Source organism: Tenrec ecaudatus, chromosome 7, assembly GCF_050624435.1.
Source record: "Tenrec ecaudatus isolate mTenEca1 chromosome 7, mTenEca1.hap1, whole genome shotgun sequence".
Lineage (NCBI taxonomy): Eukaryota > Metazoa > Chordata > Mammalia > Afrosoricida > Tenrecidae > Tenrec > Tenrec ecaudatus.
The window spans coordinates 38,269,589-38,395,798 of NC_134536.1; the positions used below are offsets into that span (position 1 = coordinate 38,269,589).

The following is a 126,210-nucleotide window of genomic DNA, read 5'->3' on the forward strand; positions in this document are numbered from 1 at the left end:
TGTGGTCTGGTGAAGAATACTGAAAGTACCATGAACTGCTAAATGAGCAAAAAATCTGTCTTGGAAGAAGTACAGCCAGTAAAACAAAAAAAGAAGCGAAACTAGAATGTTCCTTAGAAGCAAGGATGGGAAGATTTCCTCTCAGGAACTTTGGACATGTCAGGAGCGACCAGTCCCTGAGAAAGGCATCATGCTTGGTAAAGGAAAAGGGCAGAGAAAAAGACAAAGACCCTCCATGGGAAGGATGGACAACAATGGGCTCAAACATAAGAACAGCCGTGAGGATGGTGCAGGACCTCCGATGTTGCTCCATCACACATAGCGTCCCCTGTGAGTCAGAACTGACTCGCCAGCACCTAGCAATGAATCAGGAAAGTAAAAATGTAATTAAACATGAGGGTCTGTGGAAAGCCTCAACGTATCTTCTCCTAAAAAACGTACAATTACAAAGATAAAAATTAAAATCGTTAGAGGAGAAGCCTAGTAGATACCAACTTAACCAACGGATCAAAGTCAACATCAAAAGTCATAAGAAAAGCTGACCTCATGAGCTTCCAGACATAAAATCCTGAGGACTCACTATGAACTGTTCCTGCCAAATGCAGGACTTAACTCTAATCATGAAAGTCTACAACATAAGTGGCCTGAGCACTTTGGGACCAAGGAGAAAAAACACACAACCACACATTTAATGAAGTGAATATATATTTTACATTCAAGACCAGAACAAATTATTATAAAGGAAATTGTTGAAAATTTTAAAGAAAAAAATTAATCTGACATTAGGATAATAAGGTTGGTAATTTGAACCATCTGATGTTCTGTGGGAGCTGTTATGACAAGCAGCCAGCTTTCATGAAGATCAGTCTTGAAAACCTTAAGGGACAGTTTGACTTTGTCCTACAGAATCAATATGAGTCAGATTTGAGGTTTAGGTTTTTAAAAAATCATTTTATTGGGGACTCTTACAGCTCTTTTTACAATCCATACATATATCCATGTGTCAGGCACTTTTGTACATATGTTGCCATCATCATTTTCAAAACATTTTCTTTCTACTTGAGTCCTTGGTATCCCCTCCCCTCTCCCTCCCTCATGAACCCTTGATAATTTATAAATTAATATATTTTTCATTTCTTACACCAACCACTGTCTCCCTTCACCCACTTTTCTTTTGTCGGTCCCCCAGGGAGGGGGCTATATGTCAATCATTGTGATTGGTTCCCCCATCTTCGCCCACCTTCCCCTGACCCTCCTGGTATTGCTACTCTCATTATTGGTCCTGAGGGATTTATCTGTCCTAGATTCCCTGTGTTGCGAACTCTTACCAGAGTCGGGGGTTTTGTATCAGCTTCTAATTCCCTGACTGGGGTTGCGTGAATTAAATCCCTGACTGGGGTTGTGTGTATGTTAGGAAACACGTACTGAAGTCTGGAAGAAAAAAGGACATGGTGATTGCAGTGTTGAGAAAACAGCTCATGGACCATATTTGATCTCCTCTGGTGAAACAAGGGGACAAGGAGACTCCATCTCCATTTCTGCCCAAGGCTCATTACCACAAGGCAGAGGTCAGACATGCCCCCAGCGGCCAGTCTTCTTTTTCCATATTCTCAGCCTACTGTTCCTCCCTGGCACACTGCTTCTTTTCTCTCCCGGGTTCAGTAATCCATTGCAATGGCCGAACAAAGCGCATAGACAATATTCACGACGATAGGGGTTTTTAAAGGAAGGTAACATGTTATTATAAGTCAAGTGCAGGAAACAGTTAAGGAAACAGTCTTTGGTCGACATCAGTGCCTCTGCTCAGCCAGCGTCCAAGTCTTTCTCTGATCCTCAAACTCTCAGCCACTTGGTCCCTAGACCTCTGCTGGACAGGAGCAGGACGCCTCCCACGCCCCCGGCTCACAGTCTCCTAGTGTTGGTGCTGTGCCTCTACTCTGTCTCATGGGCTTCTTGCCTTGGCCTCTGTTGCCTCTGCCACTTCACGGAGGGATATTGAATATTGTCTGCTGGTGGCTTTTCTTCCCTGATGGTCCCAGGAATTCGCTTTGGTCCTGCTTTTGAGATTGCTCTCTTACAGGCAGGGGAGTGGCAAGCAAAATGGCCCAGTCCCCTCTCCTAGTGTTTTACACCATCTGGTGGGACTGACAGGGAAGTGGAGAGGAGAGCCACTTTAAGAAATTCCCCTCGACCGCCGTTGAGCAGCTCTTTGTGGCGCAAGGTCCCTGTATTCCGTTCATCTTCATTGGGTGCTTCACACGCCATTCAGGATTTCAAAATTACAACCGAACACCAGGACTTTCTTTTGGTTTTTCAACCTCAGATATGCTGAACATGTGTTTTCCTTTTTGCCTTTCCAACTCTAAAATCTTGCACTTTGCATTAAAATATGTTGCCTTCTTAATCTGTCCTTTGAAATTTTCTGTTCAGTTCTTCTACTTCATTATTTCTTTTACTGTAGCTATTTTATGTTGAATAACAAGTTTCAGAACCTCTTCTGAAATCCACTTTGATATTTTCTGTCTTGTCTTTTTTTAATACACAGTCTGATTTTAATTTGAAAATTAAAAAGGGATCCATTTGAGAAATGAAGCCAGAATCCAGAACTATGCAGAAGGAGGAGGAGGTGGGTGCTCTTTGCCGCTCGCCAGACAGTTGCAAACCCTATCTTGTCTTTTTAATGACCTTTTGCTTTCTTCTTGTATGACGGTCTTCATGTTATCCTACAGCTAGTCGGGTCTTCTGACATTATTGTTCAATGTGTCAAACCTAATCCTGAGATGTTAACCTGTTAGTCAGTACAAAAGGGCATAACCTAAAAATTGTATTTCCTCCACACCTTACTATTAATTCCTTGTTCCTCTTTATTTAAGTGTTATGTAAACGAGCACTGACCTACAGCCCAACGGTCAAATTTAAGGTCTCCTGTGTGATTTTAATTACGATTTGTTGGAACACAGCCATGGCCATTCAATTGACATATTGTCTATATTTACCAGAGTCGAGTGGCTGCAATAAAGACTATATGGCCCAAAATACTTCCTATCTGGTCCCTTATAAGTACTATTGTAGAAAACATGCTGTTCTACCAGCTTCTTGTTCACTATATAGGTCTACTTCTTTCCATCTAAAGGGTGAAGCATTTCATTATGCATTTAAACAAATACCAGGATTTATTTAACCTGCCTCCTAAATTGTTTTCTCTGCTCTTTGCTCTTATAAAAGATATTTTCTTGCAGCTTGTACATCATTCAACAGATTAGCATCTTTAAGTTTTTGCACGTGAAATTGCTGAATGAAGTTTATGTACATAGATCCGGTTCTAAAAGCTCCTAAAGACTTTTCCCTGGAAAACATTTTCTCACAGAGCTGCGATGGAATTGACCCAATACCTACTTCTTTTGTTCTTTTTGTTTAGAAAATGTTACCCCACGGAAGACAGCTAAAGGGTATGAAGGAGATAAGAATTCTAATAGTCACATAGCTCAAATTCTATGCCAAAAAGTAAATTTAAAATAATGCATGCTCATAGAAATGAAAAATAAAGGAGTGGATAAATAAAAGTAAGGACCATAGAAAAGAAAATTTAATTTCTGATTCTTCTACAAGGAAAATAATTTGATCAAATTTGTGTTATTAAAATTTCAAAAAAAAAAACCCCTCACTGTCATTGAGCAGATTCTGATTCATAGTGAATCTATATCTTTTAGGCTAAATCAGGGTTTCAAATATGGGTAAATAAGTCTTTAGTTGCAAAATCTCAGAGACAGGCTGTGCTTTTTCCTGATAAAAGTCAAGTCCAGTAAGAAGCTCCACGTCACGAACCCGGGCAAGATGCGCATTCCATCTTTCTTCAACCCAAACAGCTTCAGGCTTTCCTTCCTAGAAAAGAAAACAGGCTTATTGTCTATAGGGCATGATTTCTCACAAAGAGAAAGATGTTTCATGATTTAAAAACTGTCCTTTTCCCTGTGATTTATATTGACTTATATCCTGATTTGATTGGGCTATGTTTAGAGTTTCTTAAAAAATTTTTTTTATGATTCATCTGAATTTTAAAAAATTGTTTTATTAGGAATGCATACAACTCTTATCACAATCCATACATACATCAATTGTGTAAAGCACATTTGTATATTTATTGCCCTCATTATTCTACAAACATTTGCTCTCCACTTAAGTACCTAGCATCAGGTCCTCATTTTTCCCCTCCCTCACCGCTCCTGCCTCCCTCATGAACCCTTGATAATTTATATATTATTATTTTGTCATATCTTGACCTGTCTGATGTCTCCCTTCATCCACTTTTCTGTTGTCCATCTCCCAGGGAGGAGGTCACATGTAGATCCTTGTAATCGGTTCCCCCTTTCTAACCCACCTTCCCACTACCCTCACAGTATCGCCACTAACACCACTGGTCCTGTGTTTCCAGTTCCTATTTGTACCAGTGTACATCCTCTGGGTTAGCCAGACTTGCAAGGTAGAATTGGGATCATAATAGTGGGTGGGGGCAGGGGAGGAAGCATTTAGAAACTAGAGGAAATTTGTATGTTTCATCGTTGCTACATTGCACCCTGACTGGCTTGTCTCCCTGAGACCCTTCTGTAAGGGGATATCCAGTGGCCAACAATTGGGCTTTGGGTCTCCACTCTGCACTCTCTCCCTCCCCCATTCACTATGGTCAGATTTTTTTGTTCTGATGATGCCTGATACCTGATCCCTTCGACACCCCGTGATCACGCAGACTGGTGTGTTTCTTCCATATGAGCTTTGTTGCTTCTGAGCTAGATGGCCGCTTGTTTGCCTTTAAGCCTTTAAGACCCCAGACACTATATCTTTTGATAGCTGGGCACCATCAGCTTTCATCACGACATTAGCTTATTCACCCACTTTGTCTTCAGCAGTTGTGCCGGGAAGGTGAGCATCATAGAATCCCAATTTAATAGAAGAAAATATTCTTGCATTGAGGGAGTACTTGAGTGGAGGTCCAATGTCCTTCTGCTACCTTAATACTAAACCTATAAATATATGCACATAGATCTATTTACCCATCCTCACATATAAATATATTTGTATATGTACATGTCTTTATCTAGACCTCTATAAATGCCCTTTGCCTCCCAGCTCTTTCCTCTATTTCCCTTGACTTTCTTCCTGTCCCACTATCATGCTCAATTCCCACCAGGGTTTCAGTAATTCCTCTTGGTTACATTATCCTTGATCATGCCCAACCAGGCCTGCCACACCATTCTCACCACCAATTTGGATCACTTGTTGTTTCCTTGTCCCTGGGTTTGTTCCTTCCCCCCCCCCGCCCACCTCCCCGTCTCCCATATCCCCCCGGAATTGTCAGTCCCGTTGATTTCTCCTCCAGATTGTTCATCCAGCCTATCTTATTTAGACAGACCTGTGGAGATAATAACATGCACAAAAAACAAGACAGAGAAAAACCAAGCAACAATATACAGCAAAACAACAACAACATACCAATGACAACAAAAAAACACAACAAGAAAGAAAAGTTTGTAGTTAGTTCAAGGATTATTTGTTGGCCTTTAGGAGTGTTTTCCAGTCCAGTCTGTTGGGGCACCATGCCCTGGCCCCAAAGTCCACCTTCAGCATTCCCTGGGGACTTTGTCACTCCTTTCTCTTGCTGTTCTGTTGCACCCCCTTAGTGTTTTGCCTCAGTGTGGCGGGATCAGGTGCAATTCCCACACTGTGTCTCTGGTGTTGTCTCCTGTAGGGTTATGGGCTAGTGAGGGGTGTCATGTCTCATAATGGGGCTAGCCATGTGCTCCTCTCTGTGGACTAGTTGCTCTAATTGGGAGCATCATCCTCAAGGCCTGGAGGGCCAGGCTGTGCTCCACTCTCTCCTCCTCCCCCTTCATCTGCTCCCGTGTGCTCTGATCAGATATGTCCCTCTCCCAGATTCAATGCCATCCTTTGAAATAAATTCTTCTGAGCTGAGGAGCAGGTGTCTCTTAGTAGTTGGGATTGTGGCCGGCCCCCTAGAGTTTCTATAATTAAGGAAGGGTCTGCTTCTTTATTTCTATACAAGTACATGCAATCACAAAGTCATGAAGTTTAGGCACTTTTATATATTTGTTAAATATATATACATATATACTTAAAGAAATAAAATGTAAAATATAAAGTTTAAGAACCCAAATGTTCCTCTATCCAGAACCAATCATGATCACAAATTGGCGTGTACCAATATGCTTTTTAAAAATGATTACTGCATGGTGATATGCAATGAACAAACAAAAACAAACCATTGCTGGTGAGTTAGTTCTGACAGATAATGACTCCATGTGTGACAGATCCATGGGGATCCTTCACTGAACTCTTCACAGAAGCACATCACCGGAACTTTTTCTTCAGACCCACTGGCCAGGTGTAAACTGCATCTTTAGGTTAGTAGTCAAATGCAAAATGTTTGTACTACCTAAGGATCCTCAATTTATACTACACCCAACCTCAGTTATTACATGGTTTGGGTCTTCCTTGTGACCGTTCTATGAGGGGATGTCCGATTGTCTGCAGATAGACTTTGGGTCTCTACTCTGCACTCCCCCTCATCCACATTGGTAAGATTTTTTTGTTCTGTGTCTTTGATGCTTGATACCTGATCCTGTTGGCAACTCATGATCACACAGGCTGGTGTGCTTCTTCCATGTGGGCTTTGTTGCTTCTCAGCTAGATGGCTATATCATCAAGCCTGTAAGACCCCAGACACTATATCTTTTGATAGCCGGGTACCAACAGCTTTCTTCAACACATTTGCTTATGGATCCATTTTGTCTTCAGTGATTGATCATGTTGGGAATGCCAGGTTATTATAACATGAAGATCAATCATCACGGAATGCCAGGTTATTAGAACAAGGTGTCCTTGTACCGAGGGAGTACTTGAGTAGAGACCCAATGTCTGCCTGCTACCTTAATACTAAACCTATAAATATATGTACATAGATCGATTTCCCTATCATTACATATAAATATATTTACATATGCCCATGCCTATATTTAGAACTCTATAAATGCCCTTTGCGTCCTAGTTCTTTCCTCTATTTCATTTTAATTTCCTCTTGTCCCACTATCATGTTTGGCCTTCATTTGGGTTTCAGTAATTCCTTTTAGTTACATTGCCCTTGATCAAGCCCCACCAGACATCCTATGCCCTCCTCGCCATCAATTTTAGATCACTTGTTGTTCCCTTGTCCCTAGGTTTGATAACACCCACTTCCTTTCTGCCACCTCCTCCTCTCTTGTGTCCCCCGCACAGAACCATTGATCCCTTTGTTTTTTCCCCTGGATTATTTATCCTGTCTATGTTCTCTCAATAGACATAGAGAGACACTAATAAGCACAAAAACAAGACAAGAAAAACAAAAACCCAAAATGACAAAAACAAACAAACAATAAAACAATGACAAAAAAGAAAAACAAAAGCCTACAAACAGTTCCAGGTCAGTTTGTTGACCTCTAGGAGTGTTTTCCGGTCAAGTGTGATAGTGTGCCATTCCCTGGATATTGCCAGTTTTCAATTAAATGTTACCAAAGTAAAAAAGCCAAATTAATAAAAGTCCATTAGATGAGCATTTTTGTTTTGTTTTGCTTTTAGTAGCTCTCCTTTGACTTTAGCTCAGTGGCTTACTTGTTTTTAACTGTCCAGGCTTACATTAGGCAATCATTGCTTGAGCCCAGGAACTGAAAGAGGAAATTACTCTTGGTTCTTAACCACTCAGACATTTCTTTGTGTGAGATTCATGAAGGGAGTTAACTCTTTTTGAAACACATAAATATGCAGTGTGCAAATCTGGAATCATACAGCAGATGAGAATCCAGTTCAAAGTCCTTTTCGTCTTGCCTTTCACATTTTCATAGCATTTGATTATTTGATCTCCCCCTCCCCCCACCCCCAAGAAGTTTTCTCCCACTTGGCTTCCCCAACAACTTTCCTCTGGCTTATTTGGGATCCATTCAACTAAATGTCTAGTGAATATCTGTATTCTTCTAAAGATGCAGCTAAATGGCCCCACAATACAACCCAGTAACTTTCCCTACACTGAGGTGGCAATTAAATGATTTACAATCAGGCAAGTCACAGGCACTAATAAATTCTCAACAGAAGCCAATTGTAGCCAATCTAGCTCTGGTGGTATAGTGGTTATGTGGTTGGCTGAGATACTCAAGGTTAGCAGTTTGAAATCAGCAGCCTCTCCAAGGGAGAAAGATGCGGCTTTCTACTTTCCTGTAAACAGTTACAGTCTGAGAAACTCAAAGGACAGTTCACACCTACATCCTTCAAGTTCAAACCTTAGCTTCAGCATGCAGCTGAAGGAACTTCTGCAAGCACGGTCTGTTCTTGTCTTCTACCACTTTTTTCTTTTTTTCCTGAAATCCGAACCACATTGGTTAAAATCCATGCCTGATTTATCTGCGCCCATTTCATTTTACAGAGCGTAGTGAAAGGACTCAGGCTGCTGAACGCCTAAAAGGATATAGCTGAATCATAATGTGGCCTAGAACCTGTCTTAATCTCCAGTCCCTTTAATTCCTATCAGATGACACTTTCTATGTGGGACCCCCATTTCCACAAGTTTGACATGCCTAAACTTAACTCTTCTATTAACCCGCCAAAATAATTCTCATATCTAACTTCCCTCTTTGTCTTTTCCCCAAATACTTACAATTAAAATGTCTGATTCATCCCTGAGCCTCTTTTTTTTTTTTTTTTTTTTAGGCTCCTGCATCCAATCTTCCCCTTTGTTCCTGCCTTTTAAGGAAATGCTTCCTCATCTCCTCAATTCAAACTGTATGCATCTTTCAAGGACCAACCCTACCCCCACCTTTCTGCATGAAACTTTCACTGGCCATACAAAATCCTAGAAGCGGCATTCGGCAGTTGATCCTACTTTGAGATATTATTTTATTTATTAAAATATTCTTGTCTTACATATGCCTTTATCTTACCTATATCCAAAATATATATGAACTCCTTCAGGACAAGGATTCCATGATGCATTTTAAAGAGTTTCTACCACGATCGTATATACTTAATACTAAAGATGCTTGGTGTATCTTCATTTGTTGAATGACTTCAGTAAAGCACAATTAAGCCAACAGGGCTTCAAAAAGTTCATGGAAAATGGAAGGAAAAGGTCATGGAATCTCCCCATGTACCTTTCGAAGCCCTCTTATATTTGCTTCTATAACAACATATGCAAGAGCCTTGGTGATGTAGTGGTTATGCATTGGGCTGGGATCTACATGGTCAGCAGTTTAAAACTAGGGAGAAAGACTGGGCTTTCTACTCCTGTAAGCAGTTACCATCTTGGAAACCCACGGGGGGCGAGGGGGGAGTGTTGCAATGAGTCAGCATCGACTCTATGATAGTGAGTTTGTTTTTCGTTTAGTAACACATATGCAAGTTGGAGTAACTACTTACATGTGATTTGCTTTGGCCCATAAGAGAGCTGAGGTGGTCTAAAACATGTTTTAAAATGAATGTCACGTGAACAAACTTAATTGCAGCCAGGAACCTGTAAATCAAACCTGTTGCCAGCAGGTCAATTCCTACTTACTGTGACCCCATGTGTCGCAGAACAGAGCTGCTCTGTCAGAGTTTCTTGAGCATAAACTTTACAGAAAGGGTGCCTGATCGTGCGACGGTTTGAGCACTGACTGCTACCCCAAGCTGGTAGTTCCAACGCACTAGTGTCTCCAGGAGGGAACAGGCCTGATGTCTGCTCTCCTAAAAGTTACAGCCCAGGACACGGGATGGGGCAGTCCAATGCCGTCAATAGGGCCATGAGTAGAATGAGTCAGTGACACACAACACCAACCACATCCTTATAGGACCACATCACCAACTATTTCCCACAGAGCTCGGGGGTGTGTTTGAATCATCAACCTTTAGGTTAGTAGTCATTCTGAAACCTCATGTTTCAAACTAATGCAGTGGTTATATTTAATATTCACCCAGTAGACATTTACTCTCTTGCTGCCATAAAATTAATGCACACACACACACACACACACACACACTGTGGGTTTCCAAGATTGTAACTGTTTACGGGAGTAGAAAACCCAGCCTTTCTCCCACAGAGCTGCTGGTGGTTTTGAACTGCTGAACATGTGGACTGCAGCCCAATGCAAAACCATTATACCAACAGGATCTTAACAGTTTGAAACTAGAATAAAAGATCAGTCGGATAGATAACAACTCTTTTCTTGTTAGTGAATGTGAACACAGTATGTATAATAAAACATCCAAGTTATACCTATATAGACACAGGTTCCTGCATAATTCACATTTCAATTGATATTGATTATATAGAGTGTGGCAGTTACATAAGCTGTTGTCTCCTTGAGCCTTACAAGTGAAGGGGTGAGTTTAGCCTGCCAATCAGGTGACAGCTTGATGACCTCATTTGGAGGTGCTAAAGAGATAAATAACTTGCTGGAGGCGGGAGGCAGGCTTATTCTCTGGGAGACATTGCAGCTGATAACACACATGGAGCTACAATAGTGCTCTGAACTGGAGGAGCCACATGGAGACCCTGCCAGCACTGAGATGCTTACACTACCACTGGATCCACAAGACTTCCCACCCATTGGCCTGTGATCTTCCTGCATTTGGTGGGCATCATTGCATGTGTTTCATGAGTCTGAAGAGGACTTTACAGACTGGTATCAGACACATGGGCTAATATCAAACTTACGGACTTGATCTGGGCTAGGCTGGGATTTTTTTAAATCTACAATTAGACTTTATATAAAGCTCTTTCTATATACATATGAGTCTACCTGGATTTGTGTTTCTAGTCTACCTGGACTAGAGATCAATCACCCAAGAAAAACTCAAAGCTGAAATCATTTCTGCACACCCCTACAAGAAACCCCTGCAAACATGCATTTTAGTCAGGGCTACTTCACTGAAAGCCCAGATGAGCTCGTAGAACCAGAGTCCCGGAGGAGTCAAGGGGTCTCTCATGAAGCATACTCACGGGGCAGCTCTCCTCGTTGGTAGGTCGGTGAGGGACGATAAAGGGCAGAACGTCCAGCTGGCCCGGGCAGTCGTTGGGAGTGTGGCTCTTGTTTTTGCAACTAGTCAGCATCACAAAGTAGTGTGTGGGGATGGGGACACTGGTGTTGGCCAGATATCTGCAAACATCATCGAAAGTGTTGACACTATTATACTTTGACTTCTAAGGAGACAAATGTGTTTATATATTTGCACAGAAGGGCCAGTTTGGAAAACAAAAATCTGAATAGGACATATAGCATCTCCTCACATAGGTCTAGACTTTAAGTAGCTATAGTCGAAGTGTCAATCTTAGTCCATTCTTAGTCATTTTAACATATGAAGAAATACTGGAATACAGAGCACAGTAGGGGTGTTATTCTCTGCTGTATATGAATATTTCCTAGTTTTGTGGAATTTATAATTTTTGTTAAAAGTATACATAGTAACACATATCTCCATTGAATAATTTCTACATATGCAATTTAGCAGCATTTTTTCTAGTAGTGCAACCATTCTCCTTTGTGAATGGCCCCTTCCCCGTTGAGATGAGCTGAGTGCCCCACTCCCCCTCCTAGCTGACCCTTTGAGATGTTTTAATTTTGATACCATTCAGGTGGTTCTTCCAAAGCGCAGACACGCGCTTCAAGGCAAACATCCTTTATTAAATAAACTAATTCACTGTATGTTTTAGAGAAGACTGCAGCATAGATTTTTGGCTCCAGGTTTAAATACTCTCCCAGCACAATAGGCTTGGAGGTTCATGTCACCTCAGTTGGAATCAACTTAATGCCAGTGAGGTTTTAGGGGGTTTATTGATTCTAACATGTCAGGAATTTATCAGCATTTAGTATTCTGCTTTGTACTTTCCCTATTTTGACCAGAATTCTTCTATAGAATGTTTGTTCAAAATATTCAGTAGTGGTAGCTACTGAATCATCCAGTTCTTCGGGTCTCATAACAAAGGAGGCGCTTGTTCACAGAAGCAAATAGCAACACATCCCGTTTCCTCCTCCTGTTCTTTCCCCTCCCTCTCCCTCTACTGCTCCAGGAGCAGACAAGCCAAGTGTTGCATCCTGGGTGGCCACTTGCAAGCTCTTAAGGCCCCAGGCATTAGACAATAATAATTAGGAAGTAAAACATGAGCCCTAAGAATTACGATAGTTCAATTCCCTTGGATGTGCCTAAACCTCCAAAGCAGAAAAGCAAACCCGAGCATATCTTTGGCTGTGTGCAGCAGCCTTTACACTTCTTAGTATTTCTCTGCCAGCCAGTCAGTTCTGACTCATAGCAAGCCTAAGGGGCAGAGCAGAACTGCCCTTTTAGGTTTGCAAGGCTGGAAAACTCATAGAACAAGAAGCCTCATTTTTCCCCCATGGAGCAGCTGGTGACTTCAAACCACTGACCTTGCTATGAGCAGTCCAGTGAGTAGCCACTAAAACCACTCCAGCTCCTGCTGGAAAGAGCAGGGACCGAGGTGGAAGGAGCCCAATTCTAACTGCTCACTTCCGTAACCTGCCTGGGTTTGTATTCTCCCTTTTCCACATACTGATTGTGGACCTTGCAAAAATTACACAACCTCAACTGACTCAACTTTAAATGGAGCTGAGAAGTGAACATTGGATTGTTTTGAGAATTCAGTGGAATATATGCCAGTGCTTAGCAATGTACAATCCCATAGGGAAGTTCTAAGTGTTTTTGTCTAGCGTTAGTAAATGCTGAAAGGTAAAAATCAGTAAACATTGAAGCAAGGGCCAGGAGAGGGCCTCAATGGTGATGGCATTAGAAAAAACAAACAAAGTGTGTTCCCTGATCTTTAATGCTTTGATGACGTCTCTCTAAAATCCTCTGTGATTTTGTTCAAAATTAATTCTCAGTAACTATTATGATTGGGTTTAGTATTAAGTTGTGTGAAGGGGCCTCAAATAAATTCATGAAAAAAGGAAATTAAGTGCAGAGTAGGGCCCCAAGGGCCATTTGTGGGCAACTGAACATCCCTTTACAGAAGGGTCACAAGGAGGAGATGAGCCAGTCAGGATGCAGTGTAGCAACCATGAAACACACAACTTTTCTCTAGTTCTTTAACACTTCCTCTCCCCGCCCCACCTCCTGCCACTATCATGATCCCAATTCTACCTTCCAAATCTGGCTAGACCAGAGGATGTACACTGGTACAGATGGGAACTGGAAACACAGGGAATCCAGGATGGATGATCCCTTCAGGATCAGTGGTGAGAGTGGCGATACCAGGAAGGTGGAAAGGGGGAACCAATGACAAGGATCTACATAAAACCTCCTCCCTGCAGGACGGACAACAGAAAAGTGGGTGAAGGGAGACATCAGAGAGTGTAAGATATGACAAAATAATAACAACTTATAAATTAGCAAGGGTGCATGCGGGGGGGGGGGGGCGGAACAGAGGAACTAATGCCAAGGACTCAGATAGAAGGCAAATGTTTTCAGAATGATGAGGGCAATGAATGTACAAATGTGATCGACACAATGGATGGATGTATTGATTGTGATAGGGATTGTCCAAGCCCCCAAGAAAATGATTTTTTTTAAGATAGTGGGATTTTCCCCACAAATGTTTGAAACCCCCCAGTTAGTTTAATAGAACTAGTATTCTGCTTGAAGCTTAGATTCTTCCGTTGGAGATGCTTTATGACGCGTCCAATCCTCTCAGATAATTCTCCTGTTTCTACTTCATTTCCCCACTTATTGTCAGCCTGGCTTTATCACTATTGAGAGCACTATCTTCTTACTTTTACAAAATCACATTTTGCTTTTCTTTCTTAGTTTAAAAGCTTGCCAGATAAGTTTTTTACTAAGTGTTTCTGTGGCATTTTTCTTTCGCCCGTTAATATTTTTGCCATAAAAGATTATGCTAGATGTCCAGAGTAGATAGAAGATAGTTAATAATAACATCCGTACAGGAATGCAATATGTAACATTTTGAATGCTGAACTTTTATTTTAAATATTGTTAAAAAAATGTCCCCTGCTGAATCAAAGAAAGCCTCTATGGTTCCATATTACTTACTTTGTAATTTCATCAGGCGCATCAAAATGGCCATCGTAATTATAATCAAATACTGGCCCACTAATCACATTTACTCCGTTTCTTTCTATAGCATGTCTTAGAAGAATAACCCGATGGAAGTAATGCCACATTTCTGAAAATGAAACAAGGAAGTGTTAAAAGTGTTTTCCTCTACCATACTGAAACATTTTCTATTAGACAGCACGTGTAGTTAGCGCGGCATCCTGCCTCAACAATTTGCAGTACGGTTGGGTAACTGAATAAAGCTTAAATCCAACGCAAATAAATAGCTGCACTGATAACCCTTTGGGATGCTGTTGTTGCCACAATCTGGACATTATAATTGAATATGGCTCAAATTCCTTCCCAGGGCTGAAGTGCTTTAGGGGCAGTGAGGGCTTGTTTACAATGGCCAGAATGCACATATTTACATTATTAACGATGACTCTCAGGACAAACATTAACCTTACATTTAGTTAAGTTGCGGGTAAATTTAACTTTGTGAATTATTCTCTAAATATTCTCTGTTGCTGTGTTGAGTCAGTTCTGACACATACTGACCCTATGCACAATAAAATAGTGCCCGATCCTGTACCATCCTCGTCATCTTTGCAGCCTGTAAGCCCAACATGGGAGTCACGGTATCAATCCATCTTACAGAGGGAGGGCCTTCCTTTACGCTCACCGATACTTCAACAGGCATAGCACCCTCCTCCAGGTCCCTTCTGATAACATGTCCAAAGTATGTGGATTCAGTCTCACCCTCCGTGCTTCTCATGTGCACTTTTACAGGAGATAAGGTCTGACTATCGCACATGTGAAGAGCGTCCTGACTATACTTCTTCCTAGACAGATTTGCCTGTTCCTCTGGCTATACATGCTATCTTCAGTCTTCTGTAAAAACACCGGAATTCAGAGGCATCACTCCTTTGAGCTTGCGTATTCATTGTCCAGCTTCCACGTGGGTAACTGGTGACAGAAGTGTCCATAGCTATGGGCAGGCACATATTAGTCCTCAACGGCCGCCTCTGTTTGCAGAGGCCATTCACCTTACCAAGGTCTTCCACAACAGGTGTCCCGATACAGTATGAACATATTACTTATTCTACATCCGCTACTGAATCGGACTAGAGTTTGTGGCAATTCCCTGTTTATGTAGTGCTGTAATTGTTTTAAATTATATTTAGCATAATTTTACTTGTGTGTGCTACTAATAATATTGTTTAAAATTTTCCACATTCTGTTGGATCGCCTTCTTTGAAATAGGAATGTTCATAATTCTCTTCCAGTTAGTTGACTAGGCAGCTGTCTCCCAAATTTCTTGGTGTCAATGAGTAAATGCTTCTAGCATTACATCTGTTTGATGAAATATTTCAATTCATATTCCCTCCATTCCTGGAACCTTGTTTTTTGCCAGTCTCTTCAATGTAGCTTGGGTATCTTCATTCAATGCCATCCATTCTTGATCACACGCTACTTTGTGAAATAGTTGAATATTGGCTGCGGTAGTTGCATAATCTGGTGTCAACTTGCGAAGGGGTGGAGTCTGACCTGTTAATCAGGCCACAGCTTGATGACCTCATTTGGAGGCATGACGGAGATAAATAGCTTACTGGCGCCCAGATACACACAGACTTTCTACTTTGTCTTCCTGCTGACAAGACACATGGAGCTACACTAGAGCCCTGGAGCTGGAGGCGCCATGTGGTGACCCCTGCTAGTGTTGAGATGCTTCCACTGCCCCTGGATCCACACAACTTTACACCCAGTGATCTTTAAAGTTCACCCAGTGAACTTTACACTGCATTTGCCATTATTGCATGTGCTACCTGACTCTAAAGAGGAATTTGTGGACTAATATCAGACATATGGGCCATTATCAGACTCATGGACTTGATCTGGACTGGGCTGGGATGTTTTCTCAGTATGCAGTTGCTCTTTTATATAAAACTCTTTCTTATATGCATATGGATATCTCTGGATTTGTTTTTCTAGTCAACCCGGACTAAGACAGTCACTGACTCTTCTTGGCACAGTGGTTCTGTGCATTCCTTTCATCTTTTTTTGATGTTTCCTGCGTCACACAATATTTTGCTCATACCCAGTCATGGTGTAGATTTGGACTCACAGCAACCTGTATAGAATGGAGTAGAACTACTCTAGAGGGTTTCCAAGACTGTAAAGTTTCACATATACTGCCTCTCTCTCCCATGGGGAACTGGTGCGTGCCAGCTCCCAACCTTTCAATTACCAGCACCGTTCATAACCCACAGCATAGCCAGGGCTCCTTACTTTGCCCATGGCAACTTCAGCATTGCAACTTGAGCTTTGACATTTTTCATTAATTCATCCATCTTGAGCTATTCCAGCATTTTCCCTTTTGCTTTTTTAAACTCCAGATCTTTATACATTTCATACTAATATTTTGTCTCTTCAAGTCACCTTTAAAAATCTTCTGTTAAGTTATTTTGCTTCTTACCCTCTCATTGGCCACGCTACATTCAAGAGCAAATTTCAGAGTCCCTTCTCATATCCTGAGTTAGTTTATTGTGCCAACCTAGCAGATAAACACAAGTGGGTTTAATTGAAAGGTGGAGGGATAAATGGCTCAGTGAGCCTTGCCTTTCGAGTTCTCGGGTCTCTTGCTTTCTGATGGTCAGACCAGGGTGCAGCTGACTTAGCAGTTCCTTGCTTCAGCTTGCAAGGCTGACTTTCCGCAAGACATCCCCAAGGAGAAGCCACATGGACCTACCCTGATGCAGCCCTGGGTGCTAGAGCAGCCATGTGGAGACCCCTGCCAGCACTGAGATGCTTACACATTCACTGACTCAGCTTTCCTCCTGCAGTCAACATCATTGCATCTGTTTTGTGAGATGCAAGAGGGCTTTGTGCATTGGTGTTAAGACATATGGGTAAATGGGTTAATGTTAAACTTGTGGGCTTGGGCAGCACTGAGTTGGGATGTTTTCTTGATGCGTACTTAATCTTTATATAAAACTCTCTCATACACGAGTTGCTGTGGATTTGTTTCTCCAAAGTACCCAGACTAACACATATCCGTTCTAGTTTTGTCTTTTATTACTCTTTTTTTATTGATGTCCATGATGTCATCCCACAGCTTGTCTGGTCCCTGGTGTTAGTGCTCAGTGCATCTATTCTTGAGATGGTCTCTAAATTCAGGTGGGATACACTCAAAGTTTACTTGACCTCTCATGGACTTGTTTTAATTTTGTTATCTTCAGCTTGAATTTATTGGCACATGAATAACTGATAGTATGCTTCCCAGTCAGCCCCCAGTTTTGCTCTGACTGATGACATCGAGCTTCTCTTTCCACAGAGTGAGTCAATTTGATCCTTGTGTATTCGAACCAGTGAGGCGAGCATAGCCACAACTTATGTTGTTGGAAAAGGGTAGTTGCAATGACTTGGTCTTTCAAAGTTATACCATTTGCTCTTTACCATCATTTCTATCACCAAGGCTGTATTTTCTAACTACTAATGTTAATCACCACTACTTAACAAAACATCTTGATGGAATGCTTGGTCAATTCCATGCTAAAGAGTTGACTAAAACCCTCCATTTCTTTATCTCTGGCATCAGTGGTTGAGTAATTTTGAATAAGGTATACTAAAAGGAAACTCCCCTATCCTTAGGACAATGTGTTGTCTTGTAGGCTAGATCTTGGAACATTCTTCTTGATGATGAACGCGACACCATCCCTCTTCCTCAAGGCATTTCCGCCCTCATAGAACACACGCTTGTCTGAGTCAAAATGGCCAATGGCCGTCCATTTCCGCTCACGGATGCCCAGTATATTGCTCTTCAAGCACGCCATTTCATTCTTAAAAACTTCCCATTTTCCTTCATTTGCATTTCACACATTTTAGATTCTGAATATTAATGGTTGTTTTCAGCTATTTCTTCTGATTATGAGTTATTCCACCTCATTAAAGTCAACTCTACTGTATTTTCAGTGCTCAGTCTGAGGGACCAGTGTGCTGGCCTTACAGAAGACAATGCCCTACTGCCATTTTAAGGTCCTCCCCAGCCAAGTTTTTCCAGAAGGAGATCACTTTGATCTCCTTAGTCTGTCTGAGTCTGGAAGCTCCACTGAAACCTGTCCACCATGGGTGACCCTGCTGGTATTTTAAATGCCAGTGGCACAGCTTCCAGCACCACAGGAACATGCAGGCCACTTCTGTACAACACATATAGACCCACAAAGATCAGTGGAATCAAAAGATTAAAAATAAATGATCAGAACTTCAGCACGTCTGAAAAGTTGAAATACCTTAAAAACCAAACAACCAACAAAAACCCAACTATGTTATGGATTCTTCCTGTTCCTATAGTTAAAACATTGAAGCAAAATAACTTTGGGGAACAAAATGATTGGGAACAAATTTCAATGAAAGATGTGTTTGATTTAGAATTTCAGGGAATCATTTAGCCATCTAAATGATGATAATCTGAACATATACTTACTTTTGAATTCTTCATACATAGGGACCAAGTTACTTGTAATTAAAGCATCATATTGACTATCAGAGGTTCTATTGTTTTCTGAAAAACAAGTTAATTTTATTTATTCCAACCATAAGAGAAAATGTGGTAGAGTGTATAGAGGCCTATTTCTACCACACACTAATGTAAAGGTATTAACACTCAAAATGCAGAGATCATAAGTACCTTTCATAATACCTGTGATCATCAGTTGAATCTTTCTTACACTGCCATCCAGTGGATGACAACTCATAGTGACCCTACTCGGCAGGGTCGAACTGCCCTGTGAGGTTCCATGACTGTAACTCTTTATGGGAGTAGAAAGCCCTGGCTATCTCCCATGGCGTGGCTAGTGGCTTCAAACTGTTGACCTTTCAGATCACAGCCCATCATGTAAACACTAAGATCAGTTGCCTTGTGACCCAGAAAGATATATCTGTGTCCTAATTCCTGGTATCTGTCAACCTGACTTCATTTAGAAATAAATGAAGCAGATGCAATTAAATTAGGGTCTTAAGACAAGACCATCCTGTACTCAGGGTGGGCGCTGAATTACAAGCCTGGTGGTGTTATAAAAGGAGAGAAGAGGAGAAACATAGAGCAGAAGAAGGTCATGTGAACAGGTAGGCAGCACCTGCAGCCATACAGATGCAAGTCAAGTCATGACTGCAGCCCCTGAGAGAGACAAGGAAGGAGTCTCCCTTAGAGACCTCTGAGAAAGCACAGCCCACTGACACCTTGACTTCGGACTTGTGGTCTCTAGTACTGTGAAAGAACACATTTCTGTGACTTTCAACAACCAAGTCGATGGAACTTTGTTGCAGAAGCCCTGGAAAATGTATACAATACCAGATACGAACACATAGCTATTTTTTTATATAGCATGTATTTTATTAAATTTTTACTAATATATCCTCATATTACAAAAGCAATTTAGTGAAAGAACCTTCTTTTTGAATCATCTGTTAACACACAGCTATACATTAAAAAATCCTCATCTGATAACAAAAAGACAAAACAACAAAAATATTTTCCTTTCTTTCAGGTGGACGTTGAAGTGGACCTAATTCGATTTTCTTTTTAAAAATCTCCAAAGAGAAAAGCAGATTACTTGTAAATAAAACGAGTGTCACAGTGGTTGATCACACTACTGGTCTCCGGTACCGTTTTCTGTTTTCTGCTGCTTTGACGCAGGCTCGTCTTTGTCTGCTGCTTCTCTTGCTCTTCCCACTGGCCCGGCTGCATCGCCACCATGTTCATCGCATTCATCCTTACTGTCAAATTTCGTTTTCTTGCCCTGAAATGGTACTTTTCCTTTAGCCGACCAGCCGGGGCGACTTTATTTCCCTTTCCCTTAAATTCGCGACCTTTCAACTTCCATTTGTTCAGGGATTCTTGTTGGTCTTCCATGATTTTTTTCAATGCTGCTTTCGCCGCCTCTCCCTCTAGGACTTCCCACACCACGTCTCTGTTTCTGAGTTGTAGGTTATTGGTACTCGCATCTTTGGCTTTATCCAGCACTTCTTTAACCTTTTCTTTAAATAGAATGACTCCCTCTTTGGCGCCTCGGACAAAGTCTATCCACTAGATTTCCCCATGACTTGCAAAAAGGATGTGCAAATCTTCTCTGCAGGTCTGGTCTTCTAAGTCCCTGAGACCTTCCGCAAGCAGCCCATCTTTTCTTCTAGAGACGTCATTTCAGCATCTTCCGCTAACTTCTGTTTTTCTTCTTGCTCTTGTTTAGCTCGTAGTTTAGCCTCCACTTTATTGTGCTTTCTTCATTCGTTTTTGCAAAGTAGTCGTCCTTGAAAAGTATTAGAAGGTCTGTGTCTTTATACTTCTGGCCAGTGGTCTCCACGCACTTCTTAGCACATTCAATTCTCTCAGACACACCAACATTGACCCCTTACCTGCTCTGTGCGTGGGTCTTCTCATTCGAATGTTTAGTGTCTCACCTGTGCCTTCCAACCATTCTCTGATGTCATCGCGGGTGGCGTCAGTCAGTCGGGAAGCCTTTCATATATACAGATCTGTTTTTTACGTCATTTTTGTACTCATCGGTCACTTTGGGAGGGGTTTGCTTGGAGATCTTCACTGATTTCCATGGGCTCTACCTTTGACTTGCTCAGTGCTTCTACTGTGACATTGAAGTCTGTTGTCAGACGGTTCAACCTCAATCTGATGACAGATTTTGGCTTCCAGCGCAGCCATCTTTTCACTGTCACCATTTTCGGCCATTGTGGTTATCTGAAAATTTTCCTGGAGGGTTCTGGCCGCGCAGAGGCGCTCCCCTGGGTGAGCAGCGACGGCAACAACACCCCCACTGCCAAGAGCCGCAGGCCGGCCCAACGCGCTCAGAGAAGACGGGAAAGATGGGAGCCCCACATAGCTATTTAATGTGCACACAATAATGTCCTTCTAAATCATTCTATGCCAAAATAAAATTTCCTGGAAAAAATGAGGTTTGGGGTTTGTGTTTTGTTTTAAAACTCAGTACAGATGGCTAGCATTACAAAGGGTTCACTCTGAGACCCGATGAGGAGCAGGCTTCCAGCCCAGTGAGTGTTGACGTGTGTGCTCGGAGTCCAGGCTGCCCTGGCTGGAGCCCAGCTCTCTGCTCCCCAGCCCCACCACTTCAGCAAAGGCCCGGTCGTCCATGTTTTGCTCGTCTTGTTGAGAATATTGAAAGTTGCAAACCTATGAAAGCTTATTATAATACTTTTTATGTTTAAACTAGCCTTGAGGAGGTCTCTTCACTTCTACTTAAATCAGAGATGTAGCTGAACACCAAGAAACAAGAGGAAATAAGCATTTTATTTTTCACATGGAGTTCAAGACACTCAGGGCCCAACAAACCTTTTCTACTTACACTAAGCCCCGAAATTTGGACAGCCAGTCAATATAACAGTACCTCTGTTTCAGATAAATATAAGAATTTGCATCAGTGGAGTTTCTGTCAAAGAGTCAGAAGGGAGTTTTATTTTATCCTTAATATTTTCTTGAGAGGAAAGTTACTTAGTCATTCATTTCATTTCGCTATCAAGGTAAAACATTTGAATATCAGCCAATATCTGATGGTCTAACAAATGCAACTGTAATCTTTATCAACAAAGTGTTTCAACTAATCCTAGCATTTCCAAACATTTAGTAGCTCTAATTACATCTAGACACTTAAGTACCCATTTGTCTATTCTAATTCTGGGTTAGAAATTTTAACTGAATTCTAATCATCTTTCTTTAAGCCACTTTCCTTCACTATAAATCTCTGAATCTCTAACTTAGAAGTTTCCCAGTTGACTATATTTGGTCACAGCTTGAAGAAAAATGAAACAAAATATTATTTTGGGGAAAAAAATTCCCAGAATCTGAAATCCTTACAAATCTCTTGGGCAGGTTAATGAAAAGGAGACTTGCTGCTAAGCAGGGACGAGACCAGAATTCTAGGAAAATCACACTAGCTCCAAATGTCCCAGAGAGAAAGGCTTTCTAAAACAGAAAACTTTAGTTGCTTCATGTACAGTTTAAAACTGCTGGAGCCCCAGGGTCAGTGAGTGAGAGGCCAGAGTCTGGCCTGAGGGCTTTTCCCACGCACAGCTGTGTTCTGCGTGCAGGCCTCTTGGGCCAGTCGCCAGAGGGGCGTGGGGGGTTGGGAGGGGATGTAGTTTTTTTAGATGCCTATGTCCCTCTCCAAGGCCTTCAGTTTTAAAATTAGATTTAAACCTGCCGAACTCTCGGAACATCTGGGTCATATTAGAGCGGATCTGTGGTTACGCTGCACAATTTATTAGACTTTATTATAGCTGGTGGACTGCTTCTAGCCAGTCCACAACCACTCGAAGCCACCTAAACAGCTGGTTTAGCCCAAGCAGGTAGTTTGGGTCGGGAATATATGTTTAAGGCACATGCCCACATCCAGCTGATGAGGGCTTTCTAAGCTATTGCTCTAAAAAAGAGTTATACCAACCAGGAGGGTAGAGGAAGCCGTGGGTGACAGTCTTGTCTGCTAAGTAGAAGGAACAGTTTTGGCTCTCAGAAGCAGCGACCCTGACATCAGCCCGCAGACAGTCTGGGACAGGGGGAGGAAGAGGTTGTGTGTCTCCCTGTAGGAAAGAAAGAGAAGGAAAAAAAAAGTTATGCCCACATTCGTGGCTCACCCATTGCCTTATATGGGTTGTAATGTCCCTCGAGTGTTTTTCATCGACTCTTTTCCTATTTTCTTAGTGAATCAGGTCTACGTCAGCACGGGAAATGGATGTCTTCAGCAGTGTTTTGCTCTGTGGTTCCCTTCTGGTTAGAGGCACTGACAGGACAAATCAAGTACACCTTAGAAAGAAATGTTTTCAGAGTGGAGCCTGAATTGAGAGCAGGGCCATGACTGGGAGCTTGGGCTAACACCCAAATCCTTCTCCGGATCTAACGCCTATGTGGTGATATTCATGGTATTTGTAAATAAAAATGCACCGTAAAACATGAAGTATAAATCATATAAGACACACATTTAAAAAATACAGATACGAACTGTCTTCAGCTGAATCAGGACTTCTAACCAGCTTAAGATTAATTTTTTAAAATGCTCTTGTGGTTTGATCTTACCAATTGGGGAAATTAAATCAATTTGTAGTTGTGCTTAATCTTTATACAACAAAAGTTTTATACATTACAATTTTTATCTACTAAAATTTTCACATAAAAACTTTGTACATACATTTTTTCTAAGCCTAACACATGTTCTAAAATCTTATTTGCAATGGACTTATTCTCCAGGAGCATACTACAAAAAGTGCTACCTCACTAAAATGTTGGAAGTCATGCAGAATTCCCTGATGATTCTCTTTTAATTTAGCGTGTCACCATGGGTAAGTGGGCATTTTGATTTGCATTTGGATTTTTCCAAAGATATTTTTATTTACATTGTCTCTAACTACACACAGGACATAGTTGAAATAATTTTTTCAACAAGAAGTTGAAATTAAATTGGAATGATGGCTCTATTCACTGTCTTACACTCAAAGCAAAAATTCCCTCCAGTATCTCGAATGTCTGAAGTCAATTCACAAAATAAAAGGCACCTCCTGCACACTGAATGCGACATTGATAGGCAGGGAAGGTCCAAGCTGTGGTGTAGTCATTGTTCGGTGCCGTGACTGGGTTCCAACTCAGAGCGACCCTGTGTGTAACTGTGGTACAGAATGGGGAGCAACGGGGAGAAGCGGTGATTCTAAGAGAAGCGGCACAGGTTCTGCCTCCTTCACGTACTGCAGCGCTCAGTTGGGAAAACGCGGTAAAACCATTGGTTAAAACAGTAGATTGAGCACCTTGACTTTCACTCCCTTCTGGAATCCCACTGAAATGACAGCCATGATAGAGATACCAGAGAGTCAAGAAAAAATGTTCAAGAGCTGGAAAGCCAATCAACCGGTAGTGAGCTGACTCAGTCAATGAGTGTACTCAGAGCCTGCTCTTGGGGAAGCACAAGGAAGCAAATTGATGGGGTGGAACCCCAGTCGGGCTTTAGAACGTTGAGTCTCTGAAGGCAGAGGATGTGAACAGGGCTGGGAACAAGAGCACAGGTTAGCCTGTAAAAAGGAGCCGGACCGAAGGTTTACTCTCCGGAGAGGCTGCCAACATGAAAAGCACAAGGCACAGCTGGCTGAGAGCAAGAGAGCCATCTTGAAAACAGGGAAAGAAAATAAAAACCTCCATACTGAGTGAAAAAACTCCCCCAGGCTGATGGTCTCATGTCGGTTGCCACTCTCATACAATGGCTCCGATTAGAAGTGCCCTCCTTTTTGAAAAAAACTAAGCCAACTCACGCACAGAATTACAGCTACTGGCAGTGGGGAACCTGGGTCCCTTCTTGACTACGCTGTAGTAAAACCTTTCAGCTGGCAAACCTCCACCACGTGCTTCTCTAGGATCACGTGCCATGTGACGGGTGTGAAGAAAACGGAAAAGAAAAAGATTACGCAGGGAGCAGATGAAAACTATTTCAGAGACGTGAGAGTATATATGGCATCCAGGAAGAAGAAATACCAAGGAATAAAAAAGGGATAGAGGAAACAGAAAAATTATGGATATTTCGAAAATGTGATGGAAATAAAACATGCTATAAGATCTAAAAGATGAAGTTTCTGATAATTTTCACAAAGTGGAACAAAAGACATAGGTAGATAATTTAATGGAAACAATCCACGTGGGGCCCCTGCAAATGGATTATGGGGTTTCATTCACAGTGTTCTGCAAACCAGGTGCTTAGAACTTAAGCTCCAATAAAATTCCCAAGACTTGTATGAGCCCCCACTGAAATGATTTAGTAAAAAAATAATAAATAGATAGATAAAATTCCCTCCTCTGATCTTGGATTTTATTATTTACAAACTTTGGACCACACAGGCTGGTGCATTTCTTCTGTGTGGACTTGGCTGGCCCTCACTTAGATGGCTGCTTGTTTTAGAATAAGATTTTAAGGTGTACAGGTGTGTATAGCCTTGGTCTTAGACAGATGACATCAGAAAGTGAATTAATGCAGCTATAACTAGGTTACATGCTAACATCATATACATTATTTTCTCTTCGGACTCATTTTTAATTTGTTCTACTTTTTATTATTTTCTGGTTCTGTTTAGGTTGAAGTTTTTCTGTGTTTTATTTTGCTACTGTGGTTGTGGAATGTTTTTGTATGATTTTCTTCATATGAAATCCAAGAGAGGTAAACCATAAGAGATAGTAACTAGGATAATATTTTCTTAGTGTTATGGCAAGGGAAATTTGGGAACTTGGGGAGCTAATAATAACTAGCATAAAATGAAGAGAGTACTCTAAAATTGAGTGTGTTGATGACTACACATATTCAACTATATCAAGATATTCAATCCATTGAATTGCATGGTACATTGAATTCTGTCAAAACACGTTTTCTTTTTTTTAAAAAAAGGTAGAGGTAGTTTGTTGTTTCTACAAAGAACAGGGACATTATGGTATCCGTCCAGAAAATCTAACATCCTAATAATTTTGAAGGGAAAATCTCTTCCAAAATTCTCTAGAAAGTCAATCAAATTATCAATTAAGTTTATAGGTTGATGTCAATTAAGTGTTTTGAGTCTCAAAAGAACAAAAAAGGGCATTTTCCCTTATCCTTTTCTCAGTAAACTCTTAGGCGACAGTTCATAAAAACAAGAAGTAGATCAACCCTACAGAGATCTTTTGTGTTATATTGAGAAGATTTCATTTCACCAATGATTTAACCCTCCTTCTGAAGGCAGAGCCTGGAAAGCTATATCATGTCTTTATAGTTTCTCAAAAACCTATCATAGTAGACAGCTATGACTGACCAGTTTTCGGGGGCCCGTACTGTTTTACAATTGAGAATAAGGATACTGGCTGCTGACCGAGTCAGCCCATAAACATCCAGGACGTTGTTATCACTTTCCTCTAAAGCTTTCTATATTTCTTAAAGAATATATAACATATAAAAGTTGCTATAGAAAAAAGAGTTGCTATAGATCTAATTTCCACAATGGAAAGAGAATGAAATGCCTATATTCCAACAGTTAGCATAAGAACAGAAGCACTTACTGTAATTTTTGATGCATAATTAAATGATATTAGTGTCAAGGGAAATATTGATAAATTAGTATAATCTCTTTAATTGAAACATGATTTCAATACTAAAACATGTAGTCTCATTGAAATAATTAACGATAGGAGCTATGGTCACACAATTTAGTTGAGCAAAAATATTTATGACTTTCTTTATATGGCAGATGTGGAGCTGGGAGAAATGGATCCTGATACCTTTTCCCAAAAGTAGAAAACAAATGGTCTAGTCTTTCTGCTCTCTAAAACTCCTGTGATGTATTTCTTACATTCCCAATGTGAACTATCTAATAAAAGTGCCTCAATATGGGCAAAGGCAGGATAGAGTCTCTTTGGGAAAGTGACATTATGCAACGGTTTTCTAGCAAGATGGAAAGAAAATAAGACTAAGTCATTTCTGAGTCTTGGTCTCAGAAATAGATAATAGTGAACCACTCCCATACACGCTTCAGTACTGTCATCTTTTTAAGATTTCTTGGATTTTTTTGAAATCAAGAAATTAAAAGTCAGAAAAATAATAGAATTTAGGTGCTCAGAGAAGTCCTAAACTCACTGGTCTTTACAATTGTTTTGAGTAAGTGAATGATAAAGACAGAAAAGTAAATTTGAAAAGAGGACAAGATTACTTTTATTGACATTATAGATTATCCTTATGTAAAAGCTAACCTTACTCCCTAAGTGTGTGAGACAGGGTTCTCTAGAGAAACAAAGCCAGGACACTTTATGGTTATAGATAGATAGATGATAGATAGATAGATATAGATATACAGCATGAAGAAATATAACAGCTAATTAACCCACAAAGCAGTACAGAGGGCTCAGTTCAACTCACTTCTGTGGAACAGTTAATATTCTGGAAGTCCTTCAACTCATGAGGGACACTGGGTCCAAGGTCAAGGAAGCAGACATCTGAGTCTTCCCCAGTGCAATGCAGGCAGTCTGGCCACAGACAGCAAACAGCAGGGTGGGTCACCAACAGTGAGCAAGATGACAAGGTCCGACAGTCCCCAGTTCAAATGATGTATACACCAGCAGCACAGGGAAGCAGGTCTCCAAGGAATGCCAAGCTCTAGCGCCAGGATCCACAGGTTGGCAGTTCCACACATAGTATAGCTCACAGGTTGAGACAGAGAACTAGTAGCCCCATGCTGGTCGGATCACCAAAGAGCAAGAAAGGGAGACACGTGTCTTGCCGAGCCATTTGTCTCTTTGCCCTCCAATCAAACTGCGACCTTATTAACCCCACATATTCCTATTGGCCACCTTGGCACAATAAACCTACATATCACACTAAGATTGGGCAGGGAGATCTAAACATCATCTTCTATGTGATGTATTATAAAAACAGGCCTCTATGCCTATTGCTATAATCCCATTTTGGAAGGCGTTTTCTACCACGCTAACTTACAGGACTGAAGTGGGAATAATTCTCCATGATCTTGTTGCTCTTGGGTCTAACCCATAGAGACCTTACGCACAATAGAAGAAAACATTGCCAGTAGTTAATCATATAATTAAGAATTATACCAATATTTCCATTTAATTATGCACTTAAAATGATAATTATTCCTATGCTTCAGCCCATTGTTGCAGATTTTACATGCAACTTTTCACCTGGCAGTAGGGGAAAAAATTTCATTTGACATCTTCCTACTGAGAAGGACCAGAAGAAAGCCACATGCCCAGCCTGATCAACCCTGATGCCTTTTGAAGCAGTTGTTTAAGAGTGTGATTTCAAATTGCAGCTGCTTTCCCACAACTCTTTTAAGATAACAAAAACAACAAAAATTAGAAACCCCACCAAACCACAGAAAAACAAAAGCTCCATTAAACTTAGAGGTGTAGGCCACTTGGGCCCATGTGCCCCAAAGTGCTTATTTAAAGTCTGATTTCTCAAACACAGAACTGATTTACAACGTTTTTATGTGAATCTCAAAACATCCTTGTATGTAATTTTCGTGAACCACAACATACTAACAGAGTAATTTCTGAATTAGCAGAAAATTGCTAGAATTCCACCCTGTCACAAAAAGGGAGAAATACAAAGGATTCTGTGGGATCAGTGAAAGGACAAGAACATTTGGTAACAAAGGAGCTAGTTTTAGAACAATAACAAAAAAGAATTGTACCAAACGTTCAGGCTGTTTGTTAGCCCACTTGAAATCGCCCTGCCTTTGGTTTCCACCAAAGCTCTTCTCAAGTCAGGAATGCAAGACTCCAGGGAAAGTACTAAATACACAAACATAGACATTCCCTTCAAGGCCACACCATCCCCTATAACTGACCTGTTTTCACACCGAGGACCGAAGGAGAAATAAGACTGACCTTTCTGACATGTCACGCACCCCCTCCAAGAAAAACAAAGCCATTAACAACATAGAAATTGTTTTAAGAAATGGGACATGCTGGAGTCACCAACACTTTGTGACCACCAGCAGCACAGATGAACTCAGGTAACTGTACCATAGCTGCCACCTTGGGATGCAAAGGAAGCTCCCGCTGTGCTACCAGCAACCACAATTGAACCGCTTTCAGCTGCAGAGTTTGGCTTTCAGAACACACAAAGCTTTAATTAATAGTGGGGCAATAGGCTGATTTTTCTAAAAAAAAATCTTGAATTGGAATAAGAAGACTAGACAAACCGGATACAAGCAAGGACGTACTTCCTTTCTACAAACAGAGGTAGATATTTGGCATCCTTCCCAAGAACACAGATAGCTAGAGGTTCGTTTCGTTACATTCCCCGAACCTAAAAAGCTATGATGATGTCCACAAAAAAAAAAAAAAATGCCTTCTAATTTATTTACCAGTCTGCTCAGAAGAAAATCTTTGTCTTTAGATGAACAAATAATAATAATGAGGTGATGGATTCAAGCAATGCATTCATTCAATAAACATTGACTAACGAGCTCTAGTGTGGCGGAGGTAGACTAAATAAATAAACCATGCCTGCCCTGAAAACGAGGAGCCCTGGAGGGCTGTCCCGTGTGCTTTAGACTGCTAATCATACATCTGTGGTTCATACCCATCAGCCACTCTGTGGAGAAAGATGAGGCTGTCTGCTCCCTTAGAAGACTTACAACTCAGAAACCCTACAGAGGCTCAATATGAATTGGAATCCACTTGAATCAACTTGATGGGCTTATTTTTTCTATTTATTTGACCTTGAAAGAATGCTCAAATTGAACTTTGTCAGGCTTTTGATTTTTGCTGTAATTTATATGTCCCTGATAGCCTATAAAGTTTGCTCTCTTACCCCCAAAGATGCTTAGCATTCTGTTTATTCATACATACTTATTCGCTATTTGGGACCTTAATGACTATTCTGGATACTTCATTAGTGATTGATTTTGTGAAATGCAACTAGCAATATTTCACATATTTCACATCCCTAACTTTGTCTTTCCATCACACACTAATAATTATGAAGCTAAATTATTCAATTTCCTGGATTTTTTCATTTTGTGTCTTTAGAAATCCTCCTTGACTCCAGGGACAGAGAGACCTGCACAAAGGAAAATGTGGACTTGCTATTCAGTGACGTCACTGAATCCAGTAGCAATTGAATTTTGTGCAGGACACGCACCGGCTGCCATCAAAGTTGATTCAGACATGGTGAGCCCATGTGTGTCAGAATACAAGTGTGCTCCTTCCATAGGGATTTCAATGGTGAATTTAGGGAAGTAAATCACCAGTCCTTACTTCTGAGGCACCGTTAGAGCAACTCAAACCAGCAACTTTTTAGTCAACGGTCAACCATTTGTACCACCTGCGAACTCTCTATGGCGTGAAGTATTGAGTTCATTTCAATCCAACCCCAGCTCTCCCTGAGGTTTGGTCAGCTGTTCCAGTACCATTTATTGAAAAGCATTCACTAGGTCATGAAAAGAGACCAGGATTTGAACACGGTAATTCCTGACCTCCATTTGGAGAGATCAGTAACAGAACACATCTGGACACCATGTCTAGCCGTGCCGGCTCTTTCAGGGAAGGGTTGGACCTTGTTAACCTACAGCAGAGAGTAAAATATTTGTTAAAGGAGCTAAAAAATCAAACAAAGCAAAGTGTTAGTGCTTCGAATCCTGTGACTGTCACCTTCCACATGCCTCCGTAATACATTCAGAGAATAACAAGCGAAGCAAGCACCTTTGTTCTCCCGTTAGAGTCTGCTTGAAATGTTGCTTTTTCTATGAGCTGATCTCACCAATCGCCCGTTGGCCTGTAAACACACCCTAATTTCAAAATGCTCTGTTCTGCTATTTTGCACCTCCCAAGCGCCTCTAGGTTACAGCTGTTACATTGCCTTACAAGCCCCTGGCTGCTGGGCCCTCTTTGGGATCTCCATGGCAAATGAAGGTTCCAATCTTAGAACATGCAACCAGTGGTGGCCAGTGGACTCCAGTGCATGGTGGCCCATGTTTGTGAGAGCAGACCTGTGCTCTCCAGGGTTTCCAACGGCCTTTAAAATGGGCATTTGCCAGGGCTTTCTTCTGAGGCACCGCTGGATGGACCCACACCTCCAAGCTGCATTAGCAGCTGAGCTAGTCCACTCTTTATACTATCCAAGAATGCCGACACTCTTCAGGCGCTACTAAGTGTTTTTCTCAGCCTGCCTGGAACACTGGGCTCAGATTTACCGGCTTAGGGACTGTATACGAAGTCCACATTTTCTCAGCCTGCCTGGGACACTGGGCTCAGACTTACCGGCTTAGGGACTGTATACGAAGTCCACATGGGCATCCTGAAGGCATATCCGTATCCACTGACATACTCCCTGTGGTACAGGAGACAGTGAGCCTTGTCCTTCTGCATCACCCTGGGACTCCCAAATGGCATATTTTCTTTCTTTGTTGCTGTTACTAAAATGAAAATAACAACAATAAAAATATGTGAAATCAGCAAATGCTTTTCTGAGTACAGCAACGACTGCTATTTATGGGCTTATTATGTGTCAAGTACTCTGATAAATATTTTACATAATCTATTTTTATTCTTGTAACAATACTGAGATATGTGTCATTATTCCATTCCTCCTGGTGCTGTCTGCAAAACAAACACACATTGGACTGCTAACCACAAGGTCAGTGGTTCAAACCCACCAGTAGTTAAATGAGATAAAGATAAAGCTATCTGCTCCCATAAAGATTTATGGCCTGGAAACTCTGTATAGGGTCCCTCTGAGTGAGAATCAATTTGATGGCAGTAGATATAGATGATGAAACACTAAGGCTTAGAAAGTCTTATCGTCTTGTCGAGTAAGACACCGAGCAAGAATGTGAAGCCTGCTCTCTCTGCCCTTTGTTTTCAGAGCTCCCAGGACGTTTTGGAAAGATACAGCCCCAAATAGGACGTATTTCAATAATTATCATAGGAAATACATTGGGATTTTATTTAAATAAGTATAGCCTAGCCCCGGTGACATAGGGCTTATGTGTTGGCTGCTAACGGCCCAATCAGCAGTTTGAAAACCACTAGCTAGGGCTTTCCATTCCTGTGGATAATTTCCATCTCAGAAACTCACAGGGGAGTTCTGCCCTGCCCTCCCACGCTCTCTTGGAGTCAGTGCTTTGGGGGTGGTTTGAGGGAGCCCTGGTGGTATAGTGGATTCGCGTTGGTCTGAAATCACCAGCCTGTCCGAGGGAGAAAGACGAGACTTCCTATTCCCATAAAGAGTTACAGCCTCAGAAACCCAGAGGGGCAGGTCCACCCAGTTCTGTAGTGCCACTTGAGTCAAAACAAACTCGACGGCAGTAAGTTTGGTTTGGTGATGCCATTATAAAATAAGAATTCATCAACTACACTTTGGTTAAAAAAATCACGAACTATTTTTGCCATGGAATAAAACTCAGAACATTTTAAAGAATATTATAACAACTAACACAAAGTTTTGAGAAAATCTTACTGTGTGCCAGGCATTATTCTAAATGCACATATGCATTAATTTACTCTGCAAAGCAATTCTATATAGTAAAACTCAACTCAATGCCATGCAGTTGATTCCGACTCATAGCAACCCTATAGAACTTAGTACACCTGCCCCTGTGGGTTTCTGAGATGTTAACTCTTTTCAGGAGTAGAAACCACATGTTTCTCCTGAATTCTAAAAAGTGGGCATCCCTATTTTACAAATGATAGACTAGACTCCATACAACTAGTAAGCAGTGAAGGCTGAAGGTGAACCCCTGCTTTCAATGCCACGCCTCTCTTGCAGACCCACATGAACTGAAGTGATGGAATCCTCATAACAGGTGGCCCGGTGAATGCCACATGATGTGTTTATCTCTCCTATAAAACCAAGTTTACATATTCCTCCATGTCCATATACTATGTGAAAACACAGGAAGGGGCCTGCAAGGTCACTGGCACTTTCTTATTCAATATCTTTCTTCTTCTTTTTTTAATAATAAAAATGCATGTAATTGAGGGAATAATTTAGAAGGAAATAAGTTAAACCAAGTGGGGGATTGTAAAAACAGTGTTGTGTAGCTACTTCCCAGACATCTTTTTAGAGGGGAGACTTGCAATCCCTTTCTGTAACTGGCAGGCTCATCCCTCTCTTAAGCGTTGTGGGCCGTGCTGTCCTGTGGCTGCGCCCCTCTGCCACTGTCGTGAAGAATGGCCGTAGACAATCGCTAAACAAAGAGCGTGAGGGCGGTCCTCTAAGACTGTGCTTATGGACAATTAAATTGGAAACTTATATAATTTTCACATGCCACACATAGTCTAATTTTGCTTCTTTCTCAACAAGTGTGAAAGGTAAACCCCCTTTTTAGTTCAGCGGCTTTCTGAAAGTAGGCAACAGGCCGGGGTTGCCACAGGGCCAGAGTTTGCAAGCCCTGTGCTGGTGCTTGCTTTGCTACGGCAAGTGAGGCCAAGAGTCCTGCAGCCCTCGCAGCAAATAGCACCTGTGGAAATATGTGTTCTCTAACCTCACCTCCGACCTACAGAAACAGACTATACACTCTCTCTCTCTCTCTCTCTCTCTCTCTCTCTCTCTCTCTCTCTCTCTCTCTCTCTCTGTGTGTGTGTGTGTGTGTGTGTGTGTGTGTGAATCCCCAGCTGACGGAGATGCATGTTAAAATTTGAGAAGTGCTCGTGAGAGAGAAGCCCTAGTGATACAATGATCAACTGCATGGATGCTGGCCCCAAAGTTGGCAGAGCTAATACACCAGCTGCTCCACAGGGGGAAGATCTGGCAGTCAACTCCTACAAAGACTGCCTGCTTGCCAACCCTGGGCAGCAGTTGACTCCATCATATGTGGGTGCAATGAGTCAGAATTCAACTTGACACTAATGAGTTTAGTCTTGAAGGTTTGGGGTAAGATCCAGTAATTATACTGGACTGCATTTTCCTACCTGTGCTGTTAATAATTTGACATGGTGGCTGCAACCACGGGCTCAAACTTAACAATCATGTTGACGGCAAATGACCAAGCAGTGTTTCCTGCTGTTGCACATATGACTGCGAGGTTTCAAGATCTGACCTAACTCACCTAACAACAACAATATATACTAAGCATTCACTTTTGTTTTTTCTTGGTGATCTGTGCTTTATTCTACCTTTGCCTAAGTGTACATAGTCCATTTAAAGTTACAAAACCCTATACATACATTACCTTAATTGATCCTCTCCCACATTCTGAGTTGATTATTCTGTGTACATAAAATATATCAGAGACTCAAAAGAACTAAATCACTTGCCAAAATCTATCAGGAGAGCAGAGAGGGAAATGAATGATGATGTGTTTTCTAGTTGAACAGTTGTCTCTCCGCCCCCCACATCTCTCATGTGACTTCTTTAAAACTTATTTATAGCATTTAGACATATTTTTATAATTAGTTAGACTCACAAAATCTCTCTAAATAAAATGCTCCCTAATTTATTTGGCCTACTGCCCCCTTTTCAAAATTTTTTTACTCAATGCCTTCCGGGCAATGAAAATTTTTGTGCTTTAGCCCACAATCCTGGTCTGTTGTTACTGTCACAAATGTATCATCCCCACCCAAACCCTACTTTAGAAAACATTACCTAGAATATTAATTCAAAATAGCCTTTTTAAACAGAATTGACTCAGATTTGATCAAGTGCAATGTAGCCTAGAGGGATTACTGAGAACCAAATGAAAGTCGAACATGATAGTGGGACAAGAGGAAAATAAAAGGAAATAGAGGAAAGAACTAGGAGGTAAAGATATTTCTAGAGGTATAAATACAGGCACGTACATATGTAAATATATTTAAATACAATGATATGGACAAAAATATATGTACATATGTTTATATGTTAAATATTAAGGTAGCAGACAGACATTGAGCCTCTACTCACATACTCCCTCAGTGCAAGAACACTGTTGTAATAACCTGGCATTCTGGGATGCTCACCCTCTGACACACTCACTAAAGACAAAATGGGTACATAAGAAAATGAAGTGAAGAAAGCTGATAGTGCCCAGCTATGAAAAGATATAGCAACTGGGGTCTTAAAGGCTTGAAGATAAACAAGTGGCCATCTAGCTGGAAAGCAACAAAGCCCACATGGAAGAAGCACACCGGCCTGTGTGAACATGAGGCATTGACAGGATGAAATATTACGCATAAGAAGACCCAAAACAATCATATCGATGTGAACAAAGTGGGGTAGAGTGGAGACCCAAAGCTCATCTGTAGACAATTGGACATCTCCTCACAGAAAAGTCACAAGGAAGAGACAACCAGTCAGGGTGCAGTATAACACTGACCAAACGTACAACATTCCTCTTGTTCTTTAATGCTTCCTCCCCCCATACTATCATGACCCCAGTTCTACCTTAGAAATCCGGTTAGACCAGAGCATGTACACTGGTACAGATAAGAGCTCTGAACACAGAGTCTAGGACAGATAACCCCCTCAGGAACAATCATGGGAGTAGCAAGGCCAAGAGGGCAGGGGGGAATGTGGGGGCAGAAAGTGATAAACCCTTTAGCATGTCCTTCTGAAAAATACTAATTCGATTGCTCAATGTCTGCTAATGGAAGAATGGCAGATCCCGCTACTCTAAGGGCAGCTGGAACCATGGTGGCCCCACCTAGATTGCCAGGACTTTCTTCTGGGGTCACTCTGAGTGTCCTCCCACATTTTGGCTTTTGCTCCCCAAGGACTGACAGTAGAGACGTCTCAGGGAGGAAATTGAGAGCCAGTGGCAGCAAGGGAGAAGTAGATCCAGGAACTTCCCAAAGAAAGGCTCTTATCAAGAATACAAGTCATTCCAGGACTTCTTCTACACCGCTGTGGGGCTGTAAGATAGTGCTACCACTGTGTACAACAGTGTCTAACTTATTCAAGAAGTCGGAAAAAGAAAAGCCACATGACCCAGTAATCCCTCTACTGTCTACCGATAGATATATGCATACTCACGTGCATTGCAGCGCCATCATACTAGCCCAAAGGTGGAAACAACTGAAATACACCCACCAATGACAGGATGGATACGTGAACTGGGGTTCATAGACACAACGAACCACTGTGCAGTGTTGCCATGCAATGATAAAGAACAGCGATGAATCTGTGAAATGCCTCATAGCATGAGGGAACCTAGAGGTCCTTGTGCTGGTGAATGAAATCAATTACTAAAGAGAAATATTATATGAAACCATTATTACAAAAGGGGAAGTAAAAGCTTTCACACACTCACGTACACACACACACACACACAAATCTTCTTTGTGGCTACCAGGGGTGGGAAGGGAAGGGAGAGAAAATAAGTTACTGAAGGGTAGGCACATAGTAACCCCTGCGCAGGGGAAGGCAGTATACAGTAACCCCAGCGAAAGGGAAGGCAGTAGACAATGAGACGGAGGTTAGCAAAAATGAAGGGAAAACCACTGAGAGGATTACACAAGTTTAAGACAACAGAAGAAAATATATATACGAACCTTACATAACAGTAATAGCAATAATCTATGAGTGTCTGTATTAATAGACACTGAATGGATGTGGGCGGAGAATCCATATATAGAGAAGTTTGACAGAGGCTACTTCTACGTATGTGTTTATCTATGCTGCAATTATAACTATCGACATAAGAAGAGCATGATGGAGTGAAATTATGACCGCTTCTTAGCCATAGCAAACATCAAGGGTACACTGAGTCACTGGGCCTGGAGGGTTGGGGCCATAATCCCAGCAGGCACCAAGGTCGAGTGGCATGACATGGTCCGCAGACATCGTGCCCTGGTGAGTAGCAACAGGAGTCTTAAAGCTCCTGTGAACAGCCATCTGCAGGGCAACCAGCCTGGCCTCTCAGCGTCCAGAGCAAAGAAGAGTGAACAGAATCAAGGACATTGGGAAACAATTCAGCCTGTGGACTGAAGGCCCACTCAGAGCGCCGTCCCCAAGACCTCGAGACCGGCTCTAGATGGTGTCTCCTCCCATGACGGACCCCTTTGCAAGGGACCGCATTAGAAGGATCTGGATGGAAAACTCAAAATCGTGCAAAAGACATCACTCAGGTTTACTGGTGGGATAGAGACTGGTGGATACTTTGAAAGACAAACAAACAAAAACCAGTGCTAGGCAGTCAATTCTGACTCCTAGCAACTGTGGAACTGCCCATAGGTTTCCATCCCTCTCAGGGAAGCGGGCTGCTACATTTATCTCCTGGAGATAGGCTGGTGGGTTCGAACTGCACACCTTTTGGTTGGCAGCCAAATACTTTAACTACGGTGTCATCAGGACTCTTCACTTACAAGACAACAGGTAATCATAACATTGCTATAGGCCAGGAAAAGTTCTACACTTTCCATGGATTAACTCTAATCTTCACATCTACCTGGCGCAGGTATTACTGTTAGTATAAAGCAGGAGACTGGGGCTCGCGGGGGTTAGGTCATTTTCCCCAGGTCGCACCGTCGAGCCTGTGCCCGTCTAAGAAAGGGATAGTTGGCTGCAGGTGGGACACGGCCATTTCAAGGGTGTTGTGTTCTTGGAATGCTACCCCCCGCCCTCGATTGCCACTCTTGTTATTAGATCTCATTTTCCCCTTCTGTGTACTGGCAATAAGCTTTTTATTCAAAGGGCTTTGCACATTTGTTTTTGAGAATCAGACAGTTACTGTCTTGTGTTGTTTTGAAGCAGCCCTGGCAGGAAAATGGCTCAGGGCTGCTCAGCGCAGGAGGAGCAGGAAGGAGCCGTGAGACAGTGAGAAGAAATATGGAGTCACCCAGGAGACTTACCATGCTTCCTATCGACTTACATTCATTTGAGTTGAGATTCAGCCTTTGATTCACGCGTCTTAGTTCATTCTCCTGCGAGTTAACAGGAAGCGAAGGGAGTAAGTGGAAGCAATCACGGATTTTAAAGGGGGATTAGGGCGTCGCCGCACTAATTATACAAAGTATTTTAAACTCTGCCATTGAGTCCATGCTGACTCACAGCAACTCCGTGGGACAGAGCAAAACTGGCCCTGTGGGTTTCGGAGACAGTAACTCTATTAGTTTTAAAAAATCATTTTACTGGGGCCTCTTACAGCTCTTATAACAATCCATACACCAATTGTATCAAACATATTTGTACATATGTTGCCATCATCATTTTCTAAACATTGACTTTCTATTTGAGCCCTTGGTGTCAACTCCTCTTTTTTCCCTCCCTCCCGCCCCCAACCCACATGACCCCTTGACAAATTAAAAATTATTATTGTTTTCATATCTTACACTAACTGCTGTCTACCTTCACCCATGTTTCTGTTGGTTATCCCCCTTGGTGTGGGGGGGGGGAGTTATGAGTCGATCATTACGATCTGTTCCCACTTTCTCCCCTTCTCCCCTCACCTTCCCCTACCTTCCTAGTATCGCTACTCCCATCTATGTACCTGAGGGGTTTATCTGACTTAGATGCCCTGTGTGTGAGCTCTTATCTGTACCAACATACGCACTCCTGTCTAACTAGAATGGAAAGGCAGGACTGGAATCATGATAGTAGGGGATGAGGAAGCCTCAAAGAACTAGAGGAATATTGTGTGTTTCATCGGTGCTATACCGCGCCCTGGTTGACTCAGCTTTTCCTTGTGACCCTTCTGTGAGGGGATGTCCTATTATCTACAGATGGATTTTCGGTAAATGTTCTGACCCCCCTCATCTAATTCTCAACAATATATCTTTTGGGTTGTTGTTTTGGGTCTTCTGGTGCCTGTTACCTGATCCCATCAATACCTCCTGATCACACAGGCTGGTGTGTTCTTTCCATGTGGGCTTGTTGCTTCTCGGCTAGATGGCTGCTTATTTAACTTCAAGCTTTTAAGACCCCAGACACTACATCTTTTGATAGCCAGGCACCATCAGCTTTGTTCACCACATTTACATATGCACCCATTTTGTCTTCAGTGAGCGTGTCAGGAGGGTGAGCATCACAGAATGCCAGGTTGTTAGAACAAAGTGTTCTTGCACTGAGAGAGGGCTTAAGTGGAGACCCAAAGTCCATCCACTTCCTCAATGTACTGCCATAAAAATGTATGTACATAGGCCAATACCTTTATTTTATGGATTAATATATTTATATAAGTGCACACATATGTAGATAATCTATCCATAGCTTTGCTTCCTAGAACTTTCCTCTGCTTCCTTTTACCTTCTTCTTGCCCTACCATTATATTCTCCCTTCTTCTGCCTCTTAGTAATTCCTCTCAGCTAGATTGCTGTTTCTCTAGCACCCCCAGGATCTCTACTCCCTCCTCATTATTGATTTTAATTCCCTAGTTGTTCCCCTGTCTATGGCATTGTCTGTTCACTGCTCCATTCCTCCTCCATCTCCACCCCGTCAGGGGCCTCCAGAACCTTCACTCCCATTGCTTTCTCCTCAGACTTGCTTCCCATGCCTATCTTATATTGGTAGGCAAAACAATAACAACAGAGACAAAACAAAAAGAGAACAAAAGGTTGAATAAAGAGAAAAAAAACTAGAAAAATTTTGATAAACAAAAGACATACATATTTCCAAATCTGTCCCATGGATCTTTATGACTATCTCTCCACCAGTCCTGGGGGTTTCTGGGAACTGCGCCTCCTAGCCTGACATCTATCTGGGGAGCTCCTTGGGTTCTGTGGCTTGGCCTTACCCCCATTCCTCATCTGTTATATTCCCTTCTTGGTTCACCCCCTTGTGGGGTGGTCACACCGGACTCACTGCCCGCCATGTGTCCCCAGTATTGTCCTCTGTCACACTGATTCTTAAGCTGTTAGAGGAATGGTCTATAAAGGAAATTAAAGATAGATGCAAGTTTCTACTGTTTATTTCAACAATTAGTTTGTTAACTTCATCAAACTATTATGAATTGCTAAATATTGCTTCCCATATTAAAAAGCACATATTCATACTGAATCTTGTATGCCTTATAACCTCTCATTCACAGAAAAGGTTCAGAGAATTCACATACTTGGTAAATACCATCTGTAGTAATTACACAGTTTTATGATAAAAGAATGAAGGGGTGGAGTCTAGCCTGTCAATCAGGTCACAGCCTGATTGATCCCTCTTTGTGGGCATGGCTTTCTCATGAGGATTCTGGGAACTTTGCCTTTCCTAGAGGCAGACCACACTCTCTCTCTGTAACACATTCCTGTTTACAAGTCACATGGAACCATGCTGATGGCAGCCAGAGCCCTAGAGATACTTCCACTGCAACTGGACCCACAGGACTTCCCACCCACCAGCCTGTAATCTTCCTGCATTCGGCATCATTGCATATTTTACATGAGCTGGCAGAGGAATTCATGGACTAATATCCGACTTATGGGTTAATATCAAACTTACAGACTTGATCTGGACTGAGCTGGGATATTTTATTAATATATGATTACTCTTGGATATAAAACTCTTTCTTACACACATGTGAGTTGGTCTAGTCAACCCAGACCAACACATTATCTGAGACAGGACATATTATGTATGTCAGCTCCCCTGGATAGTGACCACCTCAGTTAGAGACTAGCTTGCCCCTTTACATTCTAATAGATGCCTAAAGTTATTACTTACATCTTGTAGCTCAGCACATAAGCAAGTCAGAGAATCTGTGGGCAATGGATCAGTGAAGCCACAAACGAGAGACTTTGACACTTCCTCTGGATGAGATGGTTGATAGAAAGGTTCCTTTAGAAGGTGGTTTAAACTGCCGTGGGAACCATTATTTGGTGCTGGGTGAATGCGTAGAAGATCTGTGTTAAAAATACATTGAGATCAGTTTGACATGTGAAAGCAGCAGGAAGAGAAAGCAAACACGGGCTCTTTTATTGCCTTTAATCAGTCCCCTTTGAATGCCACTGCTCACTGCATGTGCCACTTGCTTTACTGACTTTCTTTCCCCAGTGTTTCCACGGAGGAAGGGCCACCGGAATTCTCAGGAACAGTGTCTGTTCCACCAAAGAGAAGGATCATTCACTTTGTCCCTTAAACACAGGCATCGCACTTTCCAGTGCAAAAGGCTATGTTCTTAGCGGGGGGATGGGGGGGCATGTTTAAAGAAACAAAGTGATTAACAATCTTACCTATTGCACGTTAGTTATATGAAATGCTTTAATGACAGATACTTTACAAAACATTAAACTACAACCATTTTGCAAACATCATCTTTGAAGTGGCTCTTCCCAAGACCCACCAAATAGATTTCTACAGACCAGAAATCCTGTCTGTTCCCTTTGAATCATTCTCTCTGAGAGCCAGCAGCCCGGACCACCAACCCCAGCCCCGAAACCCAAACATTACATTACGAAGGCTGCATCAGGTTGCTTTAAAATTGCTATTTTGACGTCTCTAAATTAAAGCCAGTGGTGAGATTAAAAGAGACTATTTAAACATATTTCTATCAAAACTGGTGGAATTGCAGCTTGCTGGCTCCTCTTTCTCCTGCAGAGCAGCTGGTGGGTTTGTGCGCTTGGCTTTGCAGTTAGCAGCCCTCCACTCGGGCAGCAGGGCTCCTCACATGAATGGCCGTGCATCGAAAAGCTTCGTGTGCGGAGAGCTAATGTTTATCAGTTACTGAAAGCTGTCAGATAATTCTTCCGCATCTTACTACTTTTTCTTCTTAATACAGAGGGTCCTGCCTTTGGGGTTTCGTTGATCACCAATTCCAAAACACATCTTGTTACACCTATAGCCATCATTAACTGCTGTGTTTAAATGGACAGACTCACCGCACAGTAGGTTATAGATTTCAATATTTTCAAATGGTTCGACTTCAGTCTTCTCTTTAAAACCCGGCCCGTGTGCCAGGAAGACAGCCTAGGCCATAACAGACATAATTTTTTAAAGGTACCAACCAAACACACATTTTCTCTCTTAACCCTTCTATTTGTAATGCAGGTCTCTACAGAAGTTTTTGGCGATTTGAAAATGACTTCCGAATCATCTTTCTGTAGTCGTGCGCGAACCCCAGGCCTGAGGAGTCCATACTGTCGTATAGACTTCTTCTCCCTCTACCTGCTTCACGAGCAACTCACAGGTCAACAGAATAAGAGAACACAACAGTGGACAATTAGTAGCAACACAATTTCTTCATGTTTGGACAATCCACCCTGGAAATTTAACATGGGATGACATTTCTTTCCATACTCCTTTTCTATGACTGCTCAAACAGGCGAATATGTAACAAAAGCATTAAAGTTTCTAAGCACTACATTTTTGTGCCACTTCGTAAGCCACTTGTTTCTAAAATGTGTCTCCCCTTTACTTTCAGGAAAAAGAAACCTAATTATTTTGCTGCATACTTCATTAACACTAACCAAGTGACATGATTTATAACAAATTTAATTGCTTTAGATGATAAATAACCTAAAGAAAAGTGTCAAATCTCCAGAAACAATTCCTTCTTTTTAGCAGTGGTGTCTGTAGCAAGAGCTGCGACACAAATAGATGGATGCACACCCATGCCCACTGCAGCGCTGTTCACAATAACGAATTAATGGAAACAACAGGAGTGCCCATCAACAGCTGACCGGACTACAGGTCGCGGTCCATATGCACACGGAAAACTGCACCGCCGTGAAAGAATGACTACAGATCTGCGGAGCACCTAGTGGCATGGGCGGCCCTGTCATAAGCGGACAAGTACTGTGAGAATGCACTATTGTGAAAATTCAAGAAAAAGTTTTTTACACCAAAGGAAGCATTCTTTGAAAGTTAGCAGGAGTGGTAAGGGAAGGTGAGGCAAGTCACTAACTAGAGGGTAAATGCAAATGAGATGCAATAAGGGGACGGTGATGGCGAAGGAGCACGCTGGGACGTGATTAAGAGTGAAAGGCAACAGCGGCATATACCATCACATAATCCTGCAGAAATCAAGAGCCTGTGCCCCAACTCGATTCTGACTCATAGCAAACCCAGATGGGGTTTCCAAGACTGTACATATTTACAGAACCAGACAGCCTCAACTTTCTCCCAAGGTTTGACTGGTGGGTTTGATCTGCCCACTGTGTGGTCAGCAGTCTAATGCCTACGCAATCACACCGCCAAGGTTCCTTTCTCTGCAATAATGATAACCACGATCTCATGTGGATACACAGGGATACGCATGCTAAATAGATGAATGTGGAAAGGGACTAGAAGTGCACTCATGCATGTGGATCGGTCTGACAGAGGGTGTTTGCACATATGTGTTTGTTTATGGGTCCTGCAAATATATCCATGAATATGCTAGGGCACATGAGGCGAAAAGTTATGAAACCTTTTTAAAATTATTATTTTATAAATAAATTTATTGGGGGCTCCTACCATACATCAATTGCATCAAGCACATTTGTACATATGTTGCCAACATCATTTGCAAGACATTTTCTTTCTATTTAAGCCCTTGGTATCAGTTCCTCTTTGTACCCTCCTTCCCCCACCCATCCCCAAACCTTAATCCTAACCAAAGACCTTGAGAAAGAATGTTGCTGGGCCAGGGGGCTTAGGACATCTTGGGGGACATCAAGGTAAACTGACAAAACATATAGCTTTAAGAAATCACTCTAGTCTTCAAAGCTTGTGAGAGGGTATCGGTGGTGTAACGATTGGTTTTCTCTTCTCCACACCATGCCCCACACCCCCCACCCCTAGCAGCAGAGAAGAGTGATGGAAATTAGACTCATGGAAATCATTAGTTCAAAGGACTATTGAGCCCCTGAGCCTCGATGCCCCTGAGCTGTTACTACCAACCACTCTGAAAGGGATCACAAGGGAAGATGCTGCAGAGTGGGAGAAAATTGTAGAACAAAAAGAAGCACCATATGGTAAGAGCAGGCTCACAGTTGAAACCTGGCCTTCCAGGTCCATAGTGGTGGGACCCTGAGACGACCGCCCTTTGTCACCCTTCAGCCCTGGAACTGAATCCCCACCCCACCCACCTTTCAACACTAGGCCTACAAAGTGACCAGTAACAGCAGGGAGGTGCCTAGTCCTTAAAACAACCCGTCCTAGGAGATCAAAAAGGCAGCATTTGAACAGGGGCCAAGTTCAGAAGACAGAGAGGAAAGCAGGATGAATAGACACAGGAAACTCGTGGAGGAAGTGGGAGGAGTATTGTTGCATTGTGGGGATCGCAATTAATATAATGAAACAAAATGTACACGCATTGCCGAATGGAGAATGGATTGCTCTGTAAACATTCACTAAAATCATAATAAAAAGTTAAAAAGCAAACAGTGACACACATATTTTTTTTCTCCCCAGATAATCGGAAAGAATTTGAGGCATGGGTTTTTCTTGCAATAATTAACTAAATTCTCATAAACTCATGGTGCCCTACTTAATAGAAAGCGCTGTCTTATCTAGAGATTAGGATTCTGGTGGCATACTGGTTATGAATTGGGCTGCTAACTGCAAGGCCGTTAGTTCAAAACCACTAGCCCCTCCTCAGGAGAAAGACGGGGACTTTTCCTCCCAGAAACAGTTACAGTCTCAGAAACTTAGAGAGGCAATTCTACCCTGTCCTATGAGTCAGAATCGACTAGATGGCAGTAAGTTTGTTTGTTTGTTTGTTTGGATTATGTAGAGATTTAGGTGAGACAATTAGTTTGAAAAAATAATGAATCAGCCTACAGAGGAGCTCCCAGCGGCATAGGACAGTGGGCACCTCCATACACCTTCTTCCCCTGATACCACACATCCCTGGTTCCATTCCTCCTTACCAGTGGCTACAGCCAGGCGCTATTATTTTTTTTACCAGTAAATTGCTTGCTTCAGGGTTCCTTGCCTGGTCCTTTTCTCGATCTAGTTTCAATCCCCGGACATCTTATCTAGTTGCTGATCTTTAAATCATTAATGAGGCCTAAAATTCAATGATTTTAATCCTCACGACAGACTTTCTCAGTAATGACCAATTAAATCCAGTCTTGCAGCTATTTGAAACTTAACATATCCAGGCAAATAAAAGCTCTTCCCAGTCCTCGGCCCACTACTGGCAAATCTGCTGCACTCAAGAGTCCAGGGGCCTACCTGTTGGACACATCCCACCCTGGGCGTTTTGTCCTGGCTGTGAATTCTGCCTCCGAGGCATTGGCTCCTGGGATATTCCAAGGGTAATTCTTTCATATTCTTTAAGTCTCTGCTCAAATGTCCTTTTCTCAAAATGCATCTTTAAAACCCTGTTCTGTCCCCATGCTACCCTGAAACACTCCCGATCCCCGCTTTCCCCTTCTGCCCATGACATCTATTACCTAACGCACTCTGTCACAGGGTTATATGTGTTTATATATTGTGCTTAGTATCCATATCCCCAGCTACAATGAAAGTCACTTGATGCTCAGAATCTTTGTCTTCTAACCAGAGGTATTCAAGTGCCTTGGGCAGTATCGATCACAATGTAGGTGCTCAACAAACATGTGTTCAAAAAATGCAAGTAACTCACCTCCATGCTCTTAAACTCGTTGTTATAACCATGATTGCCTCCTCCACAGAACGTATATGCTTTACTCCTACAAAGAAATACGGAGATTACTCTGTGATCTTATACGCTAGCTTAAACCTCTGCTGAAAATCAGCTTGAGTCGATTTTTATGTAGCTTCTGGTGTTGTTTAAGCAAGATTTTTTTTCTTTCAAAAGCAACATAAATATACTTACTACCATGTCAAAATATACAACCATAGAGGAGTAAGCAAAATAGCAAGGGTATTTCAGGGTCTAGGGATAGAATTCAAGTCTTCTGAATTTTGGATATAAAGTAACTGCAATGGAATGTATATGTGTCTGCATATCTATATATATGTAGAGAGAGAGACAGAGAGGCAGAGACAGAGAGCTATATCATCTTCATGCTCTTCTGTACCTCTCAAAGAATGCATAATTACCAGTAGTTTGATTCATGCTACTTTGAGGATTTTAGTGCTATATGAATAAATCTTCAGGATGGGAAGAAATAATAATTTCTATTTTACAGTGGGTATATCTAAGGAAAACATATGAGTGTGAATAAAGAATACTCAAGATAGGTTAATGGAAACATTTTGTTCAGAGACGCCATATATTCCCTAAAGGCAGAGTTTATTTTTAATTTGGGGGATTTTCTTTCATGGGCTATGCGCACTGTCTGTTATTTGAGTCATCCTGTTTAATGAATTTGCCTTTGGCCAACTTTTTTGAATATTCATTGTTGAAGTGAGCAAGGTCAGCAATTGTATCAATAGCGTCTATACTAAAAAGAAAGAAAGAACAAGATAACTAAAGAGATTTTCCCCCCAAAACCACTTCATTAGGAGGTAATCCAGACATCATACCATTCCATAGTTCAATCACATAAACCTAGAGTTTTCAAAGCAACTTATAATCAAAGGTTATAAATTTGGCTTTTGAACGGCTCAGATACCTATTTCTAAAAGTTACTCTTAATGAGCTATTTCTCCTTTGCCTTCCAAGTTGGAGCAAGTACACATGAATATATATTCATACTGGGGGATCAACTGTAAAGAGTACTAAAAATTGTCATTGTCTGAAAAGATTACCTTTAAAAATGTACAACTGATTCCTACTCAGTTTAAAAACAAAACTCTATAAATGTCCTTTGCCTCCTGGTTATTTCCTCTATTTCCTTTTATTTTTCTCTTGTCCCACTATCAAGTTTGGCCTTCATTCGGATTTCCGTAATTCCTCTCAGTTACATTGCCCTTCATCAAGCCCCACCAGGCTTCCCATAACTTCCTCACCATCGATTTTAGATCACTTGTTCTCTTGCCCTGGGTTTGTTAACACCCACTTCCTTCACCCACCTCCCCCTCTCCCATGGCCCCCCAGAACTGTTGGCCCCATTGTTTTCTCCTCCAGATTGTTTATCCCACCTATCTTATCTAGATAGACATGCATATGATGATAGGGAACTATATCTATGTACATATATTTATAGACTTAGTATTAAGGTAGCAGATGGACATTGGGCCTCCACTCAAGTATGCCCTCAATGCAAGAACACTCTGTTCTATTAAACTGGCATTCCATGATGCTCACCTTCCTGACATTATCGGTAAAGACAAAGCAGGTGCATAAACAAATGTGAAGAAAGCTAATGGTGCCTTAATATCAAAATATATAACATCTGGGGTCTTAAAGGCTTGAAGATAAATAAGCGGCCATCCAGCTGAGAAGCAACAAAGCCCACATGGAAGAAGCATACCAGCCTGTGTGATCATGAGGTGTTGATAGGATCAGGTATCAGGCATCAAAGATCCAGAACAAAAAATCTTATCATAGTGAATGAGAGGGAATGTGGCGTGGAGACCCAAAGCCCATTTGTGGGCAACTGGACATCCCCTTACAGAAGGGTCGCAGAGAGGAGACAAGCCAGTCAGGGTACAGGATAGCAACAATCAAACATACAACTTTCTTCTAGTTCTTTAATGCTTCTTCCCCCCACCCCCACTATCTTGATTCCAATTCAGATGAGAGTATGTACACTGGTACAGATAAGAGCTGGAAACACAGGGAATCCAGGACAGACAAACCTCTCAGGACCAATAATGAGAGTAGCCATACCAGGAGGGTAAAGGAGAGGTGGGGGAAATAGGGGGAAAGAATCACAATGATCTACCTGTAACCTCCTTCCAGGGGGATGGACAACAGAAAGTGGGTGAAGGGAGACATTGGTCAGTGTAAGACATGAAAAAAAAAAAGATAAATTATCAAGAGTTCAAGAGGGAGGGAAGGTGGGGGTGGGAGATGGAAAAGTGAGTAGCTGATACCAAGGGCTCAAGTAGAAAGAAAATGTTTTGAGAATGATGATGGCAGCTGATCCCAAGGGATCGATGGAAAGTAAACGTCTAGAAAAGATGTATGGGACTAGATGTATGAATATGTTGGCTACAATTGATGTATGGATTGTAACAAGAGTTGTAAGAGCCCCCAATAAAATGATCTAAGGAAAAAAAGAAAGAAAATGGTGACAGCAACAAATGTAAAAATGTGCTCAACACAATGGATGGATGGATTGTGATAAGAGTTGTACAATTCCCCAATAACATTATTTTTTTTAAAAAACCTCAAAGAAGTTAAAACTCTGGCCTACCCATTCTCAGGTCTTGCTAAAAGAGGGAAGAAAGAGTAGCTAAAAACAACACCTGCGCTGGGAAAGGAAGAGTTGTCCTTTATGAAGGGCTATAAATTGGTACCTTCAGCGAGCCAGGTCATGTTCTTATCTCTGTTTATTCCAGTCAAGTTGGAATAAAACTAGGAAATAGAACATTTGTGTGACTGGCTGTCCTGCGACAGTCGCTTTCCTCTGCTAGCCCAGAACAGAATGAGTACTATCTCTGAATGAAGTTACCAGCACGAGGCAAAACGTATTTGTGAAACATTTTACTTTCATTGCATAGGTCACTAAGGAGTTCCTGCATGATGTACACACATCCCGTGGCAGTGACTCCCCAGAGCGTTAGACATCTGAGCCCACTCAAGGGCACTGGGGATAAAGAGGCGTGGCCAAGTCCTACTTGTGAAAAGTCCGGCACAATATGTGCCATGCGACCCAGTTCCCATGGACACACAGGAAGATATCATGAGTCGGAATCAAATCTATGGCAACTGGTGCCGCTGAGGATATAGAAACTTTTTGATTAGGAATAATTAAGTTTTAATTTCTATGTGGGAAACTACAGCCTCCATAGATGAAAGAAAGAAAATGATCTTTTGAACCTGAATCATTAATTAAAGCTTCTAAAAAAAAGTATCCTTCATCTGTTCTATTTTCGGAAAAAAAAGAAAACAAAATGCTTTTTATATTTCCACTTTCCAACCCAATTTAGTCAAAAATTGTTTTTCAAAATCAATCTGATAAATATCACAGAATATCATCCAGACATAGAGAGTAAACCCGTTGTTCATCAAAAGGATCTGCTTTGTGAGCTCTGCCTTCTGTCCTTCCCTGCCGGGTGCTCGCAGCGCCTGTTTCCACAGCCTGAAGCCCGTGGCAGCCCCGCCACCAGGCCGGTCTGTTGGGACCATTCTTCCAATGGCTCGTGTTCACGTGGTGTGTCTGTGCGGCATTTTGATAATTCTTACAATATTTCACACTTGTTCGTAATGCTGGGGCCTTGATGGCGTAGTCATTACACATTGGGTTGCTAACCACAAGGTGGGCAGTTTGAAACCACCAGCCTCTCCATAAGAGAAAGGAGAGCCTTTCTATTCCCTTCAAGAGCTGGTCTCAGAAACGCACAGGGCCATTGTAACCTGTCCTACATGGTGGCTCTGCGTCGGCATCGACGTGATGGTCGTGAGTTTGCTTTTGGCTACAATATGCCAAGGAGACAGTGTTATGTAAGCACGATTTTTATATGAACGGGGACATGTAAACATCTGTGCCACTGCTGTACTGCAATACCCGCTTTATTACAGTAGCCCGGAAGGGGACTCACGCTACCTCCGAGGTATACCTGTGTTTTCCTTTGTTTTCCAAGTGAATACTTTAGAAATTTGCACCTTTAATTGTACATGTTTCTGCTTTCAACCATTAATTGGGATCTGGAAATTACATATGGAAAAATAGAGACTGCTGTTTGGTGAGGAGAAATTGATCTTATCTGTCAGCGTTTAGCTCAATTTCCAAGTCCTAGGTGGAATTGTGTGGAACAAATTCTCGATGATCGTTCCTACATCTTGTTAATGCAGCTGAGTTTCCCTCCCCCAGCTGGGCAATGACATGAGCAGGCAATGAGCAAGTCTCCCCGATACCCAAATGCTGGTTGCCAAGATTCTATCAATCCCTTCTCTGTCCTAATTTTCCCACTTGTCACTTCCCTTCCTCCTCCATTATCACCACCCTAAGCCAGGTTCTCATTACCTCGCACTTAAACAAGTTTTCCAATTGGTCACCCTGTCTTCAGACTCTTCCTTCCCAAAACACACGCACACACACACACACACACACACACACACCACCATAATCCTATAAAACACTATATTATCAGTGATGAACATGTTAGTGCACCCTGAGGAACATATGGGACACACCATTATAAACATGACAAGGACTATTCTAGAAAAATGGAGTCACAAGTAACTCTACATATTGTGTTAATGCTATGCCATGTACCTAGTCTGATATCGCCAACCTCACAGCTCCATAGTTCCCATGGGAGCTGTCATATTGATGAGGACTGTGGAGTCACTTTTGGTCTCCCTTCTTATTCTGGCCACCGCTTCCATGTAGCAACCCAAGGGGTTCTCGGAAAGACCAATCTTGCTTGATGCACCCCCAGCCTCTGCTGAGTTACCATTGACCCTTGGTCTCCAACTTGCTTCAAAATAAAAGCTCACGCGTGAGGAGGAGCAGATGAGGTTGACCTTGCGAAGGGTACATTCATTCGCTGGGTGCATTTGTGTACTCTCGACTGTTGGAATTGAGTTCTTGTTCTCTCATTTTATTCCCATGGAACCCACGGCTGCTGTCTCTTTTAAAAGGTGTCTCCCCAGTGTTGGGTAACCCAGGGACAAGGGAACAATGAGTGGTTCAAAACCAGTGGAGGGAGGGGATGAGAGGACTGGTAGGGAGTGACCAAGGGCAAGATAACTGAGAGGAATTACTGAAACCAGAATGAAGGCTGAACATGGTAGTGGGACAGGAGGAAAGCGTAAGGAAATAGAGGAACGGCATAGGAGGCAAAGGGCATACATAGAAGCCTAAATACAGACATGTACATATGTAAATATATTTATGATTATGGGGGAAATAGACCTATGTGCATATATTTATAGGTTCAGTAGTAGGGTAGCAGGTGGACATTGGGCCTCCTCACACGCACTCCCTCAATACAATAGCACCTTGCTCAGCTAAATGGTCATTCCATGATACCCACCTTCCTGACATGATCACTGAAGACAGACGTGTACGTAAGCAAACATGGTGAAGAAAGCAGATGGTGCCTGGCTATCAAAAAGATATAGCATCTGGGGTCTTAAAAGCTGGAAGACAAACAAGCGGCCATCTAGCTCAGAAGCAACAACGCCCACAGAGAAGAAGCGCACAGCCTAAGTGAACACGAGGTGTTGAAAGGATCAGGTAGCAGATAACAAAGAACAAAAGTCATCATTGTGTGATCATCTTCCCCACATAAACGCTGAAGACGAATGTGTGCATAAGTAAGTGTGGTGAAGAAGGCTGATGGTGCCCAGCTATTGAGAGATATAGTGTCTGGGGACTTAAAGGCTTGACAGTAAACAAGCGGCCATCTATCCCAGAAGCAACAAAGCCTACATGGAAACAGCACGCCAACATGTGTGATCATGAAGGACCAAGGGGACCAGGTTTCAAGCAACAAAGGCAGGGGGGGAGAGATCATATCATTGTGAAATAGGGGAGTGGATGATGGGGACCCAATGCCCATCTGTAGGACAACTGGACATCCCTTGCAGAGGGGTAGTGGGGAGGAAATGAGTCACTCAGTGTTCAGTGTAGTAATAATGAAACTCACAACTTTCCTCTAGTTCTTAAACGCTTCCTCCCCTCTAACTATCATGATCCCAATTCTACCTTGCAAACCTGGTTAGACCAGAGGATGCACAGCAGTACAGTTAGGATCTGGAAACACAGGGAATCTAGGACAGATGAACCCTCTCAGGACCAACGGTGGTGAGAGTGGCAATACCGGGAAGGAAGGGGAGGTAGAAAGGGAGAACCGATCTCGGGGATCTACATATACCCTCCTCTCTGGGGGATGGGCAACAGAAAAATGGGTGAAGAGAGATGCTGGGCAGTGTAAGATAGATAAAATAATAATTTATAAATTATTAAGGGTTCATGAGGGATGGAGGAGTGAGGGTGAGGGAAAAAAGGAAAATGAGCTGATTCCAGGAACCCAAGTGGAAGGCGAATTTTGAGAATGATGAGGGCAACGAATGTATAAGGGTGCTTTACTCAATTGATGTATGTATGGATTGTGATAAGAGTTGTATGAGCCCCAATAAAATGACTTTTAAAAAAGGTGTCTCCCCATTCCAGGCTGAACAATTAGACCTCCTGGCAAATACAGTGTGGGGTGTGCAAGGCGAGGAAAGCACATGATCGCAGCAGAGAAAAGCTATCACTACTGCAAACCCGGGCCCCACCATGGCTTAGGGAGCTGCCCAGGGTGAAGTTTTACCCACCACTCCCCTTGTTAACTGGGCACCTCTGTACGGTGCACAAACCAACCCTGCCTATGGCGTCAAATCACAAATAAGAAACTATCCCTGCCAGGGGCACTCGCTGATGTTCCTTGACATTTCTGCCTGGCCATCTGCTCCCCTAGGGCCCCTGGGGGTGCTGTGGATGAGCATGCGTGGGCGGTCAAAACCATCAGCCACTCTGTGAGAGAATGATCAGTTACTGTCTTGGAAACCCAAAGGGGCAGTTCTACCCTGTCCCACAGGGTCCCTATGAGTCAGAATCAACCTGATAGCAGTGAGTTTTAATATAAAAGAAAGGACCCCCGGAGTCTCTGTGGGCTAGACAATGGGCTGCTAACTGTAAGATAATCTGTTCAAACCCACCAGCCAGTCTTTGAGCGAAAGATGAAGTTGTCTACACCCAGAACGATTTGCAGCCTGTTTGAAACTCTAGGGTCACAATGAGTCCTGACCGACTCAGTTGGTTTGTTGTTGTTTTTTGGATCCTAAAAGAATCTATTATTTATGGTCTTTAAGAGAGCACTTTAATAACACCTTAACTAATGGTTGTTGGTAAGTGCCATCAAGTCGAATTTTTAATCAACGAGAACCTGTTACACAATAGAACTTCCCAGAGGGGTTGCCAGGCTGTGCTCTTTACAGGAACGGGCCACTAGACTTTACTCCCACAGGAACGGTGAGTGGGCTCAAACTGCAGCCGCCTATTGAAGCTTTGTGACACCGGGTCCCCTTTCTCTCACATCAATAAAATCTAACACATGTTAGGTGAAGGGAGGGTACTAATGATACGAAAACAGATTACACTTAGGGATACCATTAGCTATAGGTTTGAAAAGGTGGTCTAGTCTAGTTATCCATGGGACCGTACACTGTTACTCGGGAAATAGGTAAAATTCTAAAGTGAGATCGAGTGAACCTAGGAGAGAGTCGACTGATGTAAAATCAGTTTCCCTTGCATGCTACTAGCCAGAGACTAATAAAACCAGCCTTGCTTTTTGTTCCAGATAAAGAATATAACTTGTCCAACTTCTCATAACTAGTTAGTAGAGGAGCCAGGCCTTGAAGTTTCTTTCAAATTACTGCTAGTTGTTAAAAAAGCATAAGTTACTAATCTGAGGCAATCAGATGACTAAGCTCTCCTTCGATGACATGTAGGTCATGTTGTCAGGTGGACAGGCAGCACAAGTGACCTTCTAATGTCTTTGAGATCATATTCTTAAATGTAAATATTTGAAAAACATATCCTCCTTGAAGTACGTACTTAATATGTATACAGATGAGCATATATTTAATGTATACTATATATAAATTAGCTGCAATACTATGTGCTTAGTCATAGTGACAGTTTATATTACTTATGTATTTTAAATAAATAACTAACCATTTTTTGTGTGTGAGAATTTTGCCCTCAGCCACAGTACAACCCCATTAAGAGCTTTGAAGCCCCATCCCAAAGAGGCCAGTGCCATCTAGTGGTCAAATGTGGAACTACACATTCTCTGACCTAAGTCTCCTGCTTGACTGTATTACCAAAATCAAAACCAAACTCATTGCCATTGAGAAAATTACAACTCATAGTAGCACAATAGCACAGAGTAGAACTGTCCCTGTGGGTTTCTGAGACTGTAACTCTTTATTGAAATAGAAAGCTTCATCTTTTTCTCACAGAGCTGCTGGTGGCTTCGAACTGCTGACTGTGTGGTTAGCAGCCCAAGTGTAACAACTGCAGCAGTACCAAAAAAAGAAAAGAAAAAAAATTAAACCTTTGAGTCAATTCTGACTCAAAGTGAGTCTACAGGACAGAGTCGAACTGCTGCAGGAGGTTTCCCAGGCTGTAAATCTTGATGAGAGCAGGAAGATCCTTCGGGGATTCAAACTGCTGACCTTGCAATTAGCAGCCCATTGCATAACCAAGGCTCCCTGACAACTATCTTATAAACCAGCCTCTGTCGAATTCCCAGGTCCTTGCCCACTTATTTTAGAACTCAGTTCTCTTGGCTTCTTTCCATTTCTTTCTTTGTACACTATGTCTCTCAGTCACTCTTCTGTTCCAAATGGAATCTTGGTGGTACCATGGGTTAAACATCGGGCTGCACGGTTGGTGGTTCAAACTCAACAAGCTACTTCATGGGAGGCAGATGAGATTCTCTGCTCCCATTAAGATTTACAGCCTCAGAAACTATAGGGAGCAGTCCTCTGTGCTACAAGGCCTCTACGAGTCAGAATCAACTCATTGATAGCAGTAACCGTCTGGGAGCCATGGGACTGGCCTCCTCCTGGTATACAGCTGGGGAGAAAATCGGGGCTTTCTACTCCTGTAAATAGTTAAGTCTAGGACACTGACAAGGACGATCATACCCTGTCCTATATGGCGCATGTGAGTCAGCATTGCCTCAATGGCAGTGAGCGAGAGTTTATAGCACAATGTAAAGGAAGCCAGGGAGCTACACTCAAGATGATCATGTACTCAGGAAAGAACACTAGCATGAAGTACGGAAATAGGAAGCATTAATTTAGCTACTAAAAATATACAAAACCCATAGCCATTGAGTTGACTCTAACTCATAGTCATGCCACAGGAAACAGAAGAAGTGCCCAGAGTTTCCAAGGCTGTAATCCTGATGGAAGCAGACGGCCTCATTTCTGTCCAGGAGAGTGGCTGGTGGGTTTGAACTGCCAACCTTTTGGGTTAGCAGCTGAGCACTTAACCACAGCGCCACCAGGCCAGACCTCCACAATGTATTAACCAGGAAGTGTCTATTTACTTGTTTACTGGTCTCTTGACAGTGTCAGGGCAGTGTGTCCTCCACGGAGGCGGAAACCAAGTGGGCGTCCCAAGCTCTTGCAGCAGGGCCTGGCACACCCAGAGCAGTCAATCCCATTTGGCTGACTCCACTGGTTTTCCCGGATGAAAAGATTCCTTTTTTTTCTTTTTTTTCAAGCACTCTCAAATTTTGCAACTGCTCAATAGTCAACATGGATCATAATTATAATTAGAATAAATAAATAAATGATATACCTAATTGTGTAGCTTGGACTAAGAATGGTTCCTTATTTTAAAAATTATCATGATGACAAAGATTTTAAAGAAATCTAGTTACTGACTGAGTACCAGCCTGGAGAGTGACCAGCAGACAGGTGGGAGAGTCTCAGACGCTGCCTGATTCTCATGTATGCCGTGAAGCTCGGGAAGCTGCCGTCGCTAATCTAATGGTTCCGGAAAGGTCAAGAAAATGTCAACACACAGGAAAAAGATGTGAACGTAGCCGCAGAAGAGGGTTAAGCACACTGGTAATGAGAGCGGCTGTCAAAAACGTCATGAGATAAACAAATAGAGCCCAGACCTCACGGCCAGCCACTGCCGATCCACCATGAGATGGACTCTGTCGATCCGGACATTCTTGGCGTAGTGCAGTCGCTTGGGCAAATCGGGAGTCAAATATGGTTTGAAATGCTGGCCAGGCTTTCGGCACTGAAAAAGAAGGCGTTTTTCTTTATGAAACATGGAGGAGGCAAGCCAGTTCAGCAAGTTCGTCTTCTAAGCCGATTTCTTGTTGTGTGAGGCTAAGCCCATTCTGACTCAATAACCTGACGGGCAGTCGAACTGCCCGTAGTGTTTTCAAAGCCCTGGTGGAGCTACGGGCGAAGCTAACCACAAAGTCAGTGGTTCGAATCCACCAGCCGCTCCGTGGGAGCTATCAACTCCAGGAAATAGTTACAGCCTCAGAAACGGCCCGGGTCCTCTCTGAGTCAGAATCCGGGAATGAGAGTTTGATGAAATCTTTACGGAAGCCCGCTGCTGCAGCTTACCCCAGAGGGGCGGCTGAGAGGCTCAAACTGTTGCCCCTTGGTGTATATATTTTAAACTCCCATAAATCGTCTCTTTTTCCTTGGGCAGAGACTATAAGCAGGAAGTCTAGATTTAGGAGTTCACTGCAACGTTTGAATCTAAATTACATATGAAAGGCACATAAAATAACAGTAGATATGGGTAAACACTTTTAAATCAGTATAAGTAAACCAAGAATTGTTTCACCATTGACTCAGTTGATCCTTTAAACACCCCAATTTGCTTCATCTTCAAGTCAAGAGGAAAGAGCTTTTGAAACCTAGTATTGTCTCCTTTTTGTAAGGAATTGGTGATCGTGTCAAAATTGGTATAACATATTGTTTCTTTAAAATGATTGCTGTAACCAGGTGGTATGTTTGAAAAACGTTGTGAAGTTCAAATCACCTTGGTATCCATTCACATAAAAAATGAGTAAATGGGAAATCAAACAACAGGAGAACTTTATGGTCCTTCAGAACCTTTTTGAAAAACAAGGGAAAAATTAAACATAAAGGTAAAAACATAAGCAAAATGACTGTTTTCCATTTCCCTACTTTTCTCATTAATTGTAAACCTCAATATCTCATCGTACTAATAAGCCTTTGTCGGTGGTACCTATGCTCAACTTACATAAGACAACGTATGAGAAGAGATGAAATGTAATAAACACAATTTAAAATAATATGAGAGAGCAGAGAGACGTAGTTATAAAATGAAAGAGTAAAGAAAATTCTAATTGTTACAGATGTGCTTTTGCCAATTTTTTCTTCCTTGTTTTCTTTCTTTCCTTGGTTTTCTTTTCTCCTTTTTTATTTATCATTATTTTTCCCTCATGTGTACTCCCAAAGATCAGTATATTAACCAGTCTAAGGGAAAGTGGGAGTGATTAAAACACTGAAGGATTTTTGTTCTATTTGTCATTAGACCTTCAAACTTATAATAGGTTCCACATTATATTAAACATTTTTATCCAGTATTTTCTTTTATCTTCCAAAACCATCCTCAAGATTTTTACTGTACCTGTATACTACCTTCAACTAAATTTAGTTCATTCCAAGCAATATCGAACTCATAAATTCCCTATGTACAAGATGCATACTTGTGAATACTTCAAGTAGTAGCAATTAAAATCACCATCGGAAAGCATTTCCAGTGTCTCTAACAGATAGGACCCTGCTTTGAACCTATCTCAACTCTGTCCTGTTCAAAACCAGAATAGGAGAACCAATCAAAAGTGGTTGCAACTATCTCCATTTTGGAAGTAAGAAGAGAATTTTTCTAATCAGTACCAAAAAATCAATAAGAATCTGTGATTTTTCTGATAGTAAGTCACACACAAAAGAAGAAAAAGCGAAGTTGTCTGAAGCACAGTGAACAGCCTTTGGGATGTGGTAAAAACTGGGCATCGGAGCTATAGTGATCCCACACTAACTTCCTCTCGTGGTGTCACTTCCAAAACCGAGACAACGAAGATGGAAGCAACTGAAGGTATACATTGAAAATAATGTAAGCAGAGGGGTTAAGAAAAATATATCACCAGTGGCTTTGACTCAAACACAGAATAAATTTATCTATAATGTATCATCTGAAACCAAATTTGCTAAGACCGTCGCATTAAATTAAATAAATGTTTCTAGGAGACGGTATACTTACAGTGAGGTTCTTCACAATTTCTTCAGAGTTAACTGTTTCAAAAGAAAAGATCACATCACATGAATACAAATATCTAAACAACTCCAGTAGATTGGACACATTTGTTAATGAGTATGTGCTCATGAGGAGCTTGTACTGAATCGAGAGGCACTTCTGTGAACACACCAAGGGAGTTCTGTGTGGTTCACAATCAGGACCGGTGGGCATCAGGGCTGTATCCTCTCACCATGCTTGTTCAATCTGCATGCTGAGCAAATCCTCAGAGACGCGGGGTTGCATGAAGAAGCCCGTGGCGTCAGGGTTGGAGGAAGGCTTACTAGCAGCCAGTGGTAAGCAGAGAACACAAGCTTGCTTGCCGAAAGTGAGGAGGACCTGGAGCACTTGCTGATGAAGATCGAGGATTGCCCCCATCAGTATGGATTACACCTCAGTGTAAAGAAGACCAAAATCCTCCGAACTGGACCAGTAGGTGACAGCATGATAAATGGAGGAAAGGTTGAAGTTACTCAGGATTGTGTCTTGTTTGGATCCACTATCAATGTTCAGGAAAGCAGCCATCAAGAGATCCAAAGAAATGTTTCATTAGTTAAATCTGCTGCCCAAGACCTTTTTGGAGGATTGAAAAGCAAGAAAGTTACTCTGCGGGCAAAACTATGCCTGACCCAAGCCATCCTGCTTTCCATTGCCTCATATGGACATGAAATTTGGACACTGACTACGGAAGACGGAAGAACGGATGCATTTGAGTTGTGGTGCTGGAGAGCACTGAAAGCACCTTCCATCGACTGCTTGAAGGGCATGCCGACCTATCTTGGAAGAAGACCGGCCAGAGGGCTCCTTCGAGGCAAGGAAGATGAGACTTCCTCTTACATACTTTGGACATGTTGTGAGGAGAGACCGGCCCCTGGAGAAGTGCTAAGTAAAGTGGAGGGGCGTCGAAGAGGAAGAACCTCCACAAGACGGACGGACACACAAGTTCCTCGGGCATTGGAACCATTGGCAAGAGGGTGTAGCTCTGTCCTGGAGTGTCCTTCTGTGGTGCACAGGGTCTCTGTGGGTAGGAACGGACTCAATGGCACCCAACCACCACAACAACATGGCCTCGTGATCCTCACAACTAAATCAATAACAACATCGTGATACAAGAAGAAAAGATGGACATTCTCCACAATTTCACTTCACTTGGATCCACAATTAAGGCTTTCGGAAGCAGTCGTCGATAAATCAAACTGCACACTGCGTTAGGCACATCCACTGCCCAAACTAAACAAAAGAACTTCCTGCCGTGGGGTCCGTTCTGACATGTGGCGACCTGACAGGACAGAGCAGAACTGCCCTGTGCGTGTCTGAGACTGAAGTCTTCATGGGAGTGGAAAGCCCCGTCTGTCTCCAGTATGAGGGATCTGCCGCAGGACCCCTCTTTAAAGGGCTCAAGAGCAAAGACGTCACTAAGAGGCACCTGGCCCACGCCTTGGTATTTTCAATCGGGTAATAAGTGTGTGAAATCTGGACAAGGACTAAGGGACACAGAGGAAAATTGATGTATTTGAATTAAGGCCGTGGGGAAGAATATTTGGCTGCCGTGTGCACTGTCAAAAGAACACACGAATCGGTATTGGAGGAAGTATGACTAGAGTGCTTGTTAGTGGCGAGTCTTCACCTGATTATTGTATCATAGACGTGCTTTATCCAGAGGAGGCGCCCCTAGGCAAGGAGGCCATGCTGAGAAAGGGTCAGCAGAAAAGAGAGAGGAAGCGCCCCTGGGATTGGATGCCCCCAGTGGCTGCCTCTATGGGCAGCGAAGGATTGGGAGGAGCGCATGTGACCGGGCAGTGCTTTTGTTGTTGTGCACGGGGTGGCTATGGGTTGGAACTGACTCAACCCATGACAACCACATGATCTGGAAAAAATTAAATAAAAGATTATTTTAAGCGAAGAATGATTGGGGATTTAAGAAGCGAAAACCCTTTAACCTAGCAATATTGGTTATTGCTATAGGATTTGTAGATGATACCGATATATAGAATGTCTTATTTTCTTTTGTATGGTTTTCCCAGAGGTCAGAAGATAGGCCTGAAAACACCTCATACCCTCACAGCATCAGATACTAACATGTTGCCCTGTCTTTCACAGGGGACTCTTTATACTTACAGGTGTAGAAGTCTTGAGGTATATTCCGAGACCTGATGCGAGGTGCAGGCCCTTCATACATGTAGAAGTTTATTTTGGGAAAATAATCTGTCATATATTCTATTTTGTCACAATAAGTTTGATCCATTCCTGAATCAAAAACAAACATCACATGCTGAATGTTTTTAGTTAGGAACAACCTACGGCCTTTGATCGTATCAAGATCTCAAACTACATTTCACGGTGATCTAAATCATGAATCCCATTATTTTACTCTAACTTGCAGAACTTCAAACTAGCGGCAATGGAGAAAAAACTCATATGTATTTATCAGACATAGGCAGTTATAATTAGTCCTGTGCGCAATGAAGATTTGTTAAATTATTTTAAAGAAAATCCTCTATTGCAGGCTAAATAAGACTTAGAGTGTCTGATCTGTACATAAGAAAGCACATATTATTAAACCCAAAAAAAGCAACATGTAAGTCAAAAGGGAAAAAATGTCAAATAGGATTTAAAATTCCTCTGGGTTCCAGATTTTTTAGAGCTATGTAGCCTGCATAACTACCCCCACCCCAAAACAAACAAACAAACAAACAAACACCATAGCCAGATCTAACCGTCTCTGAAGTGGTAAAACAAACAATAGTTGGGCTTCAGTGGTAAGGAAGGCCAGCCTGGAGCACTGTGCCCTATTAAACTTATTTATAGGGATCCCTGACGTGAGATTTAAACCTGAAAGTGGAAACCAAAATCATCCCCAAAGCTGGTGGCTCTACGACATGAATGTCCTGTTTGAGAAGATGCTGCTAGACACGCCATCTTGAAAAGTTCCACGCCAGCCCTGAACATTTCAGCAGTCGCAGCACTGGAAAGGGTCTGCTGAAGCTGAAGTCTTCTCCCTCTCCCGCGTGTTGAACTACTGATCCCAGCTGAAACGAAGGCTCGTTTGTCAAAGCGCTTTAAGAGGCACATTTAGCGAGGATGATGCATGGTCCATGCACGCTGGACTGGCTCTCTACCTTGTTGCTTAGAAGACTTGATCTTCCTTAGGATCAATTTAAATTTGTTCTGGTTTTAAATATTTTCTGCCTTCTTTTTGATTGAAGTTTTTAGCTGTTTTGTTATTCTTGTTAATGTTGTTTTGTTTTAATATTTTTCTCTATATGAAATCCAGGCTAAGTAACTCTATAGAGAGAGTAACTAGATAAATGTCCCTTGGGAGTGTGGCAAGGGAGGCTGAGGGGGAATAGGAAGCCAACAACGATGAGCAGAAGGAGAAATTGTCCTAGAGCTAACTGTGGTGATGAGTGTGCAATTATTCTTCGTGTGAGCAAACTATTGAATTATATGCTATGTGAACACTATGCCAATAAAACTGAAGGGGGGGGGGAAGTACATGCTGAATGAACACATGCTTTTGAATTGTGGGAGGGCCTTCAGTGCAACGTGGGAAAGGATGAGGCAGACCTTCTGCTCCCTTTAACACTCAAATGAAATGAAATCCAGACTTAACCTCAAGCAGAGACAGGGAGAGACCAAAACTTTGTAAATGAAAACGATGATTACAAAAAAAACATGTATCTGAGGGGCTGAATGGGATACGGTTACTGATTCGCTGAGATGGGGTATGCAACTACGTACTACTGTTAGGTTCTACAAACAAAAGTGGAAAATAATATATATATATATATATATAAATACATAAATAAAACTAGGATATTAAAAGTCAGAGAGAAAGAGAAAGGGTCACAGCCATAAAAACCCGCTGATTCCTTCTCCATCAGATCTAAGCATTGGACTGAACGGCTATAAAGAGAAAAAGTAAAATGGAACAGACTGAGGCTCTTTTGCGACATACAAGTTGGTTTCGAACAAAAATTAAAAAGAGATCTGAAAAAATTACACACAGCATGGCAAAACTAGCCAAAGTTGTACGTTTCAATAAGCCGATATGACTGAGTCACCACCCAAAAAGCACCTGCTGTGACTGAATAAGTGCTTCTCCATAAACCTGGCAAGTGCCCTTGCCTTCATTTTTACAGCGTCCATGGTGGGTTTTCAAGGGAAATGTTAAAATAATTGAAGTAGAGGTTTTTATTTTAGTTTTGCATGCATTAGCAAACAACAAAACAAACAAACACTGCCATCAAGTTGATTCCAATGCCTAGTGTGACCCTAGAGGACAGGGTGGAACTTCCCCTGTGGGTTTCTACAACTGTGACTCTTTACGGGATTAGAAAGCCTAATCTTGCTCCCGAGGAGCAGCTGATGGTTTCGAACTGCTGACCTTCGTGCTAGCAGTCCAGTGAATAACCACGATGCTCCCTGTATACAATAAAATTAAATAACTCAAGTGCTTCTAGATCCAGAAGCGCATACTTTAGAATATTGCTATAATTTTTGTACACGCCTTAACGTGATAACACACGGTAAACTATGATATCAAAAAGGAGTGACGCAGTGGGTTAAGCGCTGGACTGATAAATCCAAACCCACCAGCAGCGTCATAGGGGAGGGAGGACGCTGTCTGGTCCGATAAAGAGTTAAAGTCTCAGACACAACAAGAAGCTGTTTTCTCTCCTATAGGATTGCTATGAGTTGGAATTGACTTGATGGCGGTGGGATTGGTTTGCATTTGGATTTATGATAACAAAAAGCATACCATGGTCAGCCAAAAGGATAATATTGGCACAGTTATGTAGGTTCCGCTGCTTTAGGCCTTCCATCAACATTCCAAAAGCTTTATCGACCAACTGTAAGGCTTGAACTACCTATGGAAAAAAAGTTGAAATTAAAATTCGATTCATGAATTGTTTTAATCAACCAAATCATTATCTAATTGATTTCAACTTAAACACCTTTACTTTACTCAAATTTGTAGTCTTTGAAATAGGACACGAGAGTCCAGCATCCATGTCACCTATTTACCAACACCAATTCTCTAAATTTCGCAACCTGCGGGTCATGACCCCTTTGGGGGTCAAATGACCCTTTCACAAGGGCCTCCCAATTCATAACCGTAGCAAAATTACAGTTATGAAGTAGCAATGAAAATGATTTTATGGTTGGGGGGGATCACCACAACATGAGGAACTGTATTAAAGGGTCGCAGCATTAGGAAGGTTGAGAATTATTGTTCTAGAGCAAATTAAACCAGGTTTCTTACAAAAGAAGACACACTACTGCCTAATAGATATATGAACGTCCACAAACACAATTCAGCTGCACATGTTTGCCTAGCTGTGTCAGTTCCAGGAAAGGGTGGTGTGATCTGTAACACACTAGCTGGAGGATCAGGTTAACAATGTACAGAGAGCTTACATACCTGGGAACCAAATTGCTCTACTTCTGGGGATTGGTCAGAGGTAAATAACCAGAATACAAATAAATGGAGACCAGCCAGGCTATTCATCACATTATCTAGGAACTAAGAAATCATGGCACATTCTTCAAAGGTATATTCTATAAACATTAGCAAAGATTTTAAAAGAAAAATGTCATGGGAAAATGTTCACAATCCCATGGTAAACACAATAAAAAAGAAACAAAGAAAACCAAATAGTACAGTCCTAACTCAGTTTACTGTGCTTCACTTTTTGAACTCGCAGGGTATTGCGCTTTGTGTGAGTTGGAAATGCATCGCAGGTCTTGCTGAGCACGTCTCCTGGCGTCACTCTTCTGAGAGCACGTGCTCACCTCTTGTCTCCGTGTCACACTGCAGTCATGCTCACAAGATTCCAAACCCTTTCTTCATGGTAGAGCGCACTTCATAGACTACAGTCTAGGGCAAGTACACATTTATATGTACTGGGGAAACAAAAGACGTGTGACTCTCTTGCATGTCATATTTGTCTTAGCACAGTGGTCTGGAACCGAGTTCACAGTATCTCCGAGGTATGCTCATACATACCTCATGCATACATGTTGCAAGGTCCTGATTTTGTCTTCAAGTCCATGTAGCACAGTCTTAGTGAAAACACATGCATAGAAAGCCATAAGGAAACCCATCAAACTGTTATAAGAGAGATTGGCTCTGAATAGTGAAATTGGAGTCCAATTTTATAGTTGGTACTCTTGTGTGTTTTTAAATGGCCCGACACTGTAATATCAATGGAGTGTGTTGAACGGCCTTTCTCAGTGAATAAGACATTGTAATATCAGTGGAAAACTATACTTAAGCTCGTATTCCACAGCCTTCGAGTTCATGCTGACTCATAACGACCCTGTACAGGGTTTCTGAGGCAGTAAATATTGGTGGGATCAGGTAACCTCAACTTTCTCCCACAGAGCAGCTGTTGGGTTTGAATTACCAACCTTAAGTATTGCCTTGTGGAATCTTTACAGCAAACATAAGCAACAATTAAAATAAAAAGATCAATAAATATGTCGACATACAAAGGAGGAAGAAGGGCATTTCTCATGCAAGGCAAAGGCATTCTGTCCAATTAAGCTACTTGCTGAAAGAATTACAGTTGAGGACAATTGTTGGAGTAAGAGGAGCTTTAGCTATCTGTTATTTCCAAGAAAACATAGATTTAGAAGATCAGAGAAAAGAAAATGACTTTTTAAATAACCCACAATATTTCAGACCTATAGTTAAAATCTGTGGGAGAAAGATGGGGCCTGTGGGCTCCCATAAAAATTTACAGCCTTGGCATTGGGAAATTGACAATCTTATACTCCAGAGGGATGATTGACAAAGTTTTATTTATTTTTTGTTCCCATGGGACTTTGTTTTGGGGACTTTAGCTTGTTTGTTTATTTGCCTGCTTTTTCTGTTTGTTTGTTTGTTTGTTGCTCTTATTGTTGTAGTTGGTCTTATGGGGCTTTGATTATGTCATATTAAGGCCACCAAAGCAAACCTGAGTTGTGCATATCCCATGAACGTGCAGATGGATTCTGGGCTCCAACTTAATTCTAGCCCCAATTCAAGAACAGTTAGTTCTGAAAACATGGCCCTGCTCGATACGCACCTTCAAAAAACGATCGCTGAAGGTTAGGGTGCTACAGTAAAGTGTGGTGAAAAAAGCAGATGGTGACTGGCTGTTAATTAGAACAGGGTCTGGGGTCTTAAAGGCTTGTATTCAAAGAAGCAGCCATCTAAGCGAGGACTCAACCAAGTCCGCGGGAAGAAGCACAGCAGCGTGTGTGAGCTGAAGGTGACAGTTGCAGAAGTCAAATATGATGAAGGGTAAGTAGCAGAGCTCAAATTGTGAGAACCCAACATGTAGAGGGAGAGTGGGAGTCCCAAACCCATGTGCAGAGTCACTAGTTAGATGAAGCCCCTGGCAGACCCCAGTAGCCACAGGGAAGGGGCTCAAACAGGCTTATAATCAGAGATCATTGTAATCTTGATTATGCTGCATCAAGCTTGATACTTGGTCAGCTGACCTCCCTATTGACCCAACCTGCATTTGTTCTAGGTGTAAGTATCCCATGACAAAGCATTTCTCTCCTGACTTTTTAAATAGTGAGGGTCATCTTTTATTTCTAACTCATTATTTGTATTTTTTTCTTTATATTATTATTATCCTTACCAATTTATTTTGATTTTGTTTTTAACTGTTTCTATTGAGTTTCCCAGTTTGTGAAGCACAGAAGGAGTGAATGCATAGAGATAATAACTGAAGCAAGGGTTTATAGATGATATAGGGTGGGAGATAGGGGTGAGGGAATTTCGGGAGTAAACAATGAAGGTAGGAGGGAAAGCCAGAACTGATTGTGATTACACAACTCATTTAAAAGGCTATTTAACCATGGGGGGGGGGGGGTGAGGATGGAACACACTAAAATCGATTGTGGTATGATTGAATGATTGAACTATTGAGTTATATGACATGCAGATTAGGTGCCAATAAAAATCTAAGAAGAAAAAAAGATTTACAGCCTTGAAAATTCTAGGAAGTAATAGGCCTCTGTTTTTAGGGTCACTATGAGTCAGAGGGTAGTGGTAGTAGCAATTTGAGAGACCATGTTAATGAAAATACAAATTGAATAATCATATAACTAATAACATAGAGCCAAAAGGGGCCTAGAAGGGGAGTAATTTTAGCTTAAGTTCAATGAACTCATGAATGGAACTGTGCATAAATTTGGTCAGATTTACCAACATGGACTTTGGTTGAAATGGGTCACACTACCGTGTTGAATTGCCATGTGTATTATCAAGCTTTCATGTTTCACTGTATGAAATAAGAGTAACATGTAAATATTTAATAACCTTTTGGGACGTAGAACTATTTTGATGAAGCTGTGGGCTAGGCCTTGGGCTGCTGAATGGCATTCAAAGTCAGCGATGCTCTACTGGAGAAGCATTTCCAGTGTCAGGAACCTTGCACTGGGCCACTACGAGTAGGAGTCAGTTAAATGACAGTGTGTATCTTTAACATCTAAGTGTTCAGTGAAAATTCAAGAGTACTTTTTGGTTAGGGGGAGTGTACTAAGGCTGGGTGATTTAAATGTCTTTAAACAGACTTACATCAGCACTGACTGGCCCAGCATTATGTCCTGCAGAGTCTGGCTCTTCCACATAGAAGGTGTAAAAACTGGGTCTGGTGGTGAAATTGCAAAGGAAAAACACATTATCAACTTAGAATGAACCCATGAATGGAGTTTGGGCTTCGTAGAACTAGAACTGGCTATTGGTTGCACCTTCTCTTTCTCCCCGGTCTTCTTTCACCCAGGCCATCTACTTCAAAGCAGAAGGGATAGACCTCGTACCAGGAAATAGACACTATTTTCCTGGCATGCCTCAGTTATGAAAAATGTGTATTGTTCTAAAGACTTCTCTTGATGTGGCTCAACCCTTTCTGTTTCCTGGTTTCTGGCTTTGCCGCCTCTTTGTTCTGCCATCTGGTATTCATCCAGACCTGCCTGCGCCTTCCTTGCTGCAACGTCTGGTTCCTGACACACTCTTTTCCTGATGCTTATGGAGTCACCGTGAATCAGAACCAACTTGGTGTCAGTGAGGTTGGATTCTCGGTTGATCCTTTTCAGGACACTTTGACCCCAGCCGGTTCCTGTGGCCTTGCTCTGAGTTCTGCTACCTGGATCCAATTCTCTCCACCGAGTTTCAGATCCACTCTTAAGTCTACCCTGAATCCTTACCTAATTATATAATATTTGCCTCTCCCCCAATACCAGCTCTACCTCTGTTGTTGATATGTCGGTCACATCTCTTCAGCAGAACTACCAATTCAATAGCAATTCTAGGGGGATTTTTCTACAAAAAGTCATTTAAGGCAAGGAAATCATTTCAATACACTGTGCCACATGTCTCTGGCACTAGAAAATACCTTTCATTTGGGGGCAGATCCATCCATTTCAACAATGTAGAGACTCTCTCTTCATATGGGACAGATCTGAAAAGAAAAGCAAAAATGGTCTTTGAAAAGCCACACATTAAGAGCTCCTTAAACACCTATTCAGTAGCCCGAGTCCACTCGCTGCTGTTGAGTTGTTTCCCCCTCAGAGCAACTCTAGAGAGGGCCACGGAGAAATGCTCCGTGGGAGAAGCTTTATGGGAGAAGACAGCCTCAGCTTTCTACCTTGAAGCAGAGCAGCTGGTGGGTTTGAACCACTGACCTTGTAGTTAGCAGTGTCGTGCTTAACCCACAGCGCCACCAAGGCTTATTCCTAGTCAGAAAGGCAGGTGGATATTTTCAGATATTCATCTTGTGTTCTCAGAGGGTCAAAATACTGAAGGGGATTCAGTTTTATTCAAAGGGATTCCTATTTTCAATGCATCTTGTATAAATACACATACAGAATTAGAAAGAAAATGTTTCTGACACGGCAATTGTTGATGGGAGTAGAAAGTCCTATTTCTCTCCCTAGAGCTGCTGGTGGTTTTGTACTGCCGACCATGCAGATCGCAGCCCAATGGGTAACCATTACGCCACCAGGGCTCCTGGAAATAAAATGTATATTGGTGCCTTTAAAAAATCATTTTATTGGGGGCTCGTACAGCTCTCATCACAATCCATCCATGCGTCCATTGTGTCAGCACGTCTGTACATGTTTCTTTCCTTCTCATCTCTCTCCTTCCATTTTGCCCCAACGAAAACACCATGAATTATTTTCCACTTTTTAATTTATGTACATTTCAATCATATAGTCATTGATGCATATATTGATGATCTATTGCCAGTCACTCAGTGGTGGGATTCAGCCGTTTCTCAAACCAGATGTTAAAATTGCACTTGAAGGTGCATGAAGAAGGAGGGGGCTAAGGAGGGAGGGGGGAAATGAGGAGCTGATACCAAGGACTCACGTGGAAAGCAAATGTTTTGAGAATGATGATGGCAACATATGTACAGACGTGCTGACACAATGGATGGATGGATGGATTGTGATGAGAGCTGTACGAGCCCCCAATAAAATGATGTTTTTAGTTGCACTTGTAATCAGAGTTCTCTCCACTGTGGGCAGCTGGAGAGCCGCCCAAGGTGGAAATCACGAGTTGACATCCCTTACTCTCTTTTTAATGTTCATGTGTGCAACAGCGTATTCTAAGTGCCCCCCGGCGATGCTCATGTCACCCATAGGTATAAAAACTTAGATGGAACTACGCTGTAATATTCATTTATTCGTTTCCCCAAACTCAATATACTGTTGATGAAATCCTACATTTTTATTCCCTTGTGTTTGTTACATCAGCCAGCAAACATATCGTAAGGAGAAAAAGTGCCAGACAACAGAAAGTGACACGCGGTCACTTGTTTCCGCTTTCTGTTATGCTCCAAATTCCCGCCAGAAATCACGAGTGGATGATGCAGCTCCCCAAGTGTTCAAAGAGCTGAAGGCATTGTCAGAGCATGTTCTGTGAGCTCGGCAGAAGCAGGACAGGGTTTCTTCAACGATGAACATGACACGCTCAGAGCTGCCTGCTTCTAGTCCACCCATCCCACTGACTATGGGCTGATTGGCCTTCCTCTGCAGGAATGGGATCCTACTCCTCCAGGGAAAAGAGGGTTAAGGATAAATCACACAGCCCAAGATGCTCAGCTAAAGCAAAGAATTTTGAAAGTGAGGATGCCAATCATGAAGCAATATGGAAATATCTTAAAAAATAGTTTTGTTAGATTTTTTCAAGTATTCTTAATGTTTTCATTAATATTTTAAAACTCTTCCTTATAGCACAATCTAGTTTTTTTCTTCATAATCCAGTTCTGTGTACCTTTTCAAAGTATTAACTGCATGAAATAAAATCTACCTTTTAGCATAGCATTTTTTAATATACTTAAAGCAGTCATTATCACAGGGAAGAGATGAGCCAGTCAGGGTGCAGTAAGGCACTGATGAAGCACACAACTTCCCTCTAGTTCTTTGGTACTTCCTTATCCCCACTATCATGACCTCAGTTCTAATTTACAAATCAGATTAGACCAGAGCATGCATACTGCTACAGACAAGACTCCTCAACACAGGGAATTCAGGGTAGAGAAACCCCTCAGGGCCAATAAGGAGAGTAGAGATACCAGGAGGATTAGAGGAGAGTTGGGGGAAAACGGGGGAACCAACCACAAAGATCAACATAGAACCCCCTCTCAGGGGGACAAATAACAGAAAAGTGGGTGAGGGGTGACAAAGGACAATGTAAGATATGGAAAAATAATCTATAACTTATCAAGGGTGCATGAAGGAGGGCAGACAGGGAAGGGAGGGGGAAAACATGGGGCGCTGATATCAGGGGTTCAAGTGGGAAGAGAATGCTTTGAAAATGATGATGGCAGCATATGTGCAAACGTGCTTGACTCACTGGAGGAATGTGTGGATTGTGATAAGAGAGCACTGAAAGAAAAGAATTACCATCAAGACAAAACAAAAAAGAAAACAAAAACTCAACTCTGAGTCAGTCCTGCGTAGACAGGAGGACACAGGAAAATGCTTCACTTACTTGTTGTACACCATGTATTTGGCAGGAAAGGTGCCATTGATAGCCACATCTGATCCTGGCCAAAAGAAGGTACCAGATTTTAAACCCTGATGCATGGCTGTCAGCCAAATCTGTAAGAGAAGGAAAATGCAGGCTGTCAAGTCAACAGAGTAAGGAGTTTGGAGAGAAATGGTACAGCTTACCAGAAACTGAACTCCAAATACAGTTGCAACATGAATCTGATTTATCTAGATTTATAAGATGCCTTTGAATTATTTAAAATTTGACTTTGGTTACCTTCATTCAATCATACTTGGCCTTGTGTCTATAAAAGCATAAATTAGAAAAAGATACATCTGCATTAAAGCAAAGCAACAAGAGCACCTTCGCACAGGAAGATCTCTCAGTGCGAACTTGAGCAAGTGTTTTGTTCAAACTGTTGATCAATTGTAAAACATTGAGCAAAAGAAAAGCCAAAACATCATCTGAATGGCTTGTTAATATTCAAGTTGAGGTAATTATTTTTAACTAATAAAGTATTCCTAGACGCCGAATACATTTCTTCTTGTAAAGTGTAAATTATAGAAGCCAATCAACTAAACAAAATTTAAAGGATTAAAAAATTTGCCTTTGTAACAGTTAAAAAAAAGTATTATCCAGGGTTCATGGGGGAGGGTGGAGCAGGGAGGGAGGGGAAAAAACGAGGAGCTGATACCAAGGGCTCAAGTAGAAGCAAATGTGTTGAGAATGATGATGGCAGCATATGTACAAATGTGCTCGACACAGTGGGTGGATGGATGGAATGATAGAGTTGTATGAGCCCCCAATAAAATGATTTTTTAAAGAAATATATATCTATATATTAAAATACATATGAGGTGAAACATTTTCCCTTGAAACTAGAAGGATAATGTCACACTCAGAGTGGAGACAGACGACAGATCCTCTGCGACCAGAGGTTCACTGTCACACTGGGAAATGGAGGCCATTTGGGCCCCACGGAGAGTCTGCTACTTACTGGCTGTCCTCCCCACCAGGCTGGATTATCTTTCTCTTTTGACGAAAGAGAAAAATTCTTGTTGAGATTTACATCATACATATTATTGTCAATGATGCCATGTGATTCTAGATATAAGCCCTAAAAGGACATACGATAGAATAGTGTATTAGTAAAATACATTTAAATTAAAATGTCATAAAATCTATAACTCAGACCTAGGAAAGTCATCATATATCATTCAATGTAAAATCCCCGGTTTGACATCCAAATGCCTGTATATCACACACACACACACACACACACACACACACACACACACACACACACACTCACGGGAGAGGGAGAAGTCAAAAGTATTGCTACTAGGCTCCAGTGGCTACAAGCAGGGGTTTATGAGAAATCGATGGCTGCAGACAAGTTGTCTCGGCTACGTGATGTGCTTGGCTTGGTCTTGTTAGGGTGCGTTTTAAAATGATCCAATCACAACCGTGGTTTCTGAGGGGATCTCCTGAGCCAGTTACTACAAGGCAGAGAGGTCAGCTGAGAAAGTTAGGGTGACTATCTTTCAGGATTCCGGGGATCAGGGGCAATACTGATCGATGTCAAAATACAAAGATTGGTCTTGTAGGCTTTTAGGAAGAAGCTTAAGTAAACTCGAAGCTGCATTGGTCAGAAAATTACCAGGAAAGTTTCGAGGGAAACTGATTTGAGTCGTTCAAGGATGCCAAAGCTACTATTTTCATGTGGCATAAATCAGAGCAAAAGATTCTTCTGGGTAGGGTTAGCGAAATTGCAGTGCCATTTTCCAAATAGACAGATGGACTTACATGGTAGATATGTCCCCAAACAATCGTGTCCCGTTTTTATATTTTTACTTAATAAAGGTTTCTATGATTTTGTAGCTTAACCAAACCTGAATCAAGAGTTTCTATGATTTTGTAGCTTAACATCCTTCACGTAACCCTAAGGCATTCATGTACACACAGGAGGGGCTTCAAAGGTTCATGGAAAAATGGAAGGAAACGATCATGGAATCTTGTCATCACCTTTTTGAAGCCCCTCCACATATATGCAAATCCATTGTTGTTGATATATATAATCTCTAGTCATTATTCACTCATCGATCCAACCCTCCATCCACCCATTCATTTAACTATCGGTAACCATTCCTTCAATTCAGCCACACATATTCATTCACTAAGCATTCCTGCCTTAAACATGCCTGCTGCCCAGAGGTCTTGTCAGTCAGTCTCACGACGCAACCAAGCACTTACTGTGACAATGGTGTAGTGATTTGGGAAAGTTTTGGTTGGATAGACAGCCCTCATGTATTTTGAATGAGTTCCACACGTCTCTGCAACAAAGTTCAGTGAGAAATTAGCAAAGTGTTTCCTCCTCCGAAGGAGGAGTGAAAATTTCCCAGGGAAATTGGAAAAGACTAATCTGAGAGTGGATTGCAAATGAAAAGAGGTTGAAATGCTAGCTCAGAAAAAAAACTCATCTTTCCAAGGAATGTCAGCTTTCAGGAGAGGGATGAGCTAAATCGGCAGTTCACACACACTTCTGTAAAGGGCCATCGAGTCAAAGAATCCCCTTTAGCTTTGTGGACGCTATCCTCGCTGTTACTGCTCCTGACTTGGGGTAACCGGTCCACTCCCCCAACTCCCACATTAGTGAGTACTGTTGGTGTAGGCATTGCGACAGAGCAGTGAAACCAGCATAGAAATCGATGCAGTGGGAGGACTGGGGCTGGAACCGTTGGTGCCAGAGTAGGTAAAGAAGGACAAAGCATGGGGACATGTCGGACCTTCGCCTCTTTGCAACAAGGAAGTCGGAGCGGGTCGATTATGGCTGTCCCCCGAGCCCCGTGCCGTTTGCTGGAGTGGATTTGAACCACCAAACTTGCGGTTAAATTTACTAATTAACCAGAGTTAAACGTATCCTAAACTATACACTATTTTATTCACTTTTACCATTCCCTTCCTATAATACTGGTAATTACAATAAAAGTTTCCTAATAATGTTTGAATCTCAGCAGATCAGCTTTTAAGATGAAAACCACCCAATGCAACAAAAGTGAACTCAACGGTAGATCATTCCAAAGGGATCTGACTTACAAGAAGCAAGGTGTAAAAATAAACCAGGTTTATGGTTGATTAATTTCAGCACAGTTTCCATTTCATTAATTAGTGATGCTTCCTGTGATCTGTTTTTTCCACGAAGTGTGGAATTAATTTTCCTTTCATTGTTCGGATAGTTCTGAATCAGTGCACTAACCCTGCTCAAGGAGGTCAGAACCATTGGCGCACACTGTTACTTCCTTGGCAGCAGTGAAATCCAAGAAACGTTCCTGAGAAGCATGTCTGCTTTTAAGTCTATGAAAAAGCGTGACCATTATGGATTCTATGTCGGTTCAAACAAGAAATGCAGTTGATTGTTGTCCAGGACTCATACTGGGCAGCTGGGAAACAACGAAGACTTGCTGATTCACAAACCTCCCCTTTCAGCATCTTCTAACACTAATGTCAAGTCTACTAATTAGGACTCGCTGGTGTGGGGAGCAGAAGATGGGAGAGGGATAAACTAAAAAATGTACACTTTTAACAGAGTGATTCTAAGTAATTAAGTTTAAGAATTCACTGCATTTGAGACTTGATTCATAACAAATAACACAACCTCTTTTTCTTTGTCAGTGCCACCAATAAACAATTCTTGTCATTGACAGAAAAAAAACATTTATTTTACTAAGAAATTACATGATAAGGAAACAAAATGAAATCTAATCCATGTATGTAATTAGAAGAATTTAACTGGTGGGAGAAAAGGTCAAACAATGGCCCCAGATATATGAGCAGAAGCCAGGCTTTTGTTTCTATTTCCTGAAAACATGGATGGCAGACTTGAATTCTTAAATGCCTAAAGCCACAGGGTATAAAAGGAAACACAAATAAAGCTTCTAGTATTGTGGAAACTTGGCACCTCCCTCATTACGATGTCGTGCAAATGAGATACACTCCTGACTGCTCCAGACTCACGCTACCATTTTGGAAAACCTGCCTGGGAACCAGGACTATTGAAGTATGGCCTTTAAAAAGCAAAGTCTTCTAAATCTTATCAGCTAAATCCAAATTATGACCGAGGCAAATAATATTAGAAAGAGGGACAATAAACTAACTAGAAAAAGTCATTGTAAAGAAAAACCGGAACATTTTGTTTTTAGTTTAAGGATACTAGTAGCCAAATACAAATCTAAAATATAAATGGACTAAACAAAAAGAGGTCCTTTGTAAGACCAATTGAAATACATGTAATAAGCATGGAATTTTAAAAATTGTGTAAGGAATTTTGGGGCGCGAAACAGAACCAAAGATCCAATCGGCAAAATTTAGAATCAGGCTTTATTGAGAGGCTTGCGGGTGGATTCAGCAACTCAGGAGATTGAGCTATTGAAACCGCACTTTGGGAAATTTAGGCTGCGGTTTTTATACCCCTGCTGGCAGACACAGCTGGGAAGGGTCCAGGCTGGGGAGGATTGGTGCACACAGGTGCTTCAGAAGGGAGAAGGTATTTGATCTTGTCTATATGCCAAGGACGGCTAGAGTCGAGTGTGCCTATCTTCAGAAAACATTCTGGCTCCAGGAATTTGAAGGTTGAGCAGGGGAGGGGTGATCAGTGAGAGAGGGAGGTCAGTGAAAGGGAGGTTTATGAGAGGTGAATTCTGAGAGCCAAGCTGAAGGCACCGGATTCAAAATGGAGTCCCTTTTGCCAAGACCAGGCAAATTGCACTGACTTGCACTCCTTGTTATAACACGTCTAAACAGATTCTAGTTGAGGCACCAAGAAGGATAAGACATCGGCTTGTAAAGAGCCTCCAGGACAACATGAGTTCCACTAAAGTGAAGCAGCACCGAGCACTGAGTCGATGGCACAGCGGATGGGAGAAGGGTGAGATCACTGATGCTTTATGAACAGCTAGGAGGGCAGCGGCCTCCCACACAAACTCAACAGCTTGCGAACGGACACTCATTTCACAAAGAGAAGACCCTGAAGACAAAAGCCATAGTAGACCCCCTAGATCAATTTGTAACGAACCAAATGAATATAGACCGTGCTGTACTTGAAGAGAACCAATCAGTGATTAACAGCGGAAACAATAGCGAACCCAGTGGATATCTCCATTGGCCCAGCTTACATAAGTCTCGCTGAAAATTAAAGTTGAACAAACTTTCCACTCAAAGGGGTCCAAAACTGACAGCAGTTTAGATCGGCTGCAGAAGAGATGATAACTTTCCATCGAAATTTTAAACAAGTGGTCTCAAGATCCCGACATGTTTCTTGGGAGAATTGTAGCAGGGTATGGAACATGGCTCTACCAGCACAATCCTGAAGACAAGGTACAAGGAAAGCAAAGGCTACCGGGAGGTGGAAATGCTCCTGTCGAAGCGAAAAGGCCAGAACATGGTCATGGCAAGAGTTCATGAAAAAAGAAAGAGTTTCTGAAGACACGCGTAACATTTTGCTTGTTGACTTTCAATGAAGGGGCAAACCCTCTCTGCTTATTATGACAGCGTTTCAACAACATTAGCAAAAGTTTTAGCAGAAAAAAACACCCAGGAATGTTTCACCAGAGTCTTTGTTCACCGCGACAATGCTCTCACTCATTCCTCCACTCAAACAATGGCCACTTTGCTAGATTTTCAATGGAAACCCAGTGAGCTTCCACCTTACAGTCCTGGTTTAGTGTCCCCTGATTTCTGTTATTAATTGATCTTCAAAAATGTCTTTAAAGGGCACCCATTTGTCTTCAGCCAATTATGTAGAAAATATCGCACTGGCAGTGTTAAATCCCTACTTCTTTAGGGCTGGACTGAATGGCTAATATCATTGCAGCAAAAGTGTCTGGGCCTGTATGGAGTTCGTGTGGAGAAGTCAAGTTTACATATTTTTATTTTTACCTTCTAATTACATTTTTCATGAACTTTTAGAAGCCCCCTCATCCACCCATTATTGTTGTTTTTGTCAGGTGCCACAGAATGGGTTGTGACTCACAGTGACCCTAAGCACATCAGAATGAAACACTGGCCAGGCCTCACTGTCCTCCCAATTGCTGCAGCCATTCTGTCTATCCATCTTGGTGAAAGGCTTCCTAATTGTTGCCGCTCCTCTACCCGGCATGATGTCCTTTTCCAGGGACTGGTCGCTGTGAGTTGCAATAGACTTCATGGCAGTGAGTTTGGTTTAAGAGAGTTGGTCTCTGCAGACGGCGCGCCCAAAGCACGTGATAATGGCGTGGAGGACTAAATGGATGCGTATTTGAGCAGCCAAAGAGCATACAAATCAAGACTACTGAAAACTCGTTGAGGTTCTTATGAGTTGTGTATTGAAATATTATCAATTAAAGCATTGCTACATATTGACGACATAGCAAACTGCTCAGCAAGAGTCAAAGGCTTAAAATAGGCACTTTTCATTTAGCAAACAAACTCAAAACCAAACTCACTGTCATCGAGCTGATTTCCACTCAGAGATCCTGTGGGTTTCTAAGACTTTAAATCATTACGGGAGTAGACAGCCTCATTTTTCTCCCACAGAGCGGTTGGTGACTGTGACTGGTTGGTTCAAACTGCTGACCTTGAGGTTAACAGTAAAATGTAGAGACCCCCATGCCACCAGGGCTCCTTTTAGGGCTCCTGGAAATCCAAAACATGCAGTTGGCCTGTATCAGGTCCTTAACTCAAGGAAACCAAAAACAACCAGTCCTGCAGGGACTTCTGTTTTCTCAGTAATTGCAGGCATACACCTGGACACTGGCACGTAGGGAAGACAGCACGGAAGAGAACAAAAGGCAACAGCATCTGCTGTAGGGAATTCCAGGGTTCTGCTGCTCAGTACCGCCACCCTGGATAATGCTAAGCTTCAAAAATTCCCATATCTTGCCTGCCTGGAAATTAGCTTTCTACCAGCTATTTCTAGTTTATTTTACCCAATTTCCCACCTAATTTTCCAGGAAGCTTGACTTCTGTTTTAGCCAAAGAACTTCTAGTTCACCTGACAGTTTCCTGATCTTGGTCGGGCCTTCCCTTACCTCCTGCCACTCAGACTGAAATGAAAGAACATCCTAATCCTCTCACTGGAGCACGTCTGAGAGTCAAATCATCCTAACACGAGTCACTGCCCTGTGGTCTTAGTTCCTGCTCAGCGTGTGCAGCCACTTTAGTCCAACCAAGACTGCTTGATGGGAATCTAGAGACGGGGCTCTAAAGGTCCTTAACAGTGATATTTGCTGGCCTACACCTCACCTCAAGGCAAGGTGAAGCCTAATCCTAGCATTTTACTACAGGCTTATCTTAATTGAGCTTCTTAAATCCATTGGCCCCAATTTGCCTTGTCCAACCTAGTGAGGGATATCTGTATACCTTTGAATATTGAAATGCTGTCTGAATGACTAAAAAGTATTTTAAACCTAAGGAAAAAACCAAAGCACCTAATAATCCAGTATTTCATGGTCTCATGTCCAACTCTCACTGGGTTGAACAAATCAAATAATTTCATTACAAAAAGGAGTAAAGTTGAACCTGCCTAGGTAAATCCCTCTCTGGACACAAGGTTTAATGAGTAGATTATCAAGAGAAATGTTGAGAAGGAGACAGAAACTGAGAGGTATTGATCAACTTTGTCGGCCCAAGGGTGAAAGCAGAAAGAGACAAGTCCTCAGCTTGGAGCCAATTCTGGGAGAGCCACAAATGCCGACTCTCTTTCCTAACACCCATCTCAGAGCACAAACGAGCAGCTGAAGAGGTCGGATCGCATTTCTTTGGGGTGCAACGATTTCTCTGACTTTCTAGAAAGTGGTATTTTAGAGCTGAAATTAGCAGGAGAAAGTAAGTTATCCATTCTTCTTATTTGACACATATGGTCACTGACTGAGAAAAAAACAATTGTTTTACTCAGGCTCAACTTTTTTTTGTAATTTGTAGAAAGATAAATACAGGGAGACAGTAAAGTTGTCATTGAATTTGAGAACCTTGTCTATAGACGAAGACTTGGGAGAAAGAGAAATAAAGAGAGAAACTGTGGGGCAGTGAAGTATGTGGGCCCTGGAGTGAGCCTTTGATTCTGATCATGCTCTGCCATCATCTGTCTCTGTGTTGCTCAGCACTCACCTTCTCCAGGTTATTAATATTATCAGGTAGCAGGGAGACCAACTATACCTTAATGGCGAAGTACAACATCATGGAATGGATGATAACAAAAGCAGTAATTGTAGAAATAGCTTTAAATCATTCAGTGTATACTGCATGTACCTATCACCATAATCCTATCAGGTAGGAATTATTATCTTGAACAGATTACATGTCATGAAAGGGGGGTCAACAGAAGGTGAGATAAACTCGGCCAAGGTCTCCCAGCTAGTAAGTGGTGGAGTCAAATCTCAGATGGTTTGATTTCAGAAACAGATATAGATCGTGGGCCTCTCACTTTCTGGACACAGATTCTCAAGGGACCTTACCCTTGCTGGGCACATCGATTTCATTGAGACCCAGAACCTAGTTTGGGGAGATGTCCCTTTGGAGCCAGTATGAAGGACTAGATTTCTATAGGACAGAAATTCCATTCAAATACAAAGAAGTCAAAATAATCAAAGGGCTCAGCATGGTACCAAGAACAAAATGAGACGTCAACAAGTATGAAGATGCACTCCCTATGGAAAGAGATTGCATATGATAAAGCCATCCGGGCTTTGAGGGGACCTGGGGTAAGGCAGTCCACTATCACTAGAGTTCAGAAAGAAAGATGCATCAATCGATCATCTATAGATGTCCTAGCTGGGTTTGCGATTTGCAGGGTCTGACGGCGGGGAACTTACTCATTTTATTGATGTTTGGCATGAACTTGTACCAGGTTTGTAAATACTCAGCCCGAAAGCCATCCATGGAAATCAAAATAACTGGTGGTAGGTCAAACCTGATAATGAAAACAAAAGTCAGTCTGTTGTTACTTTTATTGTGAAAAGCAACAAATATGTTTTTTTGTACCCCTTTCAATTAGAAAACATAGTAAGATTGTACTGGCATCTTTGCAATGGTCTATTAGTCACAGGCGATAAGTGGTAGACACAACCTAAATGGCAATCAATCAATAGGTAAACAAAATATAGATGGATATATGAATACTATTCCCCCCTACGGGAAAATAAAGTTCTGATACATGCTTCAATATATAAGCCTTGAGAGCATCATGCTACATGGATTAAATGCATCATGAAAGGATAAAAAGTGTGTGATCCCTCTTATATGAAATATCCAACATGAGCAAACTATACAGAGATAAGAGTTTATTAATTAACTACCCAGGGATTAGGAGAAGGGGATAATGTGATTTACTATACAAGTGGTACCGTTTCTTGGGGTCTGATAAAAATTTGGAAAGTGTGGATGTCACTGAATTATAGTGTCACCAAGCTATAGATGTTAAAATGGTTGAAATGGGAAATATTATATATATATATATAATAAGAATGTTTAAATGGAAGAGTTAGCTAGAGAGAGATGGTGGTATAATTAAAAATGTTTTCCTAGTTGCTTCTTCCCAGCCTTATTGTACTAACTTATGTGTGTGGAGACCCATGATTCTTCATCTCAATTGGGACCTATTAATGACACAGGTAATATAAATGTGTCTTGGGGAAGAAGAAAAAAGAATGGAAATGAGGAAGGGTGGGGGAAAGGAAAGAAGGAAGGAGGAAGGAAGGACAGAGAGTAATGGCATGAGGTTGTTTTCCTTTCCTTCTTAAAAAATATTTCCTTTATAATAAACTAATTATACAGAGGTATATTTAGTACTTCCTAGTGTGTAGGTGATCTCTAATTAAAATGGATATTAAAAATCAGAATTGATTCAATATCAATGTGTTTAGTTTGGTGCTTATCTAACCAAACACACTGATTGCTATTGAATCCATTCTGATTCATAATACCACCGTATATACCTGTTACAGAGTAGAGCTGTCCCATAGGGTTTTCTTGGTTCTAATCTAAATGGAAGAAGATCAAAAGGCCTTCTAAATTAGCCTCAGCTTTAGGTTAGCATCCAAGAATAAACAGTTTGTCCTTCATAGTAGGTCTATAAGGAGTTAATTAATTATTCTACTTAATAGATGCGAGCGGCATGTGAGCAGAGCACTAACAAAGCATCGACAGAAATAAGATTCATATTGAAGTCCCCTTAAAGCCTGGCTCTGGCTAAGTCAAAAGAAGTCAAGAGGTAGTGATTACCAAACTCAAGGCTCTAACTACAAAATTACACAATTTTGTTGACTCCATTGTACTGTCCTACATACACAGTTGACCCCTGACCTTGAACAACACAGGAGTTGGGACATGGGCCTCCCATACAGTTGAAAACCCATATGTTGATTTATAGTTGACCCTTGGACAACATGGATTTGAACTTCCTGGGCCTATTTTTTTCACCTGCGCTATGGCAAGGAGCCCAAACGTTACAAATACCTACTTAAAGTACTGCGTGATGCGAACCATCTCAATGACTTACTGGAGAGGACAGCGTGCTCAAGTGTGGAGACTCACTGTGCTCCACTGTGGAGCCATCACCCAGAACAAGATCCCTGCCAATGCCCAGAAGTCTCCCCTGGTGGTCCCTTTCAGTGACTACATTCTGCAAACCTTACTCCCACACACCACACCGCTCTCTCACCACTGAAAAGGATAACTATTATCTTGACTTCTAACAGCACAGAGTTGTTTTGTTTCTTCGTTTCCCTAATATTTACATACAAGTAGAACCAGACAGTGTGTGTTCTTCAACGTCTGCCTTCTTTCATTCAACATTATTTGGGAGATTTCAGAAAAATAGTTGCATCTAGTTGTGCTTATTTTCATCTGTATTCCAGTGACAGAGTAAGTTACAATTCATTCATCCTACAGTTGATGGGAATTTGGATACTTTACAGCTTAGGGGCATTAGAAATCTCAGTTATAAACACAAATGAATCAGGTGCACAAGAGTAGACAAGAGGTTCATTTTCAATTTTGTGTTCAATATCATACCTAGGTGTTATGCACAAAAACATATCGATTTAAGAAGTGTGGCTAGAACAAGGCAAACATTCCACCAAACTCCCCAATAGGGTTCAGATAGGAAATTCTGCATGCTGATGAATTTTCCAATGTGTTTGAGTTTGAAATTGAGTTAACTCTGAAAAAAGAACAATGGGTCATCTAACTACACAGCATAAAAAGTATGAGAAGAATCTCAAAAACAAACCAAGTTTTCCAGAGGAAGCCTTTATTGTAGAATGATTCATTTAACAAACAATTAAGCGGGACATTCTGCTGGATGTTGATAACAAAGGTATAAAAGGATAACTGCTCCCCTGAGAAAGGAAGTGGAGATGTGAGCAGTTGCTCAGGACACTGAATATGCAGGAGAACAGAGCAGGCCAGCCGAGGAGTGTGACTCTAAAGACCGGTAGAAATATGAAAAGAGAATTGGACTAAAGTTTGAACTAAAGAAAATAACCCTGTGCCAACGCCCATAGGTTAAATACAGGAATGTGTATGAATCTCAAAGCACTGGGTTAAGCAAAAGAACACATGCTTTGATCCCATGCATATGAGCTTCTAGGAGGATCCCTGGTGATAGATATCAGAACTGGGAAAGGGCCTCTGGGCATGGGTGGAAGGGACATGAAGTATCTCTCTAAGGTAATGCAGACGTACTTTATCCTGCAAGGGCCCGGTTTCGCTGGAGTATGCATTTCTACAGCTCATCAAACTGTGTGCTTATGCACCATATATGTCAACTCCGCCTCCCTTCTTAAAGTGGGAACCTGGAAGTGCTTTAGCTATATCCTGGGGGATTGAGGCAAACGTTAGACTAGCCAAGTACAATTTGGAAAGGAAAATCTTTTTCGCCCCAAAGTAATTACTGTTGGCATAACTCTGGTGAAAATGTTTATATCCATAAATACACCACCAAAATGACCTTCCCACTTAGAGATAATGTCAAAGTGTTTATGAGATCAAGTGTGGGATCTAATGAACCTCGAAAACATTAATGGGTGAGCTACGTCAGTAACAAAAGATCAAATAATGCATAAAATCACTTATGTGAAATGTCTAGAACACACCAGTGAGGAGAAACCAATGTTCATTAGTGGTTGGACAGGCACGTGGGGTGTGTGGCTAGGGAGAGTTTGTTCGTGGGCACTGACTTTCTGATAAGAAGGATGGAGCACTGGGGAAATGGAGAACGGTGATGGTTGTGCAATAGAAAATAAAAAGAATGGAATTCAAAGTTCCAGAATGGCTCTTTCTGCCCTTCCGGTCCTGCTCCAGTACTACCCTCTCAGCACCAAACACACGGCCGTCAAGATGATTCTGATCTTGCCCCTATAGAACAAAGTAGAACTGCCCCGGTGGGTGTTCAAGACTAACTCTCTACGGGAGTAGAAAGCCTTCTCTTTCGCCTGAGAAGTGGCTAGTGGTTTCCAACATGTAGCCTACTGCACCACCAGGGCTCCATAGTACAAAATTATAAACATTGTAAGGCCATGAACATCTTTGTAGGTAAAGTATCTGTCATTATTTCATTAAGGCACATTCTCTTAGGGTGAATTTTCCTGGTCAAAAGAGAAGCACTTTCAAATAAGATTAGTAGATTTTGTCCCAATATCTAAATCATATTACACATCGCTGTCCACTTCCCTGTTTCAACAAGCTGATGAAGCACTGGAAGCACTCACTCATCTATGCCAAGAAAGTTGGAAGACAGGCACTTGGTCAGCTGACTGGAAGAGATCTATATTTATGCACATTCCAAAGAAAAATGACCCAACAGAATGATTGGATTATAGAATGATATTGATCTCACATGCACGTAAAATTTGGCTGAATATCGTCCAAGCATGGTTGCAGCAGAACATTGATAAGGAGCGGCCAGAGGTTCAGGCCTGATTAGAAGAGGACATGGAATGAGGGATATCATTGCTGGTGTCAGATGGATCTTGGCTTGACATCATCTTGATGTCAGATGGATCAAAGTAGAAAAATACCAGAAAGATGTTAACTCTGTTTGATTGACTGTGCCATGGAAGTTGACTGTGTGAACCCTAATAAACTACGGATAACCTTGAGGAGAGTCGGAATTCCAGAACCCTTCATTGTGTTCACCAGGAATTTGTACATAGATCATGAGGTAGTTGGGCTAACAGAACAAGGGAATACTACTGCCTGGTGTAAAAATCATGAAAGGTAGGCACCAGGGTCGTAGCCTCTTACTAGATTTATTCAATCTGTATGCTGAGCAAATCATCAGAGATGCTGGCTTATATGAAGAATAATGTAGCATCAGGATTGGAAACAGGCTTATTAACAACCTGCATTATGCAAATAACACAACCTTGCTTGTTGAAAGTGAGGAGGACTTGAGGCACTCGCTGATGAAGATCAAGGGTTGCAACCATCGGTATGGTATTCAACTTAATGTAAAGAAGACTAAAATCCTCACAACTGGACCAATAGGTAACATCATAAATGGAGGAAACCTTGAAGTTGTCAAGGACCTTGTCTTGTTTGGATCCACAATAAACACTCATGGAAGCATCAGCCAAGAGATCAAAAGATGTGTTGAATTAGGTAAATTTGCTGCATCAGACCTGCTTAGGCTATTGCAAAGTAAGAATGTTATTTTGAGGACTAAGAGGGACCTGACTGAAGCCATGGTATTTTCATTGCCTCGTATGCATGTGAAAGTTGGATATTAAATCAGGAAGACCAAAGAAGGACTAATGCATTTGAACTGTGGTGTTGGAGAAGAATATTGAAAGTACCAAGGACTGCTTAAAGGACAAGCCAATCTCGGTTGGGAGAAACAAGGCCAGAGTGCTCCTTAGAGGCAAGGATGGTTAGACTTCATCTTACATACTTCAGACATATTGTCAGGACATATTGCCCCTGGAGAAGGACATCATGCTTGGTAAAGTGGTGGGGCAATGAGGAAGGCCCTCGGTGAGATGGATTGACATTGTGGCTACAACATGGGCTTGGATGTGGGAATGATTGTGAGGAGAGCACAGAACTGGGCCATGATTCCTTCTGTTGTCAATCAGCTCGCTAATAACAACAACGCCTGCTTTGAGGGTGGAATCCCTGGCTTTCTACTCCTGTGAAGGTTTACAGTCTCAGAAATCACAGAGGCAGTTCTAGATCCACCCTGTCCCATAAGGTTGTTATGAGTCAGAATGGACTCAGTGGTGGTGTAGTGGAGTACTTCTTGGGCTGCTGCATGCAAGGCTCATAATTTGACACCACCGGCCACTTCACAGGAGAAAGATGAGGCTCTCTGCTCCCATAAAGATTTACCGCCTTGGAAGCCCACAGGGACAGTTCTCCTCTGTTCTATCGGGTGGCTGCAAATCAGAATGGATCTCTCGTGGTGAGTATGGTGGCTGTGCCTCAGAACTGACCAGAGGGCAATGGGTTTGTGTTTTTTGAAGCACAGATGGCTGCTCATTTATTAAAAGCATGAAGTTAGTGCCCCTAATAAAATCCTACTCTTTCATCCTTCATGGGCCACCATTCCTCGTAAGACCTCCCAGAAACAAGCTTCTTGCCTTCCCAAGTAAGACATTTCCGCCCTCAAATAGGAAATGTGAGGCTTAGATGAGGGGCCGCTGGTGCCATCGTGGTTGCTGGTGGGTTTGCTAACGGCAAGGTCAGCAGTTCCATGAGAGAAAGATGGGCTTTCTACTTCCAGTCTTGGAGTCCCACAGGGTCAAGTCCACCTGTCCTCATAGGGTCACTCGGATCAACTTGATAGCAGGGAATAAGAGGTTAATCAAAAAGAGTATTGGCAGCAGTAAAAATGACCTAAATTTTAGTTTTGATTATAGGATGTTAGCACTCTCTGAGTATTTCAGTCGAATTATAAAGCATGGCCATAATATATTAATATAAAAGCATTCTGTAAACAATGAAGGGAAGGTGGACTTTGAAGCTACAAGAAATCTAACCTTTTGGTAGCTTTTGAAATGAGCATAGCTTTAAGGAAGCTAAAGCTCCACCCTGTCTTTCAAACTCCATTTCCATGTGCCAACTGTAATAACCACCTCCACCCATGTGGGGCTCACCCTTCTGGACACTGAGATGGCTGCAACGTGCCACATTCTTCTTTCACCCACGGTGTTTCTCCTGGAAAGCAGAAGATTAAACCCTTAAGTATCCGGTTACACAATTAGATAAGAGAAGCAGGAGCTCAATGGATTGGACCTTGGACCATGTGATCCCAGTAACAAAACTCTTCCAAAACACGTTAAATGCTATTCCACATAGCATTCATTACGGAGAACACAACATGGTATATAATATATAATCCTAGGATTTGCTTCAAGATAATATAAAATTGAGGGAGATGATATTGAGGGAGTGAAGAGTGTACTGTGTTTGTTTGTTTTTTAATTGAAAATAGACTAAAGGGCACTTTCTTCAAGACAAGACACATGGAGCTACACGAGCTCCCTGGAGCTGGAGGAGCCACATGGAGACCCCTGCCAGCACTGAGATGCCACCACTGCCACTGGATCCACAAGAATTTCCACCCCTGGCCTGTGGTCTTCCTGCATTCAGTGTCATGGCATGTGCTGCATGAGTCTGAAGAGGCATTTATAGATTGGTATCAGACCTATGGGTTAATATTGGATTTACGGACTTGATCTGGACTTGGCTGGGATGTTTCTCAATATGCAATTACTCTTTAATATAACGTTCTCCCTTACACACACACACACACACACACACACACACACACACACACACACACACTAGACTAAAGGATGACAAAACACGAAACTTCATTCGAATGTAATGCTGGGTATGAGAGAAAACTAGCCTGTCACAACCAATTGGGTTCTAAGGACCTGTTCTACAATTAAAAAGAAACAGACAAAGAATATAGTGTGCTCACCTAGTGTGCTCATGGGGATCAGGAGAGGGGGAGAATGAGAATGTACCACCATCCACTCCTTGAGAAAGAGAGGAAATGTACCACCAGCCACCCCTTGAGAGAAAGATGGGCTGTCTATTCCCAGAGAGTTAGAATCTCAGGAAATCGCAGCAGCCCTGTCCTCCAGGGCTGCGGAGTCAGCATCAACCAGATGGCACTGAGTCAGAACTTTGTGCATAATATTTTCATTTTAGGGTCTGCCGGCCAATGTCTCAACCCACAACTGTGTCTCTTCCACCATCACTGGATTGAAAAGGACCTGGCCTGGCAGGCCCACATGGAGCTCTAAGTTCTTTACTCACTAAGATTTCTGCTAGAAGTCCCCTCTTTCTATAACACACAGATCAGATTTATTTCCACACGAAGTAAGTTTCCTCCTTTGTTTATATGAAATAGCTCAAGAGTGTCCAATTATTTTCAAGGCTGCAAGCTGGGCCAGCGCTGGGATCCGTGAACTCCCTTGGCCGATGTGTTGGCAGCATGCACTTGCTTTAGCCGATGTGTTGGCAGCATGCACTTACTTGCTTACCTTGACAAACGCTCTTGTAATCGGCGCAGCAATCTTTCCTCTGCAAACAGTCATCGGAGCAGGAGCAAAGGCTAGACTCCAGCCTGGCCTCCCCACAACGGAATGTATTACAGGTCCATATCCGGGCTGTAAAAGTGCACCGTTCCAATTTGAGCATGTAATTAATGTTGAGTATTCAACACAGAAAGCAGAAACATTACGCATTTCCCCTCTATTGCTGTCCTACTGTCAAAGTTCGGTTTATCTGCATCAGAGACAGCATGCAATGAGGAGGAAGCCACCGCTTTTCCTCACGGGCAGAGAGGAGTGCACCTTTGTTAACTGCGCCTCTGGTCCGTCACAGAGATGCGTCTGAGTTTGGAGAAAGGGAACACCATTCTATGCACACACAGCTGGGAAAATAAGCGCCCCGAACAGGGAAGGATCCCTGACTCTGACTAATGGTTGGCATCCAGGAGACAGTGACGTCAAAGTCACAGGTGCACAACCAGGTCTGCAAGCATCTATAACCGAAGTCAGTGATCAGCCCTCCCCACACCTCGAGGATACTGCTCTATCTTAGCAGATCAGTTTAAATAAATCTTACTGTTCAAAATAAAGTAAATGAAAGCCAGCAAGAGGCCACTTCCTTATTCTACCTGCTAGGAAACAGTGACAAAAATGTATCCAACCCCAGTGCTTAGGCAATATGTTCCATAGGTCACCGCTGTGTGTTGCAATGGTGGATATGATTTCATCTCCAGCATGACTCGTTAGCCAGGTGCGGAGAAGATAGCCCGAGGATTAAGGCAAGGGAATGCAGGCCTTGACCCATCAGGTCATATAGCAGGCAGACGCACAATGGCAGTCGCGCTGCTCTTCGAACCTCCATCCTCTCTTCTGCTTTCCTCAACAAACTAAGCACTACAAACCACCCCTTTGCCAGGGAAAAGAGGGCCCTGGCATCAGGATCACGGAGAATAGCCAACCTCAGACGTGAGCCTTTCACACCCTGAGGTCTGAGAAGCCCTGAAAATGAAACTAATCGAGATGTTGGGTGGTCTGCCAAGGCAAAACTCCGTGGAAATACATGTGGTTTATCACATTCCACGTGCTGAAAGAAATTACATCCCTCAACCTGAACGAAATGAAGGACAACTCTGTGTTGAGCACTGTCAAAAAGCAATAATCGACCGTGTCTCCAGGACATTCAGGTGAGGGTAAGCATCTGCCCGCCCCAGGGTAGCACAACCAGAACGCAAATGGACGGAGTCTCAGAATTCATACTTGATTCCACACAGGTGTTTTCAAAGTCCCAACAGCAGTCGCCTCGGCCTTTACATCCCCCATCACACCGGCAGCCCTCCAGCCCTCTGAACGATGAATCAAAACATTTCTTCCTGCAGCTGCCTGTCGGGGGAAGAGAATCAAGACATAAACACTCAGAAGTTATCCAGGGTCTCACACCTGATGGTAAGCTCACTCTGGAATACTCAACACAGATTTCGGCAGACAAGTAGGTGGTTGCTTTGGTAATGTGCCATCTCTCAGTACAACGTGATCAGCTACACGACACTGCCATGTGCAGGAATACAAGGGGGTGGGATGGTGGGACCTAAACAAGCAAGACAGAGTGAAGAACATCCGCGGGCCATGGCAAGAGACATCAGGATTTTTTAACGCAGTAAAATTATGAAAGGCAAGTTTGGAGAAGAGCAGACAGGTCCTGGTGGCGCAGGGGTAGTCTGGAGAGCAGAAAGGAGTCTGAGTCTTGCTACTAAGAAGCTTAAAGCTTACCCTTCGGTGCTGGGAAATGAGTATGTGTTTCAGAAGTCCATTCCGGAAAGGTAGGTGGAAGTTGCCTAAAGGAGATGGCAATTCTTGGACTAGACAGGAGATTTCAACCCAAATCACAAATGGCAAAATCCCAAAGGAAGGTAGGAACAGTAGGCAAAAGGACAATATAAAGACAGCTAAAAGCCATTAAACTGTACATAGTAAGATGATCATTTCACACGAAGAGTGAAGTACATGACTGAGCTCAGGATGACTTTCAAAATGTAGGGCAGGAGCCTGAAACAAAGTTCAGTTGTACTGCGTAGTCAAAGAGTAAGGAGTCTGAGTGTTGGAGCTCAGGACAAAGGTAATGATCTGAGCATGAGCAGCAGATGGGAATAATAAGCAATAGGAATACTGTAGATCTTAGTTGTTCAAGGAGTGTGCACTCAGTTGATACTTGCACATGATTTCTCTGTATACTATATGATTGCTAAAATTATAAAAATCTTTATGAAACAAAAAAATCAAATGTGAAGCTGTTGTATCCCTTCATGTCCTCCATCTAGATCTGTACACTTTCAAAGGCATGGTTCTGTCTCTCCAAAACTTCCCCGAGGGAATCTGCAATCTTTGGTTTGGACAACATTAAATGGCAATGTGAGCATCTTTGAGGACTTCAAATTGTGTCTTTTTTAAAAATGCTGTCTAAGTTTGTTTGTTTGTTTGTTTTGGGGGGAGCGATATTGTTAAAAATGAGCTCCTATCTTTCAGAAATACTTACTGAAATATTTATGGAAATAAAAAGATATCATTTATTTCAAAGTAGTAGAGTGAGGGGAAGGTAGTGAGTAAGGGTTTAGAGAAAATAAGACTGACCCTGAACTAGTAATGAAATAGTTGAGTGATAAATGCATGGTGTTTATTACTTTTGTCTTTTTCTTCTGCATATATTTAATTTTTCTTCATTATTTTTCTAAATGCTCATATCCTTTGATCCTAGTCACATCACATCAGGTATATACCCTAAAGAAATATACCAGAATACAATTGATGTGTGATTGTTATAAGAGCTGTAAAAGCCCCCAATAAAATGATTTATGAAAATAAACTACACACACACACAAAAAAAAATAAATAAATAAATAAATAAATAGATAAAAATAAACTACACAAATAAATAAACCACTAAAGACAATAAGTCACATGGTATCCCCTTTTCTGTTTGAAAGACTGCCTGTTGGTCTATATAAAAGTTCTAGATGAGCACAATTAAGTGTCTGGATTCCCATTCTTTTAAATGCTATCAGTTGTTTGCTATGACACACACGACTGGAAACCTTTACATAGTCCATTAAACATAAGCGAACATCAAAAAAAGGAAAAAAACAAAAATATACTAGAATCTATGCACAGAAATGTTCTCCACAGTATTATCTATAATTATAAACATACTTTTTTCAATTTAAATCATCTCAATGTACATTAAGAGGTGGGTTTTATCAGATTACATATATAAACATTAATACCATAAGTATTTCTACATGATAGAAGTTGATATAAAATGCTCAATTTTAGTGACAGAAATGCTTATGCCATTATTTTAAAAAAACACAATTCATAAAATAGTAAAAAGTTACTGGGAGGGTGGGTTGGAAAGGGAGAACCAATTACAAGGATCTACATGTGACCTCCTCCCTGGGGGATGGACAACAGAAAAGTCAATTAAGGGAGGTGTTGGAAAGGGCAAGATATGATAAATAATAATTTATAAATTATCAAGGGTTCATGAGGGAGGGGTGAGCGGGGAGGGAGGGGAAAAATAAGGAGCTGATGCCAGGGGCTTAAGTGGAGAGCAAATGTTTTGAGAATGATGAGGGCAATGAATATACAAATGTGCTTTACACAATTGAGGTATGTGTGGATTGTGATAATAGTTGTATGAGCCCCTAATAAAATGATTTTAAAAATAAATGAAATATTCTATGGGAATTCAAAAGAAATTTTCAAATTGCCATTTGGTTTACAAGAAGAGGTTCTGTTTATTCTACGGCTAAATAAACCGGTGAGATTCAGAGAAAAAAATAGTAAAAAGTTCTCCCATTAAATGTGAGTGATTAATAACTTATTTATTTCCTCAATTGCCCCAAATCCCATAAAAGAGCTATAGAAAGAATTTAGGAAAAATCAGTATTTTTAAAAGACACTTGAAATCAAAGGGTAGAAGATGGAAGCAGAAGAAAAATGCTTGAAATAACTAAATGGCAGAACACAGAAAGCAAAACTATATGCTTCAGGGGAGACAAAAGTGCCCTTTCCCCAGGCCCAAGAGAAAGCAGAGTTAAGGCCCAGATCTTCCTATAAGAAGTCAGATGGCACAAGACCAAACACTGGGGGACTGATGGAAAATTTGAACATGGAATAGTAAGTACCTACGGACCATTACCTTTTCCCTGATAGAACTCCCTGCCATTGAGTTCATTCTGACTCATGGAGACCCTTTACGGGATTCCAAGGCTTTAAAAGTTTACAGGAGAAGAAACCCACATATTTCTTTTCAGAATTGCTGGTGGCTTTCAACTGGGGACCTTAGGGTCCGACAGTTACCGAATGGTGCCTTAATCCCACAATCAAACTCAAACTCCCTGCCGTCCCATAAGAGGAGGCTCCTACTTTGGTGCCACTGTCCGTCCTGAGTGGGGCTGCTGATGGTGCGGCCGTCAGTGCAAACCCATCAGCCACGCCCCAGAGAAGGACAAGGCTGTCAGCTCTGGTGAAGATTTCGTTTCTGGCCCTCCGGAGAAGTCCTACTCTGGTGTAGCGGGTCACAGTGAGTCATCATTGATGCTATGGCAGGGGCTTTCATCCCTGAGAGAAAGGCAACATAACGTAAAACAGCTATAAAGAGAATTAAATAGCTTAAGCAAACAAGAAAGGAGAAACATCCAAAAATGAAGCACTTAAGGTTGAGATTTTAGAAAATCGAGATGATAGTTCATCTACAAAACAATAAAGAAATATTTAACTAAAAAAACAACATTCTGAGTGCTCTTGGAAATAAAATGAGATCAATGATATTAGTAGAGGGATGTGCCATGTGGAATTATGATCCTAAGAAGATTCCACAGCCAGGTCCTGGGGGTGGTGAAGTCATCATTTTCACAACAAATGGATCTTTTGAGATGTAAAAAGGCTTCTGATTTGTGTGACAATGAAATTAATCCTGTTAACAAAGAGTGGACTTGGAAAAGGACCCCCAAGACCCAGATAAGTACCCTTAAGTCAGACCAGTATCTCGATTTTTATGCCAGTTGGACCCTGAGCAGAAACCAGCCACAGTGTGCCAGATCTCTCGTTTGCCAAAATTGTAAACTAATCCGTGTTATTTGAAGTTGCTACATGTGTGCAGGCCCAATGCACAGCCCGGTCTGCCACCAGGGCTCCTGAGGTCAACGAGCTAGGCTGATAATCAAGCTAACCACCACGGAGTCCGTTCTGACTGGTCGTGACCCTGGAGCGGAGAGTAATGAATAGAGTCCAGGAACGGGGTGGAGGAGTGTAGAGCTGGTGGAGGGAGAGAACAGGTATGCTGAGGATCTTGGCAAAAGAGGGACTGAAGGTTCAGGTCCTTCTTGGGAAAGGAAATGAGTGACACCATAGTTAGGCTGCGGGAGTGAGATTAAAGGGAAAGCATGACAAACGAAAATTCTGGGAGGCCAGTTCCCAGGTGTACTGAAGTAGGAAGAGAGGGCAAGTTAGGATAACAGGAAGTTTGTTTAGAAAGGCAGGGATAGGGCTAACCACAGACCTGATCCGTGAGTGTGGGAAAAGGAGACTAGAAAGGCTGAGAGAACTACATAAAGCATAGAAGAGGACTTGGCAAGGAGCTCACTTTTAAGTGGTTAAGGCCGAGAAAAAGGAAGAAATGAGGAAATAGTCTAAGAATTGGTAAAGGTTGTACCTTGTGTCTCTGGCTTCCTGAGTCCAAGGCCCAGGCCTAATCCAAGTGATACAATCACCAACAAAGCCAGAAGAACCTGTTACAAAACAAGGAAAGGTGTCCTTCTCAACTTTAAAAAATAATATGCACAGAAATGCAAATGATCACCTTCCATTCATGATCCTAAACATACTAGTTATTCAGGATACAGGATCCAACAATGATAGTCATATGTTATTTCTTTTAATGCCTGAAAATAAGAAAAGTTTCTAAAACATATTTCAGAGAACAATCATTGTGGATTTTCAAATTAAAATGCTTTAGTCCCAGTGAGCTTAACTCCAAATTGAGGTGGAGTAAGAATTAAATCCCTGGGACCATTTACCGTTGCCTAGTCTTTCTTAACTGGGCACCTGTTTGCAGATCATTTCTCAGAGAGCATTCACTACATCATTCATGGGAGTAGTTTGCTCTCACTTTGTCGGAGGATAATCAGAATATTTAAAATGTGGGAATATAGTGCACAAATAAGTAACTGACAAATAATCTACATTGATCTATATTACAAATAATTCAGAGTAACTAGGGAACTAATTGGCCAAAGATTGCTTGTTTCATTTATTATCACCACTGCTGACGAAGCTGATAGCTATAGTGGACTTTATGCTATGACTAGAATTCAACTATGATATAATTAAAGAGAATTCTTCTAACTGCCCTCTTTCCCCACCCAGTAAGTGCAATAGGAAGCGTGTTGGATGATAGGGTTGGAGTAATGTGTATCACCATTAGGAATACAAATGGAACACACATGCAATCAGTTACATGGGGAAACCTTTTACAATGCTATTTCTAAAGTTTAGTAAAGAACTTAAACGATTGATGAAATTTTCATCCTGAAAATTAATTGGAAAACGAATGCATCTAATTTTTGCAATAGAAATTTACCTTTTGATTGCTGTGATAGATTTTTGTGCTAGAAAAGTATTGCTTGTTAAAAGATATTAAAATGCAGTAAAATACTAAAGATCCAAGTCTCAAAAGAAGTCTAAAAGTTGGCTCAAGACTTAGCGACTTTTCAGGTTGTATTTCTTCAATGGAGAAGAGAGAGAGAGAAATGTGAATAGAAACAGCTGTTAAATAAAAACGAATAGCAGTTAGCTGAAGATAAACAGCTTGCTGACGAAGATCTAGGACTACCACCCTCAATATGGCTTTACAATTCAATGTAAAGAAGACCCAAATCCTCACATCTTGATAAGTGAAGAAAAGACGGACGTTGTCAAGGATTTCGTGGTGCTTGAATCCACAGTCAGTGGTCATAGATCAGCGGTCAAAAGACCAAAAGACTCATTGCATTGGGTTAACTGCTGCATACTTCTTTAAAGTGTTGAAAATCGAAGTCACTTGGAGGACTAGGGTAAGCCATATTCAAGCCTTGGTATTTTCAACTCCCTCATATGCATTTGAACGTTGTACATTGAATGGAGAATAATTGCTTGCATTTGAATCATGGTGCTGGTGAAGAACATTGAAAGTACCATGGACAAAAGAACAAACAAATCTGTCTTGGAAGAAATACAGCCAGAGTTCTTCTTAGAGGAAAAGTCCAAGAGAAGGTCTCACACACTGTGGACATGTTGGCAGGAAAGGCAAGTCCCTGGAAAAGGGCATCCTGCTCGGTGAAGTAGAGAGGCAATGAAAAAGACCTTCGCCAAGATGGATGGACACAGTGGCTGCAACAATGGGCTCAAACATAAGAACAATTGTGAGGATGGCGTAGGACCGGGCAGTGCTTTGTTCTGGTGAGCAAAGGGTCAATATGAGTGGGGTTGGGCTAGAAAGAAACCAACAACCATAGAGGTTACCCCTTGTCTTGGTGCTTCGAAGCCACAGGTGAGAGACCAGAATTATTAAAGCACCCAAACTACATTGGAACGTTTTCCTTTTACCAAACTCCGTTCCCTATACATTCACAACTTGGTGTATTTCTATTTACGTCTCACTTTTAGTCCTTTTGTCTTTGAATTTGCTGGGCCCTTTCCTCTTTCAACTACCATCTAGTTATCCCTAGGATGCTTCACAATTTCGTAGTCTTAATTTCTGTGTCTGATTATTTTCATGTGTTCCATACATTGATAGCTTATTCTCTGTATAATTCTGTAATTTCCTAGAGGATAAGAAAGATCCCATTTTTGCTTGTTGATATTAATTTTTTTAAGGATCATTTTATTGGGGGCTCTAACAGCTTTTATAACATTTCATATTATCAATTGTATCAAGCATATTTGTACATACATTATCATCATCATTTTCTAAGCATTTACTTTATATTTGAGCCAACTCCTCTTTTTCCCTCCCTCCCCCACACCCACCCTCATGACCCCTTGATAAATTATGATTATTATTTTTATCTTTTGCACCATCCACTGTCTCCCTTCACTGGCATTTCTGTTGTTCGCATCCCCGGGGGTTGGGGGTGTATGCATCAATCACGGATTGGTTCCCCCTTCCTTCCCTCCTCACTCCACCTTCTGGTATTGCTACTCCCATTTCTGTTCCTGAGGTGTTTATCTGACCTGGATTCCATGTATCGTGAGCTCTTATCTGTACCAGTGTACATGCTCCACTCGAGTCAGAACTGAAAGGCAGGACTGGGATCATGGTAGTGCGGGGCGAGGAAACCTCAAAGAACTAGAGGAGTATTGTGTGTTTCATCGGTGCTATACTGCACCCTGGTTGATTCATCCCTTCCTTGTGACCCTTCTATGAAGGGATGGCCTATTGTCTATAGATGGGTTTGGGGTCTCTGCTCTGACCCCCTTTTTCCTGTTTTGTTTTCAGTCTTCTGATGCCTGTTACCTGATCCCATCAACACTTTCTGATAGCACAGCTGGTGTGCTTCTTCCACGTGGGCTTGATGCTTCGCAGCTAGAGGGCCGCTTGTTGAACTTCAAGCCTTAAGACCCCAGATGCTATATCTGTTGATAGGTACCACCAGCTTTCTTCACCACATTTGCTTATCCACCCATTTTGTCTTTAGCAATCATGTCAGGAGGGTAAACATCATGAAGGCCAGGTTGTTAGAACAAAGTGTTCTTGTGTTAAGGAAGGGGTTGAACAGAGACCCAAAGTCTGTCCACTTCCTCATTGTATTCCTATATGAATATACGTACATAGGCCAATACATCTTTGTAAGAATTAAGGTATTTACACACCTATGTTTATATATCTATCCATAGCTTTGCTTCCTAGATCTTTCCTCGGTTTTCTCTTACCTTCCTCCTGCCCCACCATAATGCTTGCCCTTCTTCTGTCTCTTAGTAATTCCTCTTGGTTAGTTTGCTGTTGCTCCATCCTCCCAGGATCTCTAATTCCTCCTTCTTGTTAATTTTAATTCCCTAGTTGTTCCCCTGTCTATGGCGTTGTTTGGCCACCACCTCCTTCTTCCACTTCCTCCTCCCAAGTCTCTCCAGAAACTGTCGGACTATTGCTTTTTCCTCCAACTTGCTTCCTATACTTATCTTAAATAGGTAGGTAAAACAACAATTATGGAGACAAAACAAAAAACAACAACAACAAAATATTGAATAAAAAGAGAGAAAGTAAACCTAGCAAAATCCCTAAAATAATTCCATGTCTGTCCACTGACCTTTATGACTATCTCCCCACTGGTCCTGGGGTGTTCCAGGAACTGCCCCTCCTAACCTGAAGTGTATTTTTGGGGCTTCCCAGGGACTTTGTGGTTTTGCTTTGTCCCATTGCTGATCTGTTATGTTCCCTTCTTGGTTCGCCCTCGTATTGTCCTCCGTGGCGGTATGCTCTAGCCAGAGGACATATGTCTGGAGCTGTTGTCAGTCCTGCAGTCCTCTCTGTGCCCTAGCAGCTCTGTGCAGAGAAAAGTCCCATTTTTTCCTCCCATAAAATTACGTATTGCTAATATCTAATCCTGACAAGGCTCCAAGATACTCTCTTATGCCACCTGCAAGTAGGGAAGAGTACTCTGAATCCCCCAAATTATTGAGGACCCAAATTTGACTTTAGCTTGGCCAAATAAAGAATGCCAGAAACACAAGTAGAAATCTGTTAAATTTTTAGGTAAAACTTTAGAAATATGAAAGCACTTTTGAAATTATTATGTTAAAATATCGAGCATCTCATACATGTACACCACTGAAAGAATATAAAAATGATAAAGATACAAAGTTTGCTCAAGGAGTTTACATTTTTCTCACCAGATAAGGTAGGATAAATATCATAAATGGCATGATAGCTTAAAAAGCCTTCCTGAGATGCCAGAAGAATAAACGAAGACGACATAGAGGGTTTACTTTGTTACAGGAGTGATCCTCAGTTCTTTGCATGCGTTCCTTCACTGACTCCGTGAAGCAATGCTTATGTGGAGGTGACCTCAAATGATTCGACAGCTGATCTGAGACCGAGAGACTATTACAATGTGCCCTATTAAATGGATGTTACTCTTGAGTTCTTAGCCAGTTATGCCATACAAGAAAAACAAAAGAAAACAAGCAAATAACAACAATGTAAATCTTTTCCAATAAAATTCTTGTGGAATAGAGTACAGGGTCTAATAGCTTCATTTAAAACATAAGCATCTTGACCTTCCAGGTAGGTTTTCCAAAAAACTGCTTGTCCAAAAAATAAAATACATACTAGCCTTTTAGCCACCAGGCTAAAGGTCATTTTATGCCAAGTTTCGAATGCAGACTAACTGGCATGGCCTTCATTCTAGACATCAAGAAATTCTGCTTTTAGTAGTGTCATAGCAACCTTGGGAATGTGACTCGGGAATGGCCAGGTGGCACTTTTGGAGAACTTGAAAGAGGAAAAAATTAATAGCAGGAGACCCAGAGAAACTAGGCTTCTGGAAGATCTGGGCGTGGATGGCAGGTGGGTGTAGCTTTTATACGTTGTCTGAAGGAGCGAGGTCACAGAGCAGAATAGACAGGGATTTCTTTCTAGTGCCGACATGGTCGTTTGTGAAGGGGGAGGAGGGCCATAGGATAGGTACCTTCTGAGAATGAGGAAGCCCATGGAGTGAGGCAGCATGTTAATTTTCTTTTCCAATGATTAGAATTCCCTATTAGAATTTTCCTTACACTAGGATATACTTAAAAAAATAAAGTTACTGCCATCTAGTCAGTGATGATTCATAGTGATCATTAAGGACAGATTAAACCTGCCTGTGAGTTTCTAAGACTGCATCTCTTTAAGGAAATAGGAAGTCCTGTCCTTTTCCCTGAGGGGTGGTGGCGGTGGTTTCCAACTGCTGATCCTGTGGATGGCAGCCCAATGCATCACCACTATGCTACCCGGACGTGAGCTTAGAAAAACCAGTTAACTTCGGGGGAATGCCACATACATTGTGGCATTTGTGTGAGTGCTAAGTAATATACAAAGCACTAGAACAGAGTAAGTAAATGATGGTTATTATAAGCCCAGAGAAGTGAGATCGAAACCATTCTAAAGGAACACAGGTGGCATAGAGTGTAAAGTGTTGGAAGTTCAAACCCACTAGCTACTCCAAAGGAGAAAGATGAGGCTTTCTGCTCAGTGGCAGTAGTTTTTCATATGTATTTATAAGCTACTCTAAGAAACAATGGATCGGGTGCGCTGAAGTTATATCATAAGCCAAAAAGAGAGAAACATCTTAGACCTCTGGACATTTCCTTATATGGAGCACTTACCTGGAGATACTTTGGAACTAAAGAAAAGGAAATTTGTTGGACTTACTTCAGGAGAATAAGCCTACAATCACACACGCAAACAAGAAGATCCCCTTAGAGATTAAGATACGCGGGTACAGAAATAAGAAGACAAGGTTAGGTGGGGTTTGGGGGAGGTGTTAAGGAAAACCCACATTATAATTGACAGAAAGAAACAGAGAAATCACCAGGACAGGTCCACAAGCAGCCATCAAAATCGCAGGGGGACAGAAGGCTTCCCGAAGGAGAAAGTAGCTGGGAAGAAGGATCCAGGGAGAGAGACGTAGAAGGAGGTTTTTGCATGGATCAGCCTGGAAGTCACCGAGCTCCCCAGAGAACAAAGTCGTTGGAAAAGGAGTGAGAAGACGGGAATAAAGAAATAAGCCAGAGATCGAGGCAGAGTATAGATCTGTCACATGGAGAAGGATTACAACAAAAGACAAGGACCTGAGTAGGTAGTTAGAAAATTTTTTTTCCAGTTTATCGATCTGGTTTTAAATTGGGGGCTCTGTGAGTGTGCTTGTGAACAGAGGTTTTGTGTGAAACTGCTTTGTCCCCCAGTCTTGAAATGTTCTTTCCCTTCCCTGTGTAATGCTTTTCTCTTCAGCACTTCCCATGACTAAATATGATTTTTAAATTGTATTTCTTGAGACCATAATAGAGTGGAATTATTTGTCTCAATTTTTTGCCTGCCTTAATGAGGGCAGGAACTTTTTTCTCTTTTCCTTGCTATCCCATTGCCAGAGATTGGTAAACAGATGCACAATAAACTCTGTTGCATGTCTAAATAAATGAATGAGTAAAAAGAGAGGAATGTAGACTTCATCAATGTTATTCTCAGAAAGTGGAAATGATGACCCCCCTCCCTCCCTTTTAAGAAAAGTTATTAGAGAAGAGAAAACAGTACAAGAAAATACAAAAGATATTAAGAGCCAGAGAGAACAACTGGGGTTGCTGTGAGACATGAAAACTCACTGCCAGTGGGGAGATAAATACAAAGGCCAAAGCCAGAGTTGAGCCACTAGTTCCAGGGGAGACACACTTCAAAAGTAGCCCACAGGGACCCTCGTGAGAGTGACTGGGAGCAAGGTGATGTCCTTAAGTAATGTGAGTCATTCTGGAAAAGGCAGTCGTGGGATATCGGTTTAAGAACAGAATGCAATTTGTACGGGCCTAACGTACCATCCAGCAGGAATTTCAGATAGATCTCCACCGGGCTCAGAGTTAGGAGCTTACTTGGAACTTTGGGTCTTTTTTTAAATCACCACTCTTATTTAATATAGTCCTGTAAGGTTTTTTATTGTTTTAAATCATTTTATTAGGGGCTCATACAACTCTTATCACACTCCATCCATCCATCAGCTTTGTCAAGCACATTTGTACATTCAGTGCCCTCATCATTCTCAAAACATTTGCTCTCCACTTAAGCCCCTGGCATCAGGTCCTCTTTTTCCCCTCCCCCTCCCTCATGAGCCCTTGATAATTTATAAATTATTATTTTGTCATATCTTGCCCTGTCCAATGTCTCCCTTCACCCCCTTTTCTGTTGTCCGTCCCCCAGGGAGGAGGTCACATGTAAATTCTTGTAATCGGTTCCCCCTCTCCACCCCAGCCTCCCTCCCCCCTCCCGGTATCGCCATCTGTGGGTCATGTATATGATTCCGAAAGCTTTACAAGAAGGTAAGGCGGCCAAGGGAAAAGGCCTGAGGACTTTGAGGCACACTCCTGCCCAGTGTGCAATAAGAAGGAAGATGAGAGCAGCAGAGGAGGAAGTAACAAAGGAACATTCCCAAGTCCTCAGAAAAGGGGACAGAAATGCTTAAAATGATAAAATAATCAGAGGTTGTCATATGTTGTTGCTAAGTAGACGCAAGCAAGTAAAGGGTGGATGGACTTTTGACAGCCTGTCCACCCCATACAGTGAAAACAAAGCCCAAACTCCAGGAAGCTTGGGAGGGACTGGGAGAAAGGAGAGTGAGGCAGCAGACAGATGATTTTTTTCCAAAAGACATATGATGAAAGGAAGAGAGTAAATAAAATCAAGGAAAGGGTTTGATTCGGTTTGGGGGCTTTGGTTTGTTTTATTTCATTTTTTCTTTAGGATAGGAGGGAGCTTTAACACATGAAAGAACCAGAGAGAGAAAACAGAGCTATATCTAGAAGAAAATAAAATAGAGAAAAAGCCAATGCTTTTTTAAAAACACAATGCTTTTAACTTCTCACCTGTGGGTCTTAAAATATTAATGCAATAAAAAGGAGACATGGCAGATTATTAAAACTTGTGCTGAAACCAGCCCTGCAAAATGTTTTTGTCCTGAATTATGACATTTTAGACTGATCAAGCATTAGTTTGTTATTACTCAAACTTCTTATTGGTAAAAATATCAAACCGGCAGTTAAGCTGTCATATGGAAAAAGCAAGCAATATAATCACCAGTGCTTAACATTTAAATGTCAACCCCAAACAACAAGACAAGTCATAAGTTAACATTGATCAAAAAACTAAAAATATGGAAATTGAATGCTGTACTTACAATGCAAAGTATTTTGTATTTCTTAACTGTGTTGTTCTTAAGGCTGCTTTCTTCCATGGTTAAAGGTATTATAGCAGACATTGGCCCTTAGCTCTCTAAACCTGCTTTACCGCATGCAGGAAGTACACTGCCCAGCACAAATGAAACTCTGAGTGAGATAGCTGTGGTTGGCTTGTAAACGTTTGGAAAGGTCATAGCTCTTTCCTGATTGGGCAATCAGGAGAGGGGAAAAATTATAATAGTACTAGTGTCAAAAGGTTAAACTTCATTCCAATTGCTGTAGGAAACTTCTCTTTTCTTATCTTTTTAATAAACGCTAATCAGTGCTTTGGGAATGAGATTTTTGAGATAATAGCTAATCATTCTGTTGGAGTCCTGGTAGTGCAGTGGCTATTCCTTGAGTTGTTAACTGCAAAGAAACCAGTCGAGAGAGAAAGATGAGGCATTTTACTCCCACAGTAACAGCCGTGGGAGTACCACGAGGTCATTTTTCCGCTGGCCTATGGGATCTCTAGGATTCAGAATTGGCACCATGACCATGGATTTTTTTCAGTTTTTAATCATTCTCTTTAAGAGCCTTAGTGCCATTGTGGACTAAGTACTGGGAAGCTAACTAATAATCACTTGGCTCAAGCCCACCCACAGTTCCCACAGAGACGGGCTTTCTCTTTCTCCATCGCTGGATACCTAGGAAACCGTAGTTGGCAGTTCGAGTCTGTCCGAGAGGGAACCCTCTTGATGGTGTGCAACTCAACAACTCACTGCCATGGAGTCGAAAGGGAGACCTTCCCCTGTGGGTCTCTGAGACTAACTCCATGAGGAGTAGAAAGCACAGTCTTTTCTCCCACAGAGCAGTTGGTTTTGAACTGTGGACACTGCACATCACAGCCCAATGCAGAGCTGCTTCCTTTGTTTGCAGGGGTCCTGGAAGCTGAATTCATTCCAGAATATTGGCACTTAGGAAAAGAGATAATGTTTGAAAGGTCCCCAATTAAATAAAGCATCATAAAAATAATATGCTAGGTTCTTAAAATTATTATTTTTAAACAAATCATTTTATTGGGGGCTCGTACAACTTTTTTTTTAAATCACTTTATTGGGGGCTTGTACAACTCTTATCACAATCCATACATCCATCCATTGTGGCAAGCACACTTTTATATTTGTTACCATCATCATTCTCAAAATATTTTCTTTCTACTTGAGCCCTTGGTATCAGCTCCTCATTTTTTCCTTACCTTCCTCACCCTCCCTCATGAACCCTTGATAATTCATAATTTTTTTTCATGTCTTGCACCAACCGATGTTTCCCATTACCCATTTTTCTGTTGCCCAGCCCCCTGGGAGAGGGTTCCCCCTTTCTCTCCCCACCTTCCTCTTGCCCTCCTGATATGGCTATTCTCAATATTGGTCCCGAGGGATTTATCTGTCCTGGATCCCCTGTGTTTCCAGCTCTTATATGTACCTGTGGACATGCTCTGGTCTAGCCAAATTGTAAGGTAGAATTAGGGTCATGACAGTGTGAGTGGGGGGAAAACATTAAAGAATTAGAGGAAAGCTGTATGCTTCATCCATGCTATACTGCATGCTGAGTGGCCCGTCTCCTCTCTGTGACCCTTCTGTAAGGGGATGACTTGTCTATAGATTGGCTTTGAGTCTCCACTCAGCAGCCCATTCACATTGGCATGCTTTTTTGTTCTGGGTCTTTGATGCCTGATTTTTGCTTCCTGATATCATGGTCACACAGGCTGGTATCGGGAAGGTGAGCATCTCAGAATGCTGGATTACTAGAACAAAGTGTTCTTGTGTTGAGAGAGTACTTGAGTAGAGGACTAATGACCATTTGCTTCCTTAGTACTAAACATATAAATATATGTACTTAGATCTATTTCCCCATCATCATATATAAATATATTTACATATGCACATGCCTGTATTTAGATCTCTAAATGCCCTTTGCCTCCTAGTTCTTTCCTCTATTTCCTTTTACTTTCGTCTTGTTCCACTATCATGTTCAGCCTTCATTTGGGTTTCAGTAATTCCTCTCGGTTACATTGCCCTTGATCATGCCCTACCAGGCCTCCTATGCCCTCCTTGCCATCGATTTTGATAATTTGTTGTTCCCTTGTCCCTGGGTTTGTTAATGCTCACTTACTTTCCCCCCACCTCCCTCTCTCCCATTCCCCACCCCATCTGTCCTCCCATTGTTTTCTCCTCCAGCTTGTTTATTCTACCTATCTTATCTAGATAGACAGGCAGAGATAATAATATGCACAAACACAAGATAGAGCAAAGCAAAGCAACAACAACAAAATAAAACAATAACAACAAAAAAGCCAAGGACAAAAAAAGAAAAGCCTATAAATAGCTCAAGGTCTGTTTGTTGACCTTTATGAGTGTTTTCCAGTCGAGTCTGATCAGTGTTGTTCAGTATAGTCTCACTCTGTAGTGTCACTAATATGTTGCTTTCAACAATATTCCATGTTCAATATTATATTCATTTCAATTTCTCTGCAAAGCTGCTTTACATTCTCAGCAAGGCAGACTAGCAAAAGAAACCCCCTTTTTTACTAGCTAAATGGCCTGCTTCCTTCCCACTCCCATCTCAGAAAGTCTCACTAGTGATTAATGTTAGACTATATTCTCAGGTTCTCAGGTTCAAGACATGATGATTAGTTTAGACTATTCTTCAATATCTCATTTGTTTTAATATTTTTCATTTTGATGTTATAATCTGAATGGTGAAGTTAGTCTTGTTATAGTAACCATGATGTTATCGTCAATTTTGGTGGTGTTTCTTTTATGAAAAGTAATGTACCTTATAATACATGCTTGCTCTTCTTGAAGTTACCAGCACGTTATAATCAATATTGTACCCTGTAATTCTCCCTAAACAATACTAACATTAATTTTGCTTTCTGCTTCTGTCAACACTTGCTTAAATCTTAGACAAAGGATAAATGAGTTTTTTACTGTTAAAAATAAACTGAAATGCGGACTCTGGACTGAAATCAATGAAGCACTTTTAGATTCTAGCAGTCCAGTTATAACAGAACAAAGACTCTTCTAAATTATCACATCATGGTGCTGTCATTCATTTCAACACTCAGCATATTGGGTCCCAAATTACTGTAGTATCTAGCTGGGATATATTATTATTATGGTTACGGATTGGGCAGCTAACTGCAAGAGGATTGTTTGAAACCACCAGGTGCTTCTTAGAAGAAAGGTGAGGCTTTCTACTGGCATAAAGAATGACAGTCTCGGAGACTTCCGGAAAGATGGCTACGGAGTGACACATACCAGAGGGACTCTGCAGAATCCAGCCCAGGAGAGTTGCTTAGAGGGAAATTCAACGCTGCTGGATCGCACGAGGTGCATCATAAAGATAAGTAGGCACAGATCCATGGGGTTTTCAGGGGCTGGGGGCTTTTGGCTTACCTCAGTGGAAGCCGGCTGGGGCTCGACCCTAGCCCAGCCGCTGTATCTTCCCAAGCCGGGACCATTTGGAGCCTGTAGCAGGGCTTGGTCTCAGCACAGCCACTGTTTTCCCCTGCCTGCTTCAGGGCAGGGACAGGACCCTTGCGGCCCCACAGGCAGGGATCAGGGTTCAGCTACATTGTTGCTTCTGTTTGCATCTCTTCTCTCTATTCCCACACAGCCTTGGAGGGCTGCGCTGGGGCTTCTTCATGGCACAGCCACAGCTTGCAGCGCCCCGTCCTCTGAGCAGGGACTAAACACAGCCCCCCACAGCTCCACGGGCAGGCAGCTTTCTTGCAACTCTTCTTGGGGCTCAGCTGCAGACTGCAGCTGGGGCTTGGGGCAGGGATTAAGCCCTTGCAGCTCCACAGGCAAGGAGTGGGACTCAGATACATAGTTGCTTTTGCTTCCCTCACTTCCCAACATCACTGCACAGTCTAGTCTTACTTTTTATTTTTCTCCCCCTGTATTCCTACCCTGCTCTTTCACACTCCATTGCGGACTTACAGGGCACTCCCATTGCCCTAGGGCATTTGCAACTGGACCACAGACAGCTAGGTGAGCTCCACCCTCCATAGATAGCCCAAGGCTAGGGAAAGGCCTGTTTGCTCTCCAGGGGATACTCCTCGGACTTCTCACAGGGGAGTTCCTGCCTGTGTACCTGGGGACATAAGGCAGCTCTGCCAACACTTATCAACATTCAAACCAATAGCAGGAACTTCAGCCCAGTCTCTGCAATACTGGGGCAGGTGGCCTACCTGTCATCTGGGGCACTTCCCTGATAGAGAAGCCACAGGAAGATAAAGTGGTAGGTTAATCCCATAGTAAAATCAGCTTTAGGCAGTTCAAAGAAACATTCCTATAAGTCTTCCAGCGAGAGACTAGAAAATGGCACCTGGTCCCTCAAAAACAACTCAACGCAAACAGCCATCAGCCCCAATGACCTCAACGAAAAAACAGGAGAAACAAAAGGCAAAGGCAGAAGATGTCCTGAACATAAGAACATACATAGAAGAAACAGACATTGAGATGCCACGCAAAGAAATTCTCAGAATGCTGCTTGGAGCCATGCAGGATATGAGGGAAACAATACAGAAAAAGGATGAAACGATACAGGAGCTTAGCGAGGAGATAATGAAAAACAATAGGAGAATCACAGTCCTTGAGAATCAATTGAAGGAATCAGAGAACCGCATCAGTGTCTTGGAGGACAGCCAAGCGGACTTTAATAAACGTGAACAAAAATCTACTAAGAGCATCAAAGAAGCTGAAGAAAACCTAAGAACTATGTCTGATGCTATGAAGCGGAACAACATTAGAATTATTGGCCTACTGGAGGAAGACACAACAAAGAAGTCATCTGCAACAATAGCGAGAGAATTCTTGGAGGAAAACTTCCCCAGCCTAATGAATGAAAACCAGGCAAACATCCAGGAGGTTGAAAGAACACCAGCACGACGGGACCCCAAGAAGAAATCACCAAGGCACATAATAGTTAAACTATCCAACTTTGAGGAAAAGGAGAAAATCATGCGAGCAGCTAGGGAAAAACAAGCAATCGCATATAAAGGTTTCCACATAAGAATATGCTCAGACCTATCAGCAGAAACTATGAAAAAAAAGGAGAGAGTGGAGTAACATATTCCAAAAATGGAAGGAAAACAACGCAAATCCAAGAATACTCTACCCAGCCAAATTATCGATCAAGATCGATGGACAAGTAAAAGTCTTCCCAGACAAGGAAAAACTCAAAATATACGTTACAACAAACCCAGCCTTACAAAAGATTCTTGCCGACTCAGTATGGGCAGAAGAACAACACGCACCAAGCATAAATAAGAGACCATCACATACAACAACCTAACCCAGAGGACAACAAAGAGAAAACAAACCCCAAGATAGTAATGGCTTAAGGATGGAAAGAAGTCAAGAATAATACACACACAAAACACACACTACTGAGAAAGGAAAGTAGGAAAACTCCCAACACAAAAGGTATAAAATGACATCACAGAGTCCGGAGATGGAGATAATAACCCTGAATATCAATGTCCTGAACACAGGCATTAAAAGACTGAGACTAGCAGAATGGCTTAGAAAACACAACCCATCAATCTGCTGCCTACAGGAGACATATCTCAAGGCTACAGACAAAAATAGGCTGAGAATCAAAGGCTGGAGAAGGACCTACCAAGCAAACAGCAATACAAAAAAAGCAGGGGTTGCAATCCTAATCTCAGGTAAAATTGACCTCAAAGTGTAAACCATAAAAAGAGATAAGGAGGGACACTATATAATGCTCAAGGGAATCGTAGACAATGAACCACTAAGCATTGTAAACATATATTCCCCGAATGGGAGACCAGCTCAATACATCAACCAAACACTCCAAAAGATTAAGAAAGAAATCACAGACTCGTCAATTATAGTGGGTGACTTCAAGAAACCACTCACTGAGAAAGACAGATCACAGGGAAAAAATCTCAACAAGGAGACTAGAGAGCTAAACTCCACAATTAGACAATTTGACCTGATAGATAATTACAGAGCTTTTCATCCAAATATTAAAAAATTCACATTCTTTTCAAGTTCCAATGGCACATATTCGAAGATAGACTACATGCTGGGACATAAGGCAAATCTACATAAATTTAAGCACATTGAAATAATACAGACCTCTCTCTCCGACCACTGTGCCATAAGACTGGAAATCAACAAAAGGAAGACAAAGAAAAAAAGAGCAAATAATTGGAGGATGAATAACTCTGTACTACAAATGGAGTGCGTACTGGTGCAGATCAGAGATGAAATCAGGAAATTTCTAGAAACCAACGAAAATGAGCACACGACGTACCAAAACTTATGGGACACAGCAAAGGCAGTCATCAGAGGAAGGTTCATAGCAATACATGCACACCTAAAAAAGGAAGAGAGACTCATGATTGATATGCTGACACAAAATCTACAAAAACTAGAGCAGAGTCAGCAGGACAACCCTACTAATAGCAAAAGAAAAGAAATTATAAATATCAGGGCTGAGAGTCAGGAGAGGGAAAATAAGAAAACTATGGGAAAAATTAATATCGCTAAAAGTTGGTTCTTTGAAAGGATAAACAGGATTGATAGACTATTGGCAAACCTAACCAAAGAAAGGAGGAAACAAATCTCAATAGCAAGAATAAGGGATGAAAGAGGGGTCATTACAACAGACCCTAATGAAATCAAAAGGATAGTTACACAGTACTATAAAGGATTGTACTCCAGTGAATTCTACAATTTGGAAAATATGGACAAATTCTTGGAAAAACAATCCCTCCCTAGACTATCCTCGGTGGACATCAAGAATCTCAACAGACCCATAGCAATAGAAGAAATAGAAAAGGTTATCAAGGGATTACCAACAAAAAAATCCCCTGGACCCGATGGCTACACTGGAGAATTCTACCAAGCATTCAGGGAAGAACTAATACCAATCCTACACAAACTTTTCCAGAACATAGAAAAAGATGGCAAACTCCCAAACTCCTTCTATGAAGCTAGTATAACTCTGATACCCAAACCGGGCAAGGATCCCACAAGAATTGAGAACTACAGACCAATATTCCTAATGAACATTGATGCAAAAATCCTTAACAAAATACTAGCCAACAGAATACAAAAGTATATAAAACAAATAATTCACCATGACCAAGTGGGATTCATACCAGGGATGCAGGAATGGTTCAATATACAAAAGACCATTAGTATTATTTGTCACATTGACATGAAAAAGTATAAGAATCACATGATAATATCAATAGATGCAGAAAAAGGATTTGACAACATCCAACACCAATTCCTGTTTAAGACACTTGAGAAGATAGGAATGGAAGGAAAGTTCCTCAAGACAATGCAAGCTATATATGAAAATCCAACAGCCAAAGTGGTAGTCAATGGAGAAAAGACTAACACAATCCCACTGAAAAAGGGGACCAGACAAGGATGCCCCTTGTCCCCACTCCTATTTAATATCGTGCTGGAGGTTTTAGCTAACAGCATAAGCCAAAGAAGTGACATCAAAGGTATTTGTCTGGGGAAGGAAGAGGTGAAAATATTGTTATTTGCAGATGATATGATTTTATATATGGAAAATCCCAAAAGTTCCACAAGGGGAGTGCTGGAAGCAATAGAGGAGTTTGGCAGAGTGGCAGGATACAAGATCAACAAACAGAAGTCCATCAGACTGTTATACACATCAGATAAGACCACAGAAGAAGAGATCAATAGCCACACACAAATAGAAATATCTAGGGATACACCTGACTGATAAAACAAAAGATCTATAAAGGGAAAACTATAGAACGCTATTACAAAAAACCAAGAGCGACCTCAACAAATGGAAGAAAATCCCATGCTCTTGGATTGGAAGACTTAATATAGTTAAGATGTCAGTTCTGCCAAAAGCACTTTATAAGTTTAATGCCATCCTGATAGAATTACCATCATCTTTCTTCAAAGAAATGGAAAAACTGGTTACCAACTTCATATGGCAAGGGATGAAGGCCAGAATTGGCAGAGAACTCAAGAAGAAGGACACCATGGGAGGGCTTGCTTTACCTGACTTTGGCACATACTATGCAGCCACAGTTCTCAAAACTGCATGGTATTGGTACAATGACAGATACTCAGACCAATGGAAAGAACTGAAAACCCAGAAATAAAAGCATCAGCACACAGACAGCTGATCTTTGATAAGGGTTCCAAAAAATATCAAATGCGAAGCAGATGCCCTCTTTAACCAGTGGTGCTGGAATAAATGGATATCAACGTGCAGAAAAATGAAGCGAGACCCTTATCTCACTCCATGCACAAGAATAAGCTCAAGGTGGATCACAGACCTTGAAGTTAAACCCCAAACTATTAGGGCCATCAATGAGGGAATTGGGACCAACTTGAGAACTTTGGCACAGGGAATACACAGGCTATCAGAAATAGCGAAGGACACAAACACAGAAGAGGCACAGATTGAAAAATGGGATACACTGAAGATAAAACACTTGTGTACATCGAAAGAATTCACCAAGAGAGTAATAAGAGAGTCCACAGACTGGGAAACATCTTTAGCAATGACACATCAGACAAATGCCTTATTACTAAAATCTGCAATACTCTGCTAGCTTCCAAAAAGAAAAAAAAAAACAATAGCCCACTTGAGAGGTGGGCAAAGGACTTGAACAGAAATTTCACAGGAGCAGAAATCTGAATGGCCAATAAACAAATGAGAAAATGTTTCCGATCTTTAGCCATAAGAGAAATGTAAATTAAAACAACAATGAGGTACCACCTGACACCCTCAAAGGTAGCCCAATTCAAAAATCAGAAAGCAACAGTGTTGGAGGGGCTGTGGGGAGACAGGAACTCTCATCCACTGCTGGTGGGCCTGAAAGTACATACAGCCACTATGGAAATCAATCTGGCGATACCTAAAACAGATGGAAATAGAGTTACCATATGACCCAGCAATCCCCCTACTGGGCATATACCCAGAAGAGGCAAGAAACAAACCACGGCCAGACATCTGTGCTCTAATGTTCATTGCGGCACAGTTCACAATTGCAAGTAGCTGGAAGCAACCCAAATTTCCATCAACTGACGATTGGCTTAAAAAGCTGTGGTATGTACATACAATGGAGAACTACGCATTACTAAAAAGCAGTAATGAACGTATGCGGCACATAGCGGCATGGGAAGAACTGGAGGAAATCATGCTAAGTGAAGTAAGTCAGGCACAAAAGGACAAGTACAACATGAGCCCACTGAGGTAAGTATTAAAAAAAAAATGAAAACTGGCATAGGGGAAAAAGCTACTGTGTACAAACATTTTTGGGGTAAAGACTGTGTAGTATGGCAGAGACCAGATCAAAACCAGGGATGCACATGGTAGACAACAGTGGAGGAGGTGGGGAAAGGAAAATAAAAGGATGAATATAAGGAAGAAAAGGGGAGCGGGGGCATGGGGCACTAACCCACCCAAGGGGAGGGTATTGTTTATATCTCCACAGGGAAAGTGGGACCAGACTTCAACCCAGTGCCACAAGGTGTGAATGCAATATCCCGGCGTGGAGTAGGGAACCAGTGGAGAGGTCTGGGAGGCTGGCCCCAGCACCAAAAATTAAGTGGATTCCTGCCCGTCCCCTGAGAAGAATTTGTTCCAAAGGATGACATTGATTCTGCAGCTCTGGGAGATGGACATATTTGATCAGAGCACACGGGAGCAGATGAAGGGGCAGGAGGAGCGAGTGGAACACAGCCTGGCCCACCAGGCCGTGAGGATGATGTTTCTGAGTAGAGCAGCCAGTCCACAGAGAGAAGAACATGGCTGGCCCCACTATGAGACATGATGCCCCTCAGTGACTAAGGGCGATACAGGGGACAGCACAGGAGACACAGTGTGGGAATTGCACCTGACCTAATCCCACCACACCAAGGCAAAGTACTGGGAGAGTGCAACGGAACAGCAAGGGAACGGAGCGGCGGAGTTCCCAGGGAATGCTGAAAGTGGACTTTGGGGCCAGGGCATGGTGCCCCAACAGACTGGACTGAAAAACACTCATAAGGGCCAACAAACGATCTTTGAACTAACTACAAGCTTTTCTTTCTTGATGTGTTTTGCTTTGTTCATTGTCAGTGGTTTGTTTTTGTTGTTTTGTTGTCTGGTTGTATACTGTTGCTTTGTTTTCCTCTGTCTTGTTTTCGTGCATGTTAGTGTCTCCACAGGTCTGTCTGAATAGGACAGGCTGGATGAACTATCTGGAGGAAAAACAACGGGACCGACAGTTCCAGGGGGACTTGAGGTGGGGGGATGTGGGGGGGGTAAGGAAGTGGTGTTAACAAACCCAGGGACAAGGGAACAGCATGGCGCCCAAAATGGTAGTGAGGAGGGAGTGGCAGGCCTGGTGGGGAATGACCAAGGGTAAGGTTGCATAGAGAAGAGGTATAGCTGTAACCCAGGTGGGGATGGAGCATAGTAGTAGTGCAGGAGGAAAGTCAAGGGAGATGGAGGAAAGAGCTAGGAGTCAAGGGGCATTTATGGAGGTCTAAACAAAGACATGTACATGCAAATACATATATGAGGATGGGGAAATAGATCTACGTTTCTATATTTACAGGTTTAGTATTAATGTGGTGGAAGGACCTTGGGCCTCTACTCAAGCACTCCCTCAATGCATGAATACTTTCTTTTATTAAATTGGCACTCTACGATGCTCACTCTCCCGACACAACTGCTGAAGCCAAAGTGGGTGAACAAGTAAATGTGGTGAAGAAAGCTGATGGTGCCAGGCTATCAAAAGAGATAGTCTCTGGGGTCTTAAAGGCTTGAAGGTGAACAAGCGGCCATCTAGCTCAGAAGCAATAAAGCCCGCATGGAAGAAGCACACCAGCCTGTGTGATCACGTGGTTCCCGAAGGGATCAGGTATAAGGCATCATGAGATATATATATATATATACCATAGTGAATGAAGGGGGAAGTGCAGAGTGGAGACCCAGGGTCCAAGTGTCAGCCACTGGAGATCCCCTCATAGAGGGGTTTAGGAGAGGAGATGGGTCAGTCAGGGTGCGATGTAGTTCTGATGAAGAACACAGCTTTCCCCCAGATCCTGGATGCTTCCTCCCCCCTTCTATCATGATCCGAATTCTACCTTGCAGGACTGGATAGGGCAGAGGTTGTACACTGGTACATATGGGAGCTGGAGGCACAGGGAATCCAGGGTGGATGATACCTTCAGGACCAAGGGTGTGAGGGGTGATGCTGGGAGAGTGGAGGGTGAGTGGGTGGAAAGGGGGAACTGATTACAAGGATCCACATGTGACCTCCTCCCTGGGATACGGACGGCAGAGAAGGGGGGAAGGGAGGCTACGGATAGGGCAAGATATGACAAAATAACGATGTATAAATTACCAAGGGCACATGAGGGAGGGGGAGCGGGGAGGGAGGGGAAAAAAAAGAGGACCTGATGCAAAGGGCTTAGGTGGAGAGCAAATGCTTTGAGAATGATTGGGGCAGGGAATGTATGGATGTGCTTTATACAATTGATGTATGTATATGTATGGACTGTGATAAGAGTTGTATGAGCCCCTAATAAAATGCAAAAAAAAAAAAAAAAGAATGACAGTCTCGGGAACCTGCAGGGGCTGTCCTAGTCTGTCCTACAGGGTCACTATGAGGTCACATTGACATGATGGCAGTGAGTTGTTGTGTTGAGCTATCAAAGGAATTCTCTGTAGAACAAACTAGATGGAAGTGATTTGAGTATCATTAAAGTAGCTAGTTTCATGGTAGTAGAAAAAACCATTGTCAAAGCCATGTGATGACCTTTCTAAGTTCTGCAAAGAAAAGCATATCTACCTTCTACTCATATTGCCGGGGATAAACCAAATCAACTAGGAAGCAATGATAGTATGCTGCAAGTTTTCCTCACGATTATTCCTAAAACATATTTAAGGAGCCCCTGTGGCATAATGGTTAGGGGCTCAGCTCCTAACTGAAAGGTCAGCAGTTCAAATCCACTGGGTGGCTTTGTGAGAGAAAAGACCGGGCAATCTGGTCTCACAAGGATAACAGCTGTTTGATCACAGTTGTTTGATAGATAGGTTTATGACGACAACATTAAGAATAAATAAGTAGAAAGGCTACTGAGACTGCTTGTGTCCAAGCAACTTGCTCCTGGGTTTGGTTTATTGTGTTGGAGGTTGCAGGTCATGGTTCTGTGAGAATTCCCAGTTAATTTCCCTAAGAACATGTTAAATGCTTCTGTTCTCCAGGCTAGTTTGTTGCATCGCACAGGAGGTGTTAAAATCTGGAAAGCATCCCTCCAAGCATAACCAATGGTCTCTACCTGGAGCACCAAGGACAATGGAGAGTCACAAATAAGAGAAGGGTGTGCACTGTGTAGCTCATTGCCTCCATGAACAACAGCCTTGTTTGCCCTGAGACCATAAGAATGTGGTGTAAGGGCCTTGGCTACTATTATTGAACATTTTGATTAAAAGATCCCATAGAAGAATCCTAATCAAAAGGGCGACGTGGTGGTGGGACTGCAGAGCAGAATTTCTAATTCTCATGGATTATAAGCTTTCTGGAATCATTAAGAATAAATGGATTCCTGAAGCCATTGTCCTGAAGGAATCTTTAAATCAACTTTAAATCTAAATGATCTCCTGAAGATATCTTAAAACTAAAATTTTTTAAAAAGTCTAACTAGTAAAAATGTTCTGCCTTGAGCATCATACTCTTCTGAAACCAACCAGCAAATAACCAAAACCTACAGCCATCGAGTTAATTCCAACACAGAGTGACTGTACATAGGACTTCCAAGGCTGAAATCTTTACAGGAGCAGACAGCCTCAACCCTTTCCCAAGAAGCAGTTCGCGAATTTAAATTGCCAGCCTTGCAGTTTGCAGTCCAATACACACCCGACAATGCCACAGGTCTCCCATATACTTGTTAGAACTATGTGGAATCACCACCAAGCTTGGGGGTGCGGTGAGAGAAAGATAAGGCTGTCTGCTCCTGTAAAGAGTTACACTCTCAGCAACTCTATGTAGGGTCTCTATGAGCTCAATTCACTTGGCTCTCAATTTGTCGGACTGTGGTGGCTTGAGTGTTGCTGTAATGCTGAAGCTATGCATTTTAAATCCCAGAAGGTCATCCATGGTCAATAGATTTCAGCAAAGCCTCCAGACTAAGAACAGATTAGGAGGAAAGCACAAGTGATCCACTCCTGAAGGATTAACCACAGAAAGTCTAATACAGTGGTGGAAGATGAGTCCCTCGGGTTGGATATTATCCAAAATATAACTGTGCTGTACAATGGAACTTAATTATGATGAGGTAAATCTGTGGGGACCTATATTTGTTAATGGAGCATGACACAAAAATGAGAAGAAATAACTGCAAACACCCATTAGAAATCAGCATGTGGGATATACAAATTATGAATCAAGGAAGCTTGGACGTTGTCAAAAATGAAATGGGATGCATAAGATATTAGTGAGCTGAAATGAATTAGTATTGGTCCTTGAATCAAAAATCATATGCATTACTATTTTAGGAATGACACATTCAACAGGAATGTTGTCTCGGTTATCATTTTAGAAGTCATTTCAACAGCTACCTTGAAGGACAATGTATTTTTGATAAGATAATATCTATACAACTAGAGGGAAGATCACTTAATGCAATTCTTACTTAAATTTTTGGGTGAACCACTAAAGCCAACAATGAAGAAATTGAAGAATGCAGCCAACTTTTTAGGTCTGAAATTGTCAGGGGAAGCCAGCTCCTAACACATCATTACGGGTCCGGTGGACACAATTGTACAGCGATAATAAGTAAGGATCATAATAAAGTTATAGAGAGCAGGAGGGATAGAAGAGAAGTACTGAAATAAATGGAGTCATACGATTCATAGTAGCATGCTCACCTCAGCCCCACTCGATGGTCCACGTGGAGGGGGATAGCGATCTTTAATGTTAGCCCAGACTTTTTATATTCTCCAGGGACGTGCAAGCCCCCTAATCACAGGTGAGGCCATACATCACAGGGAGGGGTTGTGCCATAGGTAATACAGAAATGAGAGGGGATGGTCTAGGGACATACATGCAATAGTAAGAGGAGGGATTGAGGGTATCACATGTGATAAGATGGGCGGATAACTTAACTTTGGATGTCACAGAATCAGTTTGGCCTGTTCCCAGAGTCAAGTGATAGAGATCATTATTGGTAGGATGAGAAAGCTTGGTCGCAGGTCTCAGGGAGGAATAGTTTATTGTCACTAGTAGCAGGGAGTGAGGCCTGCCATATAGTCTGGTGACTAACTGCCCTAGAGGCCTACCCTGTAGTCTGGTGACTAACTGCCCTCGGTGGGGATGTCTGTAAGCATCTGACCTCTCCCCACAAGTTCCCCTTTTGTTGTATACATAAAATTCAAAAGCCACATGGGCAATATGGTCATTTTCTATACATTAAAGACTGTCAAGGCAAAACTTCATGATCCAATTAATATAGCCCAAAATTCAGGCTTATAGCGAACATTTGAATCCAGGTGCTGGGGAAAAAGTCCCCTACGCCCATCTATTATTAGAGGAAGGTATGAAAGAGATTGGATACCGAGGCGGGAAGAAATAGAGCCAAATAGGAATGTCTGCTTCTATAGTTAAAACCGCCGGTCACACAGCAACCAGCTATGTGCTTGTAAGAGACAACCTCAGATCAGCACCATGTAGGAGGGTAAAGTGAGGAGCAATGTCATGAGAATGTGATTAGGACTTACCTACAATCACAAGGGTGGAGGTCCCCCTCCACCACTAGAAACCTAGCCTTCCAGGCTCCTTTGCGAGACAGTGAAGGATTCGTCCTTAAGCACTCTCTTCCCATTCTCTGCTCCTCACGGTATTTGCCTTATGCGCGAACTTCAAAAGTGCCACAGAGGCCGTGTGATTCTCCTTCATACGCCTTAGCTTTCTATAGAATCAACACGTGATAGCCAGGAGGAAAATTGTGATAATGAGCAGCACTGTTAGGCTGGAACCCAGGCTATGAGAAATAGTTTGAACCCAAGCACGAGGGTCCAATCCTTGCATGCCCCTCACCGATTGCTTAATTATATCAGAGCCGGGAGATGCCTCAAGCCTGTCTTTGAATGTATAGAAAATATCCCTTTAAAGCTGATCAACAGCTAACGAAATGTTTCCCTTAAACCCTTGCAAATGTTTCCTAATTAAATCCCAATCATGCAATGTCTTATTATAAGGATAAGGGGTTATACAGAAGTCAGTTACATTCCAATCACATTTCAGAATTACCTGATGATGCAAGTCCATGATTTGATCTCTCAACCACTGGACAGTTTGCTGCAGCTCCGCCCCCCAGTTCATCGTCCGCCTTTGCCTGAGTGGCCCAGAGCTGATGCAAGTCCACTTGCCACTTTTGCACGAAATGTCCAGTCTTGATGGACTCTTATAGAGCAGCCCCAACGACAGCAGCAGTGGTGGCAACGGCTATGAGTCCAATTATAGCTGCGATCAGCATTCCCACGAATCGGCGAGGTCTTCTCAGCATCTCCGACACCACTTGCATCAAGAAGGACGATTCTGGGCTGCTCTCCCATCTGCGCTTCATCTCCACCGGGATCCACACCCCCATCCTGCCCTTTAGGATGAGGATGCTGTCTTTTGAAAGGTTTACAAGCAGAGCATGGTTAATGCCAGTGAACAGGTTACAATTGTGGCCAGTGGCACTGCGAGCAGTCTCATTGATGAGGATGTTTCCTACAGCGAGCACATAGGGTAGCTTTACACACGAGACTACGTATCAAGTCTCATTTTTGCGGACCCTATGAGTATAGCCACAGTGATTGGTGCCTGTAAGGCTTCCTGTACAGCCTGTTAAAGGCTTAGTGGCAAGTGGTAATTCCCACAGGTCCCACTGTTCAGGTCCTGTCACAGGCTTCAGTAACCTGGGGCGGGGAGGCGCGAGGCCTCCTTCATGCCACGCCATCAGTTCTGACCTGGTAGTGGGAAAGCCATCGGAGGTCTTCTGCCACTCACAGTTACTTATATAATCACACAAGGTGACATTGGATTCCTCTGAGCAATCAGTCAGAAACTTGCCGTGAGGGCCCCAGTCAATAATAGTCACCATGTCATTTCTTAACACTTTTCCGTGTGGCCCCTGTCATTTGAGCGATTTGAGTCTGTCAGCAACGACATGCCGCTAACTCATATCTTTACAGGTTTCCGTATCTCCTCTCCCCTCCACAGTAGTGGAGTTTTCATATTCTGCAAACGCTTCACCCATTATCATATAGAAGCCATAGCTGGTTTCATTGAAGATCAGCCAATTATTCCATGGCCTGGGAGTTAACGGTTAAACAGATGGGGTTGGTGCCCACACACAAAGGCAGAGTTTCGAATCCCAGAGTGAAGTTAAAATCTCTGCCCTCTTCAGTGGGGGGTCTGGCTATTCCATTTCCCCAAGGCCCTGGTGTCCATATGGAATCATTTACAAATAGGATGGGGCCATTCTGGGTCCACTCCACGACTTCTAGTAGAGGGGGATGGGGGATATAAGCCCAATAAGAGTGGCTAGCACCTACCTCAGTGGTGACAGATATGATAGCAATCATTGCTAGGAACATGTTTCCATAGGTCATCGGTCTGCTGGTGCTCGCCAGAGTTGCCTGCACTCGGTGTTCCATCAGTTTCACCTGTGCCCAGCTGGGAGGCATGACTGGCATGTGCTCCGCCTTTTTCTCTTTAAGACGGGGTTTCTTCCTAATGGCCTTTGTGCACCTGCCAGCAGTTACAGTCTCAGAAACCCACTGGGGTCATGATGAGTCAGCATGGGCTCAGTAGCAGCGAGTTGGTTTTGTTTGGTAATGACCAAGTATATCATATATAAAGAAATCGAAAGGTAATTTAAAAGACAATAAGCAGAAAAAAGTAACATGGCTGCCAAAAGAAATTCTGAAAATTGCTCTTAAAAAGTGGCTCGAACAAATGGAAGAAATAATAAAGCAAAAAGTCGGAACAGGAAAATTTGCAAGGCAGCTCAGAATGACAAAGTAAAATATTATCAGTAGATGTGCAAAGACCTGAATTCAGAATCCAAAAGGAAAGAACACATCGCACCCAGTATTTCCAAATGAAAGAAATGAACAAAAATTCAAGCCCTCAGTTATACTATTAAAAATTGTATAGGAAAAATAGCAAAACATTCGAGAAGCACCGACACTCAGCCATTTCACAAGGTATCTTATGATCAAAACCTGATGGTATTAAAGGAAGAAGTCCACACTTCACTGAAAATATAATGGCAAAAAAAATAAGGCTCCAGAAAATAATCCACGAAGACCAGTGGAAATATTTCAACAAGATGCTGAAACACTGGAAGCACTCAGTTGTCTATGCCAAGAAAATTGGAAGATAAATACTTGGCCAATCAACTGGAAGAGACCTATATTTTTCTTTCCAAAGAAAAGTGACCCAACAGAATATGGAAATTACCAACAATTTCATTAATATCACATGCAGGTAAAATTTGGTGAAGAAAGAGTCAAAGCAAAACATCCACAGGGAGCTGCCAGAAATCCAAGCTGGATTCAGAAGAGGAAGTGGAACAGGCATATCATTGCTGATGTCAGATGGATCTTTACTGAAAACAAAGAATACCAGAAAGATATTCACTTGTGTTGTATTGATTATGCAAAGGCATTTAACCACATGATCATAATAAATTATGTATCCTATTGCAAAGAATTGAATGCCATAGTACTTAATTGTGTCCCTGTGAAACTTGCACATAGACCGAGAGACAGTTGTGAGAAGAAAACAGGAGGATACTGTGTGGATGAAAATCAGGAAAGATGTGTGTCAGGGTTGTATCATTTCACCATCCACGTTCAATCGTATGTTAAGTAAATAGTCTTAGAAACTGGATTATATGAAGAGGAATGTATCATCAGGATTGGAGGAAGGCTCATTAACGATGTGCAGGATGCAAAGGATATAATCTTGCTTGCTGTAAGCAAAGAGGACTTGAGGCACCTACTGATGAAGATCCAAGGCTACGACCTTCAATATGGTTTGCAACTCAATATTAGGAAAGCAAAAATCCTCATAACTATATCAAAATATAGCAGCATAATAGATGGAAAAACATTCTGAATTTTTCTAGGATTTTATTTTACTTGTATCCACAGTTAAAACTTGTGGAAGTCGAGAATCAAACAATAGATTGCACTGAGCATATATTCTACACAAGCCCTCTTTAAGTGTTAAAATGCAAAGGTATCACTTTAAAGACTACGTGCACCTGACCCAAGCCATGTGATTTTCAATCATCTCATAGACATATGAGTAATAAATAAGGAAGATCAGAGAAAAACAGATGCATTTCAATTATGGTATGGTTGAAGAATATTGAAAGTACTAGGGCTGCCAGAAGAACAAATAAATCTGTTTTGGATGAAATACATCCAGAATCCTCCTTAGAAGTGAGGCTAGTAAGACTTCAACTTGAGTACTTTGACTATTTTATTAGAAGGGACAAATCCCCAAAGGGGCGTCGTGCTTGGTAAGGTAAGTTCGTGAACAGAGAACGCACTCTGTGGCTACAACAATGGGCTCCAACATCGCAGCAACTGTAAAGATGTTGTAGAATCAGCCATTATTTCCTCCTGTTTTACATAATTATTGGATTCTGGGTTCCAATGACCTGTCTTCACTTTGACAATGTGGCTTCTCTGATTTTCCTCTGGCTCATAGTACTTCTACTTTTATGTACCCCTCTGAGCAGTTTTCTTGTTTTTAAAACTTTTCCGTTGTGCTAGCCTCACCCTAGCTTGGAGTGAGTCTAAAATATTTACTAGATGCGTACAGGCACTCTCTTGGGTGGCCATCACAAATTACCAGAATCTTGGTGCCTTAAAATAATAGAATTTATTTTCTCACATTTATTGTAGTCCTGGACTAAAAATCTGAAACTAAGCAGTCAACCGGGATCAGGCTACCCCTGGAAGTTCTAGGACAGACACGCCCCAACCCACCCTCCCCCCCCCCCAACAAAAAACAAACAAACAAACAGATTTTTGTTTGGCAAGATAATGGTGAAAAACAGACTTCTTCATTCTGTAAAATCTAGAGGTATGGTTAACAGACAAATGATTTTTTTAATAGAAAGGTTTGGGTCTAAATGTAGAATCAGCCTCATTCTAGCCTTGTGATTTTGAACAAGGCACCTACTTGTGCTAAGCCTGAGGTTTTACATCTAAAAAAATGGAAGTAGATTTTTTAAAAATTAGCTATTGTCAAATAGGTTCCAGTTCATCATGGTCTCGTGTGTGGCAGAATAGAGCTCTGCTCTCCCGGGAGCCCTCTGAGGTTTCAATGGCTGAGTTCTTGCTAATCCATCACCAATCTTTTCTTCCAAGGGGACTGGGCGGGCTTGAACCCCTAGACTTTCCGTTAGTTAACCATTTGCACCACCCAGATATAAAAAGCACTTGCTCTGATAACTATTACAAATCATCCTGAATCCCATTCAGCTGTCCGCAGATTATCTCAAAATCACAATTTGAAAACAGTTCATTAGACTTTAATCCCCCTCCTGAGAACTTGCATTTCCAGAATATTTTCAGGTATTTTAACAAACTCTTCAGGTGACAGGGTCTTGAAATAGAGGCCCCTTTCATTTGGCGTTGGTGTTCTTGAACGCAAGGTAAATAGCCACTAGCTCTACTTGAGCCACTGGCAGAAATTCAGCTGGCTTTCCTGACCTTGCAATGCATGCTCAGCCTGCATCGATCTGCTCAGGACACAGCATGTACAGCTTGTGTTTCCATCAGTACTCCAAGAAGAGTGGGTTAAGCGATATTCTCTGAATGGATGATCCAAGACATCTACCAAGCAAGAGACCACTGATACTCTTTCTACATAATATTTGAAATGTCAACTATGACTGGTTAAAAAAAAGAATATAAATGCAAATTCTCAGGCAAGGGACAGGGGAAAGGACTTTGACCAGAACAAACTGCTCCAAACCCTGTTTCAAATTAAATCAAGGCTGCCATGACTCCACCCTAGGCTTGTGCTATGCCTTCATGGGCATCTGCGCACTAAGGAGACCTCAAGGACAGGTCCATGGTTAAGATCACAGCTATGCAAACATATGGATCTCGTGTTGCTTCATGTTGAAGTCCATTAAAACTGCAGCTGTTTTTGTTCTTGAATCTGTTCCGAGTCACGTTGGCTTTATATAGGACAGAACAAAATGCAGCTCGTCCCAACCACCTTCATACCCTTTATCGATCCTTGAGTCTTGTTGCAGCGACTGAGCCGATGTGTATCATGAGGCTCTTCTTTTCCTCTGAACGTCTACTTTACCAAGCATGGTGGCCTTATTCAGGGAATGGTTCCTCCTGCTAATATGCCGAATGTTCATGAAATGAAGTCTCATCACCCTTGATTCCAAGGAATATTCTGGCTGCATTTCTCCCAAGACAGGGACCCAGATCTTCTGGAATGCTAGTTCCTTTGCGTCACTGGCTAGTACATTTTTGCACTTTCAAATTCTCCAAGAGTGCTGCCTGGTCATTCCCGAGTCATGATTTTGGTGTTACAAGAGGTCTTTGGCAACAAATTTGCCCAGTGCAATTGATTTCTTCACTCTGCTTTCATGGGCATTGGTTGTGGGTCCAAGCAAAATGAAATTTTTGATAACGTCACTATTTCTTAATTTATCACGATATTGTTTATTGGTCCAGTTGCGAGGAAGTATTTTTGTTGCTGTAGCTGGTTTCATTTTGTTGAAGTGTAGGCTATGCTAACGGCTACAGTCTTTTATTTTCATCAAATAATAAATTTCATAAGGAGATCTATTTTAAAGACATGAAGCACAAGAGCAGGACAAATAAAGGAGGTTATCTTAGAATTCTGAAAGTTGAGAAAGCAGATGGATAAATGGCAAGAGACCAGAGAACAGCAAATCCTCAGCTGCATTGCAAGAAGATCTAAACATAAATAAAATGGATATGTTTGCACAATTCTCAGGAAGACTCAGGCTTTTGAAATGGAAAAGGAATTGGGTCCAAATCAAGGCTGTCTGGTGGAAAGCTGCTTGTGATACACATTTATTTCCATAAGGCCGTATTCCTCAGGCTCCAGCTGAGTGCCTCTGCTTCCCTTGAATAGACAGTGTGGAAGTTTATTTACTGGGTAAAGTCCAGGGCTCTCTGGCATAGCTGTAAGTATGGATAATCTGCTATAAAATGGGGGTGATAAGAGACTATAAGCATATTAAATACTGAACATCCAGACTTCTTGGCTCATTTTCATTCAGGAAGATTGACAGCCAATCACAGTTTTAGCTACTTGCAAGTGACTGAAGAAACCTTCTCTGGTGATTCAGATTAGTACAAAAGGAAAGAACAGAAGATGCCAACCACAGAGGTACCCCAAGACAGTGTACACAGGCCGCCTTTATTATGGCAGGCATAGCTCTGCCTTAGTAAGTGCTAGTGCAAGTTTTACCATAAACTCAACCCTCCTTTTATGTATCAATGGTACCCAGTGACTTGAGTTTTTAATATGTACAAGTCACCAATCCATGTACTTTAGTCTAAAAATCTGCCCTATATTTAGTTTAGTTTTTGTGATAGTTAGGTTTATTGTGCCAAGCTGGCCAATGAACACAGGTGGGATTAATTGAAGGGCAGTTTAATTGAAGGGCTGAGAGATAAATGGCTCGGTGTGCCTCACCTTTCTGGTTTCTTGCTCTCTGAAGGTTGGACCAGTTGCAGCTGCCTTAGCTAATTCTCTGGTCAGCTAGCAAGGCTCACTTCCTGTGAGACATCCTGAGGAGAAGTCACATGGACCTACCCTGATGCAGCCTTGGGTGCTGAAGAAGCCACTTGGAGACCCCTGCCAGTGCCGAGATGCTTATACACTCATTGATTCGGCTTTCCTCCTGCAGTCGGCATCATTGTGTGTGTTTTGTGAGTTTGAGGAGGACTTTGTAGATCGGTGTCAGACATATGAACTAATGTCAGACTTATGGGCTAGGACTGGACTGGGTTGGGATGCTTAATGTACAATTACCCATTATATAAAACTATCTCTTATACACATAAGAGTTTCTGTGGATTTGTTTCTCTAGTCTACCCAGACTAACACAGTTTTCTAAGTAGTATTTTAAATTCTATATCATTGGCTAAATTAATGATACTACCAATAGAATTACCATATGCCCCATGGAAACAATTTATAATAGTCTTCAATAAAATGATATCTCTAACTAATAGTAGAGATAAAATGATATCTCTAACTTATAGTCTTCAAATAAATGATATCTCTAGGAGCATATATAAATCATAGATATATGAATGGATTTTGAACCTGCACATAATTGTATGTTCTAATCTGAGAGACATTAGTTCTTAATGATGTGGCCCTATGCAATATTTGCCCTGCTAAGGAACTCACTTAAGATATGGGTCCTATATCAAAGTGTGGTGAAGAAGTCAGATGAGAAGGAAAGAGATATTGAACGTAAACATGGTAGTAAATCGCTTTCTTGAGTCAGCAATTTCACATAAAGTAATAACATGGAAAGAAGGTGATATCTGAGGGGAAACCTAAGTAGAGTCCCTACAGAGAGGTAGGGAAGAGCATTTACAGCAGCAGGCCAGAGCAAAGGAGAAATGCTTGAGAAACGTGCACACAGACTTGTGCTTTCTACTCAACTTTTGTAAACTAGGTCCTCAGGTAAAGGAAAGCACTTCTTTTTTTAAAAAAATTATTCTTAAAAGGTCATTTTATTGGGAACTCTTAAACTCTTGTTACAATCCATACATCGGTAGCATGAGGCGAATGTGTACATATGTTGCCTTCATTCTTTTCCAGACTTTACTTTCTATTGAGCCCTTGGTATCAACTCCTTTTTTTACCCCCTCCACTCCCACCTTCATAACCCCTTGATAGATTATAAATTGTTGATATTTAAAAATCTACACACCAACTGCTGTCTCCCGTCCCCCATGTTTTCTGTTGTTCTTCCCCCTGGAGAGGGGTGTATGGTTATGGGTTGATCATTGGGATCGGTTCCCCTTTGCTCTCTTCCTCTCCTCGCCTTCCCCCTGCCCTTTAGGAATCACTATTCCCACTCCTGGTCCTGGATTATGAAAGCACTTCTATATAGCATAGCAGTCTAAGAAATTAGAGGCTAATTACCAGGAGCCAGGGTCAAAAGCCAACCCTCTTTGTGGTGGAGATTAAAATCTTTACTATACAAAGTCATATATTACTCATTACTTGGAAATCTACCATGTTCCTACCTTTATTCTCCTCCCCTGCACCCACCCATCCACACAAACACTTGGATATTAGATGACATTCCTTCACAGGGTTTTCCAGACTATCCTCAGTAGCTATCAGGATAATTTACCCACTCATTAAAAAAATTTTTTTAAGAAGTTAAATTTCTTCCCCAGAAGATTTATCTTAGAGTTAAAGGATTTTTAAATCTCATCTATTTATATTCTATTCTCTTACATAACATGAACATTGCTGAAGAGCCCAGTCTTCTTGGGTGAGAACAACTCAAACAAACGCCATGCTATCAAGACAATGCTGACTTGTAGCGAGCCTATAGGGTGGGATACAACTGCCTCTTTGAGTTTCCAAGACTGAACTGTTTACAGGGGTAGAAACCCCGTCTTTGTCTCATGTAGCTGCTGGTGGTTTTGAACTGCCAACCTTAAGAAGCACAGCCCAACTTGTAACTACTATGCCACCAGGGCTCCCTCTTACTGGGAGCATAAAAGTTACCCAAATGATGAGTGTTATTGAAAGTTTTGTCCTATCACCAACCCCCATCACTCATGTAAATTATGTCATTATTTGACTTTAATCTGTACAAGCTGGTAATCAATGTATTGTGATCTGGAGCATGCCTATACTTGCACAATTTCTTTCTCAACAGTATTTTCAATTGTATAGCATTGGCTAAGTTAATGACACTGTTGATTATCTCATGCCTCAGGAGGTTGATTTATAATATCCTCTATCATAAAATGAAAATGATGCATCTAAAGTGAACCATATGTATATATATATTTGGTTTTACACACACACACACACACATATATCATAGAAACATGAGTGGATTTGGAGGCTCACAATTAATTCTATCTCCAATCTAAGAATAATTAGTTCTTATGACATGGCCCTACTTGATGTTCACCCTCATGGAGAGATCACTGAAGATATGTGTGGCATCGCAAAGCATAGTGAAGAAACCAGATGGTGCCTGGCTAGCAGAAAGAATAGCATCTGGGATCTTAAAGTCTTGTATTAAAACAAGAAGCCACCTAAGTGAGTCATCAACTAAGGTCACATGGAAGAAGAACATCATCCTGTGTGATCCAAGGATTATAAATTTTTAAAATCCAAATCTGTAGAAGCGAATGGTATCAGAGCTTAAATTATGAGCCTGCTTTGCAGAAGGCTGTGACTGACAGTGGGAGGTCAAAACCCACTTGCAGTGGGCCCACATGGATTAAATTTCCAGTGGTTTCCCTCCGACCAGAGTCCAGGGCTGTGAATAACCTTGGTATCAGACAGAGGGCTCTGTAAACTCCACTGTGGCAGATGCTGGTGTTGTTAGGTGCCATGGAGTCAACTCCGACGCATAGTCATCCAACGCACAACAGAAGGAACACCGCCCAGTCCTGGGCCATCCTCACAACTGTCCCTATGCTTGAGCTCACTGTTGCAGTCACTGTCACTGTGTCCACCCATCTCGTTGAGGGACTTCTTCTTTTGCACGGCCCCTCTACTTTACCAACCATGCTGCCCTTCTCCAGGTCTGGCCTTTCCTTACAGTGTGTTCAAAGCATATCAGATAAAGTCTTGCCGTCCTTACTTCCAAGAAGTACTTCTTCCAAAACAGAGCAGTTTTTCCTTTTAGCAGTCCCTGGGGTTTTCAATACTCTTCTCCAGCACCAGGATTCAATGCATCAATTCCCCTTTGGTCTTCCTGATTTAATGTCCAACTTTCACATGTACACGAGACAATGGGAAATGCCATGGCTTGGGTCAGGTGCCCCTTAGTTCTCAAAGTAATATCCTTGCTCTTCAGTACTCTAAAGAGGTCTTGTGTAGCAGATTTACCCAATTTTTAAAATCTCTTTTTAATTGATCATTTTATTAGGGGGCTCTTACAAAGCTTGTAGCAATCCATCATTCAATAATATTAAGCACACTTATACATATGCTGTCATCAAAAGCAATTTCTTTTTACTTGAGCCCTTGGCATCAGCCCCTCTTTTTTCCCCCTCCCTCTCCCACCTTCCCACCCTCATGAATCCTTGATCAATTATATATTATCAGTGTTATTTTGTGTCTTACATGATCCGTTGTCTCCCTTCATCTACCTTTCTATTATTCACTCTCCTGGAGGGGGTACTATATATCCAACCTTGTGATGGGTTCCCCCTTTCTTCACTCCCCTCCAATCCCCACCACCCCCTACCCTCATGATATCACTACTCCCACTGCTGTTCCTGAGGCTTTTATCTGTCCTGAATTCCATGTGTCAAGAGCACTTATCTATACCAATGTGTGCATTCCAGTCTAGTCGAATTTGTAAGGAACAATTGAGTCATGGTGGTGGGGGTTGGGAAGCATTCAGGAACTAGAGGAATGATGTGTGATTCATCGGTGCTGTACTGCACCTTGGTTGAATCGTCCCTTCCTTGTAATCCTTCTGTGGGGGGAATGTCCAATTGTCTACATATGGGCTTTGGGTCTCCACTCCAACTCTTCTCTTTCACATTGACATAATTGTTTGTTTCGGATCTCTTGATACCTGATACCTGAATCCCGTGGACACCCCATTACCACACAAGCTGGTGTGCTTCTTCCATGTGGGCTTATTTGCTTCCCGGTGAAATGACTGCTTGTTTAACTTCAAGTCTTTAAGACCCCCAGATGATACATCTTTTGATAGACAGGCTCCATCTGCTTTCTTTACCCCGTTTGCTCATGGACCCATTTTGTCCTCAGCGATCATGTTGGGAAGGTGAGTAACAAAAAGTGTCAGGTTAGTTGAACAAAGTGTTTTTGTGTATAAATATATATACATTTGCCTCTATCTCTTTCAATCTAAATGAACAAATTTACATATATACATGCTTATAGCTATACCTCTATAAACAGCTTTTGCCTCATACTTCTTTCCTCTATTTCCTTTCACCTTCTCCTGTCCCACTATCATGCTCACCCTCCATTCAGGAGTCAGTAATATCTCTCGGATACATTGCACTTGCTCAGACCCCACCAGGCACTATATGCCCTCCTAGCCATCCATTTTAAATCTCTCCTTGTTCCTTTATCTCTGAGTTTGTTGGCTCCCCGCCCCCTCCTG

The 126,210-nt window shown here is 41.9% G+C and overlaps 1 protein-coding gene and 1 pseudogene across 1 annotated transcript; both read right to left on the minus strand.

The window, feature by feature from the left end:
- Positions 1 to 791: 791 nt before the first annotated feature.
- ENPP3 (ectonucleotide pyrophosphatase/phosphodiesterase 3) lies at positions 792 to 99,846 on the minus strand. Its single transcript, XM_075554538.1, has 25 exons — positions 99,766 to 99,846; positions 91,527 to 91,602; positions 87,077 to 87,199; positions 85,811 to 85,936; positions 84,410 to 84,470; positions 78,128 to 78,225; positions 71,535 to 71,614; positions 70,279 to 70,398; positions 69,282 to 69,391; positions 66,679 to 66,744; positions 65,858 to 65,934; positions 62,046 to 62,150; positions 59,402 to 59,530; positions 57,251 to 57,282; positions 55,113 to 55,240; positions 45,028 to 45,094; positions 41,336 to 41,423; positions 40,182 to 40,360; positions 37,405 to 37,456; positions 30,878 to 31,032; positions 22,542 to 22,677; positions 18,560 to 18,637; positions 14,074 to 14,206; positions 11,015 to 11,171; positions 792 to 3,882 (listed from the first exon to the last, which is right to left on the minus strand). The coding sequence occupies exons 1-25, from the start codon at positions 99,844 to 99,846 to the stop codon at positions 3,712 to 3,714; spliced, it is 2,628 nt and encodes an 875-aa protein (XP_075410653.1). The 3' UTR covers positions 792 to 3,711.
- On the minus strand, positions 19,635 to 20,838 carry LOC142453329 (lupus La protein pseudogene; annotated as a pseudogene).
- Positions 99,847 to 126,210: the final 26,364 nt, after the last annotated feature.

What these genes read in the sequence shown, in the direction of transcription:
- ENPP3 (XM_075554538.1), bottom strand. Translation starts at nt 99,846, where the DNA reads ATGTCTGCTATAATACCTTTAACCATGGAAGAAAGCAGCCTTAAGAAC. An exon ending in GATCTGCCCCCAAATGAAAG is followed by an intron (nt 65,935 to 66,678) that starts GTATTTTCTAGT and finishes TTTCACCACCAG; the next exon opens with ACCCAGTTTTTACACCTTCT. An exon ending in GCCAGTCAGTGCTGATGTAA is followed by an intron (nt 62,151 to 65,857) that starts GTCTGTTTAAAG and finishes TTCCATAGGTAG; the next exon opens with TTCAAGCCTTACAGTTGGTC.